General features: G+C 40.6%; 1 protein-coding gene across 1 annotated transcript; it reads left to right on the top strand.

Annotated features, from left to right (window-relative positions):
- The first annotated feature begins 34246 nt into the window (after positions 1-34246).
- LOC127452910 (ephrin-A3-like) lies at positions 34247-134325 on the top strand. Its single transcript, XM_051718790.1, has 5 exons — positions 34247-34933; positions 123955-124241; positions 126189-126254; positions 127946-128023; positions 131510-134325. The coding sequence occupies exons 1-5, from the start codon at positions 34827-34829 to the stop codon at positions 131629-131631; spliced, it is 660 nt and encodes a 219-aa protein (XP_051574750.1). The 5' UTR covers positions 34247-34826; the 3' UTR covers positions 131632-134325.
- Positions 134326-144179: the final 9854 nt, after the last annotated feature.

Here is a 144179-nt window from a genome sequence, read left to right as displayed (position 1 = left end):
TACTGAAGAAAAAGCGAGAACGGTGCAAATGTCAAAGACATTCACTCAGCATGCGTTTAAGCAATGGGAAAACAGAACAAACGCGTGCAAAAACACTTTCGGTGTGAACGGCCCCTAAATCGTCCGTTCGCGCGTGTCGGTGAGTGAGAGCGAGAAACAAGTTCGGTAGGCCTGTTTATTTTTTTCATTCATACAAACCCGAACCCGAAGTCCTACTTGAAAAACTGACCCGAACCTGACCTAAAACCCGTCGGAGTCTCGGGTCCCGTCGGGCCTGGGTCGGGTTGCAGACCTCTAAATTTGCCTAATAAACGTAATATCACGCTCCCCCGTGAGATGTTTTTGTTGTTGTTGCAAAAAAAACAACAACACCAAAGTGTTAAATTCTGGTGACTTTGACATAAGCATTTATTTATTTTTTCGGGTATGAGTAGCATTCATGTAACTATTGGCTAAAGCATTTCTTCCCGTAACCGTTCAGACAGACGCGTTTTCGCTTTAAAAAAGCAAAATACACCACAACGAACAGTTGTGTCTCGAGACCCGTTTTTATCAGCTGAAGAAGTTATTTTAACATGACAGCGTCTAAAAATACTGTGCTCCCGTGAGATATGCTAAAAACACAGTGAAACGTTACGCAGTTGTCAAAAGACATCCATCTAGCGAATGTTTACAAGGAAAACATTGGAAAAACAGCGCGAAGGGACGCAAAAACACGTTCAGTTTGAACAGCCCCTTGTTAACATGACACAGCACTAGCTGAAGTTTTTCAAAGTTACCTCTCAAAATAACAGACATTTGTTCCAGTTGATTATAGGTAAATTTCCACTATGTTTAGCGCTGTTTGTTCTGTATTCGTAAATATCCCGATACTGTTTTACTATGTGAAAAACCGCTCCAAATGATTCAGTGAGAAAGCGCTCTGAACGAATTGTACTGAATCACGAATCGATTCAGACAGTTTTGCAAGCCTGTTTGGCCAATTCACTGAAAAGGACCGACTCAGAAGAATTATTAATTAACAAATTGGGCATTCGTAGTTCTTTTAAACAGCCAACAGAAATACGGGACACATTTCATGATTGGTGAAATATTCTGAGAGTAAATATTTCTCAGGTCATTAAGAGCGCTCATGGTAGGCACAGTGGGTATGGCCCTACAGCTGCAGGCGCCACTGGCTACATCCAAAAAATAATAATAGTAATTTGTGTCTTTAATAATTAAGTCGATAATTAAGTATTGTATGGGGTGGGGAGTGTTTGTCTGAAATGCTGTAGTTGAAATCACTCCTTCACATGTGTAAATTAAGGCAGTCCAAAACTTTTATGTTTATTTTTTCTTCTGTGGAACACAGCAGGAAGCTAAATCTCCTAAAAGTGCATTGTGATCACTGCATGTCAAGATCAGCTGCAATTTTGCTTCCTATTTTAACATTGTGTGCTAGATTTGGATTTGAACTTGGGTCCCTCACACTGAATATACTGTTAACCAGCTGCGGGCCGTGCATTTTAAGTCTAGGCCTTCAATGCGATTCATGCCATTAAGAAAACACAGTTTCACAATGAATAAGTCACTATGCCTATCATACATTACGTGGCAGTCAACCAATAATACCAACTGACATTTTAAAAACACGTCCATGCATGAAAGCCAGAACTTGAAATGACACTCAATGCTCAAGCAAGCCTAATTTTAACTGCAGCATGACTGTTTTGTGAAATGAACGTCAAAAATAATAATTTTTCATATGAATCTACCAAGGAGTCTATAATACCTGGAAAAATCTATTTAATAATATTTGTGATTTAAATGTCGCTTGCAATAAATTTCGTTTCGTCAGGGTACACGGTTATGCTGCGTTCCATTCAAGTTGAATGTGGGATATTCCTACTTGATATCTCCAACCATAAATGCATCCCATTCCCCGATATTCAGAACTGCAACGCTCCCGTTAGCTTAGCAGGGGTTTGACTCTCATTAGAGATGTCTCCTAGCAACCCAACTGATAAACAATGCTGCAGCGCTAGCATTTGTGCTTCAGGTGTACGATTATCAAAAGAGATTATAATGTTTTATACACCTGTTTCTGCAGGCATTTGTTAAACAAGCTTTAATATCATGTAATGTGGAAACGAACTCATTTATCAATATTACTTAATAAAGTGAATGTTTATCAATTACTTTGTATATCTCCCTGAGTGCTGACATGTTTGTGTGACATCATGCATCTGCATCTCGGTGAATTTGGAGTTGAGAATTTCTGCACGAGCTTACAAGTTGTAATTCTGACTTCAAGATGCATGTATAAGTAGTTACAAGGGCTTAGTAACTGCTAGTTAGTTTGTAACTAAGTCAGTGCTTAATTTGGTTGCACCATCTGTTCTTAAGGCAAGACTTAACTAGTAGGTCGTAAGCTCTCTGTAATGCGTAGTCGCATAATATGACGTTTACCTGTATTTATCCAATAAACAGCGTTTAAATTTGTACACAGAAGTGTTAAAAAGCCATGAACTTCAATTTGATCTTGTTACGGTTGATGTTCAAACCTTGTTTGTTCACGTAAATCTCAGCTGTAATAAATTATATCACCATTAAAATATGATACGTAATAAAAGATATGTAAATAGAATATTTGCCCTGTGTAAATAACAATATATAGGAACTGTATCTAAAATAAATAAGGGGCGATAAATAAATACTAATACAACTGGAAAAATAGACATTTATTCATTTTAATATCCTATATATATTTTGAATGTGTTGAAACTTGACACCAGGTGACACACCTTGAAAACTGCACCGTTAGATCAGTTTCATGCTGAAGAGCCGCTTAAAAGTACGTTTTTTCTCTCTTTCGTAAATGTAAACGAGTGTAAATTCAACATCATAATGTATGTCGAAATGACTGATGTCTATCATGCAGAACATGAGCTCATTGATGTCATAAAATATCAGTCTGCTTTTTTATTCCATTCGTTACTCCTGGTCGGAGTCTTCCATAAATATTTAGTCTTAAAAAACGAAACAAAATCACATGTACATAAGTATTCACAGCCTTTGCTCAATATTTTGTTGAAGCACCTTTGGCACCAATTACAGTCTCAAGTCTTTTTGAGTATGATGCTACAAGCTTGGCACACCTATTTTTGGGCAGTTTCTCCCATTCTTCTTTGCAAGACCTCTCAAGCTCCATCAGGTTGGATGGGGAGCGTCGGTGCACAGCCATTTTCAGATCTCTCCAGAGATGTTCAATCGGGTTCAAGTCTGGGCTCTGGCTGGGCCACTCAAGGACATTCACAGAGTTGTCCCGTAGCCACTCCTTTGTTATCTTGGTTGTGTGCTTAGGGTCGTTGTCCTGTTGGAAGATGAACCTTCGCCCCAGTCTGAGGTCCAGAGCGCTCTGGAGCAGGTTTTCATCAAGGATGTCTCTGTACATTGCTGCATTCATCTTTCCCTTGATCCTGACTAGTCTCCCAGTTCCTGCCGCTGAAAAACATCCCCACAGCATGATGCTGCCAACACCATGCTTCACTGTAGGGATGGTATTGGCCAGGTGATGAGTGGTGCCTGGTTTCCTCCAGACATGACGATTGCCATTCAGGCCAAAGAGTTCAATCTTTGTTTCTCATGGTCTGAGAGTCCTTCAGGTGCCTTTTGGCAAACTCCAGGCGGGCTGTCATGTGCCTTTTACTGAGGAGTGGCTTCTGTCTGGCCACTCTACCATACAGGCCTGATTGGTGGAGTGCTGCAGAGATGGTTGTTCTTCTGGAAGGTTCTCCTCTCTGCACAGAGAAATGCTGGAGCTCTGTCAGAGTGACCATCGGGTTCTTGGTCACCTCCCTGACTAAGGCCCTTCTCCCCCGATCGCTTAGTTTGGCTGGGCGGCCAGCTCTAGGAAGAGTCCTGTTGGTTCCAAACTTCTTCCATTTACGGATGATGGAGGTCACTGTGCTCACTGGGACCTTCAATGCTGCAGAAATTTTTCTGTACCCTTCCCCAGATCTGTGCCTCGATACAATCCTGTCTCGGAGGTCTACAGACAATTCCTTGGACTTCATGGCTTGGTTTGTGCTCTGACATGCACTGTTAACTGTGGGACCTTATATAGACAGGTGTGTGCCTTTCCAAATCATGTCCAATCAACTGAATTTACCACAGGTGGACTCCAATCAAGTTATAGAAACATCTCAAGGATGATCAGTAGAAACAGGATGCACCTGAGCTTAATTTTGAGTGTCATTGCAAAGGCTGTGAATACTTATGTACATGTGATTTTTTTCATTTATTATTTTTAATAAATTTGCAAAGATTTCAAACAAACTTCTTTTACGTTGTCATTATGGGGTATTGTTTGTAGAATTTTGAGGAAAATAATGAATTTAATCCATTTTGGAATAAGGCTGTAACATAACAAAATGTGAAAAAAGTGAAGCGCTGTGAATTCTTTCCGGATGCACTGTATGACCTGGCATGATGTTTATTACCCAGGATTCTCTGATTCCTTCAGAGTAACTACTCAATATCTTTTGCACCCCTATCCTGTTCATGCAGTGCTGGGAAGCATTGTCAGCACATAGTCCAGTGTAGTGTTCAGGCAATTAATTTAGACTCTGCTTTCATCTAGTTCAGACTTATCTGAAAATGAGTGGTCCACAGGGGTTTCAGGGATTTATCAGGGCCATGGTTTTAAGGGTAGACATATATTAGAGTGTGTAAAGACTAGAATCTTTGGTCTTGTGAAATTTAATAAGGAACATGTTTATAGAAGCCACTAGTTTAGATGGTTATTGTGTGATAGAGAGATGCTGTAGGTGTGGCTGGATGTATTTAAGTGGGTTTGGGGAGAATGGGCGGCACTTGCTGATGGGAAGTAAGAGTTAATTGTTCCCTGAGGGCGCATGCAGAGCCGGAGGACCCGATAGGCTGAAGATGATGGTGCAGATTTCTCCCTCTCTTTAACTTATTCCATCTCACTCCAGTCATTCTCTTCTCCCCAGTCTCTTTTTTTTACTTATTCCTGTCCCTGTGTTTGTGAAATAAATAATAAATATGTTTAATTACAACTCTAATGCACTGTGTTTCTGTTAATCCCAATTTATGTTTTGTAATTAAGTCTGTCTCCTCAAGCTATGTTAATTGCTCACGGATATGTAAATATGCAAACGTCGAAGGCAGTTGGATTGATTCAGGCTTATATACGTAATCACAGTGTTTGATTGTATCTGTATTTGCGTGGTTATGTGTGTATGCAAGGGCATATATTTGGCTTGGGGAGGGGGGGGGGTTGTACTTGCTTGTTTTGATTATTGGGGGGTTACCTCCCCCCATCCCCCCTGGAATCTACGTCCCTGTGTGTATGGGTGTCTATAAAAAACAATTCGATTTAGTTGACAAATACACGGGATTGTGTAGGCAGAGAATATTATTATGCTGTCATAAAGGCAGTTGATTGGTAAGATGGGCTGATACATAGTAATATCACTCAACTTATTTGTTTACATGTTATGATGTTGCTAATATATCCATCAACTCACTTCAGTTTGTTCTTTGTCCATCCATCCATCTATTCGGCTGTTTTTCTTTCTGTTTGTCTGTCTTCTTTCTCAAGCTCTCTCTCACTCTGTCGCTCATTAGAGACAGAGGGAAAGTGATATGATTCTAATGATTACCCTCTTCTCCTCTCCCCCCACTCTCTTGCTCTCACTCTCGCTCTTTTCAGTAAATGAGTGAAAGTGATATCTCTGTGATATCTAAGTGATCAGTGTGAATAATCGGCCTCTATAAAAAGTCTTCCTTTAGTGTTGGAAATCACTCTCGCTTTCTCCCACTCTGTGTATTAGGATGGTTCTCTCTTTCATAGGCTTTCATGCTCTTTAATTGTGATAGAGGATTTAGATAAAAATTAAATACAAACACACACATTCATATGCACACACACACACATACAGTATGCATGTACGCTGACAGGAAATGATACGTCTGGTATGTTTTGCCTGCACAGATGTGACTCCAGCTTGAAAAGCATTAACATGTCTGATATACACACAAGAGCATTCATGCTGCTTTTCACCCTCCACACATGAGGAAGGGAGAAATATACAGCACATCAAAAAAACATCCCTTGTCAAAAATTGTCTATGAATGCTAAGGGAATTTTTAACTGGAATTCTAAATAGGATCAAATAGGAATCCCCTGAGAATCAAATCAAAGAATCAAAGATATTATTTGATAAATTGAAATTCTGAAAAAAAAAAGAAAAAAAAAAAAAAGAAAGAAAGCTAAAAAAAATTTATAATTTCAGATTATTCATTAGGATAATGTTTGATTCTTAATGATTCCTGTTTGATCCCAGTTAGTATTGGTTTGAAATTCCTGTAAAATTCCTTCAGGTTTTTTTGACAGTTGAAGAAAGGGGACAGAGGGAAATTGAAAAACAAAAAAAACAGAGCCAGTTTTCCACGCGTTTATTTTGTGCTTACGGAAGTTTTCTCTTCTTTTTCCACTCCCCCCCCCCCCCCCCCCCTCGTTCTAGTGTGGAGGACTTGAGTTATTAAAACGCCAACCTTTCCAACAAGAAGCAATAAATCAACAGAGAGAGAGAGAGAGAGAGAGAGAGAGAGAGAGAGAGAGAGAGAAATAGATAGAAAGGGACAAGGCACACTGAGGAGAGGCACAGATGAGAACGGAAGGTTTTGGAGAATGGATGGACTGATGAAAGAGAGGAAAGGCAACATTCTAAACTAATCAGAAAGCAACAGAAAAAAGTACAGAATCAATTTAATCCAACTCTAGGTCCAATTAAATGTTGTGTAATGCTGTGCTAATAATTGCAATTAAATCCCTTTAAAAATAATTGTATGCTAAACATAATAAACATACAATTTTTACCTTTTACATTAATGTTACATAGTTAGTTACAAAACACATGCACGCATGCACACACACATGCACACACTCACACACAATTTTTTGTTTTTTACATTTTGTGCAAACTTTCAGGGTCATCTAGGCCTGACAGGTAGTGCAAAGCTACAGTAGGTGAAATTGTTAAACAGTTTAGTCCCTGCTTAAGTGGGTGTTGATATTCTCTCTCTTTCCCTGTTCCTCTCTCTCATCTGTCTTCACTGCCAGATGCACAGAAAGAGGCATCAGTCAGGAAATCCATGCACAAACACATACATCCATATTCGAAAACACAAACGACATTCATGTGTTTGTATATGCTTTCATTTGTGGTGTGTCTGCGTGTGTATCCACCCTCATTTATTTTCAGGTGTTTGGAGATAATGTTTACTTCAGTAAGTGAGGAAAACAAGAGATTAAAACACAAAAAGATGTGTTAAAATTCTCATTAAACTTCACATCCAATTGACTTACTTTAAAATCACTCTTACTTTTTCCCCATGACTCTCTCTCCAATCTTTCCTCTCTTTGTAGTAATTGGTTATCCACACTGTAAAGAGTAGTATCCTGCAATTGTTACATTAAGGAGCTAACCCAATTAGTGGTGATGTTAAGGCTTATTTTTAACAAAAATCAGTTAATGTAGATGTTACTACATGAAGCATACTTTTAGGACAGTGTGCTTGATGTGCTTTTCTAGCACAATCCCACACTGGAAGAAAAAAAAGACTAGTAAGATTTACTTAATTTTTTGCACACAATATTTCTAAGTAAATCTTAATGGCATAAAAACAAGTACAATGTACTTTATGACATATAATATTGATTAAAGTGTGCGAGTAAATTTAACTGAAATATTTTAGTAAGTACCGTAACTTTTACTTACCTATATGAAAGAAATTGTACTGAAATAAACTTAGTAAAATTTAAATGATCAGATTATTAGAACATGTCACATTTTGAACTTTCCTTACAAGCACATGTTTACTCATGTTCCACATTACATACAGAAGACTCCTACAAGGAAGTTTAATGCATGCTCTGTAGTTATGAGTCAACATGACCTTGTATTACTAGTGATAGGTGCAAGATATAAAGCTGCACACTCAGACCTCAATACTTGGGAAAAGATTATTCTATTTACCATGGAAATTTACTAAAATTAGCAAATAAATGTGACACAGTTTTCTATCTTAGGACTGGTACATGATGACACATTGTAAAGATAGGAGGCAATCATAAATAAAAGATTTATGTATACATACATACATATATATATATATATATATATATATATATATATATATATATATATATATATATATATATATATATATACAAACAAATTACTCTCGTCATACTGTCTTTGATTCAGTTAGGGTTAGGGTTAGGAAAACAGGTTGGATCCAACATTTTCTGAGGTTAAAAAAGCTCTGCACCACACGCAGAGATGACTTCTGTTACAGCACTGATAAGAGTGATTGGTAACACTTTACAGTAAGGTTCTATTTGTTAACATTAGTTTACAACATTAGTTAACATTAACTAACAATTTACAATACTTATTAAGCATTTATTAATCTTAGTTAATGTTAATTGTTTATTGTTAGTTCATGGTACCTTATGCATTACAGTAGCTAATGTTAATGAATGGAACCTTATTGTAAAGTGTTACCGAGTAATTAAACATCATGACAGTCTTGATTCACACTCCATTCAATAGCACACTTAAATACACAAAATTCACCAACAAGGAGACCTGCAGTGAGCACCGTCTTTCACAAACTACCACGTTTGCAAATATCACCGGTGCTCTCACCTGTGAAATCACAGAGCCTCCTGGTGCTTCAAGAACAGAATAAAGAAAAGAACAATTTGACCAAACCGTGTGCATACAAACAGTGAAACCTGCAGTGAGACTAAATCAACCTTTCCATTATTGTCTGGAGAGAAGCAGAAAAAGTGTAGACATAACATTGTCGAAACAGAGATTTACTTCTTTGAGTGAGTAGAATGTCTCAGAGGAAATCTGTTTTATCTGTTTCAGGAAGAATTCTATTAAACCAGCTAATGACCCAGCAGAATAGAAACCCAAAACCATGGCAACAACCGCAAAAAAGCCACTTCTCTAATTGCATATCAGGAAAATCTGATCCTGTAATTAAACAAAATTAAATATGGAAATTGAACAGATCCAGAATGGCGAATTGTGTTAATGGCAGTGATTTTGTTATATGTGCGCTGAAGCTGGATGTATTTAGATTGAGTCTTACAGAAACATCTTAACTCTATAATCCGTCCAGTTAGTAACCATGGCAATTTCATTTAGGATCAATGTATGTTCTATTTAACTTCTTACCATCAGATATTTCTGTAACACAGCCCCTGGTTATTTTTGTACACCAGCAAATATATGCAACAAACATATTGATTTAAAAAATGTATTTTCTGGTCACCAAATAATGCATGTTATAGTGAATGTGTGAGTCGTAAATATGAGAACTCATATTTGATTCTAAAGTTAAGCAAAGTATGTACTGTGGACACAGACTGTTGTCTGTTCTGTTCTGAGTTCTGATACATTTTTTTCTTACTTTTGCATAGCAAAAACTTTCACCGAACTTATTCAAAAACTGGACTTACGCTGTTATGTAATTTTAGACCTGAATTTCCCTCCAGATAGCCTGTTCAGACAGTCAGATTTGATTTGTAATTTGTGTCACCCAGCTGGTGCTGATCAGCCTGTGAATGCTAGAGGTTATGAAACTAAAAAATTTCTCATTTGTACCATGTATCTGACATCAGTCAAAAATGAGATGTATAATTTCAGATCTAGATCACTGTCTTATGTCACAGTTTCCCCCTTTGGCTATGCGTTTACTTGTTTATATTCATTTGTCTCACATGGTGAGATACATCTAGGAAATCTAGAAATTACAGATCTAATGTATTTTTGACATTACATTAATTTATCCATTAAATGGAAAGACGGTAATTTCATGTTGATACCACTCTTCCATTCTTTTGAACACCCCCAACTACACCTCCCCGACCTCAACACAAACACACATTTAAAGACAAGTAGAATGTTTATGAGAAAAGTTTGTTGTGTTTTATTCATTGAACAGATTATGGGTTGGAGAAGAGTAAAGAAAGAGAGTTTGTAAGAGATTTATATGTAGTATAAATATACGTAGTTGAGGGTGAAAGATTGAGAGCGAGAGAGTATGAGAGACATGGTTACTTGGAGCGAGTGAGAGCAGAAAGAGAGACATGGAACAATGACAGATTAAAGAGAACAAATTAAACAATAAAAATTGTGCTGACACTGAGAAAATGTGTGTAATACACAGACACACAAACACTTCTACAATAAAATGTTGTGGGGAGTAATCATAATTTTTGCAATTCTTTTTGGTGACACTAGTGGTGCAGAAATAACATACTTCAATTTTAAAGAGTGAGGTATAAAAAAGGCAAATCTAGTTGTAGAGAGGGAAGGAAGGAGGGAGGAAGAGAGAGAAAAAAGAAAGAAAAAAGAAAGAAAGAGAGGAGTTGATGGATGCGCTGCTCTCATTTTGTGCCCCCTATCGAAGACTCTAATTAGTATTTGTGTAATTCTGCACTGTCTTCACTGCCTGCTCATCTTAATTAACTACATTCATCTTCTCCTCCCTCCATTCTCCCATTCTATCCCTCTCTCAACATCTCTCCCAATGCTCTCTTAAAAATAACGCCGACTGACTGCATCCCACCTGGAGTAGACCTGCTTTTGCTGTAGGTACCTTTCTCTCTCTCTCTCTCTCTCTCTCTCTCTCTCTCGCTCCCTCTTTACACACACACAAACACACACACACACACACACACACACACACATGTTGGTGCAGCTATCATAATGAGGACTCTCCATAGACATAGTTATTTTTATACTGTACAAACTATAGATTCTATCCCCTAACCCTAACCCTACCCCTAAACCTGAACCTCACAAAAAACTTTCTGCATTTTTACATTTTCAATAAAACATCATTTAGTATGTTTTTTAAGCAATTTCCATTATGGGGACACTAGAAATGTCCTCATAAACCACATTTATAGCATAATACCCTTGTAATTACCAGTTTGTAACCTAAAAAATGTCCTCGTAAACCACTTAAACCTGCCCACACACACACACACACACACACACACACACACACACACTTGCATTCTCTCTCTGTCAAAATAAACACATAAATAAATACTGGTATGACTTTAAGGGATTGCAGTATTGCCAAGGCATATGGTGTCATTACAGTAACAGGTTAAAGGAAGTAGGCTTACTGTAAATGGCTAAATGGACAAATTATACATTGAATATGAGTGTCAAAATATGGGGTAATTACAATAAATGACCTACACACACACACACACACACACACACACACACACACACACAAGATGTACTGTACATAATTGCTAGTGCAGGCCATACAGTATGTGTGACCCTTATATACTTAATTTAAAATAATTAAGGTTTTTAATTGTCATCTAGTTTGAGAAAGTTTTGAAACTGATGTTGATCGATTGATTGAAAGATCTGTTGTGATTTTCTCTGATTATTTGTTTTGTTTTGTTTTGTTTTGTTTCGTGTTGTTTTAAGTGGGATGTTTTCAAAAGTTGAGGGCTTTTTTCTCCCCAATTTGGAATGCCCAATTCCCAATGCGCTCTAAGTCCTCGTGGTGGCGTAGTGACTTGCTTCAATCCGGGTGGCAGAGGATGAATCTCAGCTGCCTTCACGTCTGAGACCGTCAATCCGTGCACCTTATCACGTGGCTTGTTGAGCACGTTATCGCGGAGACATAGCGCGTGTGGAGGCTTCACGCTATTTTCCGCAGCATCCACGCACAACTCACAACGTGCCCCACTGAGAGCGAGAACCACACATTATAGTGACCACGAGGAGGTTACCCCATGTGACTCTATCCTCCTTAGCAACCGGGCCAATTTGGTTGCTTAGGAGACCTGGCTGGAGTCACTCAACACACCCTGGATTCGAACTCGCGACTCCAGTGGAAGATGAAGGCTTTTTTTTTCTGATTTTATTATATTCAGTGGATATTTAAATAATTTTGAAGTGCTTCAATTATTTGGAATTTTCTCATTTGAATAATAATGGTGATGAGTGTAAATTGTATGTCATGATTGGCACAAAATTAAATTGCACAAATATTGTTTTCAAACGGGTTTTCTGAACACTATACTGCCCCTTCCACCCTGCCACCTTTTTTTCTGAATTTTGAAGGTCCAAAAAGCACATAAAGGCAGCATAAAAGTAAACCACTTCACTTGCATTGAATGGACCAACAGAGCTGAGATATTTTTCTAAAAAAATGGACCAACAGAGCTGAGATATTTTTCTAAAAATCTTAATTTGTGTTCTGCAGAAGAAAGAAATTCATACACATCTGGGATGGCATGAGGGTGAGTGAATGATGAGAGAATGTTCACTTTTGGGTGAGCTATATCTTTAATTGACTCACATTACTGTTGACATCACGCATTATGTCAGCTTGAGAACAACAGTCGGTACTCGCTTTGCCACGTCACTTCAATATGATTGGTATAACAATAAAATAACACTAGATCAATCTAGAACACTAGAACCATTTTCGTTTGACTATTAGTCTAGACACTAAAAATGTGTGTTGAATTCAGGCCATATATATGAACCTTAAAGGGATAGTTCATCTAGATGTTGCCAAATGGAGTGATTTAATATGGTTTGACTCTGGTCGTGGCTTGGACGTGGCCCCTTTAAGAGTTTTGCGATGCCCGCTGTGTTACACATGTGTGCTAGTTAGAGCGTGGGAGCATGCGTTCGGTGGGAGAGCTTATGGTTTGGTTCATCGTTTGAGAGTTCTTTGGGTAGATGTCAAATTTTGCATGGGATGTTGTTGAATTGCATCGAATGTGTGTTCACGGGAGTCATGGGTTGGGGTTGAGTATTTGTTATGGATCGTTTTTGAGGGGATGCACGTGGGTTGCATGTGTGGAGTTTGGCCACGTTTGGTGCACCTGTGTGGGTATGTAAATATAGAATTAATCATATCTTATTTAATGATTTATAGCCCAGAGTGTTTTCCAGTTTAATGAATAACTGTAATACGTGTTATATGTGAGAACATGTGTAATGAGAATTCTATTGTTTTAAACTGCAAAATCTGGGCATGTGTTAAATGCATAGAATGCTGTGAATGATATAAGCATGTATTAAGGTAATGTATGCTGAAGCATATGGGTAGGCTAATGCACTGTTTTTCCTTTAATTTGTGTATTAGCCTGTATTATTATTTTAATAATACTATTATTATTTTATTGTACCTTATAATTTCCGTATTCCATTTTTTTGTATTTTCTTTATTTCTTTTTCTCTCTTTTTATATAATACAACCCCTCCATCGACAGCTGTTTTTTCCTTTTTAATAAAAAGCCATCAGAATAAAACCCCAAAAGATATTTTTGTATCCTGTGTTGATTATTTTCAACCCACTGGCTACACAGATATAAAAGATCTGTTATAATTTACTCACCCTTATGCTATTAGAAGTTATGCGACCCATATGCCTTTTTCTTCTGTAGAACACAAATGGAGATATTAGGCAGATTGTTAGCCTTCATCACCATTCACTTTCATTGCATCTATTTTCTATACAATGAAAGTGAACAGTGATTGATGAATGTAAAATAATTCAACAAACTGTGCTTCATCACTTTATATGTTGGTCAGATAGTCTCTTCTTGAATAAGTGAACATGTTTTGGCCAGAATAAGCTGCAATGTTCAGACCTTATGCCAATAGTCAAATCTGATCTGTAAAACTTGTAAGTCAGAGTAAACCTTTCAGCAACATTTTAACATTTGGAAATAAGGTACAAAATCTTAAATGGCCAAAACTTAAACAAGAAGAGTAGTCTGAAAAGAGCAGTTCAAACTAGATTTTTAAATTTTCTGAAGAAAATGTGAGTGGTGTTTGCCCATGCCAAACTCACTGCCACAGTGCTAGGGTGTTCTGGGTGGTTACTAAGGCATTGCTAGAATGTTTTGGGTGGTTTTTACATGGTTGCTTATGGCTCTAAGACAATAGAGCCCATCTCCAAGTCTCTGTTGGCCTTAGATATGTGTGGGGCTGCAATTAAATGCAAGTCTATGGGATTTTGTATTTATTTATTTATTTATTACCCATTTCATCAACCGCTAGGTGAAAAATTTAAGTTCTATTGTTTAGAAAAGAACTGTATTAGCAAACAAAAACATGTTGATTGATCAGGCGGGAAATGTCCAGTCACAACACATTCTTTTGAGTAAAAAAAACTGTGATTCATAATCTATTTTCATTTTAATTCAGAAGGGCAGTGTGTTTGATTAATAAGTGTCTAATCTCAGGTAGAACAAATTATCTTGATTCAGAAACAAAGTACTATTACGTAAAGCATCATTTTATATCTTAACTGAGAGCATATGAGTAACTCTTGTCATGAAAGATCCGTTTTGTTTTTTTGCTTTACAGCTGTGAAGATTTACAGATGATGCAGATCACACCACCGCCCAGCTGCCATATGATGCTACGGCCCAGTGAGACCAGCACACTCAACACAACAGCTGGGTGATGATGCTATAAACTGCCTTACATATCTCAAGATGCACTGCAGCATGCAATTATCATCAAGATCATTGTCACACATCCACTGCATTTAATTTTTTATTTATTTTAAATACGTCTAAACATCTCAGGCTGATAATAACTAAATGAGCACTCAGAAGACATTCAAAGGGATAAAGCGAGTGTGTGAGAGAGAGTGTGAGCAGAGCCATCGGCTCATATTGGCCAATCAATCAACCTGTCTGACGGATTACATTAAGCAGCCAATCAGATTGCTCAGCCTCTTTGGCTCTAGGCTGAATAAATATGAAATGATGTGATCACATGTGGAAGTAGGACATGGCACACTGACACGGCTGATGAAATGTGTAGACCGGGGACACATTGGAAAAAATAAAATAAACAATTGTCTACGTCAAAAGCAAATCACCTTTCACGGTTACAAGGGCAAATTTAAACAAAAATGAAAATCCTGTCATCATTTACTCACTCTCATGTTGTTTCAAACCTCTATTTGACATAAAAGGAGACGTTAGACAAAATGTTCGCCTCAGTCACCATTCACTTTCATTGTATGGAAGAAGTAAGTAAATGATGACAGAATTTTCATTTTAGGGGGTGAACTGTCCCATTAAGCTTGGATTCAGCTTTGCTGTAACACTTTTAAGGAAACGACACCACATAAAAACAACAACAAAAATTTTGTTGCCAGAGTAGCTGCTCTTACAGTCACCCCAGAATATCATAATTTTAACACATCAAAGCTAATGAGTTTCATAGCAGCTTTAGTAAAAAATAAAAATAAAAAAACAGTCAGACAGTTAACAGTCATTACTCATACACTGGTGACCAAAAGTTTGGAATAATGTACAGATATTGCTCTTATGAAAAGAAATTGGTACTTTTAATCACTAAAGTTGCAACTGATCACAATGTATAGTCAGGACATTAATAACGTGGAAAATTACTTTTACAGTTCTGTGGACAGAAATGCCTTGTTGATGAGAGAGGCCAACAGAGAATGGCCAGACTGGTTCGAACTGACAAAGTCTACAGTAACTCAGATAACCTCTCTGTACAATTGTGGTGAGAAGAAGGGGTTGGCACTGTTTTGGTGGCACGAGGGGGACCTACACAATATTAGGCAGGTGGTTTTAATGTTGTGGCTGATCGGTGTAAACTGTCCTTTACAAACACACAAACACACACACAAGCTCGCGTGACAACCTCGCTGTTGCCTAAAGCTATCTGGTGCTAAGGGCACATGAACATCAAATTCTGTGCTACTCTCACTCCCCCCACTCTTCACACACATACACATGCAGACATGGTCGATTCACATGTGTCATTATGGTGTGAACTGCTGACCCAGGCTTTTGGAGAGTAAGGAAAGGATGCTATTGCAGCAAAGGGCATTACTGCTCAGAGTAAAGTTTCAGCAGGAGTAGTAGTAGAATGTAGTACACTTTTTAAACCTTTCAGAAAAAACTAAAACATAACACTTAAACATTAAGCCACATGACATGACATTTGATTTTGTCCCTGGGGTTACACTTACAGGGGAGACAATTTGCTCTACTAAAAAACACATTTTTGATGTTATTCTTTTATGTGATTTTTTTTCTGCATCTTAGACAAGTTAATTAGATGTTGTTGTTAACTGATCAACTTTATTTAATCTTCTTCTTTCAGCTGCTCCCCTTAAGGGTCGCCACAGCAGACCATCCATGATCTGTATATTTGACTTGGCACAGGTTTTACACGGGATGCCCTCCCTGACACAACACCCAGTGGCTGGGAGACTCTCCAACTTTATCTAACCTTGTTTTTCAGAACATTTAGAAAATATGAGCAATGCTGTACACAATGGAAAAATTGCTAAATTGCCATATGGCAACCATGTGCTATAAAATGGAATTGCACTAATGCATTTTCCCATTGGGCAATTTAATAGATAGTGGGATCTGTTATATTATTGCATTTTAATATTCATTTGGAAATGTTTACCATTGCATTTATGCATAAATAACATGCATAATGTTTTTGTTCTTTTCAGACAAAAATTTAACACAGCAATGCTTTATAGAAAAGGCAAGAAGAGTGCACAGTGCTCACTTCTGAATATAATCGACAATATTGAAGAACGCATGATAATGAGTCACTCAATTTTAGTTTGTAGGAGTTCAGAGTGTTTAAATAAATAAATTGACTTAAGACATATTAATTTAATTAAAGGAGAAATTGATTTTAATTTTATTTGAGAAAAACTGTTTTTTTGGACCATTTTCTATTGTGGTACAGAGTTGTCATATGATAACATTTACTATTTTTTTTTTTTTCAAAAATGGCTTTTTATTTTTGTTATTAGAGCTATTTTATATCATAAAATCAAATGGGGAAAATATATTCCATTGTTAGCACATAATGCATACCAGACGGGCTTAACAGAATGAATATATGCTAAAATTTTATATATATTGGGGTGGGCGATCTTACATGTTGGTCTTAAATTAGACTGATCTAAGTTTTTATGCAACTGACTGAAAAAATTAAGACCAACATTTTAGAAGACTAACTAGTAAGACTAGTCTAAAACAGTTTTATGCAACCGGCCCCAGGTCTGGGGTGAAGATCCAGACTAACATGATCCAAAAAAACCCAATGGAAGATGGTAAAAGGAGAACGTTTACCCTGTCCAGAAGAGGCACACTGGGACCTACCCCTGGAGCTAGGCCTGGGGGTAGTGTTCCTAGGCGAACGCCTAGTGGCCGGGCAGCCCACACAACCTGGCCGGGCTCAGCCCGAAAAGGCAACGTGTGGGGGGGGGTCATGTGGGCCCACCACCTGCAAGGTCCAACACGGGGGTCAGGTGCAATGCCTTTTAGGCAGCAGGAAGGGGCGGTGTGGCCCGTGGCGTCATGGACCCTTGTGACAGGAACTGGCTCTTCACTGGGGGGGAAAGGAGCTGGAGCTGGTGTGGGAGGTTGAGAGATACCAACTAGATATAGTTGGGCTCACCTCCACTCACAGTGTTGGCTCTGGAACTAAACTCCTCAATAAGGGGTGGTCCCTCTCTTACACAGGAGTTGCACAGGGTGAGAGGTGCCAGGCGGGTGTGGGGATACTCACAAGTCCCCGGCTGGCTACCTCACAGTTGGAGTTTGTCCCAGTGAACGAGAGGGTCACCTCAATGTGACTTAAGGTCACAGAGAGGAAAACTTTGACTGCTGTGTGTGCTTATGCACCAAACAGCAGTTCAGAGTATTCGACCTTCTTGGAGAGAGTGGGTGGGTTTCTAGATAGGGACCCACCTACAGACTCCATAGTCATGCTGGGGGACTTCAACGCTCATGTTGGCAATGACTGCGAAATCTGGAGTGGGGTGATTGGGAAGAACGGCCTGCCTGAGCTAAACCTGAATGGTGAAATGCTATTGGACTTCTGTGCTAGTCATGATTTGTCCATAACAAACACCATGTTCGAACACAAGGATACTCATAATTGTACTTGGTACCAGAGATCCTTGGGCCAATGATTAACTTTGTAGTCGTTTCATCTGACTTGAGGCCACATGTTCTGGACACTCGGGTGCAGAGAGGTGCTGAGCTGTCAACCAATCACCATCTTGTGGTGAGCTGTATCAGATGGCGTGGAAAACCGGCAGAAAGACCCGGTAGACCCAAGCGCATAGTGAGGGTGTGCTGGGAACTACAGGCAGAGGACCCTGTCTGGAATGATTTTAACTCCTACCTCCGTGAGAACTTATCCCATGTCCCGGAGGAGGTGGGGGACATGGAGTCTGAATAGACCCTCTTCAAAACCTCCATTGTGGAAGCATCCAGGCACAGCTGCAGCCAAAAGCTTGTTGGTGCCAGTCACGGTGGCAACCCAAGAACCCGCTGGTGGACACTGGTAGTGAGGGAAGCTGTCAAGCTTAAAAAGGAGGCCTTTAGGGCCTGGCTGGCTCTGGGGACTCCTGACCCAGCAGATAGGTACCAGAAGGCAAAAAAGGCAGTATCAAATTCTGGAGCATGGGAGGAGTTTGGGGAGGCCATGGAAAAAGACTTTCGGTTGACCTTTAAAAGGTTCTGGAGAACCATCCGGCAGCTCAGGAGGGGTCAAAGGAGCGTCGCTCTAGCTGTGTTCAGCAAAGGTGGAGAAACTCTGACCTCAAATTAGGACATTGTTGGGAGGTGGAAAGAACACTTCGAGGAACTCCTAAACATGAGGGATATGCCTTCCAGAGGCTTCCAGGGTATCAGAGTCCATTTCCCTGGTGGAAGTCACGGAGGTAGTTGAGAAGCTCCTCAGTGGCAAAGCTCAGGGGTGGATGACATTTGCCCGGAACCGCTTAAGGCCCTGTATGTTGTGGGGCTGTCATGGCTGACACGCCTCTGCAATGTTGCATAGACCTCAGGGACAGTGCCTTTGGATTGGCAAACCAGGGTGGTTGTCCCTATATTTAAGAAAGGGGACCGGAAAGTGTGTGCCAACTACCAGGGTATCACACTGTGGCAGACATGCCTCTTGTTCATTAGAAAGGAGGAAGCGGGAAGCGGGTTAACAACTAAAAGACTTTCAATTCAACAAAACACAACATAAAACTGCTTTTCAGCATAACCAAAACACGTGCATGCACACACAAACACAGCTCCGTGTCCTCTCTCTCTCTCTCTGGCATCTCCAGCTCCTCCTTATCGCTCTCTCCCACTGATTGGGGCAACTCAGTTCCAGGCGAGCATCCTCACGGCCCGGCCACGCCCTCCTCCTCATTACATACCCCCCAGCGCCCCGCGAAAGTTTATGCCAGGGTGCTGGAAAGGAGACTCCGGCCGACAGTTGAACCTCAGATTGAGGAGGAACAATGCGTATTCTGTCCTGGCCATGGAACAGTGGACCAGCTTTTCACCCTCTCACAGATAATTGAGGGGGTGTAGGAGTTTGCCAATCCAGTCTACATGTGTTTTGTGAACCTGGAGCAGGCCGAGAAATTCTATGGGAGTATGGGGTGCCGGGGCCACTACTGCGGGCCATTCAGTCTCTGTACATTTGGAGCAAGAGCTGTGTTCGCATACTCAGCATGAAGTCAAGCTTGTTCAATGTGGGTATTGGACTCCGCCAAGGTTGGGTATTGTCTCCACTCCTGTTTGTGATGCTCATGGACAGGATATCGAGGCACAGCCGAGGGTAGAGGGGGCATTCTATGTGGGGGCCAGAAGGTGATGTCTCTGCTTTTTGCAGATGATGTTGTCCTTTTGGCACTGTCATATGGATGCCTCAGCACATGGAACAATTTGCAGCTGAGTGTGAAACGGTTGGTATGAGGATTAGCACCTCCAAGTCTGAGTCCATGGTTCTCTTACAGAAAAGGATGGCAAAGCCCCCTTCATTTAAGGGGAAAAAAATTTTCAGTTTAAGTTTAAGTGTCTTGGGGTCTTATTCATGAGTGAGGGAAGAAGGGAGTGTGAGATCGGCTGCAGACTGGGAACAGCGGCAGCAGTAATGCGGTCACTGTACCGGACTGTCGTCGTGAAGTGGGAGCTGAGCCATAAGGCAAAGCTCTCTATTTACCGGTCGGTCTACATCCCTACCCTCACCTATGGTCATGAACTCTGGGTAATGACCGAAAGTATAAGATCATGGATACAAGTGGCTGAAATGAGTTTTCTCCACAGGGTGGCGGGACTCACTCTCCGTGAAAGGGTGAGGAGTTCAGCCATCCAGGAGGAGCCAGTTGAGAGGAGCCAGTTGAGGTGGTTCGGGCATCTGGTAAGGATGTTCCCTGGGCACCTCCCGTTGGAGGTGTTCCAGGCACGGCCAACTGGGACGAGACTCCGTGGTCGACCCAGGACCCGCTGGAGAGATTATATCTCCCAATTGGCCTGGGAGTGGCTGAGGATCCCCCAGGTTGAGCTGGAGGAAGTTGCAGGGGACAGGGATGTCTGGGTCTCTCTGCTCTCCCTATTGCCACCGTGACCCTAATGGAATAAGTGGTAAAGAAAATGGATGGATGGACACCTCTTTGCAGTTTTTGGTAATATAAAGCCTAACGTCATGATGAAAGAACAAAGAATTTTTTTTATAAACATTTGGAAGAAATTGTCACTTGTCAAAAGAAACAGTAGCAAAAACATTCACAAGCACATTCCAAATCATCTGCAGAAGTAAAAAATTCACTCAGTAAACTGAAATGATTCAGATGATCTGTTTAAGATTGGCTATATACTATAAAAAAAAAATTGTCAAGTAACTTAAAATTGTACTTCATGATGTTATTTAGTAATATGATCAAATTGACCTTTTACAAATTAGGTTACACCAACGAAAGTATTATTATTATTTATTTTAAAAAAAAAATTTGAGTTAGATTAAATAGATCGTTGAGGTAACAATTGCAGGTTACCATGCACCTTTTTCAGTGTACTGTACATTTTGAATTTTTTTTTAGTAAGGTGTAACAAAACATTATTATTATTATTATTATTATTATTATTATTATTATTTGACATTTGTTTTCATTTTTCAGAGGTATACAAATGTTTTGAAATTATAATGTACATACATTAAAGACTATAAATTTAGAGAAATTGTGGAAGACCATGACATTGCAAAGATCCGGATGCTCCTACAAAACTGATGAGTGAGCAAAGAGAAATATTGTTAAGAAGGCCAACTGTAAGAGAAGCTGTAAAAATGTATTGCATTGATTGAACACTCCCTGCATTTTACAAGAGTTGAGGGGAAGGAATAAAGGACAAGAGCCATTTCTTCCAAAAAATAGCACACAGGCTCATATAAATTCTATAAAGAGTCACAACTCCTAAAACCATGACAGAAAATCCTAAAGAAATATTGGCAAAACTGACACAACTCATTTGAATATTGTCCCCACTGTCAGGCACAAAGGTGGTAGCATGCTTTGAGTTTCTTCGCATTAGCAGAGATGGGGACTAACCTAAAGACGGCTGTGCACAAGAGACCTCTTGGCTGTCAGACTGAGCAGTAAAGAACAAAGAGGGAAAACTGTCCAGGTGTCTTGGCTTAACTGAGACTTACAGTAAAAAGTGTAAAAATGCATCATAAAAATTATTACACCAGACTTTCATTAGTGGAACTCAATGTAGTCAGGTTGATTGTCATATTAAATCATATTTTGACTTGAATAGATTTAGACGTTAACTCGTGAAGCACATTTTTTTTTTTTTTTAAGTTACGTGACTAAACATTTTTACAGACAGGCTGCACATGACCAAAACTTAATTAAAATTACTAATTTATGTCATAAGCAAGAGGTACTGTCATGAAGTTTTAGTTTAGTTGAATAGTCTGAATGTATGTTTGCTACTAAAGAACTTACGATTTTTTACCCTTTTTTCTCAAAATCTAATACATTTAGTCTTTAGAAAGTCTTAAATAGTCTTTTATTTATAATGTTTTATGTACCTTGAAAGCGACAAGACCGCAGTTTCAGAAAGACTGTGCAGACTCTTAATATAACTACTAACTCACTATTTTATTTTAAGTACTTTTAGATTAAATGTGAGAAATTCATTTTGAATTCTGATTTAATTTTTATTCATTATTAATTAATTAATTATTTTTTGTTAATAACCTTTTTATCTGGTTTTACATTAAACAGCAAAGACAAAACACACAAACAAAAACAAAGATTCCATGAATATAAGAGTAACCATACAATGTAAGTGGGGGATTCATTAATTTATTCTAAACATACACTGTAAAATGTTTTGTCAAGTAACTTGTGAAGTGCTTCATGTGGCAACATCTGAATGAAATTGTTTTATTCAATTAAGTCAAAAATGTAATTTCACTAAATTAACCTGACAAATTAAGTTATCTCAAAAAAAGCTATTTTTATGGGTTAGATCAAGTAGAAATAGATCCTTGAGATAACAATTGCAGGTTACCACTTTTTGTCAGTGTATGTTTCCTATTAATGTGTATGTTTCTCCCTACTCTTTTTCCAAATCTCTGTATCTCTCTGACTCATAACACACACACACACACACACACACACACGTTGGTTTTGCTATACTTGTGAGGACCCTCCATAGACATAATGATTTTTATACTGTACAAACTATAGATACTATCCCCTAACCCTAACCCTAAACCTAACCCTCACAGAAACCTTTTTGCATTTTCAAAAAAACATAATTTAATATGCCATTTCCCTTGTGAGGACCACCCAAAAGGTCCTCACAACCAGAAATGTCCTCACAGAACAGGTTGATTCTCAATACTTGGTCCTCACAAGTATAGCAAAACCTGTACACACACACACACACACACACACACACACACACACACACACACACAATCAGGAAAGAGAGGGTATTCCTGTTGGGCATTATGACTCTGTGGGCCTGATTTATGTCAGTGCTGGACTGAGGAACACTCTGCAAGAAGTCCAGTGCCCAGTCCATCAACTGATCACTGATCAGCACTGCATCAGCAGCAGGACAGATCAGCTGCTCTGCCCTGTTAACATCCACAATCCTAGATTTATCTCCACTGACCACCGTCAGTGACACACTTTCTCACCAGCTCTTTGTGCTGAGTTGGTTATCCAGCCAGAAGTTTCTTCAACTCACCAAAGAAGTTTGGTAAAAGTCAATTTGAGCATCTGCCAGGGGAATTAAAACACAATGCGAAGGTATCAGATCAGGCAGCAAGTCAAAAACCATTCAGATGATCATGGGAGACAGATCTACTATTCTTTCATGGGATTCTGAAAGGAAGCCAAGGATTATAAATGAATAATGTGTTAAAATGACATGTCTCTGAAATGTTAGCCTTTAGTTCACTGTTGCAAGCAGTGTTGAATGTGAGGAGATGCTTGGAAAACACAAGCAGATCTGCACAGTAATCTGAACAAAACCTGCCAAACATTTCAAATTTGAAGGGAGAGAGAGGAGAGGATCAGTGAGGAGAGAGAGATGAAAGTAAAAAGAGAGTGGAAAAGAGAAGAGGAGAGAGAGAGATTGGAGGGGGAGGACTGTTGGGAGAGAAGAAAGATGATGAAACACTTTTTGCAGAGTAATATTTTCAACAAACCCACACCATTTATCCACATATATCAGTCATCAGAATCCAAACAAATGTTTCACTCTTTTCTTTCTCTCCAACTCTCCTCACGGCCCTCAGTCTACCTCTGCAGGCAGGACTCTCTTATTAATCCATCTTTCCCAAAGTGCTCTCATTCTCTTTCTTCCATCTCTTTCCCTTTTTCTCCTTCTCTTCCTCCCTCCATCTCACACTATCCATCAGCGCGGACTTAACAAATAACGATTGTATTTATCTCTATCAGTCTCTCCATTTTCCTTTCCTCCCTCTTGTTTTCGTGCTCCCTCGTTCAATATTTAATGTGGATAAGAGCGTATCTATTCTAAGCTTTCTCTCTGCCTCCTCCCCTTCCTCCCTGTCATTTAAAAAAATCCCTTTTCTCTCCACATCATTCTTTCTGTCTACCTTTTTCCCTCCACTTCTATAAATCTCTCTCTCCCATTTTCTCTCTCTCTCCCATTTCATCCCTGATGTCCTGCGTCTCATTTATGTTCACTCTCTCCCCTTTCCACAAGTGGACAATGTCCATTTATACAAAGAGGTTCTTAGCTAGCGTACCTTCTCTGTCTTGCCTTTGTTTGCTATCACACACACACACACACACACACACACACACACATGTTGGTGTGGCTATCTTTATGAGGACTCTCCATAGACATAATGATTTTTATACTGTACAAACTAGATTCTATCCCCTAACCCTAACCCTAAACCTAACCGTCACAAAAAACTTTCTAAATTTTTACATTTTCAAAAACATTGTTTAGTATGTTCTTTAAGCAATTTGAATTATGGGGACACTAGACATGTCCTCATAAACCACATTTTTAGCATAATACCCTTGCAATTACCAGTTTGTTACCTAAATTTTTTTTCTTGTAAACCAAGCACTCCCCCCCCCCCACCACACACACACACACACACACACACACACACACACACACACACACCTCCTCCTACTTTATTCTTAATCTTTTTCTCATCTCTCTCTCTCATGTGTGCTCTATGCAAGTGTTGTTTTAGGCACAGTAGTGGAAGGTAAACAGTGAGATTGAAAATTCATGTCAGGCAGATGAGTGAGAAGAAGGGAGAGTGTAAGAGGGAGGAAAGAGTGTGTGCAGTATGTTTTTATGTGGGGGACACTTTTTGCTTTTTAATTTTAACACATAAGTTCTCTCAGACAGAGTCTGTGATGCAAAACCACAAATTGTGTAATACATGTATTTAATGTGGACCACTCTAGGTTAAATAGAATTTACTTAACCTCTGTTGACAGCATCTGTGACATGCTATTGATACATTTACCTTTTAGTTTGTAAAAAAGAATTTCGATACATTGAAACTTTGTGAAATATGGAACATGTCCAGCAGAAATGTAAAGCTTGTATATTTTTTAAGCACTTACATAAATTCTTCAGTAAAATAAGTTTGTTATTAGTACTCTAAAATTATGTAAATTATCCTCTGAGGTGGGACTACTTTTCTAGGTGGATGAACAACATAATTCATGTGTTCCATATAAGGGCCGTTGACGAATAAAGTTGTCCGAGAGGTTGTTGAGTTTGTAAAACATTTTATGTTTGCGTCCATGTTAGTTTCATAATATATACAGTATATATATATATATATATATAAAATTGAAAACTATTTCTTTATAGTATTTTCTACAAAAAATAAATAAATAAATAATGACTTTAAAAATGTCAAGTGATGCAACCATCAAGTTAAAAGTATTTAAATACATTCCTTCCTTGAATACACGCAAGAGTACACAACCTAATAATTAATTTCAAAATATTACAAATTAATTACAATAATATATTACAAATATTATGAATTTCTGAGTCACAAATTTTATGAAGTTTTCCTAAGGTTGGAAATTTGACCTGATCAAAATGTGCCTTTTCATAAAAATGTCAAAACATCTGATTACAAACAAACACACACACACACAGTCAAAAGGGTCTAAAGGGGCCCTCTCTAATTTAATGTTTTTATTTTGTTTTTTTGTCACATGCCAACAAAATGTCTACCTGCATGTTGGTTACGCTTGACTTTGATTTACTGTAGTAACATAACTTTTCCAAATACTAAGAACATTTTAAAACTAAATTGTTCCATTGTTTATTTTTTAAGACATAACTAACAACTAAAAACAAATTATGCCAACTTTTATTTCAGCATAGAATAGAAACTTTTACTTATTTATTTTTACTAGATTTGGACAAATTGACCCATAAACAGTGCTTTGTGGAAAGTTTCAACAAAGATTTTCTCATGGAGATGGAAATGGCAAACGTAATTATAAGAGAAGGTAAAAGAGTAGTGCTCAAAATATTGTAAATCACATAGTTGGGTAAACTTGAATGGTGGTGAATGGGAGACCACAACAAATGTTGTTAAATGAGGCAGAAACATACAAATTAACATGTCTGTGAAAAGTGTCCATTGAAAGACTTTGTGTTTTACACAGTGGCGATTTTAGGGGGTGGCCTGTGGTGGCCTGGGCCACCCCTGAAATCTCATTGGCCACCCTGTGGCCACCCCAGAACTGATTGGTAGTTCATCATGTTCATCAACACAAGAACGAAGAACCAATAGAAACACCTGTCAATCAAAGATGACATCTCAGGTCATTTGTTGATTTAGAGCCACACTGACCCAGGGTCAGTTTTATATTTCTGACCATTATAGTAGTGGTGGGACTGAAGCTGTGTGAGCTGATCTTTGATCAGTGGGGGGAGGGGCAGGCCGCGGGTGGCCAGGCAGGTGCCGCAGGTCGCGGGCAGCGGGCGCCAGGTCTGGAGTATAATGGTCAGTCAGAAGCATGAAGCTGACATGAGCTAGCGTCTACCTCCAACTTCCAATGAGTTGACGACGTCGATTTGTGGTCAAAAAGAAATCGGTTATTTGAGAGGTATGCTCATCTAATCTATCGTTTAATTTATCCCGAATTTCCATGTGAATGTGAAAACGTTTTTTCATTGTTACAGTAGCTAGGTTAAAGAGTAAGCTAGACCCTACAGCACATTCAGCATGTTATCTTGATAGTGACATAAAATATGAAATGCCATATTTTCTGATTTAATGTGTAAAGGTGTGTAAAGCATTTTACAGATGCATATGTTCAATAGCTAAAGTTATATATATATGGCTAACCTGTGTGTGAAATGGAAGGGTTTGTGCTGTGACTGTACTTTAAATCTTTACATGAGTTATTTATTAGCTCTTTATGTGTATTATTGTTCAGTCAGACCAATAAAATCTTCAAAGTTTTTATACCTTATTTGACATTTTAAATATGCAGAGGCAGGGCAAATTGCACTTAAATGCTGCAAATGATTTGACTAACTATTTTATTTGGTAATATTCAAAGTAATTGAAGCTATCAGAACATGTGGGAAATAAACCTGAGTAGACACTGTAAATAGAGTTTTGTTTTTTACTGTATTCAGAGCTCAATCTGCAATTTTGGGGTTTCCAGACCGACACCTATAAGCCCTCGTAGCCAATTTCACACACTGATTTGTACCCAATTTAACAATATTTCTGCTGGACAGTGCCGTTATAGCTAATAAATGAATGAATAATTGATTGAATGATTGGCTGAATTGCGCCTCAATCAGTTATCACCTGTACTTGTATCTTTATATGATTATACACTATACCTGATGTTATACGCAGATTAATTCTCTACAATGAGAATAGCTCTTAAAAATGTGTAACTGACTTTTCCTAAACAATTACTGATTTAAAAATGGATGTTATGTTAAAATAACCAGAGATTCCCAGAAACTGTAATAGGTTGAAATAGACCAGGAATAGAAAACTGTCAAATGTCAAAACAACAGTCTGATATTGAATACAAACATTTCAGTGAATGCTAACATGAGTTTAAGAATTCATTTATTCTACATGTGTAGATGTTGAAGCAAAGCAATGCGATATTTACACATTTTGATCATGTGCCATTCATAAAGGTTCTCCCGGTATCGCCACACCACACTAGGTCTGTGCCACATCTTGGCCACCCCAGTAAAAATGTCCTGGATACGCCACTGGTTTTACAACAGTCAGTAACCGCTGGGGGAGACCATAAAGTAGTGCTGTAATTAAATCCTAAATATCGCAATACAATTTTTTTTACCTCTCTTAAAAAACAACTAATTTTTCTCATCTTGAAGATAAGCGACACTTTTTGTATATCTGTTGGGATTTTGCCATATGACGCATTGTAGAGTGGAGTTTAAAGGCTCCCCCTGGTGGAGGGGTACCACACATAGCAAGGTTCTTGAAAGGCAAAAAGTTAAAGGGGATCCTCTTTAATTAGGAGTGAGCAAAATATGTTTCAATATCATTTTAAATGAGATTTGGGAACATGGGCAGGTGCAGGCAAATATAAAACTACAAGTGCAATGTATATAACAGAGCCTGTTCCAGTTTGCCCTGATCCCTTCAGCGTGATGGTGATGCAGTGTCACCTCCCACCCTGGGTGAGAACTTCCTGTGTCACAGGATCACCCAAGCAGCCTTGTCTGTTTGTGTTACAATTTGATAGTTTATATCTGAAGCAAATCAAAGTTGGGAAAGAGCTGAATGTTCTATTAGATTGAAGGCTACGAGTGTGTGGAGATTGGATTTGAGAGAGAGAACTGAGCATGTGACAGATAGAGCCAAGCACAAACTCCCTGACTAAATGTCATAAGGGCCACGGTGTCACAGGGCCTGGAAATGATACACTACCATTTTTCATCATCTGCTCCTGAGACAGAGAGACACAATTGAATTGGGAGGCAGTATTGCAAATGAAAGATGTTTTATGAAAACTGTCAATGGCCTGTCACAGTTATATAAAATGAGTTGAAACGTTGTAAATAAAAAAATGAAAAAAGGATGGAATAGAAAGTATATGTAAATCTCTCATAGGGGGACCACATAACTGACTTATTTGAATATTACAATTTGGGAGCTATTTATGATTGCAAATTGCAAACTCAATTTGCAGCACACTTAAAATACAAGGAATCCCAGTGTGTGTGCTTTTGTGTATGTGATGTAGAAAGAGGGAATATTTTCTTCTAGACCTACACTGCCAATTTACATTTTTTGCTTGAGTCCCAAAACTTGTGTGCTGACAGAGAGAAGGAAGGACTGTTGAAAAGAGGAGTGAAAATTTCGTTGCTGCCATAGAAACTCTGGCAAAGAGAAAGATGGCAGGCAGATGAGAATGAGGCACACAAAGAGGTGACAGAGGTAGATCACGAGAGAGTGAGCGAACAAAAGCAGGACAGAAATAGACTTCGAAAAAGTCAATGTAGCTTGACACAATGAGTGTAGGGGGAAGACAGGAGGAGCTGGCAAATGTAGAGAAGTGGTGGTGGGGTGCTGTGCTTTACAAATGGGCAGAGGGGAAAAGACAGGTGAGAGATAGTAAAAAACAAAAAGAGGGAAAAGACAAAAAGACAGAGGGATTCCCCAATGACACCTTATCTCTTCCTCTCTTTCTCACTGTCCTCTCTCCCTCTATTCCCTTTTCTTCCAATAAATCATTTTGACTTCTCCTTAACCAACTCATTCCCAGCAGACGGGAGGCAAAGTGCAACTATCCCTCCTGCTCTCTATTTCTTTCTTTTTCTCTTCTCATTCTACAAAAGAAAAATAATAACAAAAAGGCAACTTTCACCAAGACAATGTGTCTACAGTCATCATTTCATTGACCTTCATGTAATAGATAATACAATGCACTTTCCATGTAACTAATAAATAATTTTATATAACTAATTCTGTACCTTATCGTCAACAATATATCCATATATGTCCTAGTCAGATAGGCAGGCAGATAGATAGATGAAGCGTGCATTAGCGTCTGCCAGCTGGAGTTCATTAATCTCTTGACCGCTGGGACTCCATGCTGAGTTAATGGCTTCAAAAACTGAAAAGCACATCAGGCTTGCTTGAAAAAATTATTCTGTCACCTGGGCGGGGTCTTGTGTAGGGATGTGCACAATAGTCGTCATTCGGTTAACTGCTCCACAAGCTACTATTTGAATATTAAAATCACAATTCAGTTATTCTGCAAGTGCAATAGAGGTCTTCAACCCATCCTGAACTCGACGAGTTCCAACAAACTATCAGGTTTTCCAGCTGGGTTTGGGTCAGTTTTTCAAGGATAGGGCGAGTTAGGGGCTGTACAGGCATGCTTTTGTGTGCGTCTGTGCAATTTTTTTATGTACTTTTAACATGCGCTGGATGGACGTCTTCGACTGTTGCGCAGAATTTCACAGTTTTTTCTTTCAGCGTCTTGCACAGGATTGCCACATTTTTAGACACCAAATAAAGTTAAAAAGAACATACATTTTTTATAAACAGAGCTCAAAACACCTGTTTTGTTTCATTTGTTGCTCTGCGTTCTCAAGAAGTTCAGGTTGCAAAAAGGAACTTCATGTGACTGTTACACCATAAGTCTAGATTATTTTTCACCTAGCAAAGTTTCAGCGCTTGATAAACGGTAAGACAGTCCCCCCCACCCCCACCCTTTTGCTCTGGTGTGCATATTTATGTACAATAATTAAACAAGTTCAATTCCATTTCATTTTAAACCATTTAAAAATCAAAACACCCTAAAGAGGCTATTTAACCGCAGCAGTGTAAATCCATGCATGTGACAATACTTGCATTCGCTGCCTCACAGAAATGTGAACCTGAATGGGCAGAGTGCATATACAGGCAGTGACAGTTTGATTATTTTGTTTGACATTAATGTGAGATTTTATTTTTTGAAGATCTGTGTATTGTGCTTTTTAGGGTCATATCTCTCTGTGCTCTTTATTTGCTGCTATTCTGAGTAGTGTTTGAGGAAATTCTATTGCAATAAAGATTCTTTATTCCTGAGTCCTGACTCCCGAAGAAAAAATGATTATCCATTTGTGAAACCTAACGGTGAACTGAATGTTAAAAATGGTAACCATGCACATCCCTAGTCTTGTGTTCTCGTTTAGTGACCAGTGAGCTTCTTATTTTACTGAAGAACTGACAGGACGTCAAGCTGATCTGAACATTTTCATCGCACTCAGCTACACATCATCACAAATGCAATAGTAATCCATAGTGATTCTGTCGTCAAGCGTTATTTCCTGCCTTTTTTTCCTACACAAAATGACATCATAAAGCGGACATTCTGTTTTTGTTGAACGTAATTTCTATACTCACTGAAAGCTCCCCTTACAAAAATCAAGCTTACATGGCAAATTTGCAGCAAATTCGTCATTGATCATTTTCACATGCAGATTAGTTTTGCAGATTAGCTGCTGGTTCACAACTAATGGTGAAAAGCTGCAAACTTCTGGCAAACATTTGCGGCGAATCACAAGCTCATTTGCATGTGAAAATTATGAATTTTGCAGCATATTTGTGGCACATTTTTGGCAAGTTTGTGGTTAGTTTGCCAGAACTCAGAACTCTAGATTTTTTGTAAGGGTGCATATGGACATATCATTCTACGGCAAGCCTTGAAGGGATAAATATGCAATCACACACATTCACAAGGTAAATTTACTCCATGTTTTACCATTATTTATGCTCAGGCAGTACTCTTGTTGTTATATCAGCAAGCTCCACATGACGGGTAAGCAGTGAGAGAGAAAGTTGCTGTGAGTGGGTACATTTGTCACCCCTCCACCATTCTTAATCAGCAAGTGTATCATACATCTAACTGAAAAGAGAAAGATCTCAGCAAAACAGTTTGCATGTTTGATACTCTCTATTAAAATCAAGTTCTTTGGTGTCTGCTAGGGTGGTGCCACCTTTGTAGAACGGAGCAGCACTCGATTCGGCTGTCAATCTCCATCGTCAAAATAAGCACAACCGTCATTCTTCATCACAATGGTAACCCCCAAAACGGCAGCATATTAGACTTTTTTTTTTAAATACCAATATAACAGAACATTACACATTAACAAATCTATTCATATTTTCATCTTGCTCACAAATAAAATAACACAACATTTCAACACTTGTCCTCCCTATCAAGTCCCATGCAAAGCATGCTTGGAAATCCACTGCCCGGTTTCAATGCTACATTAATAAAATAGTTGTTGTGAAAGATTGTGCTGCTTTAGTTAATTTTCATTAAGAAACAGGCTGCAAAAAAGTCATCTAAATAGATAGACAGACAGATGATAGATAGATAGATAGATAGATAGATAGATAGATAGATAGATAGATAGATAGATAGATAGATAGATTAACTTAGCACCATTGTGACATGAGAAGATGAGCATATTGGAGGAAAGAGACAGAGATGAGCCATTCCATCAATCCATTCACCCTCCTAAGAGGATTTCACATAATTATTCCATATTAGAAATGACTTACAGTGCCTGAAGAGAGAGAGAGAGAGAGAGAGAGAGAGAGAGAGAGAGAGAGAGCGAGAGAGAGAGCAGGGGCCAGTTGCACCAGCTATATGTAAGTTTCAACTTAGCCTAGTTGTGGAGTAAATGGGCACTAAGTCACAATTACTGTATGTTGAAAGGACTGAAGCCTGTCAACCAAAACATGAGCTCATTGACGTCATTGAGTCTGCTTTTTTATTCCATCAGTTACTCCTGTTCGGAGGCTTCTGTAAATATTTAGTTTATACGTAGGGTTACGTCCTACCTAAGTTTAATGGTGCAACGCTCAAATACTTAGAAGTGCACTGTAAAAAATGTCTGTAATTTTAACAGTAAAAGACTGTAAAAATGCTACAGAAATTAAACGTTAATTGATTAACGAGTATTAACTGTAAAATATACAGTAAAAATGTTTAATATATTTTAAAAGACAATACAGTAGTTTTTACAATAAACTTTTATAAAAAATTTATTTTTTAGATTGAAAAAGTATGATTTTCCTGTATAATTAATCGTAAAAAAATTTACATTCTTTTTAACAAGAGAGTACATGTACTTTTTACAGTAAATTATTGTTAAAATTACAGTAAAAAACAGTAATCGGCCGTTCCCACAATTCCCTGTGTGACCCATTACATTTCATTATATTTTATGGGAATAGGTATGTTTCTTCTTATTTTTAATATCAGTTATGTACTTTGGGGTGTTCTGTTTTATATTTGATGTAGTTTAGTTCATGTTTATTGTATTATTTTAATTTCACATGTGTTACCCTGATGGTGTTTAGTGTTTGTGTGAGTGACACTGAGCACTGTCTCTACATGTTTATTGGTCTTTACTCCTGGAAGAGCCATTATTAATGAACTTCATGTCATCATGTGCTCTTCTGTAGTTACTACAGTGATTAACAATACCTTATGAAGCAAAAAGCAGATTTTTACAGTTTTAGAAGGCAAATATAAAGTTTATGATGTTCTTTCCTGTAAATTTAACAGAATTATTATTCTTATTTTTACAGTGCCATCATAGTCGTGTAAATTACAACAGTTTTAAACTGTAAAATGTACCAGGTTGTTCTATAAAATTGTTTATATTTTTACTGTATTTTTTACATAATTATTCTGGCAACCACAGCTGCCAGTTATTTTTTGTAAAAACAACAGGATTTTTATTTATTTTTTTTTTTTTACAGTGTACAGTATGATGATGTTGGCATTTACATTCGTTTACATTTATAGGAGAAAACATTATTTAAAAAACTTCTTCAGCATGATTCAACCAATCTAACCTGCACTTTCCTGTGTAAGGTGTCAAGTTTCAACATATACGAAATATACAAAATATTAAATTTTTCCAGTTTGTTGTATTAGTATTTATTTTCCCTTATTCATTTTAGATACAGTTATTGAATGTTGTTATTTACATAAGCTAAATAGCCAATATCATTAATGAAATCTTGTTTTATTACGTGTCATATTTTAATGGGGATATAATTTATTACAGCTGACAGTTACGTGAACAAACAAGGTTTGAACATCAACCGTAACAAGATCAAATTGAAGTTCATGGCTTTTTAACACTTCTGTGTACAAATTTAACGGCTGTTTATTGAATAAATACAGGTAAACGTCATAATAGGTGACTACGCATTACAGAGAGCTTACGACCTACTAGTTAACTCTTGCCTTAAGAACAGATGGTGCAACCAAATTAAGCACTGACTTAGTTACAAACTAACTAGTAGTTACTAAGCCTTTAGTTTGAACTTTACGTCTCAACTTACGTGAGACCTTACGCACAGCTGGTGCAACCCTACCCGGGTGTGCAGAAAAGGCTGGACTGTGGTGATAGGTAATTAAAACTGCACTGGCAACTGTCCCCGTCGTAATTGTTTAGAAATATTTTACGTCATGAGAGCTGGGGTGCAAGTTAACCCCCCGGAAAAGCATCTCGGAGAATGAGGGCTGGAGCAGACAGAGGTGCGCTTTTGTCCTGGGCAGGAGGCGGAGCCGGTGACTGAACTAGTACAGCCTACCAAATTGTGTGTGTGTGTGTGTGTGTTTGTGTGTGTGTGTGTGTGTGTGTGTGTGTGTGTGTGTGTGTGTGTGTGTGAGAGAGAGAGAGAGAGAGAGAGAGAGAGAGAGAGAGAGAATAAAACTCGCCCCACCAGCACTTGTTCATCACACATTTATAAGTGTAGAACATCTGCGGGACACTCCACGCGCACCCTACCAGATACGATACCGCACAACACCATCACAAACAAAAGAGAAAATAGTTTTACATTCAAGGAGCATGTAAAGCCAGAGCGAGGAGTCTCGAGGCGATCTGCCGTTGTTTCTGTTGCATGCGCTCAGCCGTGCTTCTCTCCTCGTCCGCGCTCGCGAGTTTCTTTAGCGCGTAGCCTCTGATCTGCGCTTCGGGGAGGACGCACTTCCCTGTCCTGCATTTAAACTGCTACCTTTATCTTCCCGCTCCATCCACGGACATCCATCAGAAACGCCCGAAGAAAGGGAGTCTCATATCCGCTGTATCGGACCATTGGATTTGGGTTGACGCCGTGGGAACAGAGGAGGGGGGTCTTCACCATGGATTCTGACTTTTTAAACACATAAAAACCTACACTTTGAAAAAGCCTGTAATTAGTTGGTCGCTGCTTCGCGTTAGGTCAGATCTTTTCCGATTCTTCTTTACCATTCGGGATGTTTCCAGTGCAAAACTGCGTGTGGTGAGAGTAGGCTATCTTGAAAGACTGGGAAGAAACGCGAGAGAGACGGAGGAGAGAAAGTGAGATCGAGGGATTATGGCTCTCTTCGCGCTCCATCTCTTTATTCTGACGTTCACCTGTTCAAACTTTGACCTCGTGAATGCGGCCAGGCACGCGGTACACTGGAACAGCTCAAACATACTGTAAGTCGCTTTTTTATTTTCAGTTCTCTTTCAATCAAGATTCAACATAGGCTTAATTTAGGGAATTTATAAGGTAGTAATTCAGCCTGCTGTACAAATTGCCTATATGAATAAATGGGCTATATTGCCTATATGACCAATAGTGTAAAACAAATGTCAACTTTTAGCCTAATTATCTCATGGAACAAGTTTTATGGTTTATCCAGATTCATTGGGCTTCCCTTGTGGGGCAGGTGCCTCAGTAGTAGGCCAGGACAGGCAATTTAGGAAAATGTGTTGCATTACGATGTTTGTGTGTTTTCAATTTCTGTCTGATGATAAACAATGTGATTGTATTTGTGTGTAGCAGTTTGTTCTGCAGAATCCATTTTTTAATGAACCTCAGGGGCTAGACTTACCCTTATTCCTGGAAAGCAACCAAATGAACCATCAAATACCTTGTCAAACTCATCACCTAGTGATTTTGTCCGTTCATAGGTATATGTTTGCAAAATATTAGTGCTTTACAGTTTTCACTCGGATGTGGTGGTTCAAATCGTAGCTCATCTTAGGGCTTTGTTTCATTTGCATCTCATACTTAGATGTAGCAGAAATCTATTAAGATTTAATTGCATGGCGTTTTAACAAATGTTGCCACAAAGCAGCTTTGTAGATTTTTACACATAGAGCCCCAACTATAGTGTCAAAGTCACCGAAATGACAAAGGTGGCGTGATCACTTCAAAGTCAGGATCTTTAAACCTGACAAGACAAGAAATGACTTATACTCAACTTATAGTAATGTTTTGTCCTCGTAGAACCTCTCGCTCTCTCTCTCCCCGTGTGTCTCTTTCATCCCTTCTCTGTTTCTCCCACAATCATCTCCTGCATGTTTCTCCCAGGAAGTCTCCTTCTATCTCTCCCCCTCTTTCATTTTCTTCTCCTTCCTCTTTCTGCATCATACATGGAGCTCAGACAAGTCACCTGTTTCTTTTCAATCCATCTGCTGTAATTAGCAGCACTTTTTCATAATGACCTCAATATGCCTGCATTGTGACACCATTCAATCGCAGCGTCTCTCACTCCGACTGTCACACACACTCTCTCTCCATCTCCCAATATCATACACATACAAATACTCCCACTCACAACAGACTGATCTCACAGTGGAATCAGAAACAGTAGGTTGACTTTTCTTTTGCTAAAATCAGTCTGTGCTCACTGAAATGTGAAACAATGCCCCCAGTGGCCTAAGCGTTAAGTGATGTTGGGTGTATGGGCAGGTCTGAGCTCCATTTTCCGGGTGTAAAGTCCAAAGAGGGGCACCGAAGTGAGTTGTGAAGCAAGTTGTTTTCAGCTGTACAGGCAGTGAAGAAGAGTGCATATTTCAAAAACTGAAGTACCGGTACCGGAACTCTCGGAAACCACATGCTGACTTCCCATGTGATTATGTTGCTCATGCGCACTTGTGGACTTCTCATTGGAAAAGTTGGGGTGTTTAGGTCAGAGAACATAACCTAAGTAGTGTCTAAGTAGAGACAAATGAGTGTAAGTTGGTGTTGGAAGTCTGTGCTCTGGCTCTAACGGTTCTAAATTAATGAAAAAATCACAAAAATCAACCTAGTTCACAGATACTATAAACGCTACTCATGCAGCAGCTTGTGGTGAAATAAAAATTTGGAATGAAATCAAACACATGGACTGCAGCTGGACCAAAACCCCAGCAGCCCGTCTGCCTGAGAGCTTAATTTTTGCTGTTTTTCCTCTCTAAAGCTCAGTCGCTCACACTTTATACACTTTACAGAGCTTATCTGTGATTATATGAAGATCTTAAGCCTTTTTAAGGCAGAGGAGTCATAGATCACACAAATTTATGCCTTAGGTGTTTGGAGTATATCTGTGCCATCATGTGTGTTTTCATTCACACTGGAGTTCATGCTGAGTAGTGAAATGAAAACTGTCTCTTCCATGCAGTTTAAACACACAGAGAGAGCTGCCTCACTAAATTAGCATCGGTAGCAGCAAGGGAGCGGATATGCTACGTGATTAAACTAAATTAATCTGGATTATTTTCATGGATTAAGTTTAATAGGACATCTACAGCAAATGCTGTTACACTCTATCGGTTCACTGCATAGAAGAAATTGTGCTCTTTGGTAAGCACTGGAAGGAATTTGGGAATTAACCCCAATTTTTTGGGTTCCCCATTGTGTTTTGGAAGAAGTGTTCCCGAAAGTGTGTTTGTTTTGGTAAAAAGTGTGTGGGAGTTATCCTGTGAGTCAGCATTAGGCTATATGAATTTGTATAGACTTCTCTCGCTCTCCATGACTGCTCTGCAACACTAATGACACACTGTTACCTCAGCTTGTCCTAGTTACACAGCACAGAGAAAGATAAAGAGAGAGAGAACGATTTAGAGCTGTGGCGTGATGTTTAAGCATTGTTTGACTGAATGTCATTCTACTTTCTTGCAGTAGCCTGTAAGTGTGCTTGTTCTCTAGATTCAGAGCGTGAATGTTGCACAACAGGCTAATTGCAGTGATGGCTGTGGTCAGTGTGGCCATAAATAAAGTGCTGATTCTGAGGTGAATTCGGGTCTGTACTGGAGCCAGAAACCAAAGCTGCACAGTCGCTCCATTTTTCAGTGCTGTGGACCAGACCAATCAAGCTCTAGTAGCGGGAAATTCTCTGGGTAGTGGTTTTGACTCTGGGGTGTGATACAGTGCGCGTGTGTGTGAGTGTTTTACAACTAAACGTCTTTGTTTCGAGCTGAAACACATTTGGTGTAAACCGTAAGAGAGACCCTGTCGGCTATGTAGTAAAAAACAAAAACAAAGAAACCAGACCATTGCCTCCTCATTCATCTTCTGTGAGAGTTACAGCTGAGAGTGTACCTTTAGCTCACACACACATATACACACAGACAATTACTGAGTGTGGAGTGGGCAGTGATCCTAACGCCCCTACACTCGCACTCCAGTGATGTGAATCCTGGAAAAAATGGCAGACTCTCTCAGATGCATAATTGAGGAACAGGGTTGAATAAATACATACAAACCACTGGTTTTCCCATGGCATATACACATACACAAGCACATACACACACATACCTTATCTGAACAAAAGCAAAGATTCTGTTCACACATTCTCAGTGAATGCTTTATTCAGTTATTCATTATATTAAAATGAGGGAAATTTTATAGAGCTGTGGTTTGAATGTAATGGAGAAAGCACACTGTAAATGTGTGTAATGTTTGAAGAGAGTGTGTGTGTGTGTGTGTGTGTGTGTGTGTGTACTACAGGGGAGAACTACACTGGACTGTTGCTGCACTGTTAGAAAACAATAACAGAGAAATAGAGTGAGAGACAGCAATCTAACAACACTAAGATTGTAAAAAGACCACAAAGCAGTGTTGTACCAATATGTACGGTCATGACAGTGTTGTCAGCAATTATAAAAGGCCCAAGTCTGTAAGTGTACTTCATTAAATGGTACATTTGAAAGGTGATTCATAGGGTCATGGTACTCAAGTTCCTGCAGTGAAGTGGTGTTGGATCTCTGTCTAACCGCTAAAACCAGGGTGGGGGGCCAATTTATACCACTGAGCGAGTTTGCATGCATGGTCATACACCGATTATGCAATAAGCCGACAACGTGTAAGGTCACACTTTAAAAAAATTCCCTGTTAAATTACAGTAAACTACTGGCAGCTACATTTGACAGAATAAAACTGTTATTCTACAGTGTACCTACTGTAATTTTCAACAGTATATTACTGTAAAAAGCATTACAGTACTCTATAGAATATAACCTTTACAGTATAATACTGTCATATTATAGTGTTTCTACTGTAATCTCCATAAACCGTTTATTACTGTATTATGTATAAGTACTGTAGAATGTGATCTTTACAGTAAAACAATGCCAGAAGCTAATGATTTAAAAAAAAAAAATTACATTCTAAAATTAAACCCCCTGAAAATTGCTTTCATAGAAATGACAAGACAAGGTATTACAAAGTTAGGCATTTATTAAAATCAATGCAGTACCAAACACATTCAGTGACTGTCAACTTTAAAGTAATTACATTTTTCTCCAAAACGCATTGGCCATAATTATTGGCACCTTTTTATTCAATACTTTTTGCAACCTCCCTTTGCCAAGATAGTCTTCTCTTACAGTGCCTAATGAGGTTGGAGAACACCTGGCAAGGGATCTGAGACCATTCCTCCATACAGAATCTCTACAGGTCCTTCAAATTCAGAGGTCCATGTTGGTGGATTCTCATCTTCTGTTCACCCCACAAATCTATAGTTCAGGTCAGGGGACTGGGATGGCCATGGCAGAACCTTGGTTTTTGGTTAGCGAACCATTTTTGTGTTGATTTTGATGTTTGTTTTGGATCATTGTCCTGCTGGAAGATCCAATCAGGGCCCATTGTAAGCTTTCTGGCAGAGGCAGCCAGGTTTAGATTTTTTATCTGTTGGTATTTGATAGAGTCCATGATGCCATGTATCTGAACAAGATGTCCAGGACCTCTGGCAGAAAAACATCCCCACAACATTAAAGATCCAGAACCACATTTAACTGTGGGCAATGGGTACATCTTCATCTCTGTGTGCGCCAAACCCATCTCTGGTGTTTGCTGCCAAAAAGCTCTTTTTTTTGTTTAATCTGACCATAGAACCCAGTCACATTTGAGATCCAGTAGTGTCTGGCAAACTACAGATGCTTGAGTTTGTTGTTGGATGAGTAAAGAGTTTTTTTTTTCTTGAAACCCAAACAACTTGTGGTGATGTAGGTGATCATCTGATTCCAAGACCCAACTAATTTCTGCAATTCTCCAGCTGTAATCCTTGGAGATTCTATGGTCACTTGAACCATCCTCCTCACTGTGCGTGGAGACAATATGGACACACATCCTTTTCCAAGCCGATTCTTAAGATCTCCAGTTGATTGGAACTTGTTAATTATTTCCCTGATGGTGGAAATGGGCATTTTCAATGCTTTGACTATTTTCTTATAGCCACTTCCCATTTTGTGAATCTCAAAAACCTTTCGCCACACATCAGAACTATATTCTTTAGTCTAACCCACTGTGATTGATGATTAAGGGAATTTGGCCTGTGTGTTACCTCATATTTATACCCCTGTGAAACAGGAAGTCATGGCTGAACAATTTCACGTTCCTAGTCTCCCAGATGCACTAAAAAATGTAACATTTAAAATATGAATGGGAATATACTTCAGATATATTTTACTCATAAGAATTTGTAGGGGCAGGGCCGGAGTGGCAATAGGAAAGATCGGGAGAATTCCCGCTGGGCTGGTCAAAAAGGTTAGGTCCGCATGTTGATTGACAAACTTTTATCATATGTCGCATAACAATTGCCACAGTCCGTAACATCCGGTATTTAAAGGATCAGAATTGCGTTCCGTATTATAGCGGACACAGTCTGTATTTTATCATCTCACACCCAAACAAATGAGAGCGTAGCCTGTGAGAGACCAAACTGATGTTGCTGATGTTGCGCCGCTTCACTTGACAGCGCGGGAAGGATCACGGAAGATCCATCGAGAACAGATAGGCTACTAATAGCTGAATGGATGAACGTGCTTCAGGTACAAGGTCATCACAAGTTTAATACTGACTGCAGTCTCACAATCTCAATCAATTAATCTCTGAAATCCTCTTCCCTAGGAGTGCAGAATGATAATAGCAAAATAATTTTTTGTCACAAAATAACAGAATACTTAAAGTAAATGAATACAGATGCAACAGCATGACACGGTATGAAAATAATGGGAATTTACAGCTCTCAAATGATTAAACTCAATGAAACAAACTGCACAGAGTGCCTTCAATGTTGTATCATGCAATAAAACCCTCTTAAAGAGACCGTAACCATTTTGCCTTTGTCCTGAACATTTACATCCAAGTAAAAGAAAAGTACAAATGTGTTATTTTTAGTCTTTTATTTCACTCTTATCATTATAAAATGGCACGTTTTTGAATGGCATGTAAAAATGTAAAAACAATCACTCAACCTTAATTGTTTCACTGGATCTGTTGCTATTTTAATTATCTAAAATACAAAGCACTGACCATTTAAAGTGTGAGCCTGTACATCTTGAAATAGTTATAAACATTTACAGTTCTATAGTGTTATTATGTGCCTAGATAGTCTTTAAAATAAATTAGTTTACCCAAAAATGAAATTTCTCTCATCATTTACTCACCCTCATGCTATCCCAGATGTGTATGACTTTCTTTCTTCTGCTGAACACAAACGAAGATTTCAGAAGAATATCTCAGCTCTGCAGGTCCATACAATTCACGTGAAAGGGTGCAAACACTCCAGAAGCTCCAAAAACCTACAAAATGTCTTTAATAAATGTATTCTGAAGCAATCCAACTGGACCAAAATATAACTCTTTTACAATGTAAATCTTCACATCAACAGTTTTCCTGGTGATCATGTTTTTAGGCTCGATTACACATCCTAGTGCTTGATGCATGCGCAGAACCTAGATGGCGCTAGGATGTGTAACCGAGCCTGAAATCATGATTAAGTCAAGATTTGGAGTCGTTTGGATGACTTTTTAACTGTTTTTGGAGCTTTTGGAGTGTTGGCACACATTCACTTGCATTGTATGTACCTATGGAGCTGAGATAATTTTCCTTCCTTTGAGTTCAGCAGAAGAAAGAAAGTCATACACATCTGGTATGGCATGAGGGTGAGTAAATAATGAGAGAAATTTCATTTTTGGGTGAATTATTCCTTTAACATACCCTTTCTTCAGTATCCGTATTTCATGAGCAATAGTAAGTGAGTTAAAGAACAAACCTGGAACTTCACAATTGAGACAACTGAACTGAACAGAACACAGTGCTGAGACTTTTTGCCTTAAAATGGCAACATGAACATCTGGTTGCAGCGTTGGCAATTCCTTTGTGAAAGTGAGGGCCTGTGTGGAGATGTGTTGTGTACTACATAAAGCCCCACTCAAAGTCCATGAGTTTTTTTTATAAGAGTGGCCACATGGGGATTCACAGTTGCAGCCTTTTTCTGGACGAGCTTCTTCTTGGACACCACCTTCACCTGACTAGCCTTTGATCCCCTCTCGGGGTTTATATCAATGAAGCGCCTAAAATGTAATAACAGAGAAAGCACAAGATATTAGTTATGGTAAGTAAAGATTATTTGCACTTAAGACAGAACCTCATCGCATTCACCAAAACAAAATTCTATGATGTTTCTCAATACTAATGCAAATAGAGAAAATGTTGTATTTACCAATATACACCATAGTAGAGGTCACAAATAAAGCCTAACTTTTATTAACTTTAGATAGCTCAAGACGTTTTTTGAGCCTACATCATCACTATACTGTAGGTGTAGGTGTGGGAAGGCATTCAAACACAAGGCAAAGAAAAATGTAAAGGTGAAGGGAATGGGTCTGAACAGTCCCATCCTTTAACATGGGTGCCGAAAGGAGGTGGTTTGTGCTTTGAGGCGCTTCTGTGTCTGAGAGAAATAAAGAGGGAGAGAGGTGGGGTGGGTGGTAAAGAGAGAGAATTACTCTCTATCTATTCAAATATATGTAGGGTGAATCTCAATGTGCATTCTTTTGTGTTCTTGCGTTCTCGTGGACTCGTTTGAAGTCATCATCCACTGCCGAAGTTTGATTCCAATCCTCAAGAACACAAGTACGATGACACATGAAAGTACCCGGATGTGTTCATGAAATCAAGGATGCATTGGATCCATCCTTGAGCGTACAGAACCTGTTTGAAGTCCCAGAAGTCATAGCGTGTGGCTCTACGATAGCTCTCTCAAAGAATAATACAATTATTATGTAGAAACAGAGGCAGCCATTTAACTAAATGTAAGCTACATAACTTTAGTCATAACATAATCAACATTGTGGCTCTTTTTTGCATCAACTGCATAACAAGCAACTATCCCCTCCCTAGGTGGGGAGAAAAGCAACATGACACATCCTACAAACCTTTATACTTGAAATAGCCCCAAAACAAATGGTAAAATAGAGCCTAGTCCCTTATATAGACTTTAACACATATCAATGGAGGATCACATCTTATCTCTGACATTTGATTACTTTGCAAATTAACATACATTAGATGCGAATGACCAAGCTAGCTAAATAAATGTTTGTTGATTTGATTGCTTAGAAATGTAATCCCTTGGCTATGAAAATCAAATAAATCGACACGTTACTGGTAACGTGGTTCAACAGAAAGATAAAAAATTTTGTCCACTCAGCAGCTGAAAGGGAGTATACGATAAAGTCAAAATGTAAAGTGGTAATTTTGACTTTGTTAGGCTAGTAATTTTGGCAAAAACAATGTAAAGTCAACAAAAAATTACATAACAGGGCAGTGCTGACTTTGATAAGATTGCAGTTACCTTTCCTGTTTGTGGGCAAGGAGGAAAGTAGTACACCAGCAGGTGAATTCTCCATCCAATTTGGTGCTGGCCGAATCAGGGTGAAAATAGTCTTCTTCAGTTCTTGCTGCTTCTTATTCTTCCTTCTATCTTGAATAAAATCACTGACCTATAATATTTTGCGGCTATTATTAAATTTCTTTAAATTAACTGAGTGTTAAATAAGTTGATGGGACTTGATGCATCACGATTTTGCTCACACGAGTTATGGGCGGAGTCTAACTGAAAAATAAAAAAATAAAAATACTGTATTATACCGTAAGGCTGAACAGTAGTTTGCTGTTAATATTTTATTCCTCAAAGCCATCGTCATTAACAGTATTCGACTGTACTTATGAAGAATGGTACATTACTGTACAAAATGTCCCGTATTTTTACAGCAATTTTTTCAGTGCATGTAAATGCCTTAAACAGCATTCCACTAACGTGGTCAGTGTTAATCTCCTCCGTGAAATTACTGATGAAAATTTGTTGACGAAGGTGTTGGGCCTCATGTATTCAGATAGAAGACAAAGGCAGGCCTAACACAGTCATAAAAACCTAACTCAGGCCCCCACATACCAAGTCGTAAATTATACTGATAAAAATTGCGCCAAAATCAAACAAAGGGAGTCCAAAACAGACTACAAATCCCATGAAGCCTTGCTCACCTTGATCGAACTCTCAACTCCTATTGAATGAGGCACACAACAGAATGTCCCTCAAACCATGACATCATCAGGAGTAGAAATACCTCTGAAATGCTTCCGGGATTTGCTTCCAGCAACTATGTTCGCCGAGTATAGACGTAGCTCATTGCTGCTCTCAGGTGCAACCTCGTGGCACAAGGAAGTAACATCCGACTTGAAACTGTGGCCATACAATCTCCATCTCGCTGGACGAGTTGAGATTACTGTGTTCAACCGAACACTCTAACGGATCCGAAGGAGACCACCGAGCAATCCGCATCTTCATCCGTTTGCCTGCAGAAGTGAAGAGATTAAAGATTTCTCTTCCATCTTCAATCAAGTCGACATTTCTGAGTTCTCCGCCAGCCCGCCGAGAATCAACAGCCGTGCCTGCCAACAGAGCGAGGAAACGGCCTCCTGTCATCACACGAGCCTCAAGGAACCGGGTCGGAGTTAAAGGACGGAGGAACACACATTCTGCATCCTCATGCGATTCAAGTAAGAGGTTTACGTCTGGGCAGAGATAGAATATTATAGTGTGTTATTCTTATGTTTCAATGTTTTTGCTTGTACAGTTTACGGACTGCCATTTCCGCTCATTATTATTACTCAGGGTATTAATTATCATGAATGAGATTTGCTGTATTGTGGTCCAACCAAATTGGACTGTTGTGCATTTTCACCATCGTGGGTGAAACTGGCAACTGAGTTTATCCATTAAAGAGTCAAAGAACACGGGACTGTTTACGAGTGATAAACTAACAGCTGCTTTCTCTCCCACGATTGCGAAATCGGCTTTAGGGCCATCACTTTATTCTCTCTCTCTCTCTCGTACTAACCACACACACACACACACATGACCCCTCACAAACACACACACCCTCATGTGTTATAGGATTATTTTGATTTCCATATCTAATCATATCACTGTTTAGTTGTAGTTGTAAGTCGGAAGTTTATTGACTGCATTGTATTAATTATTAATTGATATTACTGCATAAATAAACTTTGTTTATATTACAAAGAGAAGTGTTTTGGTTTGTTTTGCATACGCCTGTGTCATGCTGACGGGATGTCAGTGCTCGGATTCAAGCCTTCATTCATTGTTTTTTTCCCGAAAATCGATATTCTTCGGATGTCGATTTTCCTAAGAAAACAATCTAATATTGAGACTGTTATACTATCTGGTTATTAGTCCCTGATTCCAGGGTGGTGCCCCATCAATGTTAATCCTTATTAATATTCTGTTGATTTTTGATAATTGATAATTATCTTTGATGATTGTTGAATTTGAATGATCAATAAGCTAGTGTTAATTTTAATTAACGTTTCATCGATGTTAACCATTAACGATTATCTTTGATAATTGTTGATTTAAAGGATTAAAAAAAGCTAACATTGATTCTCATCAATGTTCTATTGATTTTAATAATTAATAATTATCTTTGATAATTATTAATTATTGCTAATAACCAAACCCGCTCCTAAACGTAGCACACTACATTTACTGGAGCCCCATATGAGGTTTTAATGAGTTAGATTCAATTAATTAATTTAAATATTAATTAATAACTAAAGAAATAATTATTAATTATTTCTGATAGTAACACTGATCTAAACAACCAGTAAAGCCCTACAAAGGGTTTTTTGATTTGTCAAGAATAATGAGACAAAAAAGACACATCATGACAATAAACAAAGATTTTAATTAGAACATACTGTTGATTAAAAATTGGACAAGACAAAAATAATGCTACAAGATATTTATAATGCACTAACAATGTTTTTTCTTTCTTTGTTTTTAAAGAAAAAAATAATAGATAGAATTGATTGAAATAATCGACTATGTTGTGGATGTCTATGCTTGAACACCAGTATACTAAACTGCTTAAAAAATGGGTTAATTACCTCACTCAAACGCAGTGGCGAGCCGTGCATTTAAAGTCTAGGCCTTCAGTGTGATTCATGCCATTAAGAAAACACAGTTTCACAATGAATAAAACACCCTATGCCTTTGGGCATCATACATTATGTTGCAGCTAACTAGTAATACCTATTGACATTTTAAAAACACATCCACATACGAAAACCAGAACTTGAAACGACACTTAATGCTCAAGCAAGCCTAATTTTAACTGCAGCATGACTGTTTTGTGAAATTAACATCTCTCGAACAGACATTCAAAAATCATATTTTTTCATATGAATCTACCAAGGAGGTCTATAATACCTGGGAAAATCTATCTAATAATATTTGTGATTTAAATGTTGCTTGCAATAAATTTCGTTTCGTCAGGGTACATGGTTATGCTGCGTTCCATTCAAGTTGAATGTGGGATATTCCTACTTGATATCTCCGACCATAAATGCATCCCATTCCCCGATATGTGGAACTGCAATGCTCCCGTTAGCTTAGCAGGGTTTGACTCTCATTAGAGATGTCTCCTAGCAACCCAGCTGATAAACAATGCTGCAGCGCTAGCATTTGTGCTTCAGGTGTACGATTATCAAAAGAGATAATAATGTTTTATACACCTGTTTCTACAGGCGTTTGTTAAACAAGCTTTAATATCATGTAATGTGGAAACAAACTCATTTATCAATATTACTTAATAAAGTGAATGTTTATCACTTACTCTGTATATCTCCCTGAGTGTCGACATGTTTGTGTGACATCATGCCCCTGCATCTCGGCGAAATCGGAGTTGAGAATTTCTGCACGAGCCTACAAGTTGTAATTCTGACTTCAATATGCATTCCATTCCACTTTTCCTAGTATGATGTTGTAAAATCAGACTTTCCGTGTTGAATGGAAAGCAGCACTACTTTTCAAAACTTGATCCGACACTGAATTCTCAAGCAGCCTAATTTACACTTAGAAAACTCCTGATGTTGCTATAACAATGCAAAAAGCACTTACCAATTTACTTCAAGTGAAAATCAGTCATCCTTTCCTGTTTAATTAAGCAATCATATGGTCATGCAGAAGATCTCAGGTTTTTAAATCCATATGGATCTCTTTCTCAATGGCGATACAGAAGTGATGACAGCCGACTCATCAGCAAGATCTCGCGCTCTTCGCTTTCAAATTACGTACATCACTTAAAGCGTGATTGCGTCACTCAAGGCCAGCTAGAAGGCCTTGACCGGGACATGTCCTAAAGATCACACCCACCAAGAACAAATAAATCAATCTGATTGGCTGATGAATCTGACAGTCTGACTTTAGTTACTCATTCATTTGCACTGTTGAGGGATTCTGTGGAAATTCTGAAGGCCTGAGGGGTTGGAGCTCAGACTTGCGCGCTGCTTCAGGCATGCAATTTGTGAAACAGTTGTCACACTTTGCTTGTAAGCATCAAGGAATAAATTCTGACTGGATAAACTTTTCATTTTTCTCTATTTGTTTGTAGATTAATTAAGAGTGGAAAGCGATTAAAAATACATAGGCAAAAAGGTGATTGAGAATGAAAGGATGAAAAATATGTATTTATTTGGCATGTTAGGCCAGCAGAGAAGGCTTTGCTGGCCCTGAGAAATCGCCACTGCTCAAACACATCCCATTTAAGAGCATAAACATAAACATAATATTACAACTTACTGCACTGACAATAAAGCAAATGAACATGTGAACTTGAACTAAGTTACACGCTAGTCAGAATGTGTAGCGTTGTTTCCGTAAAAATGGGCTTCATACAACACAAACTGTCTAAAATAGTCTCTAAAGCATGAAGCATACACAACTCAACACCTTTTAAAAAGTATCTAATACTGTATTTCTGTGTACTATTTTCATTACATGCTATTTAGGAGCTCATGTTTTCTGGATAGTTTTCATATGTTGTTTATGTTGATAAATCATATATTTGATACATGTTTAAAGCTGATGTATGTAACTTTTTGTGTTAAAAATCTTTCTCCTATCCAAGTTTAATATGCAGAGACAACTATTAATAAGCCATTCATAATTAAATTTTCTCAAAAACTGTAAGCACTGTCTTTCTGTGGCACTTTGAAAATGTTTGTGTTTAGAGCGATCCGCTTAGACCCGCCCCAACAACGTTACTCAACCGGTGGCGTGAGCTGGGGGTGGGACTATCTCTTAGTTTGACCAACCACAGACGGGGGTGTATTTTTGCAGTTCTATTTGGTGGTGCTAGTGTAGCAGGAATGACATACTTCAGCTTTAAATAATCAAATGTTTTAACTGTTCATTTTTCAAAAAGTTTGGTCTTTTACAGTTTGACATGTTTTTTTTTTTTTCTCAGTCATTTTTTACATAATTGTCAACTAATGTTTTTTGGGGGTTTTTTGACAAAAATTATGGCATTTTAGTCATAGTAAAATTTACTGAAATTTATGAATATGACGTGATGAAATATTGACTAAATTTAAAGGAAATTGTAGTAAACAAAAACAAATATTATGGCTAAAATAAAAAGGTGTGTAAAAATGAACACTGATCATTTTTGCCCACTGCATGTAAACTCTACCCCAAATACATAATAAAGAATTGATTACAGTAGGATTTGTAATGTAACTGGGTAAAACTTTCAGATTGGATGCCATATGTTATTTGAAGTGAATAGGCTATATGGAACTTAAGTACAATCTATTCAACAAGTTGAACTATTGAGTATGTTGGTGTTTACCATTCTGCTGGCACAACATTGAAAAGTTTCAGCGGACAAAAAAAACTCTGTAAAACTCTGTTGTGAAAATTAGATCTGTCTTACCTTATTTATTGCACAAACTGTACTTCTATCCCTAATGGTCTCATTTGCTGGGAAGTCCGATTCTTTTCCGCGAACCGGTTCTTTCGGAAGGTTCATTTCAATGAACTGGTTCAAACAAACGATCGCTAGTTAATTTACATCATCACGTAATTATGTCACTATATATAATGCTAATACACCAGCGTCGTAGAATACATGCACAAACACATTCAATATAGCCATATGTAAGGGCATATTGCTGATTATAACATTTTATTTAATTAAGTTATAATAATAATAAGGGTGTTTATTGTCATTAGTGTTTCATTCAGTGATCTTACAATATATCCTACATTAAAGTTTTGCAACTAAAGCACCCAATGCTGACACTGATATACAAACGTGGATGTTCTACACATATTTGAAGCATAAAAAGTGATTAAACTAGTCTTAATCAACTCACTGTTTTTTACAGAATCCATGATCCAGCTCATCACAACTTCAGATATAATCTGCATGCACAATACTCAATAGTAAAATTTGTTTACATCTCTCGACTGAAACGTTTCGGCCCCTCATTCAAGTCCTTGGTTCATGCATGCTCATCAGCTGCTCACTGATCAGCAGTTCTCAGTATTATGTCCGAAAGAGGCTATTCTCAGTTCTGTGTACTGGTGACTCGCAAACTGCTGTGATCGACTCAATGTACTGTTGACTCAAGAGCTGCTGTCCTTGGATCACTGTACTGTTGACTTGAGAACTGCTGTCCTTGGATCAGTGTACTGTTGACTTGAGAACTGCTGTCCTCGTATCAGTGTACTGTTGACTCGAGAGCTGTAGACTGGATCATCTTCATACGTTGATAAAACGGTAATACAATCAAGTCATAAACATATTTCAAGTATGTTTTATTTGTTACACTCTCTGTTGTTCAGCAAAATACACCTGAAACAAACATTTCACCCCTTAATCACACATGCTCAATGTCAGCAGCTCATCGGTTCTCAGGATGTCGGACATCTCCGAAAGAGGCGATTCTCAGTTCAGCGTACTGTTGACTCGAGAACTGTTACGAGCAACTCATTGTACTGTTGACTCGATAACTGTTGCGACCCGAGCGTTCAGTCCGATTTGTGAACTAATTGGAGCGATTAATTGCAAAGAAGAGTGGGCAAAAGCAGATATCAGCAGTTCTGGGATCATATTACACACCGGTTATCAGCTCATTTCGATTCAGAGTGTCAGGCACATCCGAGAGACAGTTTAAGATAGAGTAACTTGTGGATCAGTGTTGACTCGAGACGCGAACTGTTTCAAATGATTCAGTCCGATTTGGTGAACTAGTTCAACTCGTTCACTAAAAAGAACCGGTTCAAAAGAACGATTCGTGCACAAACTGGACATCACTAATTTGCATCAAATTAAATATGCTGTCTAATCTAACTAAGGTATTTTGTATGCTTAGGCCTTCACTGTGTTTAGCATGCAAGAGGGAGCACAGGTGTGTCCAGGTGTTGTGCAGTTGGCCCCCAGACTTGTGGGTTGGATTAGGGAAGGTGAGCTGATTTAATTCTGTATGCAGGTTAAAATGTCTGGGATAAGCAACTTACATTGCTTATTTCCTTTATTGTCAGTATGAATGCATAAACAGGGGATTTGATTGGCAGGTGGATGGAGAGACTGAAGCGCAAAACCCATAAATCAGATAATAGTCTGAGGTTTGCATATGCAAATTGCTCTGTGCATATTCATGAGTAAACGGAGAGATCTATCTAAGTGACAGTGAAGACCTGGTTCTCGTTCATCAACTTTGTGTTATCATTGAGTTGGCCCATCTTCCAGCCTGGTCTGTGTGAGTGTGTTTGTGCTTTACGATGTTAGTATTTATTTGAAGAACAGCAGGCTTAATTAATAACGCCAGTTTAACTGAGTCTGATGAATGGGGCAGTAGTGCATAACCACATCCACTTATCACAGAAGTCACTTTTGTTTATTTATGCTTCGTCATGGTAAGAGGTTGCAGTGAATACAGTAAAGGGAATGCTTTTTTTTTTTAATTTAATGTTTTGTACACCCTCTCCCACATTCCATTGCATGCTCTCTCTCTCTCTCTCTCTCTCTCTCTCTCTCTCTCTCTCTCTCTCTCTCTCTCTTTTCATTTATCTCTTCTCTTCTACTCTCTTTTTTTAGTCATTTAATTCTTATTACGAGCCCGCCCCCTCCCTCCATCCTTCCATTTAACACCTATCTCCAAACATTGTGACACTCAAGCTCTCCCAGCTTACGATGGAGTGGTAGTAGGGGGTTAATTTCATATTTTGGAGAGAATTTGAGATTGGAAATGAAAATGTTGTGTATTTCTGGCTCGCTTCAGTCTCTGATTATTCATTTCAAATGCAGGTCAGATTTGACACACCTTTCATTAAGACGACTTATGATGCTGAACGAACAACACCTCTCACCTCCTACTGAATTTGCTTTTCTTAAAGGAATAGTTCATCCAAAAATTTACATCCGTCCATACTAGGGGTGTGCGAGACTAGTCGACTAAACGGTACTGATGCTGCTAGTCAACACTGGAATTACTAGTCGGGTCAAATATTTTCCACATTAAACTGTTCAACATTTTTACACATTTACATTTGGCTTTATATTTTTACAAAGGCTGCTCTTAAATTACTGTCAAGTTAATGTTACATTTTAATTATAATTAATAATACAATTATTTAGAGGATATCTGAAGCAGATGTATGTAAAGTTTAATTTCACCTCAGGCCACTCGTGCTTCATCCCTCTCTCAAAATTTGTGCGTGCTTGCAAGTTATTTTCCTGCCGAGCAGGCTTTTTCAAGTGCAGGATAATCACTTCAGGTGAGTCAAGTCCCGTCTTTCACCGGACAATGTTGACGTTAATTTTGCTCATCAAAAATGTATGCTCTGTAGCCTAGAAAATGACTATTTTAGGATGGGTATGCCCATTTTGAATTTTTTCATTCTTTTTATCTTGCTGATGAAGAAGATATTTTCAACGATGTGCAAACTATGTTTAGAACAAGCCATTTGGTTTATTGTACATTTCTCACAGGCCTATTTTTTTTTTACATATAAAAACTATTATTGGTTAACGTTCTTTACCGAACAGCTGTCATATTAGATCACAGGCTAATGCACATCATGAATTATGCACAACTTTTCAGCTCATTTTTTCTCTCGTGTAGATCTGGCTTACCTGTTAATTATTTTCAACAATGTCCAGACTATTTTAATATGTAAAGTAACGTTTACCTGGTGAATTCCATTTAGAACAGGCTATTGGCTGCTCTATTGGTCCTGCACTATTTGTTCAATTGTTTTCAATATATATGCCTGTATTCGCTAATGTTGATTCAGTGAATGCGTGTCATGTTCTATATTTAATGTACAATGATCATAATGCCACACAAGCACGTAGAAGATAAATGTCCCTTTTGAGCAGAATTTAGTGTCAGATTTGGCTATTGGAATAGATTAAATATTTTAAATGGGTGGTATAAACACGCAACATTTTTCGACTGTTTTCTTTTTAAACTAGTCGACTCCAAAATGTACATTTAAACATCAGTGAAATTAGTCGTTCCGCACATCCCTATTCCAAACCCATATGACTTTCTTATGTTGCACAAAAGGAGAAATTGTAATGAATATCCAGGTCCATCTTTTCAGTACAGTTGTAGTTGATAGTGACTCACATTAAAGCTTAAAGGCTGCATCTGAAAGCTGAAAATTGCTGCCTTCAGAGGCTGTGTACAGGTAGGTATCAAGGCACGTCCGAATCCAGTATATCCTTTCTACTGAGATACCTTCATCTGGTACATTTTTGAAGGCAGCATAGATCCAACCATTTGACTGTTTGAAGATTGGTTGATTGAAAGAATAAACATGCCATTCTGATGGAGCAAATGAAACCAGTAAATTATTTATAAATGTCCCGTTTTTTTATTATTATTATTTTTTATTATTTTTTTTATGTCAACTTATGACTCCATTTCTAGTGGAAAATAAGCCTTGTAGTTTCTAAATATTTGCTTGGTTATGTGTCTAAAGCTCAATTTAAATAGTTTAAGATTATTTTTGAAGGCTGTCCCAAACCAGCATCATTACGAGGTGCCTTCATATGCAAATCGCTGCCTGAGAAGTCATTGACTGACTGGGCACTGAGGCAGCTGCTTAAGCTTTCAGACACAGCCAAAAATAGTGGCATCACATTAAGATTTTCACTATAAAATGACTTAAATTTTGAGTTGTTTCTCACCAAAACTTTGCAGAAGACTTGGAAAGTCTTATGTGTGGTATGTATGTGTGTGTATAATTATTTTTTATTTTTTATTATTATCTATGTCTTGCTGCTGTTTTTGTATTGTTTTTGTATGGTTGTACACTGGAAGCTCCTGTCACCAAGACAAATTCCTTGTATGTGTAAGCGTACTTGGCAATAAAGCTCATTCTGATTCTGATACTGGAATATGACACTTGAGCTGGCATGAACTGCTTTTCTGATACTTTTGGGTCCTTCTTTTCAGCTTTAAAATGATTTGTTCTCTAAGAAAGAAAGGCATACAGGTTTGGAATAATATGAGGGTGTGTAAATTATGGCAGAATTTTTTTGTTTGTTTGCTTTTTTCAGTTTTCCTTTATATTTTTAATTCATCATACTCAGACTTTCTTACAGAACTTTCTTTCCTTTCGTGTTGATTTTTTACTATTAAAACAATTTAAGTTGGGGCATATTGAACATCCTCAATTTGCTACTTGTTATTGGTAGTCCTTGACAAATGGTATTAGAAGGTGGGACATGCTATTAAGATAATTTTATTGGACAACAATTTGTACACACCTGTGAATGCAAGATTTAATATTTTCTGTCTGTTTTCCTGGAAGAGAAAGTCTTTTTAATTTTAAAGGTGTATATGTGTAAAGTTTATTTGTCAACTTTTAGGAGTATAGTAGCATATAGATGGCCTGTGCTTTAAATCACATTCAGGTGGGTAAGGTACACGTGAATGTACACACAATGGTGAGGAAGAACTAATTGTCCTCCACAGAGGGTGTGTATGGGTGTTTTTGTTTCCCCTGAGCGTATGTTTCTCTCTCTCTCTCTCTCTCTCTCTCTCTCTGTGTGTGTGTGTGTGTGTGTGTGTGTTCTCTGCAAAAGGGGAAGTGAGCAGTGTAAGTATCTGTGATTTGAACAGGAAGATTTGTGACTCCTGTTCATTTAACTCCAGCAGGCTGATGGAAGTGAATCGTTCAATACAGGAGTCATCTCATCTTAATGAATAGAGGAAAAAAAGAGTGTTTGGAGTCTTTCTTTCCTTCACTCTCTCGCTCTCTCTTTCTTTCTTCAATTCTCCTTTGACTCTGTTTGTTTGAGCTTTAGCACAGAAACACAACAGCTATCTAACACACAGGCAGGCTTCAAAGCAAACACACACATGCACACACACATAGAGTGAAATGCTGCCTGGAACTTATGATCACCATAATACAGACACATGACAGCAGTCTGATTTCTTTCCTATGTGTGTTCTGTAAAATTTGTTGATTTGGAGGCTTTCTGTCCTCATTCCATGTCAACAAATAACACAACTGGCTCATGTGATTCATTTGAAAACACACACACACACACACACACACACACACACACACACAACACAACACAACTGGCTCATGTGATTCGTTTGAAAACACACACACAAACACACACTCAAGTGCACACAAACAAGATCAAGTATCACTAACCCAGACAGACAAGCTAATTACTTGATCTGGGTTTTTGATACTGGTTAAAGGTGAAGTGTGTAACTTCTGTGCCGCTAGCATCACCAAACTAAATTGCAAAAATAGTAACTGTTTTCGAAAGGGTTTCCTGAAAACTCCTCATTCGCAATTGTTTGGAAAAAACTTGCCGTTGCTTGAGCCAGTGTTGCTGTGTCAGGCTGGTCAGGTTACCCTGCAAGTGGAGCAATGTGCTTATAGCACCACAGAGCCACAGTGTTTACACTTTTAGGGGAATGAACTCCTGAATAGCTTGCTTATAGTTCCATGCACATTAAACTGGATAGAGATACTGTAGCATTTATTTCTGAAGTATTTTAGCATTTCTTGTCAACACATCAATAAGAGACATACAGGGTATAAAAGTTCAGTGGTTTATTATTATTGTTATTATTATTATTATTTTGTAGTTGTAGTTCAGAAATTCTTACTACACACACACACACACACGTGTGTGTGTGTGTGTAATAAATAAATATATACACCGATCAGTCACAACATTAAAACCACCTGCCTAATATTGCGTGGGTACCCCTCGTGCCACCAAAATAGTGCCAACTCACCACATTCTCACCACAATTGTACAGAGCAGTTATCTGAGTTACCGTAGACTTTGTCAGTTCGAACCATTCTGGCCATTCTCTGTTGACCTCTCTCATCAACAAGGCATTTCGGTCCACAGAACTGCTGCTCACTGGATGTTTTTTGTTTTGGCACCATTGTGAGTAAATTCTAGACACTGTTGTGCGTGAAAATCCCAGGAGATCAGCAGTTACAGAAATACTCAAACCAGCCTGTCTGGCACCAACAATCCTGCCACGGTCCAAATCACTGAGATCACATTTTGTTCCCCATTCTGATGGTTAATGTGAACATTAACTGAAGCTCCTGACCTGTATCTGCTTGATTTTATGCACTGCACTGCTGCCACACGATTGGCTGATTAGATAATCATATTGATGATTGTTGGTGCCAGACAGGCTGGTTTGAGTATTTCTGTAACTGCTGATCTCCTGGGATTTTCACATACAACAGTCTCTAGAATTTACTCAGAATGGTGCTGTAACAGGGTAAAAGGGAAAGGAGGAGGTGAGAACTGGATGAAGCATCAAAGTAATATTTAATTAAACAAAAAGACACAAACATAAACACAAATGCATACAGGGCAGCGTCCTGTAGCCCTCTCTCAAACTGCCGCCTCCTTCAGTTATTTACTGCCAAGATTTAGTGCTTAACATTAGTTCTCATTTAAGAAAGTGAAAAAAATTCTCAGCTCTTGCCCGTTACACGATTTCACCATATTTCTCTCCACATATAATTTTTGATGGAGCATTTTGAGCTCTTACCCTTTTATATGTGGGTGTGTTTGCATGCATGTGTGTCTATGTATGTGTGTAGAAAAGAGTTTTTAATGGGGATTTTTAGCCATTAAAGCCATCATTAGCCTGGCCAAAATTGCGCCCTGTTCACCATAATCATGAACATAATTAGAGAATTAGTGGGAGTTAGAGTTTGTGTGTGTATGTGTTTGAGTGCTTGTGTGTGTGTGCATGCATGTTATGGATTTTAATGGAGAGGTTTTAAATGGACAAGCTAAATTATGACCTTGTATAATGGCCTTTTTTATCAGCCAATGTCAGACTGTGCTTCTGGAATGGTTCTCCGTGTCACACTGATAAGTGTATGCGTTTGTGTGTGCGAGCCTGAGTGTGTGTTTTTTTGTGTGTGTGTGTGTGCTTGTGTATTATTGTGTCTAATGAAAGTTTTGTCCATATATGGCATGGGATTTGTTTTTTTCTAAATCCATCTCATTGCATTTAAATCAATATGTCTCTTGCAGCAATCCCCCTCACTCTCTGTCTCTTTTTATTCCCTCTCTCCTTCTCTCTGACACCACCCATCTGACCCACTCTGTCACTCAGTAAGTCCTTCTCCTCTGTGCACATGTAATCCATAAAATACAGAATGTACAGCAGATATAGTGTAATAAACCAGTTTCTGTGAGTGCAGCCAGAAATGTACGTGTGTGTGTACACAAGTCTTTATTTCCAAATCCCCTCTTGCCTGTACATTGGTGTACAGAATATCAATGTCTTACTGCAGGTCCCACTGTGTGAATGTGTGTGTGTGTGTATATGTGTGTAAGTGTGCGCAGTTGTTAGCATTGCAGACTTAATGGTAATAAATGCATTTTCACAGCAGTTAACAGAATTCTGTGTCACATCCCGGGAGAAAGACAGAAACGAAAGGAGATGTCTAGAAAAGAGGGATTGAGTGTAACACAGGTTGGTATTTATAAAAATAGAGATGGAGAGCAGAGCAGAGAGAGATTCAGATGAAGAGTAGACTAAGTTTTCAAAACAATAAACCTTTTCTTCCAAACTGGTTTTACTCACTCTCACACGTGAACATATACACAGCAATACACCAACAACACACACCACAATAATAGGGACTGCAATGAACGGATGCTAGTGAGAACACACTCAAAGACTTTCAGTATGTGTGTGTGGCTTAAAGAATATGTCACTTCATTGCCAAAACCAACAGGTATGCAAATTCACATACTCTAACATAAAAACACACTTAGTAAGTCTCTGTTTCAGAATCCTTGGCAGCTGTTTTCGTAGACAGCATTTTAAGGCATCACATGTTAGGCAGCATGGAAATGCTGATTTCTAAGTTACCTTCTAAGGCATCATTACATGTATCCTTTGCAGAGAAGTCAATCCGAGAATGCATTATGATGAGGCAAGAAAAATGCAAATTGTAAACTAGATAGGTAAAGTTAATCGAGACAGACTTTGATGTTGGCTTGACAAAGCCTTGTATAAAATATAGTTTTAAATTGAAGGTGATAGATAGATGGATGAATGGATGGATGGATGGATAGATACGTAGATGGATGGATGGATAGATAGAGACAAAGAGAATCTAACTTAAGCAGAATAAAGACCTTGTGTGTGTTTATTTCTGAATTTTTGACAATTTGAGTTTAAACAGAGACTATTTAGCAGAGACGGGCCACATCTATTTAAATGAATGGGAGAAACTGGAACGCCCAACCAAGAAGCTCTGGCGCACAACGGTCAATAGATGTAGAAAGGAAGTCTAGCCTTACAGGTAAAAGAGCCAAGCACCTTTTAGATACAGACATCTCCTGTCAATCATCTCGAGAATGCGCATTAGCTATACAAGCCTGGAAAATTTAGTTTTTTAGCGTAATTTGAGGTAAAGAAGGACAATTTATGATACCAGCAATGTCAGATTTTACTTGAAATATGTACTTTGATCGTAATCTTGACCAACCGTTTTTGAGATTTCGGTGTTCCCCCATTCAAGTAGATAAGAGCTGCACTGTCATGACTGGAAATAGTCTCCCGTGAGCATTCCATAGATGGCCGCCAGTGGACTGACTTGCTAGAAAGACTTTGGATTGAATTAACGAACATTCCGTTTTAGACTCTTGGCTCATTTGAACATTTCGTCAATGTAAATCTATTGGAATTTTGCCCACTTAAAATGTCTGCTACAGGAAAACCATAAGTCTGATCAGTTAGAAAAGACAGAGCAACCAAAGTCAGAACAGTTTTAATGTCTGTGCCTAGTTTGGTGGATATAGCTTGAAAGCTTTAGGATGAGTTAGAGTCAGGAAGATTGGTCTTGGTTTAGGGGGTTTGAAAAAAACCATGTCTGTAGAATAAAGTAAAGTTTGTCAAGCCAACATAATAATAAAATTGACTATTTTACCCAGTTTGTGTGTATGCTAAGTATTTTTAATGCTTATAAGTGTGCCTCATCGTTAGGTTAGCAACATCCTATTACTAACATAATACTGTTTAAAAAAAAAAAGAAAAATCAATTATGAGTAGAGTTTCTCTTGTGCTTTTCGTGAGGAGTGCTATTTGTATGACCCAAGGAGTTGCTACCTACTCTATGCAAAACTTATGAGGTTCCATCTCCGATAGAATGACTGTGTAGATACTAGACAGGAGACGGCTCAACCACTCACTTGGTTTTGGAGCAATGCCTTACTTTTTCAACTGCAGCCTGTTCCACAAAATCAGAAATAAAATTACAGATAAGCCACAGTATCCTCATACATTTCTGTGCAGGTAAACTTATTTAAAAGTTGAATATACAGTTTCCTCAGTATTGCAGTTGTCATGGGTCTGAAGAGATATTTCTAACAGCTGTCATGAGTTAAATATAATTGAGAGAGCGAGAAGAGAGGCTCTGGAGAGTGAGAGAGGCTTCATTAGAGGAGGGGATGTGGAGAAAGAGAGCGAATAGGGAGATAAAGAATAGATGGGAGAAAGGAGTGAAGACCGAGATGAGTAGAAAGAGAAATGGATAGAGGGATGACACGTTGTTGCTATGAGATCGGGTCTTATATGCAGCTCCAAATGACAAGTTGACAACACTGCAGAGCTATGACATGAACAAAGACTTCTCACACATACTGTACACAACTGCACACACTGAGAAACAAGCTCATATACAACATACAGTTGATATGCATCATTATGCATGTGCACATCTACATTTACACTCCATCACATGCATGCAGTCTCACATGGTTTTAAAAGTATTGTACATGTACACATTCTTGCTCACACAGGAACAATCATGCACAGTACAGCTCATATACATAATTATGCAGCACACAAACACACATGCACGACCAGGCTCATAGACCGCTTCTGGAGCCTGGGGTCATAAATTTTGATATGATGTACAACAGCTATAACATGCAGGGGTCTTATATTCTTTGACTGGGAATGCAGCAGCCCAGCGAGAAACACATGTGTGAGAGATTGTGTGTGCGGCAGTTTACGATATACACAGTGCTGCAGCTCTGAATAAATTACCTGATCATAATATTTCAGTATTTTCAGATATTTAATCTACATGGACTACATGGAGCTGTGTGTCTATTGGTTTGACTTTGGCTATACTTGTGATGCCGAAATTTGGAAAATGTGTGCACGTGTGTTTTTGTTGGTTCTAATACCTCATTGTTTGTCTTGCATGTCTGTTTTATTGTATTTGAATGGGAAAGGTAGTGTTCAGACTGTCTGGCCTATTTGAATCAAACTTAGAAATGGTAGAGACAAGAGTGGAAAAGTAAGGAAACAAGAGGTAAAAGAAGGAGTGGGAAGGGAGGACTCAGGAGGAGGAGGAGTGTGGTTAGTCTGGAGACAGGACGGGGTGAGATGAGAAAGAGAGAGGGAGCCCAGACTGCAAATCAATTGTAATTAAAATGTGGGTCAATTGTAATTAGATTGAACTCTCATGTGACAATGCCACAGTGATACAGTGAGCATTGCAGACCATATGCTTGCCTTTGTTTCTGCCTGTCCAAGTGTTTGTGTGTGCCTGTCGCGCTTAGTCAGTCACATGGAGGTGGACAGAGACAAAGAAGATGTGAATGCCGCAGAGATTTAGCTGGGTACTTCGCCCAGTTTTGGGGCTGGCAGATTTAAATACATTACTTTGTCAAAAACAGGTTTGGACCTTCTCAGTGCTGCAAAAATATACATTGTAAACCATATTAAAAATAATTGCAATAACAAAAGAAATAGGAATATAACCTAACATACAACAAAACATGCCATCACCTTACAGTTTTTTTTAAATGAATGATACAGTTTTGTACACTCTCCTGTATTCAAGGTGCAGGAAAAGTACACAAAGTATTTTAATCTTTTACTTGATGGTTACACCACATGACATTTTTGAAGTCATTAAATAAATTTTTTGTAGAAAATGCTATAAATGTTTTTGTAAATTTATGAAACCAACATAGACTCAAAGATTACATTTTTACGAACTTTACATATGTGTTTTGAATTCCATTTTTAAAAGATCTCTAATTTCTATCACCTTGGACAACCAGATTTGTCAATAACAATAACCAATATATAATAGGCAAAACAAACAATAACCGGTAACAATTATCAACAAAAACAAAACTACTTTTGGTAATATATATTTCATGTTTTAAAGTATCATTACAATAAAATTCTGTTCTGAATGTGTGTCTTTAACTACACATTGTCATTTAATTAACCAGTCAATAAATACAAGTCTCAAGAACCTTTAGTACATCATAACACAGTAACGGTTCTCAGTTTATTTTGAGTCAGATATGAGTGAGCTGTTTTAGACCGATTCATTAAAAATAACCATTAAAAAAATTATAAAAGTCATTTGTTCACAAAACAGACTACAGTGGTCTGATGTTTGGAATGTATGTCTGATATTTCCAGCGAAGAAAACTCACTAAAAAGATTCCTAACCTTGCACAGGGTCTGTGCAAGTAGGCTCATTGGGGGGAACACATACTTGCGCAGCCCCCGGGGCCAGCTGTATGCCAGCGCGTCTGGGCCGAGGGGGGCCCCCGTCAGAGAATACCAGTGGGAGGTTTCTCGGGAGGCAAATAGGTCTACTTGTGCTTTGCCAAACCGACTCCAAATCAGCTGGACCACCTAGGGGTGGAGTCTTCACTCTCCCCTGAGTGTCACCTGCCGCGACAGCGCATCCGCTGTGGCGTTGAGGTTGCCCGGGATGTGAGTGGCCCGCAGCGTCCTCAGTCACCGCTGACTCCATAGGAGGAGACGGCGGGTGAGTTGCGACATGCGACGTGAGCGTAAGCCACCTTGCCGATTTATATATGCTACTGTTGCTGTGTTGTCCGTCCGGACCAACACATGCTTGCCCCGGATCAACGGTAAAAGCATCCGCAGGGCGAGCAATACTGCCAGCAACTCGAGGCAGTTGATGTGCCAACACAGTCGCGGTCCTGTACAGGAGCCAGCGGCTGCGTGCCCATTGCAAATGGTGCCCCAGCCTCACTTGGAGGCGTCTGTCATAATGACGACACGCCTGGACACTTGCTGTAGGGGAACTCCTGCCCGTAGAAATGCAAGGTCTGTCCAAGGGCTGAACAAATGGCGGCAGATCGGCGTGATGGCCACACGATGTGTGCTGCGGCGCCATGCCCATCTCGGGACTTGAGTCTGAAGCCAGTGCTGAAGCAGTCTCATATGCATCAACCCTAGTGGCGTGACTGGCGCCGAGGATGCCATATGCCCCAGGAGCCTCTGAAAGTGTTTCAGTGGAACCGCTGTTCTCTGCTTGAATAACTTCAGGCAGTTCAGCACTGAGCTAGAATCAGCCAGTCATCGAGGTAGTTGAGTATGCAGACGCCCACTCCCCTTAATGGGGCAAGAGCTGCCTCTGCGACTTTCGTGAAGACGCGAGGGGACAGGGACAGGCCAAAGGGGAGGACCTTGTACTGATACACCCAGCCGTCAAAAGCAAACCGTAGGAAGGGTCTGTGTCTAGGTAGAACCGAGACGTGAAAGTACACGTCCTTCAGGTCTACTGCCGCAAACCAATCTTGATGCCGGACACATGCCAAAATGTGCTTTGGCTTCAGCATCTTGAACAGGAGTCTGTGCAAGGCCCGGTTCAGAACTCGCAGGTCCAAGATTGGCCGCAACCCACCGCCTTTCTTCGGTACGATGAAGTAAGGGCTGTAAAACCCTTTCTTCATCTCGGCTGGAGGGACAGGCTCTATCGTGCCCTTGCGCAGAAGGGTCGCGATCTCCGCACGCAAGGTGGCAGCATTCTCGCCCTTCACTGAAGTGAAGTGGACGCCGCTGAACCGGGGCAGGCGCCTGGTGAACTGAATCGCGTAGCCGAGTCGGATGGTCCTGGCCAACCACCGCGATAGGTTGGAAAGCACTAGCCACGCGTTCAAGCTCCGGGCGAGGGGCACTAAGGGGACGATCGCGTTTAACGTACCTGTGGGTGTGGCCTCGTGGCGGGACAGAGCAGGGTATGCCACATTGAGGAGCCTCGCTTCGTCTCGAACTCGTGGCTTTGCTGAGGGGACCCTCGAAGCACTTACCTTGCTCCATGTACCCGGCGTCGGGGGGGACGGCGACGGGGGAGGAGGGACTTTTTGACCGTCCTCGTAGTCTGTCATAACCACCTGGCCGAGGTGTGGTGCGACCGGACGTGCAAAGGCAGGGGGCCCGCGTTCACGGCGTCTAAGTCTAAGATCTGTGCAGAAGGAGAGAAAAGCCGCTGGAATGCGCTGTATATTCACAGCAAACGCTTCTTGGGAGGTGAATGGACCGGTAGTGGAAGATAGCATGCTGACACACAACCGCTCAGCTCCAAAGAAAAAATCTGAATGAGTGGTTGCGAGCCAGCTCCTTTTATACCCTTATGTCCGGGGAAGTGGCATGCAAATTCCACTTGCCAATTCTCATTGGCATTGTCTCAAAATCTGAGGTGTTTGGGGCTCCCAAGGGCGACCCCTAGTGTCACTACATCGACACAACGTCGAGTGAGTGACAGAAGGGGAACAGCATCATTACCATCTGAACAGAGTACTACTGAGTAAAACCAGTGGGCTAGTTGGATAAATAGGAAAGTCAACCCAAAACTGAAAATTCTGTCATCATTTATGTCATCATATTGTTCCTAAACCATATGATTTTGTCTATTCCATGGAACACAAAAGGAAATGTTAGGCAGAATATTAGCCTAGGTGACTATTCATTTGCATTGCATCATTTATTCCATTCAATAAAAGCAAATAGTGACTGAGGCTAGCATTCTGCCTAACATCTCCTTTTGAGTTCTACAGAAAAAAGAAAATCATATGGGCTTGTGACAACATGAGAGTGCTGTAAATGATGACAGAATTTTCACTTTTGAGCAAACTATCCCTTTAAATTGGTAAAAACGACATGCAGCAAACATGCAGAATCAATCAAATCTGGTAGAACGGTGAATCTAAATTTATGTAACAAGGTTGTTTTCAGGAGTCCTTTGCTACCTAGTGGTTAGATCTAAAATTCAATGTTCCTTTCAGTAGCCTGGATAGTTTGCACTGGGAAATGATATGAGTCACAGCTTGCAGCTGCTATTCTTCGACCTTGAACTTGCTATAAATAGTGAACAGGTGAAAAATCCCGTGTGAGACTCTTCTGTTAGGTGGTTAGCCGGTGACAGAAAGTACAAAAACCACTTAAGGATCTTCTCACAGACTAATAAGTCTGCCTCATATCAGAAACGTTCCATACAAGTCCAAGGCCACAACTACTATCTTCAATGTTTATTACATCCTTGTGTGACACCATAACGAAGCTGGACCCTGCTTCAGGGTTTCCATGCAAATTTTCCAAATTTTTTTAGAAGCCATCTTATAAATATTAATGGGCAGATTTCCATTTGTTTGTCAGATAATAATCTTCTCAATTACCGTAATAAAACTATTCTTTTTAGTGCTGTTACCACGCAGGCTTGCAGGGAAGTTTTACTCAACTCAAACAGTGTGTTTGTGTAGAATAAAACTTGAGCTAGCGTAATAACATCAGTCTGTCCGTTGAGGATCATTAGAAATTTCCAGATGACAGAAACTGTTAGAAATAGAAATGTAGTTAATATTTTAGAGCACAGCAAAACTTGAAAATACATATAATTTAATATAGAAATATCTCTTTTTAAAGCTAAAAGAAGTGTGTAACTTCTGCACCACTATAGTGTCACCAAGCAGAACTGCACAAATAATTACTGTTTTCAGACTGATTCTAGTAAATTCCCCCCATATTTATTAGTTGTATAGATAGTCCCACCCCAAACTTACACTATTTGTTGAGCCAGCATTGCTGTGCCAGGTTGCATGGCCCACTCAAACAAACTTGAAAGAGTTTTAAAAATGCCACAGAGCCACAGTGTTACTTTTAGGTGAAATCAGCCTACAAATGGCTTACTAATGGTTGTATCTGCATATTAAGCTGGGATAAGAGAAATAATCTGAACATCAAAAAATACATCAGCTTTAAGATTTTACTCATTTCCATAACTTTTCCAAGTCTGAAAGTTACTGATATTTCCAAATTTTCCAGGACAGTGGGAACCCTGCTACTTTGAAAAATAATTTGTTGTCAACTTAATAGTGTTAAGGCCCTGAGAAGCGTCACCAAAAAGCATGCTCTTCTGTGTGTAGTCTTAATTGTCCCAATGGGAGAAAGCTGTAACGCTGACTAGAACAGATATAAATCAAAGAACTGTGCAGCTCTATGTGACCAGCACTTTCTCTGTTGATTTAAAAGATGTTCTTGCTCAGCTCATCTAGTTCTCCACTGTTCAGCATTCACCCCCATTCTGCCTGCTAAAATGCTATCAAGCCGAGTCTTTGACGGGCCTCCCGCATCACGCAGACAGGCCTGATAAGCAAAAACGGGAGAAGGATGGAATCTGCAATGAAGAAAACACCAAACAACAAATTAGAAATTCACTTCTAATTACAAATGACAAAGTTGCTTGTGGGAAACTCACCACCCTGATGGAGCGTCACTACGCTGTTGATTGATTCCAATGAGCTCTTACTTCAAAACAACATGCCAAAGCCCAGTTAGACTCTGAAAAAGTTGATCATTAATTACAAGTGACAAAGCTGAGGTTTGGGCCCACCTCCTCACATCCAATCCCTCATCCCAACATTAGCACTGTCTTTGACTGCAGGCTGGTGTGTATAATTATGTCAGAGTGGTGTGTCAAAAGCAGAAAAATCCCCCTCTTCAGATATGCTCCATTCAGTTACCCAGTGGATGCCGGGGTGTCTGTTAGTGACAGCTCTTGCTGCTCCACACTCCGATAACTTGTCTAAAAGACACACACACATACACAGCCATCATGCAGGCAGCCAAGTGAAACTGGTAATGGTTGAGAGATGCTTTTATTATGATATGTGTGTCTGGAGCTGTGAAATGGCCAGGGTAATTAATACTGGAACAATCAGACTGTAACAAACATATTCCACCAACCACTTGTAGTAGAAAATAGAGCAATTAATACTGTTAATCTCTCAGGTGAGCTCTCGGGAGTTTGTGACAAGTCAGCGACACATGACTAGGGTCAGGGAGGACGAGGAGCAGGTCACCCTCGTGGCCCCGTATTGGCCCACCCAGACTTGGTTCTCAGACCTCACGCTCCACGCGACAGCCCCTCCCTGGCGAATTCCCCTGAAGAAGGACCTTCTTTCTCAGGGACGGGGCACCATCTGGCACCCGCGCCCAGACCTCTGGAACCTCCACGTCTGTCCCTTGGATGGGACGTGGAAGACCTAAGTGGCCTACCACCAGCAGTGGAAGACACGATCACTTAGGCCAGAGCTCCCTCCACGAGGCAGCTTTATACCCTGAAGTGGCGTCGGTTCATGAATTGGTGTTCTTCCCGAGCTGAAGACCCTCAGAGATACGCAGTCAGGTCAGTGCTTTCCTTCCTGCAGGAGAGGCTGGAGGAACGGCTGTCCCCCTCCACCTTGAAGGTGTATGTGGCCGCCATAGCGGCACACCATGATACAGTGGACGGTAAGTCCTTAGGGAAGCACGACCTGATCATCAGGTTCCTGAGAGGTGCCCAGAAGCTGAATCCTCCTAGGCCATGCCTGTTCCCCTCATGGGATCTCTCCATGGTCCTCCTGGGCCTTCGCGGAGCCCCCTTTGAGCCGCTAGAGTCAGTCGAGTTGAAAGCCCTTTCCTTGAAGAAGACCCTCCTGATTGCGCTCCCCTCCATCAAGAGGGTCGGGGACCTGCAAGCGTTCTCTGTCAGCGATACCTGCCTGGAGTTCAGTCAGGGTGACTCTCACGTAATCCTGAGACCCCGGCCGGGCTATGTGCCCAAGGTTCCCACAACCCCCTTCAGGGATCAGGTGGTGAACCTCCAAGCACTGCCCTAGGAGGAAGCAGACCCAGCCCTGGCGTTGCTGTGTCCAGTGCGTACTTTGCACATCTACTTGGATCGCACGCAGAGCTTTAGGCGCCAAAGAGGCGAAGATGTGCGCTTCTTTTCCCATGCGAGTTCATGAACCTGTGAACCCTGGATGTCCTTCTTCCCTAGCCCTGTGGCTTGCGAATTCAGCGGAGGAATTCACAGCCAGAACCAGTACGTGTGCTAACTGAGGTAGGTGCTCCACAGGTGCCGGTTACTCCGGTAACCCCCTGTGATGTATTTTACGCAGTATGGTCTCCCTGTTGGCAGACCTGCATCTCTCTGACAGAGCCCTCTCTGTTCCGGTCACCGTGTTTGTAGAGCTCCTCCCCTTTCAGGCAGGACCTACCACCGCACCTCTTCCATGTGTGGCTCTGAGCCCACATGACGTGCTTGCCACATTACCTCCCTTCTGGGCAGGATGTGGTCTCCGTGGGGTCTTTTCCCCATGAAAGAATAGGATAGTAAAAGAACACCTTCCCCGGCCGAATAACTGAATACTCTGTAGAGAGAAAACATAGAGAGAAAAGGTCGCGGCTGGCGCAGCCTGCTCCCATACTAGATACGTCTCTTCCCCCCCAGGGATGTGGGGAACTATACAACGTTTTTTGGGGCATTGGGGGAGGCTACGTGCAGACCGGTGCACCTGCTACTACGCATGCAGCAGCTTGCTTGCACCTGCAACAGCAGTCCACGTAACACGGTTCAGCTAGTTGTGGCGTTTAGGTATGTGGGTATAGGGACCCCTAGTGTCACTACATCGACACAACGTTGAGTGAGTGACAGAAGGGGAACGTCTCAGTTACTGTCGTAACCTCCGTTCCCTGATGGAGGGAACGAGACGTTGTGTCCCCCTGCCACAATGCTGTACTACCTGGTGAAATGGCTGGGACCCTGTCTCGGCTCCTCAGCACAAAACCTGAATGAGTGGTTGCGAGCCAGCTCCTTTTATTCCCATATGTCCAGGGGAGTGGCATGCAAATTCCACTCGCCAATTCTCACTGGCCTTTTCTCAAAGATCTGAGGTGTTTGGGGCTCCCAAGGGCAACCCCTAGTGTCACTACATCGACACAACGTCTTCTTCCCTCCATCAGGGAATGGAGGTTACGACAGTAACCGAGACGTTTTTTTTTAACCTGTGTTAGATGTGTAGATAGATTGGTAATGACTTGTCAACACACATTTCCACAATAAATCCGTATCTGAGCCCAGCAAGATCTAGCCTGGGGCAAAAGTGATGCCATGTCCCTTCGGATAGGAGACTAGGCTTAAAGCCCTCAGAGCATATTTAAATGCCATGTTCGGCAGATCCCTCATTTGTGAAGCAGAAATCCCCAACTAACTGATCAGAGGGAGATCTTCTAATGAGATTTTGCATACTCTAACCTTGTAGTGCTGGAATTTCAAATTAGATTTCACCACCTGCTAGCGTGCTAGCATGTGACGGAATTTGCTAGTTGTGTGGGGGGCAGGGTTTATCAGCCATTAACCACCTTTCATACCAGCAAAATTTCCTGCCAAACACTGGGTGCCCACCTGCCTTTCCTCTCTGCATTTCTCAAGCCTCAGCTATATCAGATATTTGCAGTGCAACATAGCATAGCATGCCTCACAACTGTGTTAAATGGGGCTTTATCGCACTGCCAAACTCTTATATACCTGTCACACTATATGCTTTATGTGCAGGCTGTGCTATCTCCTGAAGGATTAACCTGCTCTTCAGATATTTGTCAGATTAGTTGTGTGGAGCTATGGATATACTGTTCCCATCATCAGAGGTGTTTATTTATGTCGGTCATGCTGTTAACTCATGCTAGTGGGCCTGTTTTGATCTGTGGTCTTGAGGTGGATAACTAAGAGAAAAAATTCAGTGCTGTTGGTCTCCTGCCAGTTTTATTGGGGAGGTGCTAAAGGTGTTGAGAGTTCAAACAAAACCAATAAATCTCAAATTCCCACACATTTTTAACCAATGGATTTGCATGAATTTTCCTTGACTTTTCCAGTCGTTCATGATTGGTGGATAAGAAATGTATTTTAGAAAGCAATGTATAGAGATTGTGTAGAGGATTTGCATTTTTATGTCAGATACCAGTCTTTTGAAATAGACAAATAGATTTAAACAATTATACTTATGAACAAATGTCTTCAATAAGACCCTCAATGGACATACTGACATTATTACACTTGCTGTGGCCAAGTTTTACTCTACACAAGCACTCAACAAGAGCAATATTTAGCCAGTTAAATATTTTAGGGAGTAAAAAATGTGATGTGGATCTGTTTTCCCCCCTCTGAATTTTTTATTTATTAAGTCATTTTTTTTATTTTTATTTATTTTTATTTAAGAGAACTCAAATGTGAACATCCTTTCTTTAACAGTAGTTCTACTGGCAGTTGTCAGGGTTTGTGTTGGGATGATGTGCGAGACAGGATCCAAATGCAGCTCTTTTAATGATCAACAAAACATAAAATGGTAACTCAAAGAAGGTAAACATAAACTCAACAGCAGTACGCTGGCTTACAACACTCTACATACAAACAAGAACTGATGAAGGAACAAGAGGAAATATATACACTTATCTGTATAAGTGTAACACTAATCTCATTTAAACGAGACGGCCTTAGTAGGACAAATGGAAACGGAACATATCATGGTTGCTATGACAGCACGGCACTCTTTAACAAGCGCGAGAGCTTTGAGTGAGATGGGAACAAAGTCCCTTTAGAAGGGAATGTATGAGGTACATTTTAGGAGAGTTATAATGATGTAAAGAGAAAAGAATATAGATTTTACAGTTGTACTTTTAGTCTAATACTTTATTTTAATTATATATTAATATAATTATACATATTATATACTCTGCACCCATCTACTGAGGTACTTCAACTTGGGAATTAACATTCCTTGCCTTTGAACATCATATTTACGGGCAAATTGGTGTCATTTTTTTAAACATTTCCGTTGAAGCAAAGAATTGTGGGTTGTGAGTGCCCACGAAGGATACACCTCATGCATCCTCCGAATTCCCGTGAAAGAAGGTCGCATTCGAAGGCTGCATTCGAAGTGTCCTACTCGCTTTTATGAAAAGAGACAGCCTCGATGACGTATGCGGCCGAGAAATGCGACCTCCGGAGGACGCATCCTTCCAACTGAAACAGCCCTGGTATACAATTAGGGCAAAGAACAGGAAGACAGACATAAGAGGAAGATACAAAACTTTAAAATAAGAGTCTCTTCAAAATAAGAGTCTTTGTGGAAAACATAAGAATGAAGTGCCTTGACAGCAGTAGAGCATATTTGCCCATGACTTAATTTTGGTCAAAAGGAAATAAAAATTGATCATCTCAATGCTCAGTGTTGACAATCATATCACAGTTCAAATCACAATCGCAATATTTTTCTAAATAATTGCAATTCGATTTTTGTCCAAATCGTTGAGTGCTAGTAAAAATTTTTTTGCCATTTACATGACTTATTTACATACATTTTATAGGTATAACTTTTGTATATGGAAATCACAATATTTAAATTACCAGATAATTCTATATTTTCCATGACTGTGTAGTTTTTTTTTTTTTAAACACTATTTTAAAAAGGTTCCAGTTAGAACCAAAAGACATTTACAGCCTGTTGCCATAGAAGTGTAAAAAACAAACATACAAAAAATATTCTCTAGTTCTTTAGAAAGCCATCTATGAACAGGGTGCAGCCCTGAACCTCAGGTGCAGCAAAGCACCATTGAAGAAACTTGATTTTTAAGAGCTAATTCATGTAAGGAGCACCCTCTGATCTCCTGTTGTTTAGTCTGTTTGTGTATGTATATGGTAATAAGGACTCATATTTTGCCAATATTGCATGGAAGTTTTAGAGTGATTATTTAGTGTAACATTGAGAGGTCTGCTTTGAGGTCTTTGAGGACTCTGTAGTGGTGTCTGAGCAGTTGGAAGGATTTCTAAAACTCATATCAACATGTTACCGCAACAGAATGTGCACGCATTCAGACAAAGACATCTAGTGGTAAAACAATCCAGAATCTAGGGATATTCCACTAAAAAAAATCTGAATTTCATTGAAAATTCACAATTTTATGTCATCATTTACTCATCCTCATGTTGTTACAAACCCATATCACTTTCTTTCTTCTGTGGAACACAAAGGAGATGTTAGGCAGAATGACAGCCACAGTCACCATTGACATTCATGGTATCTTTTTTCCATACAATCAAAGTGAATGGTGACTGAGGCTGTCATTCTGCCTGACACCTTTTGTGTACCATAGAAGACATGAACTCAAACAGGTTTGGAGCAACATGAGGTTGGGTAAATGATGACAGAATTTTCATTTTTGGGTGAACTATTTCTTGTTTGTCCCTTGGGTTTTGGGCTTTCTAACAGTTTAATGTAAAGTTGAGAATTCTACAACACACATCTCTGCCTGTGCATCAGCAGAAACAGAACACACACACATACACCCACACACGCAAACAGACAATGTAAATAAATCCACACTTCAATTTAATAGACAGACATTATTGAGACGGATCGATAAATATCAAAAAACAGGAGGCAAGGCAGTGAGTGCCAAAGGAGGGGTTGGATCTCTGAGAGTCTAGTTGACAGCATGTAGAGTGCTAGAGTAAATCCTGGCTCAGAGAAATAGACCAGCTTACACTCACATGGGGACTTCGGGACATCACATTCCTGCTTTCATCCATCCCTTTCTCTCCTTCCTTCTCAGTTTTGCTCTTTCCTCACACCCTCCCTTTCTCTCCGGAGCCATGCTGTGTCCCCTCTGATGCCCCATAAGAGGAGCAGTCACGGTCCATTGAGCTGCGTGGACACCAATTTGGTTGACCCGCGCTGAAAGCTCAGCTCATGAGTTTCTTTAGGAATAGTGTGACGAGAGTGTGTGTGTGTGGTGAAAGAGTGTTAAGGTTGGTGGTGGAATTTCAAACAATTTATTCCAGAGATTTTGCTGTATTTTAATGCTAAATTGCTAAAGCAGTGGGTTTGATACTTCCAGATCTGTCTAAAGAAAGCTTTGCGAGACAGATGCAGCCCCAGGCTAAAAGGGCCCTCCAACTTTGCATTCATATGGATATGTGAGTTTGAAGCTGTGTGTGAGTTTGTAAAGTGCCAGGTTTTTTCATATGTATGTGTCGGTTTCAGTGGGTTGTGCTCTGGCATTGTAACTTTAGCCTAGCTGCTATTTGGCTCATTAGCATGTCAATTTGGCGGATTCCCTCAGCCTGGGTTTGGATTCCAACTTTTAGTCTGAAATTAATCACAATTCACTCCCACAGAGAGCTTCACAGAGCACCTCGCGCCCGCAGAGGGGGAATATAGAGAAGGGAGAGCCCACCATGACTGAATCTTTGTTTTAAAGAAAGGAACTCAATTTGCAATGATAATTTTTTATCTTTTCTTCTATAACTGTGTCACTTTTGTTAAAACTGTTCACTTACCTTTGATCGCAGTTTGTTTGGAAGGAATATTAGAGCATTACTTGACTCAACAATGTTGACATTTACTGCTATTTTCTTCTATTCCCTAAGGGTAGGAATGACGATCCAATATCATAATGTTATCTAAGTTGCAATACAATAATATTGCGGTTTAATATATGTAAAAAAAAAAAAATTTCATCTGCATTGTGCATTGGTGCTTTGTGCAACAAGTACTGAACTTTCTGCTTTACCTTATTGTAGAACTATAGAAGTAGACTAGACATTAGAGAATAGACATGTCACTTCCTGTTGCTGCTGGCGCCTAGCTCAAGTCTGTGTTTGTAGCCTGCTAGCTTTTTTAGCATCTATTATCTATCTGTTTTCAGCTTTTAATCTTTAATATCTGCCACTTTCAGGTTTCCCCCCGCATTATTCTCTTATCGCGATTCAACTGCATGCATTTTCCGCGTGCATCCGCTTTCTATTTTTATCACGATTAAACTGCGTGCATTTTACAGTGCACACCCGTTTTCTCCTCTGTGTTACACGGATTATTGCATCGATCTCAAAGCACCACTTATCAAGAACAACCATAACAACAAACAATTGTGTGTGGGATTCACATCGATCTCAAACCCTCGCCACTTGGGAACAACCAACAACAACAAACAATTGTGGTAAGTCATGGCATTCGCTGATATTATTGCTTCCTGCATTACATGATACATGTTTACTATAGCTTCTTCCGTCAGCAGTGTGGGATTCACATGTGATAAATGGAAGGAGTTAGTCAGGCTGACGGAGAAGTTTATTGAGTTAGAGACCCGCATCCGAACGCTAGTGGAGGTCAGTGAGAAAGAGAAGCCGGTAGATACTGTTTCGGATGCGGGTAGTACAGCAAGCAACACACACACTTTGGTTCCGGCTGAAGAGCCCACGCAGCAGGGCGTTTGGGTGACGTCACTGCAGCATACTCGCTCAGCAAAGTGACCCCACTCTTCTGTTCCTGTTAGGGTTTCCAATCGATTCTCCCCACTCAGTGATGCCCCCACTGAGAATCATGTTGAAAGAACCTTGGTCATAGGTGATTCTATTGTAAGGAACGTGGAAATAGAGACTCCAGCCACTATTGTTAAATGCATTTCCAGTGCCAGAGCGTCTGACATCAGATCAAATTTACAAGTGCTAGCTAATGCTAAATGTAGATTTTCTAAAATTGTTATTCATGTCGGCACTGACGATGTCCAGCTTCGCCAATCGGAGATCACTAGAGATAATGTTAAAGAGGTGTGTGAACTTGCAAAAATGATGTCAGACACTGTAATATGCTCTGGCCCCCTCCCTGCTCATCGTGGTGATGAGGTTTATAGTAGATTAGTGTCACTGAATGGCTGGATGTCTGGAGAATAGCATAGGATAGCATAGGATTTATAGACAATTGGAAGAGTTTTTGGGGTAGACCTGACCTGCTAAAGTGAGATGGACTACATCCCTCCAGGAAAGGTGCCGCTCTCCTCTCTAGTAATTTGGCTCATACTCTTAATAGTGATAGTATTTCACTAACTTGGGCCCAGGTCAGGAAGCAGACAAACTGGCTAATCCGAATATCTGCTAGCTGCCTTGAGATGTTACAAAGAGACTGTATCACCTAGATATCATATAGAGACTGTCTGTTCCCCGAACTACCAAACACAAACCCCTCACCAAATCATTTAGAAAAAATTTGATTAAGGTCAAACTTGAATTTTTTTTTTTTAAGATAAACATCATATAAAGGTAGGGCTACTAAACATTAGATCTCTTTCAACGAGAGAGTTGTAAATTGTAATTGTAAATGAAATTGTAATTGTAAATGAAATTATTACAGATCATAGTTTGGATGTGCTCTGTTTGACTGAAACCTAGGTAAAACGATGAATATATTAGTTTAAATAAATCTACTCCCCCAGGTTATTGTTATAAAAATGAGCCTCGTCAGAAGGGTCGAGGAGGAGGTGTTGCTACAATTTACAGTGAGGTTTTTGATGTTACTCAGAGGACAGGATATATATATATATATCAAAATTAGCAGAGTTTATCAGTGAAATCAAAGATTGGATGGCCAGAAATGTCCTTTTACTCAATTCCGACAAAACAGAGGTACTATTTATTGGACCAAAAACCTCTAAAAATAAGACGCTAAAATATAATCTCTCGATGGATGTACTGTTACATCGTCTTCAACAGCGAAGAACTTAGGTGTTATATTTGATACCAATATGTCATTTGAAAATCTAATTTCCAATGTTTGTAGAACAAGTTACGATACATGCTCTCTGTTGCTGATGCCGAAAAACAAATTCATGCATTCATGACCTCAAGACTAGATTATTGTAATGCATTACTAGGAGGATGTCCAGCAAGTTCAGTAAATAATCTTCAATTGGTTCAAAATGCAACAGCCAGAGTGCTGACTAGAACGAAGAAATATGATCGTATCCCCTTTTATCGTCGTTACATTGGCTACCTGTTAAATTTCGTATTAATTTTACATTTATTTTAACTACATACAAAGCTTTGAATGGTCTAGCTCCACAGTACTTAAGTGACCTATCACATTCACAATTGCAAAACTCTGGCCTGTTAATAGTTCCTAGAATATCAAAATCCACAAAAGGAGGTAGATCCTTTTCCTATTTGGCTCCTAAACTATAGAATAGTCTCCTTAACACTGTTCGGGACGCAGACACACTCACTGAGTTTAAGTCTAGATTAAAGACTCATCTATTTAGCCAGGCATATACCTAATTTATTCTTCACCACACAATTAGGCTGCTTTAGTTAGGTCTGCCGGAATCTGAAACATTGATCGTGATCTATAACTCTGCAAAAAATCCTATGCTGAGGCCGGATCCAGCTCCATTCCTATGTTTCTCTGAGTGATGATGACAAAATGCAGCTGGTGCCACTTCAGTCTATTACGATGGACCTCAAAACCATAAGACATGGGATACTTCATATGCCATTGCCTGAAGCTTGGACTTAGGATAGACCTCACCGAAATTACCGGCCGGTTGAACTGCAAAGCACCTCACTGATCTTGGCCTGCATCACCTTGGTCTAATGATGGACAACACTCTTAAAATGGAATACATAGATTATCAATAAATTGCCAACAAAAGCCTTCATCAGCCAACTAATAAAGGACAATGCATCTATATGAACTTTAGACATTAGACATTAGTCTTATAGTTCATACAAAATCTCTGTTTAAACACTAGTCCTTGACACTTATTTAGTTTAATAATTTAAACCATGACTTGCACCACACATAAATAAGTAATATTGGCATTATATTCATGCTGTTAGCCAGAGGGGAACTGGCACCCACAGTGAGCCTGGTTTCTTTCAAGGTTATTTTCCTCCATTAAATAACATCTTATGTAGTTTTGTGTTCCTTGCCACAGTCGCCTTCGACTTGCTCACTGGGTTTCTAAATACAATTATAATTTAATTACTTATTTTTATACACAATTCACAGTTGTATTTAATCAAACTACACAATGATGACTAAAACTTTATAGATATTACAGTATCATTTTCTGTTAATGCGTTATTTTCTGTTAAGCTGCTTTGAAACTATGTGTGTTGTGAAAGGCGCTATACAAATAAAAATGACTTGACTAAAAAAAAATTTTTATAGGGAAATAGCATACCTTGGTTCCAGTGTGTTTATCATTACACAAAGACCCTTGAAGTCTACACTGAAAATAGTGGTTACTTGCAGTTGTTATGTGTTAATTGTTTATGATTAAATTTAGGGCTATAATGATTCACTCATCTCACGATTCTGTTCAGTTTACAGTAATAAACTCATGGTTCGGTTCAGTTCTCGATTCTTTATACTAAGCCTGAATCAATAAAAGATTGATTTTTATTATTATTTTAAAGACAAATGCAAAACAGTTCCTTTCCTTTAAAATTTAGGTAAAAGTACTGTTCTTAAAAGTGCTAAATGATCCATCAGAGATGTACTGGGACTAAAAATCAGCCCACAATAGGGCAATGGTGACACCAAATGTAAATATTAGCTAATAATTCTGCTTACTGAAAACACGGAATTATGTTAGATACATTTGCTGATTACATATGCTGTCAATGATTACATATATTTAAAATATTTTAAAATTTTATTTTTCTAAAATAATATTGTCTCTGGTTACATCTAAATATTCTTAAAAAAAAAAAAAAGATTTAATGGAAGTGCATGCCTATACAGTTAAATAATAATAATTTACTGATGAAATCAAACCAGACATGACATTTGACATTATGTTTATATTCCCCCATAGCATTATTATACATAATACTCCATATTAAATATAGTAGATTAATATGCCACTATCATTAGGCCTAAACCTTTTAATTTTCTCTCGCGCAGTCAGAGTAGATTAGCCAAATGGACTGTCGATCCCTTGCACTGAAAAGGTGCGTATTTTTCATGCTCCTGGGCAGTGTTGGATTTAGCTATGGGCGACATGGGCAGCTGCCCAGGGCGGCATATTGCCCTCCTTTTTTTTTTCTTATTTTTTAAGAAGAACAGACCACAGAAAAGCTGCCGATGTGCGTCTCTGATGCACTGTTTGTTCAGAGGAGTGCAGGGGGAGTGTCTCCTGGAGCACACGTAAACAATATTTGTTGGCGGGGTGGGGTGAGTGCTGAAGGGAGGGTTCGCCCAGGGCGCCATACAAGCTAGAACTGCCACTCCTGGGTTTCCATGTATTACATTCACTTGCATGGATTCAGTTTCACTTTTTGCAGTTTCAGCCGTACTCATCGTACAATACGATGGCTGCTAGTGTGCAATCATATGTTACAGCTCCTTATGTGCAATGGAGCAATTTCCATTTGTATGCCTGCACGTAGTAGCCTATGCCTTTTGTATGCATTCCATTTTTATGCCTTATGTAGGCTTAGGATGTCGCACATATTGGATAGAATAGACATTTAAAAAAATAGTCCCATCTCCACGATGTGCATTGTCGCATTTTTGAATGGCGATGTGTCGTGCCCTGATAAACTGTTACACCCCTAATTACATCAGATTAATAACATTTTGAACTGAATAAAACCAGTTAATTTAGATGTTACCACATGAAGCACATTTCTTGGGTTAGGCCTACCTCACAAAACGTTTTTTACAGTGGAAGGATCTGTACTGACATCCTTACAAATGAAATAAGTTCAAGACTTATATTCTTAGCTCATTCTGCGTTTACATGTTGGTCGAATAAAAATACTGAGTGCAATATATTTTCACACACTCACTGAATGGTGATCTCGTTCCCCCCCTCCCCCCCCCCAAAAAAAAAATATTACATGAACATTTTTTAATTAAAAACATGGATTCTTGGCGTTAGAATATCGGTACTGTATCATGAGGTAAAATACTGCAATACTTCGAAATATTGAAAAATGTATTTTTTTCACCTACCTCTGATATTTCCTCATTAAGACATTTGTCTAGCACTTTAACTTAAGCCAAAGAGTAAAAGAAAGAGAGAGAGAGAGAGAGAGAGAGAGAGAGAGAGAGAAAGCCAGCGCAATGGGGTTAAGATAAAGGCAAACGCAATTCCATTAAACTTGCATGGCTTGGATTCACTTCTTTAGTTTATGTGTTTAGCCATTTAGTGAGTGATCTGATGAGTATTGATTCAGCTCAGTAGAATCCTTACTGCTGGGAGCGGATGGCCTGTTCACACAGCTAATCTTTCCATTTAAATTATACATCTCTTTTAGACAGAGAGAGGCAAGAAGAGAGAAAGATATGCTGTATCTGTTTATCCTTCCTCTCTGAATTTGGACCGCTATTTTCATGCATACTGAAAAAAGAAATAAGGATTGTTTGAGGTAATCAAATATTTAAACTATTTTGGGCAAAACTAACCTTGAGGTGTGCGTGAACGATCAAACCTGATGAAAATCAGTAATATTCTTTCTCTTTTTATTTCCCTGTTCCTGAAACCAGAGTGTTTGAGTGCTTACTGAATAGGTGAGAATTTTTTCACAGGTTGTACTGTAGAATTATAAATATTTAAATCTCACACTTTAGTGCCTTGGGATATTTTACACGTACAGTTGCTTGCGACTCATGATACACTTCAGTGCAGCACATTCTGGGCATTATTTTTACCAAGCCAAGCCTGTGTTTGGGTTTAATGTTCAATAAATGAGGCAAATCCTTGCTTCTACTTCAGACACACACTCTCTGCAGAGCTGATTGGCAGAAATGATTTTGATGTTATTTGTAAACTGTGCAGTATGCATTATAAAGTGCCATTCTCACTCCATACGACACAGCTGATTACAACGGCCTTGCTTAGTTTAGCCCTCAAGATGGAGAGAAATACGGGCAAGACGAATGACTCCATCACTTCTCTTTCAGACCGACAGCATCAAGCCGTATCCATTCGATCACTCGCTTCACATCATCACTACAACCGGATAACTATTTCAGAACGTTCTTACCATTAAGAACAAAGCTCGCCATTAGGTAATAAAACAGTGAAACAATTAAAGTGTGTATACACACGCAGGAATTGCTTTTTAAACAGGTTTTTCATGGTTCGCTGAACTGGGAAAGTGGCTCTATTCCACATCATTGCCACTAATCTTACGAGAATAATCATACGGACTAATCGCTCTCACACACACACACACACACACACACACACACACACTTTTGCAAAGCATATGCTTGACCAATCAAATTAACAAGTCATCAAAGTAACAATATCAACTTCAGAGTAATTTGCTTTTCTGGTTCACTAAGTCAGACTCCCTATCTGACACACAGACACACAAACACTTTGGGATGGAGGGATACACTCCTGGGAGAGCTGGTTGGGATCAGTGCCATCAGTTCAAGTGGGGTCTCAGTGGTGACACACACACACACACACACACACACACACACACACACACACACACACACACACACACACACAAAGACCATGAAGCCATGAAAACAGTTCAGGTGTACAACTATGCAGAGCAATGATTTCCCTTGTGTGTGTGTCTGTGTGTATCACTGAGGGAATTCTTGTTGGAGTGTTTAAAGCTGGATTTGGAGGTCTGAGGTCTCTGAATGTGCACATCAGTTGAGAATTAGAAATCGAAACATATTTTCAGAGCTTATGTACATAAACTCAGCCTATGTGTCTGATGTGAAATCGAAACCTTTTCCACAGACAATCTCTTTTCAGCTCCTTGGACTGAAGCGTTACTGAATATAAACCCAAGCCTGTTTACAACTAGAGCTTTCACCAGACAAATTCTAACCAGACAGGAAGGCCGAGACCAGAAAAGGGGGAAGAAAGTGTGCAGGACAGCGAGAGAGAGAGAGAGAGAGAGAGAGGGAGATGGAAAAAGAGATTAGATATCATGTCTCTCTTTTTATATTTCCCTGCCCCTCCCCCCTCCATCAGTGATGTTCATGATTAGAATGAAATTGAATTATTACAGGCATGAATGTAACCAGACCTTCTGGCATATATCCTGTAGATAGATGGATGGATGGATGGATGGATGGACAGGCATTGGGGTCAAAGAGAGAGATGGCTGGATGGATAAGTCAATAAATAAATGGTAGATAGATAGACATTGGGGTCAAAGAGAGAGATGGATTTAGAGTGAATGAAATGAGGTTATTTCTTAGCCAATAAAGCACATGGATTGCCATGGTGGTCATATACGTAAATGTGAATTTGAGATTTAATTGAATGGAAGGATAGGAAAGAGGGACAGAAGTGACTTACATACAGGAGAGCAAGAGATAAATGGAGGGAAAGACAGAATTAATTCTTAGTCTGTCAAACGGGTCTCATACACTGTATAGTCACAGTATTCTCTCTCTGTTTCTGTTTGTCTCTCATTGTTCACTTTATTCCATCTCTCTATTTCCTTTCCATTTGGTGGTCTTTCTTCTTGGCCCTACTGTGCTGAGTATATGTTTTTGCTATGAGTAGTACATATTTATCTATCTAACCTTTAACCTTTTTCAGACTCTCTATCTTTCACACACATACATTCTGCATCTATATTAGGGATGTGCGAGACTAGTCGACTAAATGGTTCTGATGCTGCTAGTCGACACTGAAATTAATAGTCAGTTAATATTTCCCCCATTAAACTGATCATCATTTTTACACATTTAAGTTTGGCTTTATATTTTTACAGAGGCTGTGCTTAAATTACTGTCATATTAATGTTGCATATTTTAAACAGAATTAATAATACAAATATTCTTTTAAAAAGAGGATATCTGGAGCAGATACAAAGTTTCATTTCACCTCAGGCTGCGTGTGCTTCTTTCCTCTCTCACTCACGGCGTGCACAGGAAAATGTTTTGCTAGACAAGCAAACTCAGCAAAGTAGTTATGAAGTCACTTTGGTGGTGGTGTGGGAATCAGATTTCCAAACGTTTGAAAGTCCCTATGGATGTTTTCACATTTGAGTCTTCTTTACACCTGTGCATGCTTGTTCTGTCACAGTCTGTCTCCCTCATGTTCTTCAAGGACTCTTATTTTGAAGTTTTCCCCTGGACTACATCTCCCAAAGTTCACTTCCCTCATCACTTCCATCTGCTCCTCATCATCCTCACCTGTGTTCCATTCCCTCATTTAGTTCCTTGTGTATAAATACCCTCAAGTTTTGTTCATCCATTGTCAGTCCTTGAAGTGTTATGTTGTGTTAATTTTGGTGTTAATATTTATTGTTTGTTTCACTCCAGCGTTTGTTCCACTCCAGCAATTGTCATTAAAGGATTTTAAAGTATTTACTCCTGCGTCTCCTCTCTTCCTTTTCCACTCCAAGTACCTAAATTTACAGAAGGACTGACCTAACAAAGAGTACGGATTCACTTACCTGCTCATCCTAATGTCCTCCTCTACTCCAGCGATCCCACTCTCCTAGAAAGCCAGACCACTACAAGCACATCACAGAGCATGGAGCTAACAGGTGTTTACATGGAACTGTTCAGGCAGGATCTTCCCCTCTTGGAATATTCCACCAAGTTCATCCAACTCGCTACTTCAAACTCCATATCGGACATGTACCTCAAAACCATTTATGGTATGAGCTTAAAGTTTCACCGACCTACAGCGCTTCCAGAGGCGGAGAATCTTTCTCTAGCGGATTATATCCTAGCTACACTGAACATCCATCACCCCTTGCTATATTCCATTATCACGGTTACTCCTCTCCCAGCTTTCTCCATGCCTTCCACGGCTCCTTGCTCTATGCCTTTCATGACTCCTCCTTCCAAGCCTTCCACGACTCCTCCTTCCAAGCCTGCCACGGTCAACGAGCCAGCGCCCACGCCTGCCACGGTCAACGAGCCAGCGCCAGTGCCTGTAGCCCCGACCGTCCCAGCGCCAGTGCCTTTAGCCCCGACCGTCCCAGCGCCAGTGCCTGTAGCCCCGACCGTCCCAGCGCCAGTGCCTGTAGCCCCGACCGTCCCAGCGCTAGTGCCTGTAGCCCCGACCGTCACTGTGCCAGTGCCTGTAGCCCCGGCCGTCCCAGCGCCAGTGCCTGTAGCCTCGGCCGTCTCAGAGCCAGTGCCTGTAGCCTCAGTTTGAGGAGGTTGAGGTGGTAGATTTGACGAGCCCCTCCCCTATCCGTTCGCCTAACCTCATAATCGAGATCTCTGACTCATCGTGTGACCTCAAAGGGTCCTTGCCACTTGGAGAGTAATTTGGACCTCGTGGTGGGCAGCAATACAAGCACCTTATCTCCCTGTGCGACTTCCCGTAGTCGAGTGCCCCTGTCGTACAATTGGCGTTGCCGTTCTTGCCCTTGGAGCAAATTCTCCTGTGTTACCCAAAGTGTGGAGTTTTGCTCTAAGATCAAGAATGTATTGAATTTGTTTTTTGCTATTCGAAGGTCCTTTCTCCCAAGCTTCCTGTAAGACGTCAAGCACGCCATGAGGCCGGCGCCCATACAGTAGCTCAAACGGGGAAAACCCCATGGAGGCTTGTGGGACCTCTCATTTGTGGGGGATAAACGCTGGTGCGAATCGACTTAATACCTAATAATTCATACAGTTTGCGAAGTGTACGTGACATGAATGTAGTGCCTTGGTCGGTGAGGATTTCCTTTGGAATCCCCACTTGGGAGATAATTTTGAAGAGTGCCTCCGCAACACTACATGCTGAGATGTTGCTTAGAGGCACTGCTTCCAGATATCGCATTGGATATTCCACCAGAACTAATACAAAGCGATGTCTGCGTGCAGTCTGTTCTAATGGCCCGATGAGATCCATGCCAATTCTCTCGAAGAGGATCTCGATCAGTGGCAGCGGGCGCAATGGCGCTTTTGGGGTGGCGGGTGGATTTACCAACTGACATTCACGGCACGCCGCACACCACTTGCGAACGTCCCCGTGAATGCCCGGCCAAAAGAAACGGGCCTTTTCATGACCTAAGTGGCCAGCCATTGGATTATAGTGAGCCACCTGGAAAAGTGATGGCTTTTTGGTACCAACAGCTGAGTTGTATACTCTTTGGTTTGTGTGTCCTGCGTCGCTCTTTGATAATAGAAAAGTACGGGTATGTGAGCCCAACACCAGGCTGGAGCTGTTGACCATCAATTACTTTCACTTGGTCAAAGGCGTGCTCAAGGGACTCGTTACGCGACTGCTCCAGAGGGAAATCCCCCTCAGGGAAGCCCCTGAGAACAGGAATTCCCCTGACTGCGTCATCCCGACACGGAGCTGACGTTGATGGCCCGGGCACCGCCTCACCAGTCAAAGTATCACACGTCACACCCCGCCCCGCTATTTTGCAGGATCCATCCACATACATTACCCTCAATAAATTTTTAAAGCCGGGCCAATTGGTTCCCAGAATTAGTGGATGGGTGAGGTGGGGATTAACCGCAGCCTCGACTCTGTGCCTTTTTCCCCTGAATCGTATCTCAATGGTAACCACCGGATACTTGTGAATGTCACCATGCACACCTCACCCTCACCAGTTTATTTTTATCCAGTGCCCCGCCTTGCACCAAGCGTTGGTGGATCGAGGTTTGAGAACAACCTGTATCCACCAAAGCTTGATGTGTATCCCCTTTAACTCTTACCGGTATCCAGTACTCCCCTGCCCGATCGGGGGCAGCCTGTGGAGTGTCGGGGATCCGGACCAGTGTCCCCACCTCCATTACTGGACACCGCTCCTGGCTGTGTCCAGTTTCCCCGCAGCTCCAGCAGACCGGCCCAGGTCTTCCTTCCGCACTCGTGGGGGCGGTCTCGCCAACCTGGAGGGGATAGCGGAGGGAGACGGGGGGGTAGGAGAGACAGACAATGGGAAGGGTCCTCTGGACCGGGGGCGGGGTCTGGGCGGGCCTCCCCATCTCCGCGGAGCTGGAATTGGGAGAGAGTGAGGAAAACGGGGGGGAGGGAACATGAGGCACAGAGGGTGGAGAGAGAGAAGGGCCTGCTTCGCCGCCTCCTGGGAATGCCACCATGTAGTCCTCTGCCAACTGGATGGCTCCCTCCAATGACACCGGGCGGTGGCACTGGACCCACTCGGACATGCCTCGTGGAATTTGGGATACGAACTGCTCCAGTACCACCAGATCGACCACTTCCCCGATGCCACGAGTTCCCCCCACCAGTAGCCATTTCCGGCAGTGTCACGGAGCTGCTGCGCAAAAGCGAATGGGCGGCCGTCCTTCCCGAAGCTCAACGAGCGGATGAGCTGCCGACTCTGCTCCGGTGTCTGACCGACCCGTTGCTGGATGGCCTTTTTCAGGTGATCAGTTGTTGTGCCGCCAGCTGTGCCTCCCCAGAGAGCAGGGGCAACAGGCAGGCTGCCCACTGATCAGGAGGCCACCTCCAAACCTCTACGTTTTTTTCAAAGAGGTCAAGGAAGGTCTCTGGATCGTTGTTTGGCCCCATTTTCGTGAGGGCCACCGGTGGGACGGGCTCTGAGCAGGTCGCAGCGCCAGCCCCCTCCCTGGCGATCAAGCTCCGGAGCACCTGCCGGTCCTCCGCTTGTGCTGGAGCAGGACTTGAAAATGTTGTTCCTGCTCCCGCCGTACCTCCATGAGGGCATGGTGTTGTGACTGCTGGATGCTGGTGAGGGTCTTGAAGACTTCGCCCAGCGGTGAGGACTCCATAACAGCCCTCTCCTCCAAAGCCGGGTTCTCGGCACCACTGTAACAAGTTCTTAGTTCGGGGCAATGGAGGAGTCAGGAGACAACGAAGCAGGTTCAAGGTCAGTCCTTTTATTTGGAACCACACAATCGACGGTAACCGTCAATAATAGAGAAAACGTAAATAAATGAAAAACACTCTCAACATAAACACAGTCTCTCTCTCTCTCTGGGTACGGGCTGTCGTGCTTGACGAACCCCTCTCTGATGCTTCTGCGTCCTTTTATGCCTTCCTCTGCTATCACTATAATGAGAGACAGGTGTTGAGCCTTACCGCTCTCCCTCTCCTGCAGACTGACACATGACCATGCCCCCCATGCCACACTGTATTGGAAGGATCCTTCCCTTTGACCATATGTTAATTACAAGCTCATAACATGAGCAACATTTTCATGCTGAAAGCAATGTGTCATGAACATCTTATGATTTATATCTATGTGCATGTATTACTGCACTGGGAGATGTACTGTCAATATTAGCATAAACACACTGGAGAAATTTGCCATTTAAATATGGCACTCATGAATATTTGATTAGTTCCAAGCACACCACGCAGGAGCTGGAATGGCCTGGTCTGTGTATGACTGTGACTGGAGAATGGAAAGCCAGTGTGCCAGGATTCAGGCTTCAGTACTTCTAGTTCATTTCTCAGAGAGGCTCAAATTAGAGTGCAGGGAGATAGAGATGGCAGTGATGACATATCCTGCTTCGTCATTGCTGGAGATCTCAGCCAGCACTTAACTGTGAGAGCTTTGAAGCACGGATGGGAACCTGCAGTCATAATCACAGCAATCTGTTATGGTGATGCTAATGTTTCAGTAGAGCTTTTGAGCCTGATGGAATGGATGCGCTTACTCCGAAAAGAGAAGATAATGACTCTGTTCCAAAACCTAGTGAGCTGCCTTGCTGTCTACATAAACAGATGCCTTCCAAGGCAGCATCGTAACTGAAATGGGTGACTGATTAAAGGGGTAAAATTTTCCTTGATCTTTTGACCAGTGTTGGGTAAGTTACTTTCAAAAAAGTAATCCACTATTGTTGACTGATTACTTTTGTAAAATTTTAATTAGATTACTAATAATTTCATCTGGAAAGTAATTCGATTACTAATTACTTTACTTTGAAGTTACTTTCTAAAACCAATCAAACCTGCAAAAAAAGAAAAGAAAAAAAAAGAAAAGTGACACTAATAGCTCTTTTAGTACTTTAATATTGACTGAAATATTAATCAAATTACAGCAATATGACAAAGACAGCAACTTGCCTAAAGAGATCCAATGCATTTCTAAAAATGCGAATACATTTTCTTATCTCAAATATGCTGTAGTAGTATCTTCAGGTGTGTGTGTGTGTGTCCGCTATCTACAACCTTCTTAGCTGTGTGTGGCAAGCATGCGTACAGTAAGCTTGTTTACCTGTGTTTGTGTTGGTGTGAAAGACAGAAAAAGAATACTAATGAACTGAAAACATTTCTGAAAACCCATTTGCAGACAGCTTTGATAGTAAAACCATTGTGTATTTGAATGCTTGTTGTTTCTTTTCGGTGTGCATATACAAGTTTGCTTGTGTGTACATGTGCAGCATGTGTGTGTTTACACAACTTTACAGCGAGTGGATTACTTCTACCTCCCGGCTTGTGCTCAGACGAATTGAATATCCTTTATCACTTGCGCATCTGTGACGCTATAGCATTGTGTTTGTGTTTCATTGTGTACCGCACATAAAGAACATAAAAAACCATTTGCTTAGCGACGTCTTTTTCAAGACACCATTCTGCAAATGTTCCCACCTTGTGAGCGATATATACCTCTGTCAGACAGGAACGAGCACTGTTTTCCATAGACATCCGAAACCGATCCCCTCTCCTCCCGCGGCAGCTGTAGAGGGACACCCGTGGGAGGCGCACAAGGATGGGGTGGAGCACGGATATTTAAGGAGGATTTGTCGGTGGCTCAGCCTTGCGTGCCTCAGCCAGGGCTGGGAGCATGCTGACACAAAGCTCGCTGAGATTGATTGTGAGCACATGAAAACTTGAAATGCTTCACTTTTGTTTTCAATTTGAATAAAAACTACATTCCGCTGCGTCCAAAAAAACGCCACTCACTCATCTGCCTTCACCTCTATACGTGTCCTCTATGCCGTGGTGGTTTGCTAGAGTACATGCTAATTAGCTGACACATCTAAAAGGACCAACATAGGAATGTAATACATTTTAAAATGCATTCTATTTAATAGTATTGTTTTAGCAATAAATGTGTAATACAAGTAATTTAATTTTATTCATGTCTGTAACTGTAATCAGATTACTTAATTTTGTTAAGTAACACATTACATTGCTGCGTTACCGCAAAATGTAATCAGATTACAGTATACTGTATTAATGTTACAGTAGTATTACAGTTACAGATTACTTTGTAACGTGTTACACCCAACACTGCTTCCCTATCTGTCACTCACTCGACGTTGGTGTCGATGTAGTGACACTAGGGGTCACTCTTGGGAGCCCGAGACACCTCTGGTCTTTGATAAAAGGCCAATGAAAATTGGCCAGTGGTATTTGCATGCCACTCCCCCGAACATACGGGTATAAAAGGAGCTGGTATGCAACCACTCATTCAGATTTTCTCTTCGGAGCCGAACGGTCATGCTCGCTGAGCTGAATACTACTGTTCATTTACCTGCTGGATCTGACGGCGCATTTCAGCGGCTTCTCCCTCCTCTGCACTGGTGCACTGCAGAGAATGCCCCTGGGCGCTTCGGCAGAAAAACTAGAGAGTATATTTTCTGAAAGAGCATTTTTCCCCTCTAAAAGAGTATATATTTCTCTAAAAGAGCACACACACGGAACGTCTTTTTAAAGACGCGTCTTTTTAAAGATGCTTTTCCGATTGTGTGTTATTCCTGGTTGTGCTCGTTATTTCTCGCCTTCTAACGGTCACGATCACTGTCTTTCGTGTCTGGGCACTGCTCACGCAGAGACAGCATTCGTGGATGGTCACGTTCTCATTGCGAGAATATGTCCATGGCAACGTTGCGGTTGCGGCTCGCCTTCGTAAGAAAGCGAGCCACCCCAGAGGCTCCCGCCTCGGTCCTTTTACCCACGGGTTTGAGGCCAGCGTGGCTAGCACTGGGGGCGATTTGGGGACCCCAACGGGACCGCCTCCGCCGGGTATCCCCCCGCGGACCTCCCATTCCCTAGCACGCTCGTCTGCCCCAATCGGGCTTCCGGGTGAGTCCGCCGGCTCGTCTCACGGCGAGTTCTACCTCTTATTCGGAGCCCGCGAAAGTGATGAGCTCTCGAGCGCAGCATTGGAGAGCGGGCTCATCCAGTCGGAAGCCTCAGCTGGACTTCTCCCTTCGGGGTCGATCGCCCAGTCACAGGCTGACGCGGAGATGATGACATGCTTTCCCGGACAGCCGCGAGCGTCGGTTAGAGTGGATTTCACCGCTCTTCCCTGAACCCTCGCGGCTCGGTGATTGGTTCCTGGGCTCGCGGCGCCGCTCAAAGCCACGCCCCGCCCCGTTCCTTTCTTCCCGGAAGTGCATGAGAAGCTGACAAGGTCGTGGGAGGCACTTTTTACTGCCCGGTCCCGATCTTTTCAGCTTCCCCGCTATCACTACCCTCGATGGTGGGGCGGCCAAGGGTTATTCGGCAATCCCCCGGTGGATAAAGGGGCTCGCGGTGCCCAAAGCCCCCGTCCAAGGCCTGTAGGTTTACGTCGTCTCTGACGGTCAAAGCCTACAGTGCCGCTGGACAAGCCGCCTCCGCCCTGCATGCCATGGCTCTCCTGCAAGTCCGCCAAGGCGCTAAAGGAACTGCACGAGGGTAGTTCCGCCCCGGGATTGATGCGGGAACTGCGCTCGGCGACCGACCTCGCTCTCCGAGCGACGGAGGTCACGGCGCGGTCTCTCGGGTGGATGATGGCCACACTAGTGGTCCAGGAGCGCCACCTTTGGCTCAACCTGGTCGAGATGGGTGAGGCCGACAAGCCACGATTCCTTGCTGTCCCCATTTCCCAGGCGGGCCTATTCGGCGACACCGTCGAGGACTTTGCCCAGCAGTTCTCGATGGTAGAGCAGTAGATGGATGCTAGCCGGCATATCCTGCCCCGGCGCGGCTCAAGATCTACTCATCTACTCATCCATCTACTCATCGCCAAGGGCGTCCCCCTGCGGTGACTGCACCGGCTCCGCCGCAGCCCGCCCCTTCGGCCTGGCCCTGGCGTGGAGCCCAACACAGGAAGCAGACGCCACCCGTCTCGCGGCCGCCCAGAACCCATGAAAGGCTTCAAAGCGCCCTTGAGACGGGCAACCCAGGGACAACGAAACCCGCTGCTCTGGAGCTGGTAAGCAGATCTTCATCTTTTTGTTACCTTTTGCATTTAATTGCGCTGCATGCCCAAGTGGCTGCAGTACTCAAGAGCTCAGCAAGAGTGGTTTCCTTGTTCCCTGGGTCACGTATCCGGTGTGTACGGCTGGCATCACGACCACCGTCCACCACTCCATTTGGCAGGTTGGCGCTCCAGCGGCGGTCTCCCGCCCTGAGCGCCCAGCTGTGGCACAAATCCGCCCCCGATGTGACAGTCTCCACGGGTCACGAGGACAGGCCTCTTCCTCCCCCGTCCCAGGCTGTTCCGGGGGTGGTCACAAGGAGCCAGGTAAGTGCTTCGATGTCCTCGGACTCAGCACGGCCACGATGAGCAGAACTTGGATGCATGGCTTGCGCTTTCCATTCCGTCACGAGAGCTGGTCCGGACCGTCCAACTCGGCTGCGTTATTCACTTCGCCGGGCATCCGCCCAGGTCACCTAGTGGGCATTCGCATTCTCAACTATCTCGACGACTGGCTAATCTTAGCTTACTCTTGAGACGTGTTATGCGCACACAGGGACCTGGTGCTCTCACACCTCAGCCGACTAGGGCTTCGGGTCAGCTGGGAAAAGAGCAAGCTCCTCCCGGTTCAGAGCATCTCTTTTCTCGGTTTGGAGTTGGACTCAGTCTCCTTGACGGTGCACCTTACGAACGAGCGCGCCCAGTCGGTGCTGGCCTGTTTGAAGGTGTTCAAACAGAAAACAGCGGTTCCACTGAAACTTTTTCAGAGGCTCCTGGGGCATATGGCATCCTTGGCGGTGGCCACCCCACTCGGGTTGATGCATATGAGGCCGCTTCAGCACTGGCTCCAAACTCGAGTCCCGAGACGGGCATGGCGCCACGGGACACACCGTGTGGCCATTACGTTGGTCTGTCACCGTCTTTTCAGCTCTTGGACCGACCACTCATTTCTACGAGCAGGTGTTCCCCTAGAACTGGTCTCCAGGCGTGTCGTGGTCACGACAGACGCCTCCAAAACGGGCTGGGGCGCTGTTGGCAACGGGCACGCAGCCGCCGGCCTCTAGATGGGCCCGCGGCTGCGTTGGCACATCAACTGCCTCGAGTTACTGGCAATTCTGCTCGCCCTGCAGAGGTTCCGGCCGTTGATCCAGGGCAAGCACGTGCTAGTTTGGACAGACAGCACGGCAGCGGTAGCATATGTCAACCGCCAAGGCGGTTTGCGCTCCCACTGTATGTCACAACTCGCCCGCCATCTCCTCCAACGGAGTTAGCAGCACCAAGTCGCTGCAAGCCACTCACATCCCGGGCAACCTCATCACTTCGGCGGATGCGCCGTAACAACAGGTTACCCACAAGGGAGAGTGGAGACTCCACCTTCAGGTGGTCCAGCTGATTTGGAGTCGATTCGGTCAGGCACAGGTGCACCTGTTCGCCTCCCAAGAATCCTCCCACTGCCCGCTCTGGTACGCCCTCACCGAGGCCTTCCTCGGCATAGACGCGCTGGCACACAGCTGGTCCCCTGGCATTCACAAATATGCATTTTCCCCCAGTGAGCCTGCTCGCACAGACCCTGTGCAAGTTCAGGGAGGACGAGGAGAAGGTCGTCCTGGTAAGCACCCTACTGGCCCGCCCAGATGGGGTGCTCGGACCTCACGCTCCTCGTGACAGCTCCCCCTGGGCAAATTCCCCTGAGGAAGGACCTTCTTTCTCAGGGAAGGGGCACCATCCGGCACCCGCGCCCAGACCTCTAGAATCTCCATGTCTGGCCCCTGGACGGGACGCGGAAGACCTAAGCTGTCTCCCCCCTGCGGTGGTAGACACGTTCACTCAGGCTAGGGCTCCCTATACGAGGCGCCTGTATGCCTTTTAAGTGGCGTCTGTTCGCTAAGTGGTGTTCTTCCCGTCAGGAAGACCCCCAGAGGTGCGCAGTCAGATCAGTGCTTTCCTTCCTGCAAGAGAGGTTGGAAGGGAGGCTGTCCCCTTCCACCTTGAAGGTGTACGTTGCTGCCATAGCAGCACACCACGACGCAGTCGACGGTAAGTCCTTAGGGAAGCATGATCTGATCATCAAGTTCCTAAGAGGCGCCAGGAGGCTGAATCCCTCCAGGCCGCGCCTTGTTCCCTCATCGGACCTCTGTAGTTTTTCAGGGTCTACAGAGCTTGCAGTCAGCCGGGCTTAAGGCACTCTCCTTGAAGACTGCCCTCCTGACTGCGCTCACTTCCATCAAGAGGGTAGGTGACCTGCAAGCGTTCTCTGTCAGCGAAACGTGCCTGGAGTTCGGTCCGGGCTATTCTCACGTGATCCTGAGACCCCCGACTGGGCTATGTGCCCAAGGTTCCCACCACTCCTTTTAGGGACCACATCATGGTTACTGGTGTAACCTCCATTCCCTGATGGAGGGAACGAGACGTTGGTGTCGATGTAGTGACACTAGGGGTCACTCTTGGGAGCCCGAGACACCTCTGGTCTTTGATAAAAGGCCAATGAAAATTGGCGAGTGGTATTTGCATGCCACTCCCCCGAACATACAGGTATAAAAGGAGCTGGTATGCAACCACTCATTCAGGTTTTACGCTGAGGAGCCGATTTAAGGTCCGGCCATTTCAGCGAGTAGTTCAGCGTTGTGGCAGGAGGGACCAATGTCTCGTTCCCTCCATCAGGGAACGGAGGTTACACCAGTAACCATGACGTTCCCTATCTGTCACTCACTCGACATTGGTGTCGATGCAGTGACACTAGGTGTCCCTATACAAAACGCCACAAGGCTGAACTGTGTTACGTGAACTGGCGGTGTGTGGTGGACAGACTTGCTGTGTGCCTCATAGCCAGCACACCAGGTCAACACGTAACCTCCCCCAACACAGTTATGAGTGTCGAACGGCCCTTTTTGGGGACAAGTCAACTACCCACAGATAGAGACAGGCTTAACCCAGTCGTGGCCTCTTTTCCCCTTCTCTTTTTCCACTCCCTAAAAGAGAAGTGGGATTATCCAACTGGGCCGCCAGGTCTAGTCGGGGGGTGTCCCTCCCAAGGAGAGGACACCGCGGAGACCACACCTCGCCCCAAGAGAGGGGGGGATATTTAAGTGGAAGAATACGTCACATGGTCTTTCCAACCATGTGGAGAGCCTTCAAGGTAGATCCTGCCCAATGGGGGAGGAGTTACTACAACATGGAGACTGGGGCAGAGGGGCTCTGCCCAAGGAAGATGCAGTTTGCCAGCAGGGAAACGAATTAGCAGAAGATATAGATCGCATGGGGTTAGCCTTACAGGGAACCGCCACATGCGGAGCACCTACCCCAGAACCGGGCTCTTAGTTAGCGCGTGTACTGGGCCGGCAGCGAGTCTCTCCGAAAACTCGACTGCCACAGGGCTCGGAGGAAGTCAACCAGGGAACAACTTTTGTGAACACTACTGGGAATTAACAGCGCACGTCTTCAGCTCAAAAGGAGGTGAAAGGCACTATGTGCAAGCGATACACCCAGCCGGCTATCCCGGGCTTATCTGCTTAAGTTGCGTGCCACTACCTGGGACAAAACCGGTTCCACCCGGAGGTTGTAGAACCTTGCAAAGGTGTTGGGTGTTGCCCAGCCCGCTGCTCTGCAAATGTCTGTTAGAGAGGCACCTCTGGCCAAGGCCTAAGAAGCCGCTACACCACGGGTAGAATGGGCTCGTAGCCCTACCGGGGGCGGCATGTTTTGGGCAAGATATGCCATAGTTATGGCATCAACGAGCCAGTGGGCGATTCTCTGCTTGGAGACAGCGCTTCCTTTCCGCTGTGCACCAAAAGCAGACAAAGAGTTGCTCAGAGATTCTAAAGCTCTGCGTGCGATCCAAATAGATGCGTAAAGCACGCACCGGACACAGCGACGACAGGGCTGGGTCTGCCTCCTCCTGGGTCAGCACTTGCAGGTTCGCCACCTAGTCCCTAAAGGGGTGGTGGGAACCTTGGGCACATAGCCCGGTCAGGGTCTCAGGATCACATGAGAGTAACCTGGACCAAACTCCAGGCACATTTCACTGACAGAGAACGCTTGCAGGTCACCTACCCTCTTGATGGAAGTGAGCGCCGTCAGGAGGGCAGTCTTCAAGGAGAGTGCCTTAAGCTCGGCTGACTGCAAAGCTCAAAGGGGGCTCTCTGTAGACCCTGAAGAACTACAGAGGTCCGCTGAGGGAATGCTTCTTAGGAACCTGATGATCAGATCATGCTTCCCTAAGGACTTACCGTCAACTGCGTCATGGTGTGCTGCTATGGCAGCAACGTACACCTTCAAGGTGGAAGGGGACAGCCTCCCTTCCAACCTCTCTTGCAGGAAGGAAAGCACTGATCTGACTTCGCATCTCTGGGGGTCTTCCCGATGGGAAGAACACCACTTAGCGAACAGACGCCACTAAAAGGCATACAGGCACCTCATAGAGGGAGCCCTAGCCTGAGTGATCGTGTCTACCATCGCAGGGGGGAGACAGCTTAGGTCTATCGCGCCCCGTCCAGGGGCCAGACATGGAGATTCTAGAGGTCTGGGCGCGGGTGCCGGATGGTGCCCCTTCCCTGAGAAAGAAGGTCCTTCCTCAGGAGAATTTTGCCAGGGGGGAGCTGTCGCGAGGAGCGTGAGGTCTGAGCACCACGTCTGGGCGGGCCAGTAGGGTGCTTACCAGGACGACCTTCTCCTCATCCTCCCTGACCTTGCACAGGGTCTGTGCAAGCAGGCTCACTGGGGGAAAATGCATATTTGCGAATGCCATGGGGCCAGCTGTGTGCCAGCACGTCTATGCCGAGGGAGGCCTCGGTCAGGGCATACCAGAGTGGGCAGTGGGGAGGATTCTTGGGAGGCGAACAGGTGCACCTGTGCCTGTCAAATCGACTTCAAATCAGCTGGACCACCTGAAGGTGGAGTCTCCACTCTCCCCTGAGGGTAACCTGTTGTGACGGCGCGTCCACTGTAGTGTTGAGGTTGCCCGGGATGTGAGTGGCTTGCAGCGACTTGAGGTGCTGCTGACTCCAGAGGAGGAGTCGGCGGGCGAGTTGTGACATACAACGAGAGCGCAAACCACCTTGGAGGTTGACATATGCTACCATTGTCGTGTTGTCTGTCTGAACTAACACGTGCTTGCCCTGGATCAATGGCCGAAACCTCCGCAGGGCGAGCAGAATTGCCAACAACTCGAGGCAGTTGATGTGCCAACGCAGCTGCGGACCCGTCCAGAGGCCGGTGGCTGCGTGCCCATTGCAAACGGCGCCCCAGCCCATTTTGGAGGCGTCTGTCGCGACCACGACGCGCCTGGGGACCAGTTCTAGAGGAACACCTGCTCGTAGAAACGAGAGGTTGGTCCAAGGGCTGAAAAGACGGTGACAGACTGACGTAATGGCCACGTGGTGTCCCGTGGCGCCATGCCCGTCTCGGGAATCGAGTCTGGAGCCAGTGCTGAAGCGGCCTCATATGCATCAACCCGAGCGGGGTGGCCACCGCCGAGGATGCCATATGCCCCAGGAGCCTCTGAAAAAGTTTCAGTGGAACCGCTGTTTTCTGTTTGAACGCCTTTAAACAGGCCAGCACCAACTGGGCGCAATCGTTCGTAAGGCGCGCCGTCAAGGAGACTGAGTCCAACTCCAAACCGAGAAAAGAGATGCTCTGAACCGGGAGGAGCTTGCTCTTTTCCCAGTTGACCCGAAGCCCTAGTCGGCTGAGGTGTGAGAGCACCAGGTCCCTGTGTGCGCACAACACGTCTCAAGAGTGAGCTAAGATTAGCCAGTCGTCAAGATAGTTGAGAATGCGAATGCCCACCTCCCTTAACGGGGCAAGGGCAGCCTCTGCGATCTTCATAAAGACGCGAGGAGACAGGGACAGGCCGAATGGGAGGACTTTGTACTGATACGCCTGACCCTCGAACGCGAACCACAGGAAGGGTCTGTGTCGAGGAAGGATCGAGACGTGAAAGTATGCATCCTTCAGGTCTACCGCCGCGAACCAATCTTGATTCCGGACGCTCGCTAGAATGCGTCTTTGCGTCAGCATCTTGAACGGGAGTCTGTGTAAAGCCCGGTTCAGTACTCGCAGGTCCAAGATTGGCCGCAACCCACCGCCTTTTTTCGGTACAATGAAGTAGGGGCGGTAAAACTCTTTCTTCATCTCGGCTAGAGGGACAGGTTCTATCGCGTCCTTCTGTAGGAGGGTAGCGATCTCCGCGCAAGGTAGCATTGTTTTCGTCTTTCACCAAGGTGAAGTGGACACCGCTGAACCTGGGCGGGTGCCCGGCGAAGTGAATCGCGCAGCCGAGTCGGACGGTCCGGACCAGCCCGCGTGACGGATTGGAAGGCGCAAGCCATGTTTCCAAGTTCCGCGCAAGGGGGACCAAAGGGACAACGTCATCGGATGTACCGGCAGGTGGGGCCTCGCGGCAGGGCGGAGCTCGAGGTGCCACACCATGTCGTTGCCGTGCTGAGTCCGAGGACATTGAAGTACTTACCTGGCTCCTCGCCGCTGGAGCGCCAACCTGCCAAATGGAGTGGTGGATGGTGGTCGTGATGCCAGCCGTACACACCGGATACGTGACCCAGGGAACAAGGAAACCACTCTTGCTGAGCTCTTGAGTACTGCAGCCACTTGGGCATGCAGCACAATTAAATGCAAAAGGTAACAAAAAGATGAAGATCTGCTTACCAGCTCCAGAGCAGCGGGTTTCGTTGTCCCTGGGTTGCCCGTCTCAAGGGCGCTTTGAAGCCTTTCACGGGTTCTGGGCGGCCGCGAGACGGGTGGCGTCTGCTTCCTGCGGTGGGCTCCACGCCGGGGCCAGGCCGAAGGGGCGGGCTGCGGCGGAGCCGGTGCAGTCACCGCAGGGGGACGCCCTTGGCGATGAGTAGATGGATGAGTAGATGAGTAGATCTTGAGCTGCGCCGGGGCAGGATATGCCGGCTAGCATCCATCTACTGCTCTACCATCGAGAACTGCTGGGCAAAGTCCTCGACGGTGTCGCCGAATAGGCCCGCCTGGGAAATGGGGGCAGCAAGGAATCGTGGCTTGTCGGCCTCACCCATCTCGACCAGGTTGAGCCAAAGGTGGCGCTCCTGGACCACTAGTGTGGCCATCATCCGCCCGAGAGACCGCGCCGTGACCTCCGTCGCTCAGAGAGTGAGGTCGGTCGCCGAGCGCAGTTCCTGCATCAATCCCGAGGCGGAACTACCCACGTGCAGTTCCTTTAGCGCCTTGGCGGACTTGCAGGAGAGCCATGGCGTGCAGGGCGGAGGCGGCTTGTCCAGCGGCAACGTAGGCCTTGGCCGTCAGAGATGACATAAACCTACAGGCCTTGGACGGGGGCTTTGGGCACCCGTGCCAGGTGGCGGCGCTCTGCGGGCATAGGTGCACCGCGAGTGCCTTTATCCACCAGGGGATTGCCGAATAACCCTTGGCCACCCCACCATCGAGGGTAGTGAGAGCAGGGAAGCTGAAAAGATCGGGACCGGGCAGTAAAAAGTGCCTCCCGCGACCTTGTCAGCTCTTCATGCACTTCCAGGAAGAAAGGAACGGGGGCGGGGCGTGGCTTTGAGTTTCACCGTGAGCCCAGGAACAAATCACCGAGCAGCGAGGGTTCAGGGAAGAGCGGTGAAATCCACTCTAACCGACGCTCGCGGCTGCCCGGGAAAGCATGTCGTCATCTCCGCGTCAGCCTGTGACTGGGCGATCGACCCCGAAGGGAGGAGCCCAGCTGAGGCTTCCGACTGGACGAGCACGCTCTCCGATGCTGCGCTCGAGAGCTCATCACTTTCGCGGGCTCCGAATAAGAGGTCGAACTCGCTGTGAGACGAGCCGGCGGACTCACCCGGAAGCCCGATCGGGGCAGACGAGCGTGCTGGGGAATGGGAGGTCCGCGGGGGGATACCCGGCGGAGGCAGTCCCATTGGGATCCCCAAATCGCCCCCAGTGCTAGCTGCGCTGGCCTCAAACCCGTGGGTAAAAGGACCGAGGCGGTCTTACGAAGGCGAGCCGCGACTGCAACATTGCCATGGACATATTCTCGCAATGAGAACATGACCATCCACGAACACTGTCTCCGCGTGAGCAGTGCCCAGACACGAAAGACAGTGATCGCGACCGTTAGAAGGCAAGAGATAACGAGCACAACCAGGAATAACACACAATCGGAAAAGCGTCTTTAAAAAGACGTTCCGTGTGTGCGCTCTTTTAGAGAAATATATACTCTTTTAGAGGGAAAAATGCTCTTTCAGAAAATATACACTCTAGTTTTTCTGCCGAAGCGCCCAGGGGCATTCTCTGCAGTGCACCGGTGCAGAGGAGGGAGAAGCCGCTGAAATGCGCCGTCAGATCCAGCAGAGGTGAATGAACAGTAGTATTCAGCTCAGTGAGCATGACCGTTCGGCTCCGAAGAGAAAATCTGAATGAGTGGTTGCATACCAGCTCCTTTTATACCCGTATGTTCGGGGGAGTGGCATGCAAATACCACTGGCCAATTTTCATTGGCTTTTTATCAAAGACCAGAGGTGTCTCGGGCTCCCAAGAGTGACCCCTAGTGTCACTACATCGACATCAACGTCGAGTGAGTGACAGATAGGGAACAAGATACATCAAATGTATCTTTTTTTAAGGATTTTTTAGATATTTTTACAGGAAAACAATAAAAGAATTATCAAGAATACAATTTTTGCCCTAATATCAAAGGTCTTACTAGAAAAAAAGAAATTATGATGAAACATGAATTTTCTTGATAAATATGATCATGCCTGGTAATGTGCATGTAAAATGGCTAGAAAAAGCATTTTAGCTTAGCGTAAAGCTGACAATTTACACAAGGTTTATTTCTATTTCTTCTGCTCCAGACTTACTTCAAACTTACTTCTCTGTCTGCTCATATGAATGTAACACATCATAAGAAAGTGTTTAACCGCTGTTCAAATGCACTTTGGATCGTATCATTTATATGTTTAAATGTTTGGTCCTTTCAGATGAAAAATATTAAATGCAACAAATGACAATAAAATGAAAAGTAATCTCTTCAGTAATCAAAATACTTTTTGAATGTAACTGTATTCTAAATACCAATGATTTAAATGATAACTGTAGTGGAATACAGTCACTTATATTTTGTATTTTAAATGCGTATTCCCGTTACATGTATTTCGTTACTCCCCAGCCCTGTACATAGGACACACAAATACTGGGTAAAATAATCAACTTTTAATTATACTGATCCACTTTTTTAGTATTGAATGAAAGATAATATAGATTATATAGTCATCCTTTCTGTCACCTTGTCTGCCATCCTGGATGTTGTTACTGACCTTGTCGCAATACATTCCGGGATTGCCTTGTCTGCAGCCTAATCTCATGAAAATTATATGACTGTGGCAACTTTTTTGCTAAATTAAATAATGTACTTAACTACACGTTGCTGCAGTTCCGAGGTAAAATGTCCACTGAGTGGCACTGAAAGTGAGTTAAATGTTCTCCCAAACAGATGAGATAAACAAAACCTACTTCCCTACCCTAAACCTTAAACCTAACCGATAGTGTTTTTTTTTGTAGAAGCAACTACGTTATTTTGTGGGGCTTCAATTACACTTTTGAATCACGTGTCGACCCACATGCTCTTGTAACCTTGTCCTTGTGCTACCGCAAAACTTGATCTTGCTTGAACAAGCTTGTAAATGTAATTAGTTATTTAATTCAAAAGTACAAATGTATCGCCTTACACGTCAGTACACAGTAGAGTGTTTTGATATACTGTAAGCATTGTGTGATGAACAGAGTAAAAATTGTTAATGAACTGATAATCTGCCATTTTACTGGTTGCAGTGCCCCTAGTGTTTATTTCACTAGGAAATATTTAGCAAAAATTTAAGTATAACTTGATTCTGTAAGACCAGGTTGATTCTCTTGGAACAATACTGCCTTGCGCAATGTCCACACTAATGCGTTCTTGGCTGAAAACGCATTAATTTTGCTACATTTATGCCTTTCATCTGCACCGGAAAGGCATTATCCTTAACCAGAAAGAGATGCTTTCAAAAACGTTCATGCTTACAGTGAAAGGCAGTGTATGTGAGTTTATGTGTCCGCTGATAAATTATTAATCACCTTGTCACATGCTTTTTTTTAAATTGTGAAGTCTTTTCAAAACCCTGTAGCACCTATGTTTGTGTGTGTACACATGTGTATGTCTTGGTGTGTGCTTGGCAGCTCCCAAGCCATGTGACTGCACTAAAGCTGCACAGACAATATAAATGAGGGCCAGTGTGCGAAAAGAGGTAACTCACCCTGCGCCATAGAGGTCACGCACACTTATACACATCTGGGTGAAGAGAAGAGAGAAAGGAAAGAATGATAGAAATAGGAAGAGAACCCGACCTTGTTCAATGTTTCCTTTCCTTCACCCACTTCTAAGTGAGATTCCTCTGTTGCAGCAAATCTATTTATGATAGATTGTAATGTGGAATTATTTCTGACAAAGGAAGTATGGACACTGGAGAGAATCTGTCCTCCATATACACAAATACTCATACACACTCTTACACAGACAACAGTATTCCATGTCAAGAGATGATAGCCACTGAATGAAGTTTTGAATGACCTCACAATGGATACACATCAACAGCTGCCCTGTTTTCCCTGCCCAGAGCACACATTAACCCACACAGTCACAGACAGACAGTCACTGTTTCTTTGAAAGGGAACTGAATTGTTAAGGGAGCTATTCTAATTAGAGTTAATTACAGCAGACTCTCTCTTCTCAGTGGTAAAGTGAGCAGTCTGTCACGTGGCTGTAATAGAGACTGAAAGAGAGAAGGCAGACTGGGAGACAAAATGTTTGAAGGGAATTTTGAAAGTGAGTCTGTGTGTGTCAGGGTCAGAAATTAACGTTTTAAGTAACAAAAATGCCCAGTTTTTTTGTTTTTTGTTTGTTTGTTGTTGTTTTTTTAGTGGGGGCAAACATCCCCTTGAAGTGCATTACTTTGACTTTTATTTATTTTTGTTTTTTCTTTTATCTAACATTTAATATTTTTCATTATATCCTATTCTATTAGGCCTATCTAATGATTGGTTTAGTGCATTTGTAGACACTGTAGCTGTCATATTGTTTCAGGGGTTGCTAAAATTATTACTCATATGAAGTGGTTTTTGATTGAATAATTTCCAACAACTTCAAAAACGTCTCGGTTACATATGTAAACTCGGTTCCCTGAGACGAACGAGACAATGCGTCACTAAGCTGACGCTATGGGGAGTGTCCTTCTACACGACCTAGTTGTAACCTTTCTAAAATAACGCCAGTATTGCTATGGTGTTTAAGCTTTTTAGGCGTGAAGCTGTCTGGTATAAAAGTGGGTGCGCAAACACCATTCTTCAGAATTATCTGGGGGACAAAGAGCGCATCGCTTGCACCTCAAAAAACCATAGTGCGGCCAACTTATGCAATGTCTCGTTCCTTCATTTCAGGGAACCGAGTTTACATACGTAACCGAGAAGTTCCCTTACGATTCAGTACACTTGACATTGCGTCACTAAGCTGACGCTATGGGGAACAGATTCCCATCACACCGCACTACACGACATAACCTTCCCAGACAGGAAATATGATGCCACAGTCCCGCAGGACGGTGACCAACATGAGTATGCCGCAAGTGAATGACACTCATGGAGAGCCAGGATGGGTACAATCAGAATATGTGTATGAACTATGGTCATATTGTATGAATTAACCCCATTCACAAACTCAGTTGAGAAGGAAGTTTATTTTTAATGAAAGTGCCTGTGATTTTGGGAAATACTACGGTCAGAATGCAGGCAGATGTGTAAAAAGACAGGGAGCCCGTACTTAAAAAGAGGGGCTTATGTATATGTTTGGCCAATGAAATAGCAAGCGTTCTAGACAGAGATGACTTGCTATGAGAGAGATGTTATGTCTAGGTTGTAAAACCTTGTGAATGTGTTTTGAGAAGACCATTCTGCTGCAAAACACATTTCTTTTAAGGACACACCATTCGTCCATGCCTATGAAGAGGCCACGCCTCTAGTTGAGTGTACTTAAACACTAACTGGGCAGTTCGCACCCTGAGACTCATAAGCTAGGGCGATCTCATCAACAATCCAGTGAGAAAGTCTTTGCTTGGAGATGGACATTCTTTTCGTGCATCCTCCATAGCCCACAAAGAGCTGGTCAGACAGTCTGAATTGGCGGGTGCGCTCAACGGATGTGTGTAGCGCTCGTAAAGGGCATAACAAATGCAAGGACTGGGGGAGTTCACTGGGTCTTTGCATGTGAAAACCACCAATTAGTGAACACATTCCATTTCAGTGCATAAAGGCATCTCATGGACTGTGCTCTAGCCTGTAAAATGGTGTTCATAACCAACTGAGGCAATTCTTGCTCGTCTGCTGTGCTCCGTTCAAAGGCCATACATGTAGGCTTTACAGCTCTGGCTGGGGATGCCAAATTGTGCCTTGTGTTTGAGAGAGAAGGTCTCTCCTTAGTGGTATTTCCCACGGAGGCCCGTCCAGTATTTCTAACATTTCCAGAAACCAGGACTAATTAGGCCATTTCGGCACAATTAACAGAACTGTTTCCATGTCCACTCGGATTTTGCTGGTGACAGAATGAATGAGGCGCACCGGGGGATACGCATACTTGCGTTTCGCTGGCCATACGTGGGCTAGCGCATCCTGGTGACTTATATACACCACTACTGTTGTGTTGTCCAAACGAATCCGAATGTGGTGATTCACAATGTCGGAATGAAAAGCTTTCAAAGCTAGAAAGACAGCCAGTAGCTCTAGGTGGTTGACATGGCATGCCCGCTTCACACCTGTCCAGATGTCGAAAGTCAGGCGTCCATCACACACTGTGCCCCAACCTGTATTGGATGCATCTGTGGTCAGCACTTTCCTTCTGAAAATTTGGCCCAGCATAACACCCTGTTGGTAGAAGGCAGGCGCTGTCCATGGTGCTAGAGCAGCCAGACAGCGATGAGTCACCACATGAGATGCATATGCACCCGAGGCTCCAGGCGCAATGTGGAACATCGCTTGAGCCAGTACTGGAGAGGTCTCATGTGTAACAGACCTAACGGTATGACAGTGGATGCTGCTGCCATAAAACCCAGTATTCTCTGAAATGGCTTCAGTGGTAATGTTTTTCCAGTTTGAACTGAGACAGACACCGAAGAATGGTCTGTACATGCTCTTTCGTGAGGTGTGCACACATGCTCACGGAGTCAAGACAAACTCCTAAAAAGGAAATTTACTGGCTGGGGAATAGTGTGCTTTTCACACAGTTGACATTAGACCAGATTTTCCATATGGCAAAGCAGCAAGTCTCTGTGTTCACTCAGTAATGCCTCTGATTGGCTAGTAATAACCAGTCGCCGAGGTAATTCAAAACATGCACACCATTCATTTTCAATGGGGCGTGTGCCGTATCGTTACATTTCGTGAACCTGCGGGGAGCCAGAGACAGACTGAAATTAAGGACTTTAAATTGATACGCAGTTCCCTCGAACACAAATCTAAAAAGCCACCTGTAACGCGGTACAATTGGTTCATGAAATACGCGTCCTTCCTGAGGACAGATGTGCGTTAAGATCTGTTCCTGAGTTAACATTTTAAATGGGCGCATTACAAGCGTGAGATTCAAGCGTCTCAGAACTTAAATGGGCCGAAGCCCGCTGTTCTTCTCCAGAAAGAGGAAATAACAGATGTAAATCCCGCTGTGTGTCACAGTCTGGGGCAGTCTCTATCGTGTTTTTTGCGAGGAGACTGTAAATCTCTGCATGCAACTAGCACGAGGTGGTTGGCGTACAAACTGAATCATATGACCATGCTCGATCGTTTTAAACATCCAGTCTGACACACCCGTGAGGGCTTGCCATGCATTCGCACAGCGGGACAGCAGGCTTATTAATTCATCTGAAATAACCTCAACCTTCCGTCTTCGGACAGAACCATGGAAGACAAAACACTGTTGAAATGGGGTGGACGACATGCAAATTGGATTGCATAACAATGTTCAATCGTTTTTAGCACCCAGTCAGAAATGCCCGTAAGGGCTCGCCACGTGTCCGTGTAACAGGACAGAGGGCAATTTGGTTTGTTCATTGTTTGATATAATGCGCTACTCACCATTGAGAAGCGGTTATGCATAATGTATGGGCTTTGAAGTGGGGAAAAGCTCTTTATTGAAAAAGTGTGAGTGTCTCGTGCATGTGCAACTAGCACTGTACTCTTTTTTTTGCATTATTTATTGCATGTGATTGAATGTGAGACACAGAAAGAAAATATTGAACAACATTTTGAACAACAGTATTCCTTTCCCGTGCTGGCCCGAGACAAAGCAGGAGCGAGCCGGTTGTGATGAAGTACTGCTTTGTTTTGGCATAAAATGTCTCATAGCCTGTGTGTGTTGCTGAGTCAGCAAATCTATCCACAGAGCCACCGAAAAGGCCAGCTGGAGACACCAGAGCATCAAATAGAGCAGCTTTTACTACATCACGCATTTCCGTGGGCATCAGCCAGATGTGACGATCCAAAACCACCAGGTTTTTCGGCATAGACGCAGTATATGGAGATTGAGGGGCTCGAGGGGCGTGTGCTGGCATGAGGTCCACCTCAAATTCATCCTGCTCGACCTTGCGGCCTGACCGTGCCTCCTCGTGTGATTCCTTGGGAAGAGCTGTGTGGGAGGGTGCGGGAAGCTGAATCGTCCCTCAGAACAAGGGCAGTCTGAATCTGTGAGAGCTGTCTCTGCATGGGCACGGCTCAGACAGTGAATGCTGCTCTCATGCTTATCTGATGGCGGTATGTGTCCCTCGCATATGGAAGAAAATTCTGAGGAATGATGTTTGCGCACCTACTTTTATACTGGACACCTTTGCGCCTAAAAGGGTGGGACTTAAACACATTGCCAGTACTGCCGTTATTGTAGAAAGGTTTCAACATAGGTTGTGTAGAAGGACACTCCCCATAGCGTCAGCTTAGTGACACAATGTCAAGTGTACTGAATCGTAAGGGAACTTAATCAGCGATTACATGAAAATCTCTTGTGATGGTTTAGAACTGTACAGTCTAAAACAGGGACCAGCCAATTACTGAAAATGTATTCGAGTAGAGTGTTTATTTTGTTATAATATAGGAATGATTATTTGCTTGTGCTTTTATATTTGATTTTATAGGTAACAGTCATAATAGCTCGGGTTAAGAATTTGTTTCAATTTATACATTCAGTTTAAGTGTTTGACATAAATGGACAACAGGCACTGTGTTTTTATATGGTTAGAAAAAAATAACATCGTAAAAGTAGAAGAAAAAAAAATCCCCCAGAAAATCAATTCCAGGGGGGCAAAGATATCCTCTTAATAACAATGATAATTTCTGACACTGGTGTGTATATGTGAGTTCCCATGAAATGACATCTGAGGTTAATGGTTTGGTTTGTCACATTGCGAATGGTTGGATCGTTTTTGCAGGAGTTTCTACAAATAGACTTTTAAATGGACAGCGAGAGCGATGGCTGGAGTTAGAAAGAGAGGGTTTTGAGAGAGAAACAGACTGAGGGAAAGTGAGAGAGGCTTGGAGAGATGAAGGGGTCAGTCCTAGGAGAGGAATTAAATGAGAAATGCATGGAAGAAAAACATATTTTTCATATGGCCCAGTGACAGCTCAGAGGGAAAGATAGAGAGAGAAAAAGAAGAAAAATGGAGAAAGGACAGCAAAGAAAGAGACAAAAGTAAACAACAGTAACAAACAGTGGTGTAAGTAGGATCATATAGGCCCCAGGGCAAAAACACTTTGAAATTAGTCATTTTGACATATTAACTTTTTTTACAGCAATATACTAGACTTAACTGACTAATGTATGTGTATATATAATTTAGAAGTTCTTAAAATTTAAAGATGTGGTCACCGTGGATTTTTAGGTCCCGCATGCCCCAGTGCAGCTTCCACTGCTCTGCCAGTGGTTACGCCACTGGTAAGAAATACAAAACTAGAGCCTTATTTGGAACGGGTTAGTTTTAAATGGGGACTAGAATGTGATCTTTAAGGGGCATTTTGACTTTTAGGGTTAGCAATAGGTTCTCTCTTTGTCTGACGGGGGGTCCTGGTTGTTTCGCCATATGACTGGGGGGGCACAAGGAAAATCTAAAGCCCAGAGTACTTCAGTCAGACATTAATGCCAGGCGTATGTTTGCAAGACATGTGACGCAAATTTCGTGATCAGCAGAGTGCTTGAGCACTGAACGCATGCGGCCCAATTTTTCTAACAGCGCATACTCTGAATGTGCAGAATATGCATGGATAGAAAGGGTAGAAACAACAGCAGTGGATGTGCATGTCAAGAGCGCATGTGTGAGGAAGTCAGGGAATACCTGCAATTGTATAACTCGAGTCTAAAGGAATATAAAGACATCTTTATGGGTCTAAACTCCTGAGGAGAAATAGTCCAGTATATCATAGCAGTCGTAGCGCATGCGCCAAATGCCTGTGTATGCACGCACAGTCATATGAAGTATATTTTGAAAGGCTAGCATTCGACTGAATAGAGACGCCAAGCGTTTGCGTCAAAACCATAGTATACGTTGGCCTTTGAGCAATGACTCCTCTAGCCTCTCCTAAGATCCAGCCATGGGACATGGGGTAATGTAATAATTACGCTTCTCCGTGATTTGAATATTCTACAAATAGGTCATATCAGTATCATATGCAGCGCCTTTCACCTTACACCAAGTAAAAACAACCCCAAGTTTTATTGGTTCCTTGCAAATTAGGATTTTTTGGGGGGGTTCCCCTTTTTCACACAATTTGGAATGCCCAGTTCCCAGTGCACTTTTAAGTCCTCGTGGTCGCGTAGTGATTCGCCTCAATCCGGGTGGCGGAGGATGAATCCCAGTTGCCTCTGCGTCTGAGACCATCAACCCGCGCATCTTATTTATTTATTATTATTATTTTATATTTCATTTTTTTATTCCCTTTTTAATTATTTTTTATTATTATAATACTTGTTGCTGTTTTGTATTGTTTGTGTACTGGGAGCTCCTGTCACCAAGACAAATTCCTTGTATGTGTAAGCATACTTGGCAATAAAGCTCATTCTGATTCTGATTCTGATTAATGACTCATAATGCTAATTTTCAATAACCTAATTGCTGCTAATTAATACGTTTCGACAAGATCGATAACGTGTACATGAAGACATGCCCATCTCGGCATATTCTACAGACGTTGCTTATCCTGTGCAAATTGACGGTAAACGTTACAGTCATCCGCAGTAAAAATGACTTTACAGATATATGTCTGGGAAACGAATCCTGCCTAAATAAGGCTAAAGAGTCATCATGGCTGAGCAAGCAAGGGAACAGGAAAAAACTCACAGTATCACAAAGAAAAGAAGAATGACATGATAAACAAAAAGGAGAGGTGAGAGTGATTAAGGGAAGGTGTCATGATGGGAGGAAAGATAAATACTGTTCATACCTGAGGCACTTGGAAAAAAAATAATTAATAGAAGGCATATTATCTGTTTTTGCATTTGTGTGTGTTTTCACATGCTGTTAGTGTCTGTAAACTCTGCCATATGGCCCTATCACACCTCCACAGACAGTGAAAGAATGCTCCTCTCATTCTCTTTTCAGTTTCAGTTTGAATATGCTTTATTGGCATGACAAATATTTGTATATTCATATTGCCAAACTATTTGCCCATTTGCAGCCTAGTTACATACAATTAAAATTGTGGGAAAAAATTAAATAAAATAGTGGTAAACTATGTATAAATTAAGAAAAAAGAGACAAAGTATACAAAGGCAATTGGCAAAGAATAGTAAAAGTTATGATTTTAATAAAAATGACATAATATATATATAGAGAGGGAACTGTATGTGTATATGCGTATGGGTTCAGATAGAGTTGGGGTACACTAGTTTGGACTCTGACTTGAGTCACAAGTCCAATTTTAATGGACTTGGACCTGCCACGGACTCGGATGCATTTTTACTCGTACTTGACTCGGACTCGAGTCTTTGGGACTTTTTTTCCGAGTCCAGCCGAGTCCATGAAATTTGTGATGCAATGAAAAAAACAATGTACAAAACAGAAATTAATGAACACATCTCTGTCTGCATGCAGCTGTATTAGCCCCTGAAGTAGTAGACGTAGCCAGAGTTGTTTCACTGTGTTTAAGCAAACACACGCACACACACATGCACGTGCACAGGCACGCTCATCAGTCAACCAATACGCTTGAATGTTACTACAGAGACTACTGTATAACATCGGTAACAAATATCAGTTTTTTTAAAGTTTTTTTATCTTCTGCGGCAGCTGCTGCGAGACGCACACGGACACATCAGAGATTTAGTATAGGTGTAACGATCCATCGATCTGGATCGATGCATCGATCCAATAACCAACGATCTGATGTTATCGATATAGTGTGTAAATATCTATATAAATTTTTTAAGATGCACCTTTGTTTTAATACTCTTATGTCAGTCACTTCCGTACGCATTTCCGTCAGGTGATGAAGTAACCTTATTACATTCATTTCACTTTATAAGCGCTAAATATGCTTTTCATCTGGGACACGGATGTGCGCAGTGTCTTTGAAGCCAAATTGCGCTCTGCTATTCGTGCGAGCGTGTCAACCGGGCTTCCAGCGAAATGTGAGCTCCGGTGACAGGATCAGTGTGAGAGCGTCAACCGGGTGCTCCTTGAAATGCGAGCTCTTGTGACAGTCGGGCTTCCATTGATATCATTGTGTATATGACCCATTTGAATTTTACATGAAAATGTGCTATTTAAAAGCACCATGGAGCAGTTCAACTAGCATGTTAAACAGCATGACAACGCCAACATTCTGAACAGCACTAAAGAGGGAAAGAGAAAACACCTGCCCAGCACTAGCATCAGTTATAAGATTTTACACAACTACACATCAACACCCATACTTACATTTATCACAGTAACCTGTAACAGAATTTTTCATTACAACAGTGAAAGTTGTAGCCAAGAAAAACATGGATAGCACATACTCTTCTGTTGGAAACAAGTCATGGGTATGTAAGTATTTTGAATTGAAGGACTAGCTTGACTGTTTTAGAGATGACAAATTGCAACTAAACTGAAAAATTTGCTGTCCTCAAACGATTGATGATCACTTGTGTGTGACTTTATTTTTTATATTATTTATCTGTATAATTTTTTTCAACATCTGAAGTACCTTTTTTTTGTTTTGGATGTCCCAATGTGGATACTGAATTTGCAGTTTTTTGAGAGCTCAATAAAATATTCAAAATATATTTTGGTTGCATTTGTGGGACAAAAAATGTAATTGATTGTGTAAAATAGGCACATAATATTGGAATATTGATTGCAGACCCCTGAATTGAATAGCGGCAGACTTTGAAGTATCTGCAACTATCGGATCACTGGCATAGAGAATCGATATAAGATCGTATCGTGATGAAACTTCCTTTTACACCCCTAGGATTTATGTATACGAGCAGCACGCAGAACTGCCATGCATTGTGCGGTTTCCCTTAAATTAACTAGAAAATCATGTCCGTGACAACATGGCCCTAATATTATCAGTGGGCTTTTCCATTGTTTTTGTATGTAGCATTTGCAGTCAAATCAAACAGTTAAAGACAGTTTTGTCTTCATACACCTAAAGCATATGCTTTCATTCTGAAACCACTTTGAAGTCTGCTCAGCAGGATACTAATCATAAAATGTATATATGAAATGCAACAGAGGTGTTTTTGTTACATTTATATTGACAAACTGTTTTTAGTCATGAAGTTTAAAATAAGCTTAAAATATTGATGTTGAGTTTACGGTTACAATTTTAATTCAGATTCATGAACAGATTCATTCTGCCTCGACTCGACTTGGCCTGTTATGGACTCGGTCTTGAGTCTGACTCGGCCACTTTTGGACTCGGACTCAACTCGAACTCAATTGTTTAAAGACTAGGTCTTGATTCGGACTCACCTAAGGTGGACTCGATCCCAACACTAGGTTTAGTACTTTGTCCGAATAAGCACTTTTCTGTATTTTCAACCTCGTTATCTGCTTGAGTCATAAATCATACCTCAGTAACAGATGTAATAAACCTGAGAAAATTCTCAGTGAGTGTATTGCCCCAATATACACTCATACACAGAATGACTGACAGATGTCAACAACATCTGGAGCAGCGTATTGACTTGGCATGGCAACAGTAATCATGAGAGAATGAAGGAGATACAGGAGAGAGAGAGGGTGAGAAAGAGAATGACAGGGAGTAGAGAGAGAGATGTCTGAAAGAGTGTGCCCAAAATAAAAAAGAGAAACCAAGACAGATGGAGGATAGTGATACAGATTGAGACAGATGAGGAAATGAGAAAGTCAGTGTTTCCCTTGTCAGTGAATATGCATTCAGGAGCAGCACTGCACTACTGCTGAATTATGAGCGCCGCATTATCTTCTGATATTTCAAATAGCTCATTAATATCCATGATGCAACGCAACACTTGCCAGCACCAGTAAGTTGCGCGCTTATACTGCGTGCCGTTAAATGGGACACTTGTATGAAGCGAAAGGTACCCCACAATTTACACGCACGTATTCATAGTGACGTCATCGTATAGCAGCCAATCAAAGGCTGTTTGCGAGTGCATACACATGCACAAAAGAGAAGCAAGAGACCAGACATGATACCTCTTCTAGCGAAAAGTCTTTTACTCTGATAACTTCTTTGGCAAATTTAGTAGAAATATAGGGCTCCAGACTGCGACTATATGGTCGCATCTTGCAGTAATTTTTCACACCGGTGTGACTACAGAGTTTGCCAACTCTCGTTGATTACGCGCGATGCGTCTGTTTCTGTTTTGTATGAGAAAAACGTAACGTAACAGCACTAGCCACTACCTGGATCAATTATCAGCCGGTGTTCTGACAATCTGTGTTACCTGCTCAGGATGTGCTACCAGCAGTAAAAACAGTGATGTGTAAAGCTAAAACATGAACATAAATTATAAGGTTTAACAAACCACACATCACCACCCTAACAAAATTGTACCTTGGATTTACTATAGTAACACTTACTGTGTTAACAATGGTATTTTGGCAGATGTGCAATGTGTTACATTCATGCTAAATATTTGTATATTACTTATATAGTACTATTAAATAATTAATTGCTCTTACAATTATGTCAGTTTAAAAAAGTTTCTATTTTGTTTTTATAGTTTCTAAATGTATAGTCATTTCATAGCAAAAATGCCAAAGTTTGTTTTGTTGAAGTAACTTATTATCGTAGTGAGGAGCCATCCTGATACACAGACATGTTTGTTTTTTCTATCATGATATCTACTTTCCATTGACTTCTATTTGTCTTATACTGAGCTAATGATATTTTCCATCCCCTAACCTTACCTTTGCCCCTAAACCTGACCCTCACACAAAAACCTTATACTTTTTAAAGATAAAGTGTGTAATGGTTACACTTTACAATAAGGTTTCATTCATTAACATTAGTTAATGTATTAGGTATCATGAAAAAACAATGAACAATATAGTATATATTTACAGCCTTTATTAATCTTTGTTCATGTAAGTTAGAAAAAATACAGTTCTTCATTGTTAGTTCATGTTAGTTCTTATGCATTAACTAAGGCTAATGTATACAACTTTTGATTTAAAAAATGTAGTAGTATATGTTGATATTAATATTAACAACGATTACTAAATACTGTAATAGTATTGTTCAATGTTAACAAATGGAACGTTATTGTTTCCTGTATAACCTTTTCGATGTTGAAACACCTTCTCTTATCCTATCCCAACTGTAAGTAAGCCATTTGTTGGTGGATTTCCCTGAAAAGTGTAAAGACTGTGGCTCTCAAAACATTGCTCTGTTTGTTTGAATATCCCAATAAGGCCAACATAGCAATATTAGTCCAACCAATTGCATGAGACCCTAATTGTTTTCTTTACATCTTCTAGATTTTATTTATTTTTTTTTTTTTGCTTTATTTTTCTTTGAGGCTAGTTGAGGTCTGTGGGTTAAATTTTTTGATAAAGATTTTTGAAGTTAGATTTCCGCTCTGAAGTGACATTTCTGATTTGGGGGTTTCAGATTCCCAAAAATTTTTTGGTCTGTTGATTCATTAATTTCATCAATTTTGGATTTAAAATATGTTTCTCTTTTGTTGCATATAAGTCTTTTGTAATTTTTCAGACAGTTTGAGTAAGAAACCCTTATTGTCTTATTGTCTGGTTCATTGTTTTTTGTTAGAAAGCCTTCTGCGTTCTTTTCTGAAACATTCATTATCAAACCACACATCTTTTTTTTATTTTTTTATTTTTTTTATTTTATTTTTATATTTGTTTTGTTTTCTAATGTTAGATAAAGAAGCCAATGTTTCAAATATATGATTAAGGTTGTTTGTTGCTAAATTTATTGCATTAATATCTGGGGTGAAATCAGTGGACATAAAATCATCCAGCATTTTAAATAAAATAGAATTGTTCATGTTTTCTTTGAATTGTTCAAGGTTGGATTGGTTCCATTTGGGTTTCAAAGGAAATTTCTCTCTCTCTCTCTCTCTCTCTCTCTCTCTCTCTCTCTCTCTCTCCTCTCTCTCTCATCCTTTCTCTGTCCCTCTTCTGTCTCAGCTCTTCCATTTAAATTCATCATCTATCTTTGTAGAGCTTAAATTAGAGCGTCAGACTAGTAGTGCAACAAACATACAGCATTTGTAAAAACAAAACTGTAGAAAGGAATTAAGTGAATATTTTGTTGATCATAGGTTTCTCTTTCATAGGATTCAAGTTTTCCCTTTTCTTAGGAGAAATAATGGAACCCCCAGTTATATTTCATTTAAATGTCAACTTTGTCTCAGATGTTTGTCCTAAAATTTCTTTTAAAGTGGTAGTTCACCCCCAACTGAAAATTCTGTCATCGTTTACTCACCCTTAAAGTTTTTCTAAACCTGTATGACTTTCTTTCTTCTGTGCAACACAAAAGGTTAGGTACTGACAGCCCCATTCATCATTCACTTTCATTATATGGATGGAAAAGATGCAATGAAAATGTAAACAGGTTTGGAACAACATGAGTGTGATTTAATGATTACATAATTTTTGAGGTAACCATCAGTTTTAAAACACAAATGAGACAATTGTTGTCACACAGTGACTGTAAGGACGTATAGAGCTATCATATTAATGTTAATGGAATAGCCTTCAGAATTTATCTTTCAACTGTTTAATGAGAAATGTTTGAGTTCACATTGAAGTCTGTGAGCAGTTTGGGGCGGGACTATCTGTCTGCCGAACAATGGAAGATGAGGAGAGAGTTTGGGAAAATGTTTGGAAACAATCATTATTTTTGAAATTCCGTTTGTTGATGCTACAGGGACAGAAATTATACACTTCAGCTTTGAGACATTATTTAATATTTTTGTTGAGCTGTTTTCCCCATGGATACAGTTGTCTGGTCCCACATTGTAGGTGATTTCAGGCTTTACTATCTTTGTATATTTGGTCCCCATAATGCAGGCAAAACCTGACCCCCCATCCCTACTCTTTTGGTTTTGATTCCACACTTCCACATCTTTCATGTGAGAAGATGGCAACATTAGACGTGTGGGAGTGCAGTAAGTTTAATGGAAACATACACACTTACAGCTGAGCCTTACATGCCATTTGCTCAGGCTCACATGTCTTTGGACTAACTGTGCTCTGATTAGAAGAGAGAGATCATGAAATAGATTCTGACACAGTGAACTGGACACACTCACATTTCTTACTGCACCTACTGTTGGACCGAGAGCTGCCCATGGAAACAGTGCAGGCTGAGACCTGTGTAAACAGACCCATCCGTCCCAGTGTGAGTGTAAATGTAGTTTAATGATGATCCTGCATGTGTGTGGGCTCGGGTTCAGAGAAAGAGCTTTTAGAGCGAGTACTTGAGACCATTACACTACTTCAATCTGCTTCTCTTTTAACCGCTGTATTGATTCTCCGTAAGAGCCTCCAAACTACCAATATTCAGGGCTGTAAACATGCCACACAGTGTGTGTGCATTTGTGTGTACATGTGATGATGTAGTAGGGTTCATTTGGGATCAATGTGGAGGTCCAAGGTTAATGTTTTGAAAATACAGCTCGATTAATGTGTGCAGGTTTGCCTTTTTTTTTAACTAGAGAACAGACAATTGAGAGTGTTTTAGAGATTAGCTGAAACTGTGAAGTTCAAGATAAAATGAGTGTCTTTATTTACTCTGTCTTTAGTTTGTCTCCAGCACCTGGATCACACTTAAGAGCATCTATACACTAGAGAAACATTGCTTGAGTGTTTGGAATAGAAATGTGTAAGATTCATTTTCAGGGTGTGAAAAGAGGGCCAGTTTTACATAAAGCGGCAATAACGCTAATTTTATTTTTGCAAACCAAACTGTGTGTCACTATAAGGTTTTTAAAAGTTGAAGTTCTGTTTAACTTGACACAGGGTCTAAAAACGTGCTGCTCCCTCGTGAAACACTGAACAGTGAGATGTGCTACAGTCAAAGACATCCATCTAGCACATGTTTACAGCACATCATGTTCAGAGACCCTTGCGTTTTTTGCTCTGTGTCCATTGAAATCAATGGAGTTACAGCATTCTCCAATGCCCTGAGGCTGGAAACATTCTCTATGAAAATATGTCATTGGTTTTAGCTATGCAAACTTGCATTTTTGCAATTCAAAATGTGTCATACCTCATTTGATAACCCAACACAAGTACATGTTACATTCTTAGCAACATTAGCATAAGGGGCTGTTCATTTTAACTTAACACAGCATTTACACAAACCTGCTGCTTTTACAGTATGTGAGAAATGGAAAGAAAAAAAAACACGTTGTGACGCAATGGTCAAAGTCGTCCGTTTAGCGCATGTTTACATAGAAAAACAATTACAAACAGCGCAGATGCACGGAATAACTTGTGTGGTGTGAACAGCCCCAAACTGTCATCTTTTACAAACAGTTTTCTCTTTCAATCATGGTAGATCAACAATTAAAGAGAATCATGCAAAGTAAGCTTAAGTCAATGTGGTTATAGCAAGCTTCTTGAATAAATGGCCCAGACATTTGTAGGTAGCTAATGCCCTGGCCTGTTGAGTACTAATAGCTTGTTACCACCAGAGCAACACAAGAAAGATAGCTAAGCATGGCCTTACATTCATCTTATTACTCTTAAAGGAATATTACCGGGTTCAATACAAGTTAAGCTCAATCGACACCATTTGTGGCATAATGTTGATTACCACAAAAATACATTTCGACTCGTCCCTCCTTTTCTTAAAAAAAAAAAAGCAAAAATCAAGGTTACAGTGAGGCACTTACAATGAAAGTAAATGTGTCATTTTTACAGTCATTTTAGGGTTTGTTGACATTACATTGTCATGGCAACTAAATTGTCAAATTGGCTATAACTTTACACAGAAAAGGTTAGTAAGTAATTCTAACACACTGAAATCATGTTTACACTCATATTGTGCATCTGGTGGCTAAACATTTGAAAAATGTATTATTTTGACTTTCAAAAACTGGCCCCCATTCACTTCCATTTTAAGTGCCTCACTGTAACCAAGATTCAGTGTGGGCAAAATTCAAAGTTCAAAGGCAAAATAAATGTTTGTGGTAAGCAATATTTTGCCACAATTGCTGTTGATTGAGCTTAACTGAACCCAGAATATTTCATTAATCCTCATTTCAGTCATGTTTTTGTCCATTGTCACCAATACCAATGCTTTCCTTTCCACTACACCTCCACCTTTTAGCCAGACTGAAATGTCCTCTCTCTCTTCTGTAGTTAAGTGTCCTGTTTCACCTTCTCTTTCCCTAACTGTGCCACATTCTCACTTCTGTTTCTGTCATTTGTTGCTTCATTTGCATTTCTCCTCTTCCTCATCCCTTAATTCCACCCCTTCACTTCCCTGAATGTGTCCATCCATCTCTGTCTTTCATCATCCGTCTCCTTGAGACATGTGCGCACACAGTCAATGCTAATTCAATTTTAATTCATGACACATGGCCTGTACTGAAGTCAAAAGCTTTTAGAATGGAACCCGTAACTCAGATCACTGATTCACACCCCACCACCCCACCTCTCTCTCTCTCTCTCTCTCTCTCTCTCTCTTTCAATTTCATTTCAGTTCAATTCAGATTTATTGGCATGACAATTGGAGTATAGTATTGCCAAAGCATTTTAAGGTTATGTAAATGCAAACTGTTATAAATAAGATAATAATACAATAATAAATACAACAATTAGTAATAATGAAAAAAAGAACATTTTAACATTTAAATACTAAGAATGATTAAATAGAATAAAAAGACATATTTAGCAGACACATATTTAACAGCTAGTTCGACTATGCTGTTGTCCTCTCCAAGTATATAGGGAATTTTCACTGTATCACTGAGTATAAGGAATGATGGATTCAGTGTTTCAAATTTGGGGGAAAACATTTTTCTCACAGTGTGATACTTGGGACAGATGGCAATTTTGTGGTTCTATTTAGGACCGAATACCTTTTGGAGTTTGTTTTGGAGGTCAAATTGAGTTTGTTTTATCATGGGTATCTTTTAGATTTTTCTCAATGTCTTTAACAAAGATTTTAGGGTTGTACCTGGAGTCAATCACGGGTTGAGTTTTATTAACTAAATTAAGAGCCAGTGTATTCGGAGGATGAGACACTTGTGGGATCTCACTGGCGAGGAGGGCTTTATATTTTATAGACTCGGGATCAGACTAATGGAAGTGATTCCAGAATTGAACAGATCTCTTCTGTATTTCAACATTTAGTGGATATAAGCCTCATTCAGTCCTGCAGCCGGTATTAGAAGTGCCTCTATGTACCCCCAAAAATTATTTGCAAATTTTTTCTACTGCAGTTTTATCCCAATTTTGAAAACGTAAGACTGGTCCCCAAATTTCACATCCATATAATAGAATTGCTTTAATGATTGAGTTCTATAATTTAATCGATGTTTTAATTGGTAATTTCATATGGCCGAATCATGATTTAATTGCATGAAATGCCCTCTGAGCCTTTTCACTCAATGCTTTTACAGCCAGACCGAAACCATTACATAATTTTCATTTTTGAGGTAACCATCAGTTTTAAAACACAAATTAGACAACTGTTGTCACACAGTGACTGTAAGGAGGTATAGAGCTAGCATATTAATGTTAATGGAATAGCCTTCAGAATTTTGTCTTTCAACTGTTTAATGAGAAATGTTTGAGTTCACATTGAAATCTGTCAGCAGTTGCAAGTACTCACACACACACTCTCTCTCGCTCTCACACACACACACACACACACACACACACACACACACACACACACACACACACACACACTCAAACACAAACACACACACACACACACACACACACACACTCAAACACAAACACACACACACACACACACACACACACACGCACACACACACACACAGACACATATATATCATTTCATCTTCATTGCTCCGAGGGGAGCTGTGTTCAGTAAACTTATTTTAACTTGCAGTAAAGAGAGCGAGGGAGTCAAAGAAAGATTCAAAGGAAGCGAGAGCGAGCAAGAGAGAGAAAGTGTCATGTCTTCATTGTTGTTCAGAAGATAGAGTAATAAACAGCAATGTGTGTGTGTGTGTGTGTGTGTGTGCGTGTGTGCAGGTGGGTGGGTGTAGGTGGTTTACAAGGACATTTTTTTAGGTTGCAAACTGGTAATTACAATGGGATTATGCTATAAATTTGGTTTATGAGGACATGTCTAGTGTCCCCATAATTTAAATTGCTTAAAAAACATACTAAACAATGTTTTATTGAAAATGTAAAAATGCAGAAAGTTTTTTGTGAGGGTTAGGTTTAGGGGTAGGGTTAGGGTTAGGAGACAGAATCTATAGTTTGTACAGTATAAAAATCATTATGTCTATGGAGAGTCCTCATAAGGATAGCCACACCAACGTGTTTGTGTGTGTGTGTGTGTCCGGTTCTTTGGTCTCTGTGCAGAGGTGACTGAAAAGAAAATCGAAAAAGGCCAGACTGAACTGATATATTGGAGGGGAAAATCATATCCACACCCTCTGTTTAATAAACAAACTCTCCAGGGTTGTGTTAAAACTTTACGTGCTATCGACAAACGGCAGAAAGTGGCACTGTGAGTGAGTGTAAGTTTATCTCTAGCATTAGTACAGTTCAAAAGAGCTAAAACTCACCATCAGAGTGGTGATGTTGAGCGACTGCATGGATATAGAGAGAGAGAGAGAGAGAGGAAGAGAAAAACAGAATGGAGAGACGTGATATGTAGAGTATGAGCCACAGAGGGAGTGAAGGCGAGAAGGAAGACGAGACAAAGAGATTGGTTGGTTTCTAATTACCTGTGGCAAATGGGCTTTGAAACGAGGGGAAGTGAGTGGAAGTGTGTTTGATTTATGCTCTCTCTCTCTCTCTCTCTCTCTCTCACACACACACACACACACACACACACACACACACTGGTGATGTGAGTTGAGCAGTGATGAAGTCGGCCTTGAGAGCAGGTAACAGCAGCAGCCGAACGCTTCCCCACCTACACATATCAATTCCTTAGCAGATTTAAAACCAGACACACTCAGCAAAGTCTCTCTTGCTCTCTCTCATTCTTTTAGCTGAAACACAAACATAGGTGTTAGATCAAGTTTGGTTAATTAAGATCTGCAGCCCGTTTCAAGAAACCCCTTAAGTAAAAAAAAATTTAAAAAAATACCTTACTGACAAAAGCCTATCTAAGGGGCAGTGGTGGCTCAGCGGTTAAGGCTCTGGGTTACTGATCAGAAGGTCGGGGGTTGAAGCCCCAGCACCGCCAAGATGCCACTGTTGGGCCCTTGAGCAAGGCCCTTGACCCTAACTGCTCCAGGGGCACCGTATCATGGCTGACCCTGCACTCTGACCCCAGCTTAACTGGGATATGTGAAAAAAAAGAATTTCACTGTATATGTGCAAACATATAATGTGTGATAAATAAATATAATTATTATTAATTATTAAGTGTTTTATTAACTAAAGGGGTTTCTTGCATCTGGGCTTGTTCTGAACTTCAAGAGTGTTTGGCTGCAAAGAGAACAACTTCGTTCAGTAAATTTGTCATGGAGTGGAGGTTTATTATGGTTTTTATTAATAATGGTTCATTATGGTTCATTTTGCTTTGTAGTTTGAGTTTGAGTTTTAAAAGTAGTCATTGTAGTTAGTTTTTTGTTGTTTTTAATTTCATTTGTGTATTTGAAATATGACTAGTTTAGTTTTTCTTTTTGTTTCGTTTCAGTAGTTTGTTTTCATTTCTTATAACAGAGCATAAATCTTTTTGTGGTCTTCTGCTGTAAGTGCATTACAAATCTACTTATTAGAACAGACAAAAGTCTTTATCAGAAAATACAAGCAAACTGTGATTGGTTGTTTTACATGGAAATCAGATGGCCACTTATTGTCTAAATGGGGGGGAACAACATTAAAACCACTGGCAGGTGAAGTGAATAACATTTATTATCTTGTTACAATGGCACCTGTCAAGGGGTGGAATATATTATGCAGCAAGTGAACAGTCAGTTCTTGAATTTCACGTGTTGGAAGCAGGAACAATGGGCAAGCTTAAGGATCTGAGGGACTTTGACAAGGGACAAATTGTGATGGCTAGAAGACTGGGTCAGAGCATCTCCAAAACGGCAGGTCTTGTGGGGTGTTCCTGGCATGCAGTGGTTAGTATCTACCAAAAGTGCTCCAAGGAAGGACAACCGGTGAACTGGTGACAAGGTCATGGGCGCCCAAGGCTCATTGATGTGTGTGGGGAACGAAGGCTAGCCTGTCTGGTCCAATCCCACAGAAGAGCTACTGTAGCACAAATTGCTGAAAAACGTAATGCTGGCCATGATAGAAAGGTGTCTGAACACACAGTGCATCGCAACTTGCTGCGCATGGGGCTGTGTAGCCGCAGAGTGCCCATGCTGACCCCTGTCCACCATCGAAAGGAGCCTCCAATGGGCATGTGAGCATAAGAACTGGACCATAGAGCAATTGAAGAAGGTGGCCTGGTCTGATGAATCCCGTTTTTTTTTTTTTAAGATCATGTGGAAGGCTGGGTGCGTGTGTGTGGTTTACATGGGGAAGAGATGGCAGCATGATGCACTATGGGAAGAAGGCAGGCCGGCGGAGACAGTGTGATGCTCTGGGAAATGTTCTGCTGGGAAACCTTATGTCCTGGCATTCTTGTGGATGTTACTTTGACACGTACCACCTACCTAAAGATTGTTGCAGACCACGTACACCTTTTCATGGCAACGGTATTCCCTGATGGCAGTGGCCTCTTTCAGCAGGATAATGCGCCCTGCCACACTGCAAAAATTGTTCAGGAATGGTTTGAGGAACATGACAAAGAGTTCAAGGTGTTTACTTGGCCTCCAAATTCCCCAGATCTCAGTCCGATTGAGCATCTATGGGATGTGCTGGACAAACAAGTCTGATCCATGGATGTCCCACCTCACAACTTACAGGACTTAAAGGATCTGCTGCTAACGTCTTGGTGCCAGATACCACAGGACACCTTCAGAGGTCTTGTGGAGTCCATGCCTTGACGGGTCAGAGCTGTTTTGGCAGCACAAGGGGGACCTACACGATATTAGGCAGGTGGTTTTAATGTTGTGGCTGATCATGTATATTAGATGTATTTAACTACTACTAATGTTAAAATACATACAATACAATGTATTTATTTTGTAACTACATGTTGTTCTGCATAATTCTCGCAAGATTCAAATTTGCTGTTACTGAGGTTAAGGTATGGGTAGGTTTTGGAGTAGGGGTTGGGGTTAGGGTTGGGGTAGGGTTAGGGGTAACGTTAACAGTGTGATAACAGATGTAACTAAATGCAGATATTTCAAATGCAACAACACGTATGTACATAATAAGTACATTGTATCAAATTCTTAAGTTCAAAGTATTTAAATACTCCTAATATAAAGTGGGTCCTAATAACCTTTGGTGGGGCATATTTGCAACTGCATGAGTATGTAAGCCAGTGCAAGAGGCTGTATAATGTCACTGAATTTAATAACCTTTCAATAATTCACCACTGTTGAGAAGGAAGGAGATGACAATTGAAGAGAAAATTAGAGAGAAAGAAAGAGAGAGAGAGAAGATGAGGAAGAACAGAAGGATTTTACTGAATAAATAGCAGAGAGAACAAAGAAAAAAAGGAAGACTTAATACAATTGCAACCTGTTGTAACATCTCTTAGATATTATTTTGATTTGCCCATTCATGAGCGATATGATGAGTCAGAGAGAGGGAGAGCATCATCTAGATTCATTATGGTGCAGCCCTGTGGCCTGTGTTCTCATATGTGAATATTGAATTAGGAGGAGAAAAGGCCTCACAGGCTCATACACACACACTCACACCCACACACAAACACGTTTGTTTTTCTATTGTAGTGGGAATTTTCCATTGACTTATAGTGATTTTAAATCAGGGCATATTAATAGGGTATATAAGTTTTACTACCTTGTTGTCAGGCAAAGCCTGACCTACACACACATTTTCTTATTTAAATTAATTCATACCATAGACCTCTATTGTTTTTATATAAAGCTAATTATAATTACTATAGTCTCTAGACTAACCCTAATACTTCCCTTAAAAGAAAATTATTTGTTTTGAATAATTTTTACAAATTAGAATGCTCCCAAATGTCCCCAAGGGGAGATTTTGTCATATTGAACTCACTTCTGGGGACAATATATAGCTAAGTACGTACACACACACTCCAACGAACAGATGTGTATATGCGGTGGTCTGAATGTTATTAAACACTCTTACTTTTAGTCCACCGTCATCAGTGAATCTGCAGGTGTCCTTTATACATCTCGGCATGTGTGTGTTTGTGTGTGTGTTAATGCAAACCTCACATGTTTTGTCAACTGTTCACAGGACAGATGCTCTCCTTTAATTAAATGGATTGAGGGGGTTAATTAGAAGAACAGAAAAGAACCGCAAGGGAAGCCAAGAGAGCTGCTGTTTCTCCTATGGTGCTGATTCAGCTCTGCAATCTCACTCTCTCTCATTACAGATATGAGCTGTAGGCACAATCATTCGGTGTCAACAATAAGATGTTCTGTTAGGTGCATTGCAGTGTTAGATTTCTTTGTGTGTACTTGCAACATTTGATTAATGAAGTGAATTTAAATGCTTATATGAGCAATTTGGGTTTGTTATAGTATTATTGCTTTTCTTCTTTTACATTTCTTGTAGGGGCTTGGCATCTCTCTCTCTCTCTCTCTCTCTCTCTCTCTCTCTCTCTCTCTCTCTGGTAGTACTCTATTGACATTGATCTGAGCCTTGATCTTGCTCTAACCTGCTGTCCCAAAATCCCTTGCTGCCCAGCTCAGCAGCTTGCATCCCGCACCCACACGCCCCAGCCTGTAGTATACCAGTATAAACACATTAACATGTGAATCTCATAAACTCTCACAGAAATATATATATATATATATATATATATATATATATGTTTTTTTATATATATATATATATATATTTTCAAATAGAGAGTTAATAATGCTGAGCTGAGAAAATATGTGCCAGTCCATTTTAAATACCCCAGAATTATTTTTTAATTATTTGAAATCTCCCACAGTGGCGTTAACATTTCTTTTCTTCATCAACCCCCTAGTAGACATTAACACAACTGCAGAATTTCAACCATCTATTGTGTAATCCCTAATCAGTGCTCTGGTCAACTACAAAGATTTATTGAGTAAAAGAAAGATTAAGTGTGTTGTTGTTGTTGTTGTTGTTTTTGTTATTGTAAGTGTTTTACAAGTTTTTTGTTAACTCATTTTGAGTTCCTTCTATGCTATTTTATGTAGTTTATTCTAAAAATACTAAAGAGATATATACCTGAAATCTAAGTGACATTATCTATCTATCTGTTTATCTGTCTGTCCGTCCGTCCGTCTTTTTTTAAACTAACTTTCAGACAAGGCTTTGTCAAGCCAACATCAAAGTTTGTCTTGGCAAACAAACTACCTATCTAGCTTTGTTCAGTTTCATTATATATATTTATTTAGTGACAGTGGTAGCTTATACCAACCAAGTTACCACAGTTTTATTGTAGTTGCAAATAACAGCACATTTTTTCTTCTTGCAACCATAGGTGCTATGAAATTTAGAATTTTTCTGTTTGCTATTTGAAATTTGAAATTAATTACCAACACCATCATTAGCATAAAAGACAGAACTGAGATAGAGAGGAATAGAGTGAGAGAGTGAGTGAGTGTGTGAGGATCAGAAGGGAGTGTGAATGGGGAGAGGCATAAAAGCAGCGTTTTTGATCTACATTTAATAATTGAATAATAATCTCCCAGGAGAAGTGACCTAGAACTGAGCAGAAGAAACTGATATTCAGTTGAACAGCTACATACTGACACCTGCTGGTGTGTAATTGTTATTGCAGCATAGGCAGCGTGTTTCCCTCCATCCTTTTCTACGTTTTGCTTCTCTTTTACTGGCGTGACACTGACAAACGAGTGCAGTGAAGAGGCGACAGCAGTTGGATTTTTGGAATTCTGACACTTTAAACCTTTGGAGCAGTGGAATTTTCTAGCTGTGAGGTCTGACACTCCCCTGAGAGCAACATTTACACTCCTGGCTGTTCATATACATTACTCGTACATTCAACAGACGTTACATACATTTTCCGCAGACGCAGCAAAACTCATTGTCAGCACAGCCTTCTCTTGTCTATCCCTTCTAGATTCTGTTTCTCTCAGGCCCAAGAGAGCTTCCCAAAATGCAAATTACTGATTCAAGCTTGTACTGATTCTGCCTGAACCTCAGCCCAAACAACATACATCCATCATCATGTGAAAACGCATTCTAAGTGTGTAATTTCTGTTAATCCCAAAAATGCACCATTGTTAGGACCACAAATTTCTAAAGGCTTTTTGAAAAAAGGGCGGTTTGAAAGAGATTTATATACGTATACTAAACACAAGGACTTAACTATTGATCTATTTCTCACCCACACCTATCATATCACTTCTGAAAACATGGATTTGATCACAGGAGTCACATGGATTACTTTTATGCTGCCTTCATATGCTTTTTGGAGCTTTAAAGTTCTGGTCACCATTCACTTGCATTGTATGGACCTACAGAGCTGAGATATGTTTCTAAAAAAAATTTTTTTGTGTGTGTTAAGCAGAAGAAAGTAAGCCATAAACATCTGGGATGGCATGAGGGTAAATTATTTTTGAATTTTGAATGAATTTTAATTTTTGGGTGAACTACCCCTTTACCAACATCCCAAACTCACACCCCTTGTTATGCCAGTGCAGCTATTTCGGGCCACTCAAACAAATCGAGCAATGTTTTAAAAGCACCACAGAGACTTGAGGGTGTTTACACTCTTCAGGGAAATCAATATACAGATGGCTTACTTATAGTTGTCTCTGCATATTAAACTGGCATTGGAGAAAGTATTATAGCATCTGGAAAAAAAAACAAAACAAAAAAACACACACACACACACACACACACACACACACACACACACTTCATCTAACCTTGAAATAAGAGCAAATAACTTTTTGTGTGTGTGTGTGTGTATGTGTGTGTGTATATATATATATATATATATATATATATATATATATATATATATATATATAATGGTTTCCATAATAACTACCTGCTTTGCCCTTTGTAATAGTTATACTGTAAATATAGATTATCTATAAAAGAGTCCTCTACTCGGATCATTGGAGCATTTCCACTCACCCTGTATAAGAGAGGCCAGGAGGGTCTGTAAACTGAAAGGAATTATTTTGTCCTTTTCCTTTTTGGAGGAATGTGAAATCACTTGCACCCAACCTCTTGCCATTTTAAATCTGATTTGCTTGACTGATTTTAAATGTGAGAGCATTTGTATTTGCTCTCACATTCAGCTTTTCTGTTGGAGAGAGAAAATTATTGTTCTGCTCAATTGTATCCTGTTCTCTGGTGCCAAACTGTGTGGTTTCAGCGGCCATCCATTCAGCTAATATTTAAATACATTTTGCAGCACGTCGAAGCTAGGAGTTTAGTAGTCCTTGGGGAGTTGAAGTGAAATGTGATAAGCAGTGACAGCAGTGTTCTGTGTGGGGGTGGGTTGGTCTTGCTAAATTATCATACATGCTAAAGTTTTCATGACCTTATATTAATTGATTCATTGAAGGCTCTGCATAGAACATCTGTACTTTTTAAAATTCTTAAATTCAATTGTCACACTGTAGGACCATTTTAGTAACTTCAAAAATGCTAAAGGGTAAATGTAAATAGAGAAAAGCTTCAAAGTAAAGGTGACTATTTAGTTTCCCATATGCATTTATATAAAATGCTAATGCTTATTTCTGAACGTATTCTTCTGCTTGAATTGTATGTGGATGTGTGTTTTATGCATAACAAATATGCTCCATTTGGCAGCTTTGTTTTGCCTCAATTTTAAACGACCTCTGAGGAATTACTGACCGTTATTGTTTGTGTTTGTGTTTTTCTCTGTCTTCAGACTTCGTAAGGAGGGCTACACAGTGCAGGTGAATGTGAATGACTATCTGGATATCTACTGTCCTCACTACAACAGTAGTCAGAGGGGCGTGGCTGAGCAGTACGTGCTCTACATGGTCAGTTATCGTGGCTACCGAACGTGTGACCCACAGCTGGGCTTCAAACGATGGGAGTGTAACCGCCCCCACGCACCCCATGCACCAATCAAATTCTCTGAAAAGTTCCAGCGCTACAGCGCCTTTTCGCTCGGCTATGAGTTTCATGTTGGCCAGGAGTATTATTACATCTGTGAGTATAAAGTGTACTTTAAATCTCCTATATACACATTAGTATCAAGTCCATGATGATTTGTAACACAGCTGTACATTACTGTTTTTGGATAAATCTCACGAAAACAGCCAAGAACATGTTCATCAAAAGGAGAAATAAGAAATAATATATTTTACTATTAAGATATTTTGTTTTTCATTGTGACCTATTTGATAGTTTCACCTATTTGTTGAACACATGACAGTTTATTACACAATACACAGCTATTACAGATATTACTGTATCTTTAAAGGAATATTCCAGGTTCAGTACAAGTTCAGCATAATCGACAGCATTTGTGGCATAATGTTGACTCCCAAAAAAAATTATTTCAACTTGTGCCTTTCTTTTCTTAAAAAACAACAAAAATCTGAGTTGCAGTGAGTAAGTTTGCAACCGTATGAGGTTTTCACGGTCTCAGAAAATTTCACGGTATACGGTATTACACAATAATTATTATTATTAACAGTTACAATGACCCTTAAAGTAATAAAACATTTTTTTGGTTGAACAAACGCTTTATTATAATTGAAACTTGAAACCATTTTTTATGGAAGTATGTGTAAAAAAATGTCTCCCTTTTGAAAATAAATCAAATAAATATGAAAGCTGTACATCTCCCTTTTGAACAAAAGAAATTAGGAGGACAAAAGGAGCAGGACCTTTTAAAAAAAGTAATCTCTCTTTAGAAATAAATAAATCAAACTGTACTTCCTTTTGAACAACATAAAAGGGAGAGAAAAAAGTGCAGGACCTTTTTGTTACTATTTTCCTGAGATCACATTATCATAGCAGTATGTATTTCTTGATTTCGTTTCAGGCCATGTTATGATGAAGAAATGTACACATGTTCAGATTTTCTACTAAAATCTCAAAATGCTATAATTACTAAAATACATGTGAAAATTCTGCTAAAATTAACTAATAAATGAAAAATAACATCAGCTGTGTGAGCTTTTAAAATAATGTCCTATGATTATTAACATTTAACATATACTGTAGGTGCGCGACAATGCTGCCAGACTGCTCCTGTCTGTACTTTTAACTCACACACACACACACACACATGTACATAGTATGATAACCTTCAATTTTCATATCATGGTATACCGTGAAACCGTTATACCGCTGCAACCCTAGCAGTGAGGCACTTACGTTCTACAATAGAAGAGAATGGGGGTCGGTCCATAAACGTTGAAATACTCACTGTTTCAAAAGGATGGCCACAGGATGCATGTTAACATGAGTTTAGTGTGATAAAATCACTACCTACATTTTCTGTGTAAAGTTATGTCCAATTTTACAACTTTGTTGCCACAACAACGTAATGCCGTAAACCTTAAACCACTAAAATGACAGTAAAAATTATGATTTAAACAACTTTACTGCTCATATAATACACAAGTTTTAACAGAAGAATTAATGCATGCGCTTTTATAAAATGATAAGCTTCACATTTCTGCCTTTTAAACCCTACAAAAATTGGCCCCATTGTAAGAGACTCACTGTAACATTGATTTTTGCTTTTTCTAAAGAAAAGGAGGGACGAGTCAAAATTATATTCAATATAACTATATTTAGTAATCAAAAGTTTGCCACAAATGCTGTTGATTGAGCTTAAATTTAATTGATCCCGGAATAGTCCATTAAGTACATATTGAATTATGTATACGCATTACATGTGTTGGTACATTAAGCATAATATTTCACCTGTAATGCAATAACCGAATGTACTCAACACTGTATCTCTAGGTACCTTATGCATTCATTATAATATAAGATACCATAATCCAACAGTATAAGACTCTTACTACATACTAAATACTTGTATTATGACTTAAGCTTTTCTGTGGAGTGGAATAATATAGTTCAACCTTAGCAATGTTTCTGATGAACAAATTACTGACATTTCCTATTTTGTTGTAGCCACACCCACTCATCACCACAGCCGCAGCTGCCTGAGACTGAGAGTGTATGTGTGCTGCTCAACAGGTATCGACCTCTATTTGTCTATCCATCCATCAATTCATCATTCTATCCATCCATCTTTCCATCATCCATCCATCAATTCATCATTTCATCCATTAATTGATCTGCCTTTCAGCCTATTCGTGAAGTGTACTCAAAACCCTACAATCTGTCTTTGTTTTGATTAAATCAATCTGTTTACGTGTGTGTGCGTGCGTGCATGCGTGTTCACAGAAAACACATTCTCTGCATTTCTTTCCCTAACAGTTTCATGTCTTAATGTTGTCGTTTGCCATTCTCTAGCTCCTGCACTTTCTATTTCTCATCTCTCTCTCTCTCTCTCTCTCTCTCTCTCTCTCTCTCTCTCTCTCTCTTCCTTTTTTTCCAGGTGCTGTCAGGATTCGTGTACTCTAACTGTCAGTTTGCTGGCACTGAGTGTTATTTTAACCCTTTACCCTCATCTCTCTCTCTCTCTCTCTCTCTCTCTCTCTCTCTCTCTCTCTCTCTCTCTCTCTCTCATTGTCAGTGCTCATGTTCATTAATAATATTCCAGCCCAGTGTGTGTGTGTGTGTGTGTGTGTGTGTGTGTGTGTGTGCATGCGAAAGAGCATGCTCTGTGCTATCTTAACCTCTGCCCTCTGTCTTGGAGTCTTTGAGTTCTTGTGTCAAGATGAATCTGGTAGTCCTGCTCAGTCAGGTCTGAACTCCAGTGCCTTGAGTGAAGAGAGCTAGACAATGCAGCTGTATGTGGCCTGAACTGAACTGGGAACAGTGACTATACCCTCCCACTGGGCATGACATGGGAGAGCTTGCAAATGAATTTTGGCTTTTGAGTGCATCTATAACATCCTACAGACAGAGCAAAATGACTTGGGTGAATTTACTTAGAATGAATTGTGTCCACTTGTAGCACCATTAAATTGCACATGCTGTTTGCATTGTTTTTGCAAGAATGAATTATGCAAATCTGAAATTGGCCAGAAAATTTTATTGGGACTGTACAACATCACTCCACCACTATGATCCAGACACCTGAAACGGCTCTTTAAAATCTTTAAAACTAAAATGCGCACGACTACACTACACATCTGGATATATGCACGGTTATAGCGCTCTTTTCCATCATTTGTTCATAATTTAATGAATTACCACTGCCATTATCAATAGAAAATATACACAAACATCTCTTTTAAATAAAATTCTATTTTCCACCTGCTATCTGTGGGTGGTTGTAGTGCAACATTAATTGCACCAGGCAGGTATAGCCTAAAATGTTTTTTAATAAGGCACAATCAAAAAAATTCACATTTACATAATAAAGAAGGCATGTTTGCACTGAAAAGAATGACAATGATTGATTTTAAATACTCACAATGCAGCACTATTTCAGCACATTTAGTAAGTGAATAAAGTCCCTTTCACACCAAATGCTAATTGTTTTTTTGTTTTGTTTTTGCCGTGATTTCTCACCACGTAGGTGCATTACGCCTGTTACTGTACTGGAGTAAAACTGATTGTTGATCAGTAGCACCTACTGTAAAGTCGTGAATGTGCTAACTGTAATTATTCGAGTCACTTTTGATGTGAAGTGATCATTTATAAGGAATTTGTCTCATTTTTGCATTGCGTTCGCGCTTAAATAGTGTTGCAACTGTTAATTTACACCAAATGTGTGTGTGTTTGTACATTCTTATTCTCCTTTCATGTGTTTCCAGCATCTGATTCAGATGATGAGCCCCAGCCCACAGAGCCAGACTACACTCTAAGACCTAACATCAAAATGGATGACCTTGGTGAGTTACACATAAACCCCTACTTGTCCAACCAGAAAAACCACACATATACACACAGTCACACAGTCATTTATACATATGCATATTAATCTCTGTCTATGCTGACATTTAAAGTTTCTGTACCCAGAAATGTAACATCCACACGCCTCAGTCGTAGTTACAAAACAAGTTCATAAATCATGTGTGTGCACGTGTGAGTGTATATGTATTGTCATAAATCAAATTTGATTTGCCGCAAAAAAGCTAATTCCTCTTAAGGTCATGTAATTTGAATGAACCCTAACAGTGCAACAAAACGCAGTCAATAAACTAAGCAGTTATCTGTTAAGACGCATCTTATTGCCGATGACTGGGACTAAAGAAGCTGTAAGCTAAAAGGCAAATGGAGCATGAGCTATGCTGCTATACTTAGCTCTGTGTTGATTAGCACTGCGGCTAGTGTTAGCACTGATTAGCAGTGGCAGAAGTAGCCCTCCAGATCGCAGTCATCCTCCAAGCACATCATGCTCGCTGTGTTGCCATGTGCTCATATTATAAGTGACTTTGGGAAAATGTTTACACCTATAAATATGGACATTAATTGTGTGTATTGGGTTAATTTCTAGAGTACAGATGTGTATTTGGGCTTGCTAATTCTTGTCTCCAGTAGCACAATTAAGTATGACCGACCATTACTGTAATAGCACTTAAATATCCTCACCTGCTGTTCGAGCTGTATTATTCATAGGACTAAGTCATTATTAAGAGTAAACAAAAATTAATTATTTTTGTGAAATGATATAATTGTTAAAAAGACAGTTTAGCACTCCTTTCTTTGCTTATTTTGGGCTTGTTTGTCAGACCAGGTTGCTTGCTATTCTAATGAGATTTGGCAATACTGCTGTTCATCCTCGCCACCACAGTGACCCGACTCAAGGACAGCAGCGACCGCACCATTTAAATGAGAGAAAAGAAATTGATTTAACTTCAAGTGTTTTTAAGGAATAAAGAGGCATTGATTTGTTCATGTTTTTTCTAAGCGTGTTTTGAGACAGATGGATGTGGATGTGTTTTGGGTCGTCTCTGGGTCGGAGCCACCCAACGATTTCCAATAACGGAATCTCAGTACCAGTTCTCTCCCATTTGCTCTGATCGGGGGTTCAGTTTTCAAACAGGCCAGAGATGGGAAGAGAACAACCACAAGAGGCCAGCCGGGTCTCAGAAAGCCACACATCGCAGTACTGTTCCATACATCTCTGTCCAATAGACGGTTAAAAAAAAAAAAAACCTTTGTCCTTGCTCAGAGCTCACTGCTATTCCATTAGTATTAACCACCTTAAATGAAAAAGAGTTTGCCAATGAATAGGAGTTTGCAAATGATATATTTCTAAAATGCACACAGAACTTTAGGCAAATCAAAAGTTACCTGCAATATTGCCACACACTGCAAAAAAAAAATATATATATATACAAAAATAATAATAATAATAAATAAATAAAAGAATCAGTATTTTTTATAAAAAATATTTAAACATCCTTAAAACAAGATTAACATATATATATATATATATATATATAATTTAAAGATGTATTCTTTGGTAAAAAGTCTAATTATCTTACACTATATTACTTTGCAAATAAAGTTATGTTGTTTTAATGATGTTTACATATTTTTAACGGGAAGACAAAATACTGATTAAGAAAATGATTTTTCGCAGTCGAATCAGTTCTAGAATGCATCAGTTTAAACACTCTAGAATGCTGCAAGTGTTTTTCAGTTGAGTGTTATGGATAAACAATATTTAAAAATTCCCCTTGAGGCACTTCAATAAATTTGGATTCAGATGTCAATAGAGAACATAAGTGTGTAAATTCTCATTCTCTTTTGATTTTTAACATATTCCATAAATTTACTGGAGCATTTAGCCCCATTAATGTCATTATGTTTCAAGATACCATCAGAGGTTGTGTTAGTCTTTGTATAGAGCAACTCAATCACAAATACAAACACAGTATAAACATAAATGCACATTTTATTTGACTCTTGGGGAATAATATGAAAGAGGATCAAGATTAAGATTTGCGTGGCAATGTGCTCATACCAATCTGTTTATGTGTTTGTTTGTTTTTACAAGTGAAGAAAAACAAACCATTTCCTGCTTGTGTTTATCTATATTAAATCAGATACAAAAGTCTGAATGTACTGTAACATAAGTCAACCTCATCAGATATCTTGGTCATCTTGATATGCGCCCAATGATTGTCAAATAAACAACTTACAAAAGCATTATTTGAAACACCTTGAATCAGCAGATCAATGATGAATGGCAATACAAATTCAGCCAGGTCATGTGGTAGTTTGTCTGGCCTGAGTTGTGTATATTGGCCGAGTGTTGAATCCCACCAATTTTTTAGTCTGGCAATTAAATAATATGTAAAACATGGCACGAATAACATCCAACAATACAAAGTCAAATGTTTATTAAAAGCAAGATAAACAAGAAATAATATCTTTAATATGGCAGTTATTTTAAGAAATAATTAGCATGTTTACATGCACAGTCTTACAACATGTAAACATCTTAAACTGCTTTTCTTTATCGGGGTATGGTCATAAACGGTTTAAGGAAAAAACGTTCTGCATTGACCATTACTGGGATTTTGCTCTGCATGTTCTGTAAACACCTTTACTGGCATTCTTCCCGGTCGTTCAATGTGCGCAAGTGTTGTGCGCATGCCTGTTTACGTTTTGACCTTAAAAACATAGAATAAACTGATTTCAAGTCTTATTTAAATGTTGTTTTCTTGCCTTGACATATTTTTTCATAATCTGATTTTTGTTAGTTATCAGCATATTGCTGTGCGTGTGAAGAAAAAAGCGAAACTCCTCAACCCATTATTAAATCCTGTGGTAACAGCAAATATTTTGATGAAAGATGTCTCGGTGAAAAGGTGGTAAAAGACAATTTGCACCCCGGATATGTCTAAAAACCTGTAACGTCTTTTGCCGTGTCCTGTAACATCATATTATTCTGTCAAAACCAAACATATATAGCGTGTCTAGAGATGTTTCATGTCAGCCAATTTGCGTCACACACTGTTCCTTGTCAAGATGTGTTTATGAACTTGTCTAACACGAGAACATGGTAGACACCTGCTTACACTCATGCAGACATGAACAAACTGGTTATGTTAGTTGTCCGTCTCCGGTGATGATGTAACAGAATTCCGTAGATTTCTTCGACACACTTGGACACACCTCTCATAGCTGATAATAGTTAGATCTTAGTTCTAAGACATCTGCACCAACATCACACACTTAAACGAACAAAAACACCTACTGACTGAGTCACTGCATTTTATTTTTATCTCCTTCCCTTAGGCCATAGTTGGTCAGAGATCAACTATACCAAGTTCATGACTTGTTACCTTAGTGAGTCAAGCCAACAATGGTGTCTAGACCTTAGCTGGTAATTTTGTATTCATTTTCTCTGTCTCTCTTTTTAGATGACTATGATAATCCAGAGGTTCCCAAACTGGAGAAGAGCATCAGTGGTAGCAGCCCATCCAGGGATCGCCTTCTCTTGACCGTTGCGTCACTTTTCTTCATCACCCTCTCTGTCTCCTAGCATCCACCTCCAACTGTCGCTACACCAACGAGGCCTTGGGAGAAGGAAGGGTCCAGGGCCAGTGTGTTTGCGAATAAAGACGTAGGAAAAAACTGGAACACTTCAAAAGCATTGGAAGTCAAAGAAAAAGAGATGATAAACTTGTTTGGAAAGATGCTACAGCAGCTTGCTGAGTGTTGAGCACCAGCCCACAACTAAACAGTGCTATTTATGTCTACAATAAAAAAAACAGACTATACTATTACAATACTATTACAGAACTGCAACATGCAATGTTGAGAATTGTGACATTTCGGTTACAAAAGATGTACTTTGTGCATGCATGAGTGTTTAGGCATCTTCTGTGCAGACTTTTCCTTCACCCTGAAGGGTTGTTTGCTCCATTATCTGTGGATTGGCAGGTTAAAAGTTTAAGAGCGTCTCAGATTCTGTTTGATGAGAACTGATACCGAGATAATAAGTTAACAGTTTGAAAACTCAGATTACCCTTTAGCCAAACTCGGCAAAAAAAACAAAGCCACTTTTCATGTAATGTACTTCCAAGTATTTGTTTCTCTCTCTGAGTTACTGTTACTAGAGAGATGTACAAACTGCTGGATGATCATGTAACTGCCATCAGGGATGGAACAGCAATATTCATTTGATGAGTTCAAACAAGTCTGTAATAGAAGCAGAACAACTCTAAATCAGCTAAAAAAGAAAACAACTCTAACACTATTTTTGACTTGGCATTGACAAGGCTACGATTTATAAAACATTAAAATCCAATTACATCTGATTCTTATTTGAACCTATGGTGATTCCACATGAAGGCAAGGCCAGTAACAGGTGATTCGTTCTTTGAAGCAGAAAATTAAGAGAGAGAAGCAATTCTGCAAACATAAGCGGCAACACAAACGCATTAAACACATGAAGAGAAACAGAAGCCAAATAGTTTTTATTGTTGTTTTGTTTCCTTCTCCCTTTTGATAAAAGGTGCTTGCGTGTGTGTGCGTGTAAGTGTGTGTGCATTAGCCCAGTGATGCTGGAAAAATCTCCTCTGGATGTTCTTTGGATTTAACGACTAATACCTTAAACTGGAGATGGACACCCACACAAACACAGACACTGTACATAAAATAGATGCATTTATTTATATGCATTGGGAACAAATAGACATTGTGGACGCCTAATATGTTCACTCATTAGTTTGGACCATGCTGATTCTCGCTGGATTCGGAGAACTCCGAAATGCCAAACCAACTTCGACTGGTTCATTCCATTTCAAACCAGTTTCAATTGTCGCTGCTTGTATCAGACTTCTTTTGGTGGTGATCAGCAAGACCAAATGAAAACTGATGGTTCCAGTGGTCATAATCTGTTTCTAAGGCAACAGTAATTCAGTGGTGGGTTTTCTATAATGCCACACACACACACCTAAGGTACTTGGAGTTCAGCAGGAAATCGGAAAGACACATTAAATAACAGCAATTACCAACAGCAGTTCTGGTGACACTTTTGCAAAGAGTAAAACAAGCAAACAAGTGCTTTGGGCCAGGTAGTTATTGTGTTCTTATAAGCTTTTCAATAGATAAACAGCAGCAAATCTAATTTAACAACAAGGTCCCAAATTGAGGCTCTAACATTTTTTTTATTTATTTTTTTTGCATAGCAACTAGCACCTTATCAAGATGGTAACAAGACGATACCACAGCCCATGACTGCAACCAGCTCTGCTTTTTGCCATAGAACTGAACACATGCAAATAATACTGCATAAACTAGCAATTGAGTTTGGTTTATGTACTGTAGAGATTTTTTTTTTTTAAAACATAGAGTCATAATGGAAGTTTAATGTTTTAATATGGACACCTTTTTTCTCACACCCACAGGCTGTCTCTAACATATTGATGATTATTGTATCATTCTGCTTTTGCTCTGCAAATAATCTAAATTTTTGTGAAACATTATGTCTGCTTTATATTGCATTATATGTTTGCACAGTGGTAGCACTGTTCTGGAGCAACTTCTGAACAAAGAATGGAACACTAACTTGAATGCTCCGAATGATGTGATGTAAGCATTTATACAGACTTGAATCTACATTTGGTTTGTTTTTTGACTTTCATGTTGTCTTTTAAAGGTGTTGGGTTGAGGATGAGAAGCTTTTGTGTTTAGGTTGGGTTTGCTCATTGGGTTTTTAGGGGCTGTTCACTTTTCTGCTGGCATAACGTAATATTTCAGAAGAGTTGATCAGGTAAAGAGAGGGAAGAGTATCACTCTTCAAATGTTGCACTTACAAAAACTTGGACACGAGAATAGTGTGTGTGAGTTTGCAATTTTAAGAAGTTGTCATTTGTCTTAAAACAAGCCTAATCTTTTAAGTGCATGTGGGAGAATGAGAGATAGTATGAGGTAGAGGACTGTGTGTGTGTGTGTGTGTGTGTGTGTGTGTGTGTGTGTGTGTGTGTGTGTGTGTGTGTGTGTGTGTGTGCGCGCGCACTCGTATGTTTGAGTATTGTTTTCCATTGTTTAGTCTGAGCATATTCTGTGTGATTGGATGTGTGGAAGTACTGTTTTTGGGGGAAACAACAAAAGCATTTATTAGCGTTGGAAACAACCAATTACAATTGTGTTTACCTTCGACTTGAATGAATATAAATAACTTGAAAAAATAAACTGTAAACTGAACAAACCTTATTATAACAAACCTGTACAAAGCTTATAATAATAATCATGAAAACAAAACATTGCGCCTTTGATTCGTATTTGTTACAGACACCAGGACATTGTTTATGCACACATATGTTTGGGTAAAATATTTGAATATTAATTTGAATGTGCTCATTACTTTACACAAACATACACTTGCATGCTGCAATGTAGTCTGCCTGCTGCCATATACACATCATATACACCAATCTGCTGTTCTTATAATTTAGTTCAGATCTCCTCTACCCAACCGCTGTCATAAAAAACCATACATTACTAATCGTTATCACGCTCCATGTGTCATTTTTGCACTCCATCATCAGCGCACTCTTTCAAGCCTATTATTGTAGCGATAATCTCCATGCAGTGTGTGAGAATCAAGCAGCCCGAAGATGAAAGGATGACTATCAGAGGCCTAACTGATGCTGGGAGTTCTTATCTAATCATTTCACCTCAACGGCACCATGAAAATATTTCTACATACCAAACGCCATTAAGGCATATGGGCTTGCAATGTCGCTTTTAAAAAGTGATACCTATCCAGTTCGCCTTTACATTTCGAGCAACCTCTGGGCTTTATCTTGGGCCTTCAGACACAGATAGTAGTAACTGTAATAGTAATAAATGTTGCATTTATTTTAGTTAGGAGAGGTGTTAAAGGGATGGTTAACCCAAAAAAAGACAATTCTGTCATAATTTACTCACCTTAATGTCACTCAAAACCTGCATGACTTCCTTTCTTCTGTGAAACACAGAATGTGAATTTTAATAAGTCTTCACAGGGTTTATTTTCTATTTAATCAGTTAATAGTGACTTAAAGCTTAAAAAAAGGACAAAAGAACCCCATAAAATCACAGCAAAAGTAATTTACATTTACATTTATTAATTTAGAAGAAGATTTTTATACAAAGCAACTTAGAAAATGTGGAAGGATACAACATAAGCGATTCATCTTAAGGAGGCAGTGATACAAAATGTGCTGCATTACAAAGTTTCAATTGCATAGAAAAGTATTGGCCAAGACAGAGAGAGATTAGAGTTTTTTTTTTATTTTTTATTATTATTGTTATTGTATGGTCAGGTGCTCATGAAAAAGTTCCGAAGTGTCTTTAGATGTTTTTTGAAGACAGAGAGGGAGTCTGCTCCATGGATTGAGTTGGGACGATCGTTCCACCACAGAGGTACAGTGAAGCCAAAATCCGGGAAAGTGATTTGGTGCCTCTTTATGTTGGTACCACAAGGCACCACTCATTTGCAGACTGAACCTTCTGGTGGGAACATAGCTTTTCATGGATGATTTAAGGTAAGCTGGCATAGACCCAGTGAGTGTTCTCTATGTTAGCATTAGAGTCTTGAATTTAATACATGCACCATCTGTCAGCCAGTGTAGAAAGACAAGGAGGGGTGTAACGTGCTCTCTTGGGTTCATTAAAAACCAGCCATGCTGCTACATTATGGATCATTTGCAGAGGCCTAATTGTGCATGCAGGAAGGTAGCTAAAAGAGCATTACAGTAGTACAGTCTAGATATGACAAGAGACTGAACAAGGAGTTGTTTAGAATGATCAGAGAGAAAGTGTCTTATCTTCCTAATGTTGTAGAGTGCAAATCTACATGATTGGGCTGTTTTTGAGATGTGGTCAGAGAAATTGAGGTGGTTGTCAACGGTTTTTTTTTATTTTTTATTATTATTGTTATTGTATGGTCAGGTGCTCATGAAAAAGTTCCGAAGTGTCTTTAGATGTTTTTTGAAGACAGAGAGGGAGTCTGCTCCATGGATTGAGTTGGGACGATCGTTCCACCACAGAGGTACAGTGAAGCCAAAATCCGGGAAAGTGATTTGGTGCCTCTTTATGTTGGTACACTGAGTAGGGCAGTGGTAGCTCAGCGGTTAAGGCTCTGGGTTACTGATCAGAAGGTCGGGGGTTCAAGCCCCAGCACCGCCAAGATGCCACTGTTGGGCCCTTGAGCAAGGCCCTTGACCCTATCTGCTCCAGGGGCGCCGTATCATGGCTGACCCTGCACTCTGACCCCAGCCTAGCTGGGATATGTGAAAAAAGAAGAATTTCACTGTATATGTGCAAATGTATAATGTGTGATAAATAAAGAAAATTAAATTATTATAAATTATTACCCCTAGGTTTCTGCCCGTTTTGGATGGTGTTATTGTGAATGAACCCAGCTGAACAGTGATGTTGTGCTCAACCGTAGGGTTGGCTGGAAAGACGAGGAGCAGGTTGAGTTGAAGTTGATGTTCCTTCATCCAGGCTTAGATGTCTGCCAGGCAGACCGAGATCTGAGCAGACACCGTGGGGTCATCAGGCTGGAAAGACAAGTAGAGCTGCATGTCATTAGTGTAGCAGTGGTAAGAAAAGACGTGTGCTTTAATGATGGGTCCCAGTGATGTTGTATACTTTATATAAAGAACAGAAGTGGGCCAAGCACTGAGGTACCCCAGTAAGTAGCTGATGTGACTTGGACACCACATCTCTCCTAAAGTAATATGATATGACTCATGTAAGTATTCTGAAGCAATATGATCATTTTGGGTGAGGAACTGAATAAAATTTCAGTTGTTATTCACTCTCAAACAAATCATTAATAAAGTGCTGAAATCGAGTATGGCGGCTATATTGTTGAAGTGAAACCTCAATGGTTCTCTAACAAGATGCAATGAGAACCAATTAAGTTAAGATAATGTTATCGACCCAGTCATCATGTATGATTCCAGTGCTTTATTAATTAGTTGATTTAAAAGTGAAAAATAAATTAAATTTCATTCTGTTCATCACACAAATTGATCGTATCGCTTTAGAAGACTCTGAATAACCAGGGGTTAAATTGGGTTTTTTGAGGTAGGGGAACCAAACACCACTCCCATAACACCACCACCCATTGCCGTTCTGTAGTGGAACAGGTTCCTATATAGAATAGATGGAAGCATAATGCTCATGTAATTAACTTTTATGAACTTTAAAGGTGTTTTAGAACGTGCAAAATCGCTAATTGGAGAGGTAAAGTATTTAAAAACGGAACTGAAGCCTGCCTGCAGGAAATAGAATGACGTGACAAATGAAATTTTTTTTAATTATTATTTAATCCGAGGTGCCGGAACACGTTATAGATCGTTCTGCCCTAACCCTTACAAAAAATCCAAACTAGCCGCAAACTTGCCACAAATTTGTCACTTGATATTTTCACATGCACATGAGCATTAGATTCTCCGCAAATGTTTGCCAGAAGTTTGCAGCTCTTCGCCGGTAGTGGTGAACCTCCGGCAAACCTTTGGTAACAATGGACAATTTGCCGCAAGTTCGCTGCAAAGCTCATTTGCATGTGAAAATTATCAATGGTGAATTTGCGGCAAGTGTGTGGCAAATTTGCCATGAACCCTCGATTTTCATAAGGGAATTTAACCCTTGCATGGAAATAATGGAATATGTCTCTAATGCATGACTGGTTTCGATTACTTTTACTTTGTTTTTTATTTATCTATTTATTTATTTTAGCTTGGCCAAAGAAACTATACCCCAAAAGAAAATCATAAGGGTTTGGTGCAACATGAGGGTGAGTAAATACTTACAGAATTAAAAAATTTTGTGTACTCTATTACTTTAATTTCTCAGCACTTAAATTCTTTAACTCTCTCTAGTAGTTACTGAGAACAAGCAGAACAGATGTTGCTGAATTTAATTACGATCAGTTGGATTTTCTCATCTTATTAGAGCTGCGCTTGATTCAGCGCGACATGTCGAGACAGACTCATCTACGTGACTGACTTTCCACTAATTAGTCTGAGCCACGGCGCGTGAGTAAACCGTCTGAAAACACTGCAACAATAACGGCGATAGATGGATCCCTCCCGACACCGACTGCCTTCTGCTACAGGCCATACCGAGCAGACGCTGACTTCATCCACTGTGGGAATAGGACAAAGACGCCTCGTTAAATAAGATGATTGAGGTAATGAGTAAAATGTCTCATGTAAACAAAGCAGACCAGTATAATGCTGTAGACAGGCCTAACATCTGCATGCATGTGTCTATGAGTTTATCTAAATAAGAAAACGTCCTTTTTCTGCCATTGTACCACAGTGCAAAACTATAGAACAAGAAATACACGTGTTGTAATTTAAGGAAGTAGGGGCTTACTGTATTTCTATAAATGGGTATAACAACCTTTGCTCAAGCTCAGGCACTTTAATTGTATTAATTATAACTTGATTATTTACATAATGCAAATTGCCCCCCTAGATTTGCCTTGTGCCTGCATTGTTTGAATAACTTAGTTACTAATGTTTTTTTTTTTTTTAGTGGTGGCAAATATCAAGTTACCATAGCTTTATTGTAATTAGCAAATTAGCTTTATTTGAACTATTTTAACTGTGGTATTTTGGCCAAAATATGGTTACCATGGCACATTTTTGCTAAGCATCATACTGTGAAGAGCAGTTAAAATATGGTGGTGCACATAAGGTGTCGTGTGATTTTCATTATTTTCTCATCAACATTTAAAATTTGGATTAGATTACATAAAACTGCCTGCACCCTCAGACCATGTCCTGGTCTCCAGTTTTTTAATACCATTACATCATTTAATCAGTCGTACACATGTTGAGTTCAGAACTGCAACATAATTGTGTTTTAACTCCCCATACAACAAAAAACACAATCAGAATGAGCTTTTATTGCTAAGTATGCTTACGCATTCAAGGAATTTGTCTTGGTGACAGGAGCTTCCAGTGTACAACCAGGTTTCAGTCTTTTAAATCTCCCTTTAAGATGGCACTTTGTGATGCATTCTGAAATGCAGAATAAAGCTAATTTTACTTTGTCAGAATGTTTATTTAATTGAAAAACATTACACTCCTTACACAGTGATGAATTGCCTACATGTAACTGATTTTGGAGTCGACGCTGATTAGATCACTGTCAAAGACCAGCATAGCCTACATGACTGCTAAGATTCTGCTGTTGATATGGACAAGAAATTAAAAGGACATTTGACTGAATATATGCATATGGAAGTGCTGTCATAAATTGTTTTTATTAGTTTAAGTATCAAAAAAAAAAAAAAAAAAGTACAGTTCTGGTGCCATTCATTTTTAGCACAGGCCTCAAAGGCTTACTGAGAAATATCAAGGTGCAGTTTGACTTTACAAACACCAGATGTCTCTGTTTCGTCAGTCGTACGTTTAGAATAATAACACTGCAGACAACTGTTCCTCCTAATCCTTAGGCTAAACAAATAAATGCAACTGTGTCTGTTGTATAAGAGGGGGTGTAGGGGTCTGGGATTACACCGTTTAGATTGAGTCTAGTAGGTTATGATATAATCTCCTTGTGAAACAATCACTGTGATGATTTAACACAGACACATGTTTTTGCAGAAGTGCTTGTCTTCTGCATGGTTTGGGCACACCAAAGTCTGCCACTTTTTCATTGACGTTTATTTTTTATGTAGATTATATAGAATTAATTCATATGAATGTATTGTAAATATACTCATACACTCTCACTAGTAATAGTTTTATTTAGTCTTTGATAAATACTGTTTGTGAACTGTCCGGATGATCAATCCACTTGAACAAATAAACAATTTTGTCTCAATGTATAAAGTTGCTAAGAACAGAGTATGTTTAAATTGCAATATACTGTGTGATCAGTATGTTGCATGTTTAAGAGGAGCTTCTTAGTGTAGATGCCATTGCCCAAGGTGTTTGAAAACAAGAACAAGAAGCTTGCCTCTGACTTTTTTTTTTTTAATTCCACTAGATATTTCCTGATCTTTGCTGAACTTTCAGAGGAAGCCTCTCCACCCACTTCCTATTGCTCAGTGCTATAACTGTTTCTGTGGTACCAGGATTGCCGTGGTTTCCGTCTTGACTTGTTAAATGAAGGGAATCTGTTATGATAATTTTAAGTATGTGATTAAGACCCACCCACTCACCCATATGGCCCAATCAGAAATAATCTTTGAGTGGAACCATGTTAGCATAAATTAGCATTCATTAGCTCACCCAGAATGATTAGTCATGGAGGCAACATGCTGCGTTGAGACTTAAAATACTTCTCATAAAAGCGATTACTTTATTCGCTTCAGAGCATAATGAATCCTGCATTGTCATTACTGCCTTCAGTAGCCTCATTACTCTGTGTAAGTGCTTCCACTAAAAGCCCCAATCGTACCATTTTTCACAGAGAGAATTCATCTCGCCTTTGCTGCCTGCTCCCAATGATTTTGTTTTTCCTTGTCATTTTTTAAATGAGTGTAAACACTAGACAGTGAATGTGTTATTACTGGAGGGAGATGAGATTAGCAGTGTAATGCTTTGCGCTGGCCTTGCACTCGCAATTTGCAAGAGACGAATTGAAGTGGGGAAAAACCAAAGAGCTAATCCAGCACTAATAATATTAATAATAACTATCCAGTCACATTCATGGCCTATGGCCACTTCATATTTCTGCGTGACATCATCACCATTCTTGTTCCCTCTTTTCCTGGCTAAATTCGGGCAAGCATGTGAGCTGTCAGTCAAATGGCTGGTCTATATACAGTACGGAAAAGGGTGTTTCATTAGTCAGTGTGTATCGAGGCAAAATTGACTAAAATCTTTCACTTGCCAACTGCTGAGACATTTTGTCACCCTCTGGTTTCCCTCATTTTCTGTTTTTAACCCTCTCCCACTCTCACTGCTCCCCTCCCCTCTATCTTAATGCATAATCCTCTTTTTTGATGTCTGCATCCAAACAGCTCTCAACTGATGGGTGTTATATATATAAAAACACTGACTCTATCAAATGTCATTGACAGTGAGCACTCATTTACAGAGGACAGAGACACAGATCTCTAGCTTAAATGTAATAACCTCATTTGAATTTAATTAGGACCACTTTAACGACAATATGGGTTTAAGTAATCACAAAAAAAATTTAAAAATTAATTAAATCTGATTTGTTTTGTTTTTGCCACTAGAAGTTCTTTCTTTGTGTCATTTTTGCTCACAAAAAAAAAAGTAAGGGACAAAGTACAAAAAAAATATATTTCAGAAGGATTATCAGACTTTCTCATTTAATAAATACAGTTCAGTACATGAAGCACAAATACAGTATTAGCACATTATGCAAGCTCAAGCTGAAAATGCTACTCATGCTGAACTGCATTAATACCAACCCATTAATGGTCTTCAGAGTCCCCAGAATAGTCCTCTGAGAAATATGTTTAGAGCATTTCCAATTATTTATGCTTTTACTGGCATCACTGGGAAGCGTTATGCAAAACTTCAACACATTAAATATTTCTAGTGAATTTATTGAACTTATATCGAAATGGATATCTCCAGGTTTTTACGTATTTCAGTCAAACAACTCATTCCAAAAGAAAATATGGATTGTACACTAATAGATAAATCCCTTCGAAATCACTTTCCTGTCATTTCTATGTTCCATTTAATCAAAGGAAATTACAGAAGTGAAGCAATAAACATACATTTGAATGTACTCATTTTGTTTGAATTGAAGTTTTAAGTGTGAGGTTGAAATGTGTGCTTTATACAGTTTGATAAGAGAGATTTAGAGTAATTATCATTATTTCTAAATGTTTAAATTAAACATTCAGACTATGTTATGGTGATATTTAGGTGAGTTCAATCAAAATTGCAACAAGTCAGAGAGCAGATTGGCATTATTTTATAAATTTACATGAGATAATAATGTTTAAGCCAATAAAGTGTCAATCCATTTTTTGTTTGGAAGTTGAGTTGGTTTGGTTTGAGTTGGTCTGTTTGTATTGTGATCTACCATCAAAGTCCTTTGCCTCTTGGGTTATTAGCATGCAATGAATATCAAATGTCTTGACCTAATTGATTAATTAGACAAACCAATGGACATGGATTATTTGTGACAAAGCCCAGACCTTGTCCTTAAGTCACTCAACACACACTAAGATGCACGTATTTAAACAAATACAAGCTCACATACTGTACATTAATTTTTTTCTTTAAGGCATATGTCAAAGCAACATGTACAGCCTCTGAGCTTTAACTAGGAAACATGAAATGTCTCATATATTTAGCAGAGTCATGGTAAGAAGGTCTAGATATGGACACTACTAACTAGGGATGCACCGATACCACTTTTTTCTCTTCCGATCCGATTCCGATATCTGAAATCTTAGTATCGGCCGATACCGATCCAGATCCGATACCAGTGTTGTTGTTGTTGTTGTTGTTTGTTTTGTTTTTTTTTTTTTTGCATAATCAGTTTAGAATATCTTTACATTATTGTGTAATTCGCTTCTTATTCAAATTCTGGTAAAATGCACCTCTGGTGCCGTTCTAAATTCATATTATAAGTGAACCGAACTATTGGGCACCTACATCTAAGTTGCTGTTCTTGAGTAGCGCTCAAATATTGCTCAACGCGTGAAGGCTAAAAATAGCTGTGTGTGTGTGTTTGTGTGTGTGTGTCTGTGTGTGTGTGTGTGTGTGTGTGTGTGTGTACATGTTTATACTACAGTAAAACCTGAAACCACCTACCTTGTGGGGCCCAGCCAGCCGTCCCCATGAGGGAAATGGCTTATTAAACATAATAAACAATGTTTTTTGAAAATGTAAAAATGCAAAAAGGTTTCTGTGAGGGTTAGGTTTAGGGGAAGGGTTAGGGGATAGAAATTATCATTAGATCTGTATAAAATCCGGAAAATGCATGGAAGTCTATGGAGAGTCCCCGCAATGATATAAAAACAAGTTTGTGTGTGTGTGTGTGTGTGTGTGTGTCAACAGAGCAGCGTGTGCATTTGATATATTTATTGATTAAACACAGCCTTTTGTGATTCACAGAGCTATCACACATCTTCAAGTGGCTTTGAATAAAATGCACGAGACATATGAACTGCTTTAATGGTGTTTTTATGGTTCTTTTATGTTGTTTTTGGAGCTTGACCATAACGAGCATGACTAACACACAGTAACGGGTTTGGATCGGGCTCGTCAGACCGATACCCAATCGGTCTAAAAACATCAGTATCAGAGCCGATACCGATCCAGGTATCGGCTCGGTGCCATCCCTACAACTAACTGTCCAATATTTTCCATATGTGTGAATTGATCTTCATTTGTGTATGTGTATACATGTATGTGTTTTCATGTTTGTGTTTATATACATTTACATGCTTGGTTGACTCACTGCTGTCAACGTGGTGATGGAGCTGGGGGTACAGAGACTAATACAGAGACTAATAGAATTACACTGTCCTTTAACTGGACAATAACAGAGTTCCATCCAATAATGTCATCCCTCCTGAATGACCAGAGAACAGTCTGGCAAAAACAATTACACAGCCTGATTTGACTTTCTGTCTGTTATTGCCATGTAGATTTTTAGGTATTTTGTTTCTACAGAACAAAATTAATATGGGGGTGGAACAAAATCACTTGTTTTCTAAAAGCTAGAAACTGGTCTTTCTCATGTATTTGCCTAATTGAAATGTATCCATATACCTATTTATAATTATTTTGTTTGCTTTTTGCTTACTGTATAGAACTGTTGCATAAAAACAATATCACCTACAGCTGATCACATCAGCAACCACAGCCATGCTGATATTAAGTACAACAGCACTCTTGCTTGTGTGCTATCGCTTAAGCATACACTGTCTGCATGTAGATGCATACTTTTTTATAGACTTTTGAAATGTGCACATCACTGTGTAACTGATTAATTATAAATGATGTTATTTAACTAAATTCGTATTCACTTATATAAAGTCTCGGATAAGCGTCAGAATAGTATACTGTATTGTTTGGCACCAGTCGTGCTGTTCCATTAAAGATATTGTGTTTAATTTGCACTTCACAA

Source organism: Myxocyprinus asiaticus, chromosome 15 (genome assembly GCF_019703515.2).
Source record: "Myxocyprinus asiaticus isolate MX2 ecotype Aquarium Trade chromosome 15, UBuf_Myxa_2, whole genome shotgun sequence".
Taxonomy (NCBI): domain Eukaryota; kingdom Metazoa; phylum Chordata; class Actinopteri; order Cypriniformes; family Catostomidae; genus Myxocyprinus; species Myxocyprinus asiaticus.
The sequence above is the reverse complement of the archived record's forward strand: the minus strand, read 5'-3'. Positions and strand labels throughout refer to the sequence as shown.

Excerpts from the sequence above, each read along its gene's own strand:
- LOC127452910 (XM_051718790.1), top strand. The coding sequence starts at position 34,827 with ATGGCTCTCTTCGCGCTCCATCTCTTTATTCTGACGTTCACCTGTTCA. Across the intron at positions 34,934-123,954 it reads TGGAACAGCTCAAACATACT|ACTTCGTAAGGAGGGCTACA; the intron begins GTAAGTCGCTTT and ends CTCTGTCTTCAG. Across the intron at positions 124,242-126,188 it reads CCAGGAGTATTATTACATCT|CCACACCCACTCATCACCAC; the intron begins GTGAGTATAAAG and ends ATTTTGTTGTAG.